Raw genomic sequence first — 121896 nt, forward strand, 5'->3', positions numbered from 1 at the left:
AGAATGAAATTTTCGCTCTACAGCGGAGTGTGCGCTGATATGAAACTTCCTGATAGAGCACTTGCCCGCAAAAGGCAAAGGTCCCGAAATCGAGTCTTGTGTTCAATATGGTCTCATGTCTGAGCAAAATGCTGCATCCCTAAAACGGCACGGTCGACAGTTGCTTCCAGCATATCCAGTGTAATCAGAGTGGTTTGTAGTAGTATGCTATCCTTCAAATTAAGAAGAGTCCAGATACATTCCTGACAGACGTGAGTTTTCATATATTCCTAGCAGCAGAAGTCACATGGGTTTATGCGGAGGGATCTGGAAGCCACCCATGTCGAAATTGCCTAGAGATGCTGCAGTCATTACCAAATGTTTCTCAAAGCAAATTGTTCGTCTGACAAGCGACTTGTGGCGTCTCCCATCTTGCCTGAAAACAGTGGTGAGCACACAGCTGCGTTCTTGCGAAGCTGGAATGACGTATTGCACAAAGAGGTTCTTATATCGTGCAGATTACAAGTGTCCATCTAACAGGCCTGTGAGGTCTCATCTCCTCGAAGAAAAACGGACCGAGAGTGAAAGAGCTTGTCAAACCACATCACACAGTCACTTAAGCTGAGTGCAGTGAATATACCTGCACAACAAGTGGCGGAGTAGAGCCCCATATGCGACAGTTCCGTGCATTCTCGGTACCGTGTAGAGTAAAACGTGCCTTGTTCATCCAAAGAATATTCTCCAGTCACATATCATCCATTTTCAAAACAAAAAAAAATGGTTCAAATGGCTCTGAGCACTATGGGACTCAACATCTTAGGTCATAAGTCCCCTAGAACTTAGAACTACGTAAACCTAACTAACCTAAGGACATCACACACACCCATGCCGAGGCAGGATTCGAACCTGCGACCGTGGCAGTCCTGCGGTTCCGGACCGCAGCGCCAGAACCGCTAGACCACCGCGGCCGGCCATCCATTTTCATCTTGCAAAAGAACGAAGGGCAAAGTCACTGTGTCGTAGCGTATATGAGAGCTTCATTTGGTGCACTTCCCAATCTTGTAGGGATACCTGTGTAAAACGTGCCACAAAATGTCTTGAACTGTTGACCAGAGGAGAAACAACTCCCGTGACACAAGTCGAACACTGGCTGCAGAACTCGAGGCATATGCTGCACATTCGGCTACAGCTACATCAACTTCATCAAGAACTGCCACGGGAATGGGCCACCTCTCTCTCCCTGCTGCGCCACCTATTGCATTTCTTTTTCAAATTTTCTGATCAAATTCCTTAGCTCATTTATCGACATAGGGCCAATTCGCAGCTGTTTCTGTCGGCAATATTATCGCAATGCAGCGCTGATATTGCTGTCGTTCTAATAAAACAATTTTACCGGCAGTGCATCGTCTTTCTTTTGAACAGCCATTGCTGTTTGTATGTAAAACTTCAAACAACAGTCACTTCACAAAAGTAACCAACGCACGTCGCCAAGCGACAAACCGTATATTGACTTCAAAACAGGAAACGTTTCACATTCTGACTAATTACAGTGCCATATTTTCACATGCCAGACGTCAGACGGTTTAATGCTTGTCCATCAACAAATGCAATACAGGCAAAGGAGAGACAAATGTGCTAGTATCGTCTCATTATCTTAAATACGGTGCAGTGTAAAATAATAGCAACATTATTAAATAAAGTATAAAGGCACTGATTCGTTATCCCCAAACGTATTCGTCAACCTGAGAAGAAAAGAAATAATAATAATAATGTAATGAACACAAGCACACACAAACACACACACACACACACACACACACACACACACACGGTGCTTTCAGTGGAATAGAATGTAATCGAGACATTGTCGTTAAATTGCTGTGCCACTTTTGCTAGAACACAGTCTCTCGCAGCCTGGTTCACTACAACACGACCACGCTCCAATTCAAAGAAGTCCATCTCCTTACCTGAACGGATAGCGTCAAAGTGGAGATGGTAAATAGATCCTTTTTTTATAGATTTGTTTATCCTCAGGAAAGTAAGGGAGAAAAGTTAAACATAAAAAAAGATGTCGCCGTCGAGGCTGTCTGCCATACAAGACCTGGGTTCGATTCCCAGTTCTGGGGCAAAAAAGAAAGGGCCAGCGCGGCTGACTGCCATGACTGGCTGAGTATTATTGAAATGTCAAGAAACCCAACAACGACTGGGTGAGCGATGTACTGACGACATGTCCCTCCACACCGGTTCGAATGACGTCACTGGCAAAGGATGACACGGCAGTCGGTCGGATCCGACAGACCCGTCTATGACCAGAACTCGTAGCTTTGTCTCCTTTATTTTAACTATCAATAAATGTTGTCACAGTGATAACGTGCCAGCAGATTGCCAAACAGAGGTGTTGGTTAACGTTTCATTGATGTGTGACGCAGGGCATTGGTGTAAAGACGTGTACCGTGTGATCGTGTTCCACTTGTAAGAACACTGAAGTGAACACTATCACTACGTCCTCTCTTTGATTCTTTTAGTTTTCCCGGCGTAATAGATAGGGTGAGTCATGGGGAGAGATACTTGCTTTGGGCGGAGGTCGGGGTGGTAGTATTCGTGATTCTGAACAAAAAATTTCATATGGACGTACATACTGTTGGGAAACGTTTCCGAGATGGAGTACATGTAATGTACATTGCTATTTATTATCGGTATTGTTCAGTACAATGTTGTTATTTAGAACGTGCTACCGTAGTGTAGAGGAATTCGAGACGAACAATTTGATGTCGGACACTTGTGGTTCATCAGGTCGGGAAACAACCTCAAATTGGCCTGCAAAAACTGTCTAACCTGCAGGACGTGCGAGTCGGGCGAGATTTTGAATGTTATGTCGCTCACATCGCACAAACTATTAGCCCTAGACAAAAAATGAAAAGTACTGATTTTAGGTAATTTAACGTTGTTTAATTTTGTTCTGCGTCATGCTTTCGCCAGAGGCTGCAGTTTTTGAGTTACTAAAAAAAAAAAAAATAAAAAACAGCAACAAACAAACAAGCTACAAGACTGACAGTAAAGGTGTTCTATCTCGGAAAAAATTCAGATTAAAGCATATGTCCATATGAAGTTTTTTGTTCAGTACCACCGATCCTATCACCTCTCAAAGCATGTACTTTTCCTCCAAACTCACCCTCACTGGACTCGCATTCTGGAGGACGACGGTTCAATCCCGTCTCCGGCCATCCTGATTTAGGTTTTCCGTGATTTCCCTAAATCGCTTCAGGCAAATGCCGGGATGGTTCCTTTGAAAGGGCATGGCCGATTTCCTTCCCAATCCTTCCCTAACCGCCGGCCGAAGTGGCCGTGCGGTTAAAGGCGCTGCAGTCTGGAACCGCAGGACCGCTACGGTCGCAGGTTCGAATCCTGCCTCGGGCATGGATGTTTGTGATGTCCTTAGGTTAGTTAGGTTTAACTAGTTCTAAGTTCTAGGGGACTAATGACCTCAGCAGTTGAGTCCCATAGTGCTCAGAGCCATTTGAACCTTCCCTAACCCGAGCTTGCGCTCCGTCTCTAATGACCTCGCTGTCGACGGGACGTTAAACACTAACCACCACCACCAAACTCACCCTGTATATTCCATGCGATTTCGTCCATGCAGCCGCATGACATCAACATTTTGTCATGATATTTCGGCTGACAACCATCGGTCATCATCAGGTAAATATTTTACACTGACAAACTATTATAAAATAACCCGAGAATGTGATGTAATGTCTCAATCAACATATATAATTCGTGAAACACTTCCAGACACATTATCTAAAAGTGAAATTTATGGGCCGAATTCAGTCTTTCGAAATAGACACAGGTGTAGGCCAGTTGATGGAATATCTCCAATTATTTCCGCGTACGAGGAAAACAACAGTAAGAATTTGTAATAAAAAACTGCATGAATATAAGATTTCATCAAAAGTATTGGGAAGAGGAAACATGAAACTCAAATAAACTACCTGCCATTTGCAGATGACTTTGCTATACTTTGTGAAAATGAGGTATATGCTAAACCGAGATAATATCTTAGAACAAAAATATCAATTCGACTGACATAAGAATTTAAAAAAATTTAACAAACATTAAAAATGCAAAAAATTTCAGATAACAGATATTCGCCAAATATAGATGACTAAAAAAATTTAAACCTTATGGCAAGATAATCCGAGCAAATGGTTTGGAAAAATATGCTAGAGAACAAAGGATACATAAAATGGGAAGGTCTTACCTAAAGACCTTTACAATAACAAATGCCACTCTATAATGCAAAACTAATACAGTAATGAAGCCAGAATGTCTATATGCAAGCAATGACTAGCATTAAATAATAATTTAGATAAATTAGAAATACTAAGTAGGTGATTCATTAGGAAAGTATTGGATCCACGGAAAACTATGATATACAGAACGCTAGAATTTTTTCTTCATTGTTCACTTTATCCCTCTCGCTCCAATTGGGAGTGGGGTGGGCTGTCAGTGGTGCAATACCCGCTCTGCAACCATGAGCATTTTTAAAAATATAAAAAGGATTAGTTAAAGAACATGAGATGTGATTTACAATTTTAAATTAAAAAATCGAAACGAACATATAAAAAACGAAAATATACATTTTCAAAACATGTTTCAGAATGGTGAAAATCTTATTTGAAAAACCATTGAAGCATTCACTTAAAATCTGAAGGACCTGCACCGGGAGACTGACGGGTGGGGAAATCTATGGAGATGACGGTAGGTATTGGGGTGGATAGTGGAAAGACAGAAGGTGGGAAAGATAGAGGGTGGGAAGGGGTTTGGTGTGTGGGTAGAGTAGTGGTAAGAAGAGGAAAGGGCTGGGGATGGAAAGGGATAGGGAGAGAGGAGCCCTGATGTGGAGTGGGATATGTGGGGAAGAGCTAAAGCTGGTAGAAGGGATAAACGTCGGCGTGGACCTCATTCTCTGGGAAAGGGAGGAAGTCAGAAAATATCAGCTCTATGTAGAGCCATGTGGGATGTATTTCTTGCATTGTCGGAAATGTAATGTGGTTTTAATTCACCGCAGTGACATAGATTATCCTCACTTTATTAAGTGCTCTTTGATTATCACCAGTCGCGAGCTGAAACTGTTTATAGATCTCCATGTCTTGCATAGCTTCTCCGCGCCCTCTAGTAGCTCATTTTTATGCCTTTACTGTTTTGGGTGTGGTGGTGTTTTCACTGATAGTCAATTAGAACACTCTTTCTAGATTTCAGTCGCTGTTCTACTGTTTATGTCCGCTATACTGTGATACTGTCCCCATCAGTATATGTTCGTGACGTCGTGCGTATTTCGAGCAACAGTTGACCTGGATGGCGGTGTATCTGGACACGATCTTATCTAGACACGACCATCGATTGGATTAATAAGAAATGAGATTCATCCGACTAGCCGACAGGTTTCCATTGATCCCCGGTCCAGACTCGATGAACCTGTGTCAACGGCAATCGCAAGTGAAGATTTCGTTGGGTCTATATTAGAAAATCTAGGGGTCATCTGCTGCGGAACCTCATGTTCAACTATATGCGCTGGATGGAGTGCTTCGAAACACTTGTGAGTGCTCCAGCATTTAAACTCTTAGGTCAGACCTTGCGGCGATTGTCTGTTCAGATTTACAGAACAGTCAAGCCTCCGATCTCCATAATTTATAATGAGGAATGGACGTCCAACACGTTGTCCCCTACTTTTTGGTGCATCTTCCATCAACCACTTTCCATATATGCTCGCGACAGTAGCATACGAACGGCAGACCATCTTCACAGTAGCAGTGACGCTCGTTGTCGGGTGCAGGGCCATAGAAATCTGCGTTTTGCCATAGTCATTACGTCAGCATATTGCCCCATTTACGTCCCGCATCCTCGCTAGAACGATTCTACCCATTCATCTGTGCCCTACTTATGTATCGGGTGGTTGTAATTCAAATGCAGCTACTTACGGCGGTCCAGTGTGGGCTGTAACTGTCGTATGGCAGCGAAACTTGGTAGATATGCTAATGCATTAATGTGGAACCGATTTTCACTGGAAAAAATTAGTTTCCAATTTTGGTCACCAGGTGCGAATCTGGTGCTGTACAGCATCTCATCGAAATCCCTGGTGTTCATCTCGAATAAACTGTGTAAGCGATGGTTAATATTAAAATTAATATTAATATTAAAATTAATATTAGAACCGACTTAAAGTCTTTCTCACTTTTTTGACTTTTTCTGCCCACGTCCCGTCCCTAATCCATTACGCATGAGAACATTTCTATGCGTCTTTCTTGCATTCATAGCGCCAGATTTGCACCTAGTTCAAATGTTTCAAATGGCTCTGAGCACTATGGGACTTAACATCTGAGGTCATCAGTCCCCTAGAACTTACAACTACTTAAACCTAACTAACCTAAGAACATCACATACATCCATGCCCGAGGCAGGATTCGAACCTGCGACCGTAGCGGTCGCGCAGTTCATGACTGTAGCGCCTAGAACCTGTAGCAACCTAGTGTTGCTAAACGATATGAACCTGTGAAAGTGGCTTTGGAGTGTGTCAGCCTGCAACCGGATACGCTACAGAATCAAACGTTAATGGCTCTCCCAGTGTTTGGACGCCCCTGTTGACCACTGGTGCGCAACTTACTGAACAGTGGTTTGCCTATTTCGGGCGCACTTGAGGTACTGGCAAGGAGTGTATATCCAAGTGGATGCCTGTGTACTTCTAAATGGCCACAGCAGTATAATACAGAGCATGTGTTCTGGTTTCTGCACAATCTGCAGTGTCCTCACGGTGAATGTTTAGGTATCGTGGTTCCTGTGCAAAGGCATTGTGAACTGTTGTTGTAGGCAGTGATTGCAAGAGATTTAATTTGGCTGCAAAGAGCAATGTATTTTTATTTTGAAAATTTTCTAACTTTTTAATGATTGTGTTGTTCTGTATACTACCCAGTTGCTGTTAGTTTTATGTTGTTATTTCAGTGGTATAAACAGCGGTACGCGTCGTCCGTTGTAGCTGGTCGTTTAACTAGGGGACGCCTCGGCGACGGCCGGTTTGAATTGTAACCGATAGCGCGGTCGCTGTGTTTATCATCAGACTCCAGTTCTTCAGCGGATTTGAGTATTTTATTATTTGTTCCCGGTGACGCCGAGGCGTCCGTCTTTCTTTCTTCACCGTTCCTTTCAGCTTTCATTCAGGCTCGACCTGAGTTGTAGTTTCCGCACACCTCTGAGGTGCCGTTACTTTCACTGAAATTTTGTAATACCTGAAAGATGCCTTTCATTGTACTGTGTTTTTAATATCTTATTCAAAAAAAGAAATTGTGAGTTGTTTCTGTTGTTATATCTTAAAAGGTGTCCTGCTCCTGTGGGAGTTTTTCTCAGTAAACCATTTATTGTTTATATGTTTCTTAATATTTATTTAAAGAGGGTTTTCAAACTATTTATTGTTTGAGGTGAGCTTTGACGCCCGTAGACATTTTTTCAGTTTAGTAATGTTTCAAATTCTGGGGCAATTATGTATACTATTCTGGTGTAACGACAGTTAAATAAAATCTGTTGGAAATTACAAGCCGGAGTTTGAATGGTAATTATTGCTTTGCCTTTATTGAGTTGAAGTATCCTTGAGCGTGTGTCCCATGTCACAGGAGCAAAATGGGGAAAAAAATTAAAGAAAATAAAAACATTCAAGGCATTAGACTACCAAACTGTGGGTCCATGTTAGATACTTGGTCATGACTGTATTTTTATTCGATATTTTTTATTGTATCTCATAATATTATAATAATCGGAATACTTTTTTCTGTCTTTTCTTGAAGTAAAACGTCGGGAAGTGTGAATGATAATCAAATAAGTAACTAAATGTATTGACTGTTATTTTCGTCGTGATACATAGTACAAAAATACACCCAAATTATGTTGTCGTGTAAACCTAACTGATCGTTTATGCGTGTGTGTTCTCGCAGTTCAGGTGGCTTAAAACGCTCTGAGCACTATGGGACTTAATATATGAGGTCATCAGGCCCCTAGAATTTAGAACTACTTAAACCTAACTAACCTAAGGACATTATACACATCCATGCCCGAGGCAGGATTCGAACCTGCGACCGTAGCGATCACGCGGTTCCAGACTGAAGCGCCTAGAACCGCTCGGCCACAGCGGCCGGCTCCGGTTCTCGCAGTCAGTGACGTGAAACTTATTATAGAAACAGCCACAACATAAATATTTCCAGCACCATGCGCAACACACGAACAAAATCTTGCCGCAATGCTGTATTTTACGGAATATTAGTCATGGAAAACATATCTGATTCACCTTGCTGAAGACAGATCTATTTCATGTCAATTTGGTTGGGTACCAAGCGTATAAACGCATACCTTAAAAGACAGGCCAGGACAACTGGTTACGGGCCTAGCATGAATAATGCATCCGCCCTATCTTGTAATTCTCTGCTCTGCTGTGATGTTGCACGATCTTGAAGTCGTGTGATGAACTTCTTCATGTGTCGAAAAGTGTAAACGTCACACGGTTGACAAATAGAGGTACAATTCGATGGCATGACGGTGCAGGTTGGTTGACCATCATCGTCTACGAAAGTGCTATTGTAGCGCGTCATGCCTCACGATGAAAATAACTTCAGTGTATTATATTACAATTATTTCATTATTAATCATATTTCCCAATGTTTTACTTAAAAATGGCAAAGAAAGGTATTCCTATTATCAGAAACTCATCAGATACGCCGAAAAAATATCGAATGAAAGAAATCCATCACCAAGAATCGAACACGGACCAGCGGTTTGGTAATCTAACGCCTCGACCGCTTCTCTTTATCTTTATTGTTCTCGGCATTTGGTTTGAATGAACGTCACATGACATCTGTTCACGTTGGTTTACGGATATTTCACTCAGGTTTTCTATTACAGAAGGCAGACATTCCTTTGACAGAACACGCTGGTTTACCGTGCCGGCAGATCGCTCGGCCGCCGATCTGCTACGTGCGTAAATAGATGGGTAGCCTACGTACAGCATGAAAACACAAAAACGTTAGTAACTCGAATATTATTGACTTTGGACTCCATATCATATAGAAAAAATGTTTATGTTTGGACGAACTTTCGACGTGTAACACTGAAAATACATTTTTCCGTCATCAACTTCGACCTCATTTTTTTTTTAAAAGCCTAGCAAAAATCCGAAACACGCGTCTCTCTATTTTCATTATAGAATGTCCTTGTAAAGCGTTATCAAGATCGGTGCCCCACACGTCAGACATTCCCCTTTCGAGTTAAAAATCTAGTGGGTGAAGGACAATGAAAGTCTGTGGTCAGAAGGACCAGCTCCACAGGTGAGAAAAATAAGAATGGAAGACTTCTAAGATATGGAGTACCTGTCGATCTGGTAACTGGATAAACAATATGTGGAGAATTTTGGAGAAGGTAGATACTGTTGCTAACGGAAGGCAGTGAGGGCTGTCTATGTAAGAATAATGCTGAAAATTGAGGGGGCAAGGTGAGTAGAAAGATTGAAAGAAATCAGCAGCGGGATATTGCTAAACGGGATGCAGTGTGACAACTCAGGACCGACATTTCAGCTTCTAGCAACAGTAACAGTGACTATGGCTCTGAACCTGAGCCGGCCGGGGTGGCCGAGCGGTTCTAGGCGCTACAGTCCGGAACCGCGCGACAGCTACAGTCGCAGGTTCGAATCCTGCCTCGGGCGTGGATGTGTGTGATGTCCTTAGGTTAGTTAGGTTTAAGTAGTTCTAAGTTCTAGAGGACTGATGACCTCAGAAGTTAAGTCCCATAATGCTCAGAGCCATTTGAACCATCTGATCCTGACTTACTCTCTGCTGTATCCACCCAATTCCCTTTCGAAATACTGTCATCAAAGAGCCTAACCTATCTGAATAATGTTCCTGATTCCACTACACTTAGTTGTTATGACAAACTGTTAGCAGTACGGAATGGGCGCATTTGCGCAGAACGGATGTTGCAGTATATTTTGCAGTACAGTATCTCGGTAATGGCAGTTTCATTCTTGGGAACTCGGACAATGCCGGACACAGCCTCATATGACGAGAGGTAGGGCATGTGATCCACCTAGAACGATAGTCGAAAATAGTCGTTTTGGTGGTGTAGGCGTCATGGTGTGGAAAGCCATAATGTCGTATGGGAGTGCAGACTTCCAAATCGTTGAACATGGCGCACTTACCGGGCAACGTTATTGTGACTCTGTACTCCATGTGCGTCTTTTCAGAGGTGCAAACGGCCCTGACTTCGTATCGAGCAGCGCGGGTGGAGAAACTCTTGGGATGAGAGAATATTCGGCGAATTCACTGACCTGCCTGTTTTCGGCTAAAATCTCGTCAAGCTTGCGTGGAATGCGTCGCGGGGACCTACTGCAGCACGTCCACTTGTACCAACCACCAACCGGCTGTTGTCTACCAGACTGGTGGAAGAACGGGACGCGCTGCCAGGAGAACTCCACACCAACCTTGTAGCCACTGTGGAAGCACTTTGCAGAGCGTGTACTGCCGTCCGTGGTGATCACAGACTCTATTAAGAATCATGTATCGCCTTCTGTAATATCCAAAGGACTATCAAAAATCGCTGTGACCTCAGTATAATTATTGTCTGTGAATAAAAGTGACATCTCTATTCGTCTCACTGCGTATTTCTTTCCGTTACCTTCTGTACTATACTATACTAGACTATACCATAGCAGTTATTTCTACGGCGCTGATGACGGCGCAGTTGAGCGCCCCACAAACCAAACAAACAAACAACTTATTTCTAAGTATGGTCCAAGTTTTATCGAGGTATGTTACTTGCCAGTGATAGATCATCGAAAGTTACTTTCGTCCTTAAGTTTTGCACACCAGCGTAGTTTCATTCACCGTCAATTCCAGTGAAAAGCTTTAGAGAGTAATTTTGTGTAGGAGTGAATGTCTTTACGTAAATGAAGACAAAAAGAAACATCTGACTTAGATAAAAGTTCATCATGAAAGGTTCTTGCAATCTACATTGTGATTCAATCAACGTTGTCAGTTTATTCAACTTTAAGTTTTATTCATTACTCCAAGAGCGAAACGCGTTGGCTCGTGCATATCGTTTTTGATTGCACCCATATCTGCTAGGGATGTAATGTGCCTCGTATTGAAGAGGCGATCACCATTTCTCTGGGAATGCTTCTCCTCATCTTATACGGAACAACCCACCGCTCTGAGCGGTGCTGTTGTTTGGCAGCTGTGGTTACGAAACAAACCTTAAAATTATCGCAGACTTTATCTTCTTCCATGTCTGCAAATCTGAACAAATCCGCACGCGTCGTAGACGGCCGCCAGACCAGCTGACAGTTGCCGCGACGAGATTCAAGGCCTTCCACCGGAGTCTGCGAAGCTCGGTGGCGATAATCGCAGGCGTGGGATCTCGGATTTCTCGATTTATTCCCTCAATAAAAACACATCTATTTCTCTTGGACGTATTTGTAGCTAGCTACCGTCACGAAAATAACGAATTACGTTTGCTGGCAATAAAAATTGAAGAGACTGGTTTAGATGTTGTTGTACGCATACTGGGTGTTATAGCTGGAAGGATACACAAGCAAATCCTTATAATGAAAGAACTCGACATTTTGTGTTGTTGGATAAAAATGCAATGGATAGAGACACTTTCCAGGATGGGATCCTCACCATTTCACGAAGAGTGCTGAGTAGCATGGCGCATGCGCGTCAGGGCACATCTATCTCGACATGTTGGTGAACTGTGCGGACCCACAGATGCCTCCCGACGTCATTTTCCAGCAGGATGGTGCCTTCCTTCTCCTCCCCCACTATAATGGTAATGTTACCACATTTCTCCATGAGACGTTTCCTGAGAGTTGGACCGGAAGGAGATATACATTGCCTGGCCCCCTCCGTGTCCCAATCTGACTACGCTGGATTTCGGTGCATGAGGATTTATCAAGGTCATTGTGTACAGAGCAAGGCAAAATTTGAGGCAACGGATCTACGCTCCAAAAGACGCCGTAACACCTGGCGTGCTTACGAATATGTGGCGAGAAGTGAAGTACCGTTTCGATATGCTTAGCTGCTAACGGCGAGCACAATGAAAAACTGTAAAAAAATGCACAGAAACTTTTCAGCTCCTGTATGCAATGCTGAAAAAGTAAATTTATGAAACTTAGTAGATACTGAAATACAAGCATTTGTTTTTGCATACCTCTATCCCGAACACTTCTCTAGGCCATTTTATTTTTAGACGCAATCACATATCGTTAGTGAAGGTTTGTTATTAGCGACGATATATAGTATGCTGACAAAGCTACAAAATAGTGATTTACTAATGAAATCCGTTGTACTTCAGTACGAAGTTTTTGCCACCAAGGACAATATACGACAGGGACAGACTATAAGGATTTATTATACCCCGTCAGTCCAAAAAGTTTCGTGACTGGATTAATAAAAACTAGAGAAAATTTAAGGTCGTGGTTTTTATGCTTCAGGTCTTCTTCATAGTCCGCCTGAGTAAAACACACAGAACATTCATACAGCCATGTGAAATTGTTAGAAAAGTTCTGTGTAATGTTCTTCAACTCACTCGACAGACCAGCAGCTTCTTCCGTTCTGGCGAACCACATAGATCTACACTACACTTTACAGTTTTTTTTATAGTTATGTATTGATAGCACCGAATCTCATCACCCGTGATAAAAATAGCTATCCGCGTTTTTGTTCAGGACATAAAGTGTCCGGAACAAACTTTATACACTCGTTTCTCTTCTTCAAAACATTCTATGAAATATCTTCAAAACTTAATTAGTGATGTTCCGTCATTGCAGTTTGTGACATGGCAACACACTGGTGTCGTACGTCCACTATTTAACGCTGCCTACTCACAACTGATAAGTCGAAAGTACATCTGTTGTTTACAGTTGTCAGTTTTAGCTGCCACTGTAGTTACTGCACTGACGTCATATATATGCGAGGAATAAAAACAGTCTCGGAACTTCTTGGACGGACGATGTTCCTTTCGTAGACAGTTTCATGATTTTTCCGAGTATTATGTTAATTGTCGAACTGTGCAGGCAGAAAACGATACAACAGAAGGCAGTCATGTGGTTTCATTAAAGCCAGTTTAAAATCATTGATGTGCCTATACATTATGACCGCCTGCTTCATAGTGAGATGTGGGTTTCGAGGAGGATGGAAGGGAAAAATGGGTAGGCAAAATGAGAAATGAGGTGTTGAAAATAGTGGGGGAAGAGAGGGAAAATTTAAAGGTAGTCGGAAAGAGGAAACGCAAATGCCTTGGACCCTGGATGAGAAGAGACTGTTTATTTATGGATGCTATGGAAGGAACGGTGAATGGAAGGCGAAGAAGAGGGCGCAGATGATACCGGATGATGGATGGTGTAAGGATGCAAAACAATTATAAGAAAACGAAGAGGGTAGCAAATGACAGTACTGCATGGAGAGCTAGATATGAAGACCTGTCCTGTGGCAGAACACTGATGATGATAGTGGTCCATCTTTGCAACGTAATACAACAGCGGTATTTGGTGGCACTGTGCGATCAACTCCTCAGTAAGTGGTTTAACCTGTATGCTACGTAACCGCACTATCTATTAGACTCACTTCCTAACCCACTCCAGACGGATGTCAAGTACAGGTGCGGAATTACATGGCATTAAATTGAGCCTAGAACATTTTTTCTAGGAGTGAATAATATTTCGGCGGTGAGTTTACTACTGATGCAGCAATAGCGCATAAACAACACATTCGCTATAGTAGCCCATAACAAAATCTTTTTACTGCCAAAGGGTAGACTGTCTCTAATTAGGAATACTTCTCTTAAATCAGGAGGAACATCTGTTCGCAGAAGTCAAGTGTATATATAGTTAGGATTGCACATAGATGAAAAAACAAATTCCTCAAATCACTTCAGTAAAGTCACCGACTGGATTGAAGAATTTCTAGGAAGCAGAACAAAACATCCTCAACGTAGAGAAATCTTCTGGCGTAAATGCAATATCGGGGCGACCCAAGGGAGTGTTATAGGATGATTACTTTTCACAATATTTATAAATGATCAAACAGATAACGTCGGAAGTTCTATGAAGCTTTTCGCGGATGATGCTGCCATATATAGAGAAGTCGCAATGCTAGAAAATGATAGAGAAATGCAGGAATGCCTGCAGAGAATCGAAGCTTGGTTCAGGAAGTTTTAATTGACCCTCAACACAAATAAATATAACGTACTACACATAAATAGGCAGAAAGCCCCGTTATTGTATGATTATACGATTTCAGTACAACAGTCAAATCCATAAAATACTGATCAGCATCTATGCGTGGCTATTTAAAGTGGATCATCAAAAAAAGTTGAGCGCGGCTAAGGCATATACCAGATAGACATTCGTTGCAGGAATCCTCGGGAACTGCAGTCCACCCACAGAGGAGGCAGCTTTCAAAACCTCGTTCGACCAATACCTGAATATTACTCGTTCGCCTGGGAACCATACCAGATGTGATTGGTAGAGGAAATAGGGAAGATCCTAAGAAGAACAACGCGGTTTGTTACAGCTTCATTTATTAAGCGCGAAAGCATCACCGACGTGTTCAGCCAACTTCAGTCGCAGAATCTGCAAGAGAGGCGTTATGCATCGTGGCGTGCTTTACTGTTAAAGTCCGGAGAGCCTGGAAGAGTCAAACAATATATTGCTTTCTCCTAAGTAGATCTCGAGAAAAGACCATAAAGATAAATTTAGAGGCTTACCAGCAATCATTCTTCTCGCGATACATTCGTAAGTAGAACAGAAGAAGGGGGAAATGTCAGTGGTAAACACAGTTCCCTCCACTACCCTCTGAAAGATGTCTTGCGGCTTATGGATGCAGATGTAGATGCAGATGTTGACAGCTTCCAGAATCATGAGCAAGCTAGCGCAATTGGAACTGCTACTAATGAATCACAGTCGGCGGCAGTGAGAGCGTCATCTTTCTTGCCATTGTTGCTATCAACGTGAGAAATTACACATAAGACGTATGCATCGATCGGTTCTTCCAGGGATTACGGGAGCATTTGGTAAAATACGGGTAGAGGCTTTGTTAGTAATCTGGGCATATATTCTACCGATATAAGTGTCAGACAGAGAGCTGCATACTATTGGTTGCAGAAATGGGACATTGAGAATGTGAGGCAGATCAGTGGGGAGAAATTACGAATAAAGTGTACCTTGTGTCCTGGAGAGCTCTGTGGGGCAGCGTGAGTGAAACAAGGGCTGGGGCCGTCGTGTTTACCAGTTGTTCCCCGACAATGGAGTAAGCAATAAAACGCCGTTCTTAAACCCAAGTAGAGGCATGGTCCATTTCGTAAGCAGTACGAATCCTTTATACCTGCATAAAATCAGCAAAAGTCAAGCAGACAAATGCGAGTATGAAGAGAATGATGCATGTGATCATATTGTATTACAGTGTTCTCTAACAAGGAATATCAGGCCAACATCGCTAAAGATGTGACACCTTCGTCTTTTATTAAGAAGCCTTGGTTCCTCGTCAGACATAAATTAAATTGCTAACCAAATATCCCACAGGGAACGTCTAAGGTTGAAGACACTAACGAATGTAACCCACAACAATAAGCATAATTATTATTGCCTAATATATTTAACACACATGTTCAAGTGTGTCGTTTATAGCTTGCATTACGATTTGTAGTTGGAGTAGATATTTATTGTCATGATTACGCAGATTTTCCCGGCCTAATAAATATTGATGTTCTTCATGAGGATGCAGCTGAATCTCATCGTCCTGATGACGCGATAGTTGGGCGGTCCAACTGGCCACCATCTTCGGATGAGACTGCAGATACACAGTCACACCGGAACTCCTCTAACTCTACGTAGTCGGGATCCCAAATACTCAAGCTGTTCTCAAGCGGTTACCGCTGCTGCGGAAATCTTATATACCACAAAATCAGTGTGGATTGCTGCAAGAGAATCTTACATATGTCACGTGTCACTATACAGATTTCACCAGAAAGAACGAGATTCCGAAAGTGGGTTACAGTTCTCATAACCGTGCATTTAGTGCCGATCAGGAGAATAAACTTAACAGGCTGCATCAAACTTTCTACCTTTCTGTACCGTCAGTGTCAGCAACGGGTGTTACAACATTAGTCTATCAGTGTTCTCCACCCTATGACTGCAATTTTCTGGGACATCATGTGGAAATAAAAACACTAGAGCCGATTTTTCTGAATATCTTTCTGAAACTGAATAGTTCATTATTACTTCGGCTTCCAGAAGCTTCTAGTCTCACCCGAACAATAAATTTCAATAAAAAAAGTGGCAACTTTCATTTAGAATCTTTCAAAATTATATTACGTGAGCAAAATTTTCAGCCTCACAGCATATATGAACAAGACTGTCGTCTATAAACATATTGGCAGAGAAGGCGAAGAAATAAGTTGAAGCAGTTACTGCCGCAGAACTTGGAAATCTTGTGACAGTTTGCTTTGCAATAAATGCTGCCGGAGACTTAGGTCCACCATTGTTTCTGTTCCCCCATAAAATCTCCTGGGACTGTTGTCAGCGACGTGGTACTGTCATTATGTGAATAATATGTGCCACAATGTAGATGGAGAAAATATCGCTACTCTGCAACTATTATCTGCTAATTTCCCTATGGGCGATTATATCTCAGTCGTTGACCGCCCCCCCCCCCCACCTCCCCTCCCCCAAAGCTACAAACCACATATTATATACGGCAAATGAATATGTTACAATTGCCCCGTATGTGTGTTAGAAGTGACCTGCACATTTTTAACATAAATTTAAATAATGTGTAAAACATGGTAGAAATATTAGTAATGAAAAGGTATTCAGAACTGCAGAAGAAACTAGGATTTCATTCAATAAATTACATCGTTTTACACCGCAAGTGGGTTGTTAGATAGGAGCATCTGGAAATAAGTTACACATGTCGTCCCTCACTAGGGCCACTGTGCTGTGAGAGTGGCATATTGTCGGAAGACAGCAACAATTTCAGTGTCCTGCAAACACAGTTCTGCTGCGGTACGGTTAACAGATGCAGTACAGCGTCCAATTGAAATAGTGTACCAACACTGACAAACTGATGCAATTTCATACTCGTAAGGTACTTTTTTTGACTTTCGGAGGTTTTTGCTAGTACTCTTCGTAGCGTTATACATATACTAGGTATGAAATATATCAAATCGCCACCATGAAACAACGTAAACGTAAAAAGATTAAAATAAATGTACAGGGCTATTACAAATGATCGAAGCGATTTCATAAATTCACTGTAGCTCCATTCATTGACATATGGTCACGACACACTACAGATACGTAGAAAAACTCATAAAGTTTTGTTCAGCTGAAGCCGCACTTCAGGTTTCTGCCGCCAGAGCGCTCGAGAGCGCAGTGAGACAAAATGGCGACAGGAGCCGAGAAAGGGTATGTCGTGCTTGAAATGCACTCACATCAGTCAGTCAGTGCAACGACACTTCAGGACGAAGTTCAACAAAGATCCACCAACTGCTAACTCCATTCGGCGATGGTATGCGCAGTTTAAAGCTTCTGGATGCCTCTGTAAGGGGAAATCAACGGGTCGGCCTGCAGTGAGCGAAGAAACGGTTGAACGCGTGCGGGAAAGTTTCACGCGTAGCCCGCGGAAGTCGACGAATAAAGCAAGCAGGGAGCTAAACGTACCACAGCCGACGGTTTGGAAAATCTTACGGAAAAGGCTAAAGCAGAAGCCTTACCGTTTACAATTGCTACAAGACCTGACACCCGATGACAAATTCAAACGCTTTGAATTTTCGGCGCGGTTGCAACAGCTCATGGAAGAGGATGCGTTCAGTGCGAAACTTGTTTTCAGTGATGAAGGAACATTTTTTCTTAATGGTGAAGTGAACAGACACAATGTGCGAATCTGGGTGGTAGAGAATCCTCACGCATTCGTGCAGCAAATTCGCAATTCACCAAAAGTTAACGTGTTTTGTGCAATCTCACGGTTTAAAGTTTACGGCCCCTTTTTCTTCTGCGAAAAAAAACGTTACAGGACACGTGTATCTTGACATGCTGGAAAATTGGCTCATGCCACAACTGGAGACCGACAGCGCCGACTTCATCTTTCAACAGGATGGCGCTCCACCGCACTTCCATCATGATGTTCGGCATTTCTTAAACAGGAGATTGGAAAACGGATGGATCGGTCGTGGTGGAGATCATGATCAGCAATTCATGTCATGGCCTCCACGCTCTCCCGACTTAACCCCATGCGATTTCTTTCTGTGGGGTTATGTGAAAAATTCAGTGTTTAAACCTCCTCTACCAAGAAACGTGCCAGAACTGCGAACTCGCATCAACGATGCTTTCGAACTCAGTGATGGGGACATGCTGCGCCGAGTGTGGGAGGAACTTGATTATCGGCTTGATGTCCGCCGAATCACTAAAGGGGCACATATCGAACATTTGTGAATGCCTAAAAAAACTTTTTGAGTTTTTGTATGTGTGTGCAAAGCATTGTGAAAATATCTCAAACAATAAAGTTATTGTAGAGCTGTGAAATCGCTTCAATCATTTGTAATAACCCTGTATACTAATGAAAACCTATTACTATTATAATACTATATCAACGTCTGTTTTGTTTTTCTGCGTGACATACTTCATGTAATTAAAATCAACGTAGTCATGTCTGGACAGAGACTTTTGTTAAAAAGACCAAACGGAAAGCAATTCTCTGTAAAACAAACGGCATGTTGTACTTCTTATTCTCGTCATACTTACGCGTTTTTTATCGTATGGTTGTAACATAAGCATCCATGTTTCTATTTACCGTAATTTGGACGTAAATAGAGCGTTCTGTTTTGTGTATGTGGAATCCATTTAAAATATTATACCTGATTACGTCCCATGTTAATAATCGTAATTTTGTACGATTTGCATTTATTCAGAAGCTATAAAGAAAGGATTGGTGACGAATTATTCGAACGTATAACGACGGAACACATTAGGGGTTCTTTCGTTATCTGTAAAGTATCTCTAACCAGAACCTCCCCGAGATCAGTTCTAGGATCACGTCTTTCAGTTCCTTGTTAGGTTGGCTTCGAACAATGACGTCTGCAATCGCTTCACTGGCTTGATGTATCGTGTCTCGCCGTACTCGACAGGCGACAACCTGAAATATTACGTGAATGTGTAGTTTTCATCTTCTAACAGCACTCGTTAATTCCATTTATCTAGAATTCTGGATGAGGTCTACAATCTTTGGACGTGTCTCTTGCTCGACGCGGTATTACATTATAATCGGTGGTTAATAACCATGTTGAATTAATTCTTGCTGTCACTTACTGGAAAATGTTTCATTTCAAGTGTTTGAACAAAAAATTATTATAATCACGAATGAATAAAAATGATAACATGGGACGTAATCAGGTCTGATATTTTAAATGACTTCCACATACACAGTTATAACAACACGCTGTATTTAATTCAAAATTACAGTACATAGATATATGAAAGCTTACATTACAACAACCAGACGATAAAAACTACATAAGAATGGTGAGAATAAATGAAGTACAACATTCCGTTTGTTTAACAGAAGAAGATACAGAGAGTTACTTTTCGTTTGACCTCTTTAACAAAAGTCTCTGGTCAGACATCGTTACGTTGATTTTAAATACATGAAGTATTCCACAAAGAAAAACCAAATTGGAAGTTCCTATAGTATTACAATAGTAATATGTTTTCAATGGTGTACTTTTATTTTATACTATATACTTTTTAGATGTTTTATTGTGGGGCGTTAATATGTTTCATAGGTAGCAAATATAACGCTACGAAGTGCATCAGTAGAACTTCGGAATGACCAATAAAAATAGTATCACCTTGCAGATACGATAAAAGTAGTATCCTACGGTTAAAATATCACTGACTGAAGTCTGCATTCAGTCATCTCACACAAATACCTGAGTGTAGCAATCTGTAGGGATATGTGGAATGATCACGTACGGTCCGTCGTTGATAAGGCGGGTGGGAGACTTCGGTTCATTATCAGGATTCCGGAAAATGCAGTCAGGCTGCACTCTACAAATAACACTGACCGAAATACACTTGTGCAGCCCAATTTCAAACATCACTCAAGTGTGTGGGACCCATAACAAACAGGTTTATCAGGGGATATTGAGCTTAGGCAGAGAAAGGCGAGCACGAATGGTCACGTATTTGTTTGATTCGCGGCTGACCGTTACAGAAATTTTGAGAAACCCTCGAAAGCCTGCTTGCAGAATTTCAGCCGCGACGAATCGCTCGCCCAGCGGCTGTGAAGACAAAATCAGGCTAATTAAAGCAAGTACAGGAATTCAAGAAGTCATTGATCCCACGTTCTACACTTGATGTCAGCTGCAGCGGAGTTAGTGGCAAAGAGTGAAAATGTGTTCCGGACCGATATTCGAACCCAGGATCTTCCTCTTACTAGGCAGTTGCGTTAACCACTGTGCCCTCCCCCCTCCCCGCACACAGTGTTTATCGCAATTGCACGGATTATCTCGGAACACCCCTCGGCCGACACACATTCCCACCCAGCGTCAAATATCTGCATATTGCGTATCAGCCACGAAGATAAGATGCAAGAAATTAGGGTTCATACAGGGGACTTCAGATTGTCGTTTTTCTCTCCCTCTTCCTGCAAGCAGAACAAGAAAGGGAACAACTAGAAGTGATACAGGGCACCCTTCGCCACACACCACGTAGTGGCTTCCAGAGAACGTATGTAGATGCAGATGTAGAAACTAGACACCTTTATTCTTGATCATGAAAACATGTTTCAGGCACTTAACATAGTACTACTCCCTGTCAGGAATGAATCAATCATACTGATCTTGTGTTCTGGAATGTCTAACTGGGACATTTTGTAAGTTAAGCCATCATGCGAGACTTTCTTTGACGCTTTTTCGATGTCGAGAAAAGCTGCTCATGTGCTACGATTCCTGTCTCTCACCCTGCATATGTGTTCCATTAGACGTAAGGATCGGTGGATGGTGCTATGTTCTGGCCAGGGTAATTATGTTGCTGTCTTTCAGGAATTGAATGAGGGCCCTTTGGTAAAACAGTCCAGTACTGTGATGTAATAATAACGTAGAACGTGACGTCATACGTGCGCAATAAGAGATACAACAGAACTCTGGCAATATTTTGTTTCGTGCTGTATCCTAAGCGGAACAGAGACTTCACGCAGTATATCATTATCGTCTGGGTCAGCCACCGTGCCCAGCTAATACCACCTCAGGCGGCGTCTTCCGCCAGTAGGCCGCTGAGTGCTGCTGTAAGAGGCAGCGCTTTACGCTGGACTGACGGTGTGCAGCCAGTTGTCGACGCTGCTCCAGCCGTGTGGATTTTTTACATTTAATTTTTTGTTTGTTGCTACGCTTCTGGAAAATGATCTTTCGGTCATAATGGACTTCAGTATTGAGAAATTTACTACAAAATTTAGAGAGACGACTACTTTGTAGGACTTATCGTCCAATGGACAAGGAGATAAGAATCTGAAAAAAAGAATGTGGGAGGAAATGATTATGATATCTGAAGGCACCGAATATACAAAACACAGGAACAGAACTCACTGTGTAAGTTCTTCCACCTTTATTTCTATTTAATGAACACAACATGTAAGTATACATCGTGCAAAATAATTAAAGAGACACTTTTTGAAACGCTGTCATTTCCCCTCATTGCGACTCAGAAGTGTGAAATTTGGCTTGAAGCTGTCTACAATCTCCTTCTGTAGTGGTGCAATAGCGTAGCTGTCTGCTACATCACCCTCGGGCTCGGCGACTCTTGAAGCGGCACGGTGTCGAGGTGGTGCTTCATATAGCACGGTGTCGACGCTTGAAAACAGAGTTGAGGAGTTCATGTAAGGCATAGGATAGGTTAATGATGTCACATTGGCACCATATTGCACCACAATACTGCCCAGTGCCACCGTGGACGGGTCACACGATGGGAAGGCCATCATATTGCCTTCCCTCTTGCCCACATCTTAGCCTTTCACTTGATCTCTCTGAGACGGTGGTCAGAACTGTACTGCACACCGTGGGTGGCTGAGGAAAACATTTCAGACACAATGCGTCTCAGAAGTGACACGAAAAGGCCTCAGGAGGTGGCACAAGGGGCATCAAGGAAACCACCCCTTCCTTGGAACGTTCATTCATACACAGTTGGCCAGTTTGCAGTGCAATGAGCAACAGAACGACGTTCTTCACAACAATTGACACTGCTAATAACCCCAGACGATTCAACTATTCTTTTAGGACATCGTGGACCTACAACCCCACTGAATTTGATCTGATCCCATTGGACGGTAGGACGAGTGCAGTTCTTGCCCTGGTATACACGGTGGAACAACTAGGGACCATTCAAAATCACTCAGTGAAATTTGAACGTGATCCGAAGCAGTAAAGAACGTTTATCCTTCTTCAGTCCTCATGTTTTGCGCCCTCCCATTAGGTGATCATAAGCGCGAGGGGGTGCGACATTGGCACATGAGTGAAATAAAATGGCAAGGGGTCCTTCCAAGACACTCCAGTTTGGCAACACTCTCTGTACCACCTGTTCCCCTTATTTGAGCATTTCAAAAATATACCTGTACAGAGACAACAATGGACTGATTCCTAAGCGCCTTGTGGTTACAGCCCCTTGACATCCCTCAGCTGAGTGATGCTACACTGCTGTTCCAATGACTGCTTATGGCCAGCAAAACCAGGGAATCTTGATTTTCCTCTGAAAACTGATCTAATATTGTGAGCGGCATGGGTGCTATTCTGTCATTCTGCGCAACGGATTAATCTGAGATGTACCCTTTACCCCGTGGCTCCTGCAAGATGCAATTTCAACCCCCCGCACTACTACAGAAGTCAGACAGACGCTCCTAACGCTCTAAAGAGAAATGCCTGAAAAACTTTCAACAATAAATATCTTCTGGAGTCGTCCGCTGTAAGGAAATGACACAAAAATTCACAAAATTTCTTACATAACTACTGGGATACTTGGGTACTGGAGTAGTGCTAGTTAGTGTAAGAAAAACATGAAACTAACGAAAATTATTATTTTTTTTGGAAAAATTCTGAGAAATCATAATGGCACTTTTAGTTATGAACTGAACAAGTTATTACCAGGTTGTTTTCGGAATGTGAAGTTACCTCTTACGGATAGGATTCGCTAATGAAATTTCTGTACAAAGTTTAAGATTGTTATTGACTTGGCAGAATGGCTGAGAGCCGCGCCTACTCAACTTGAATAATTATCCGATAGAATGTTCCTGGTACGGTCGAGGCTGTTGCGTGTGAAATGCAGTGAAGTGTACTGTTGTGGAGGAAATATGGGGCTCGCAAGAGCTGTAGCGCTCAATACCGTAAGCTGCGATGACTGCGGTCTGCTCCGCTCGCAGCTGAAAAATAAGATAACCCTCGTTCTATCTGGATTGACCTTCGCCAATCAAACTCTCCCTACGCCTTGATGAAGTCAAGGACTCCTATTCGCCCATAGTCTAACTATTATCGTCGTAGACCAGTCAGATAACCAGTCCACTGTGATGCCACTAAAAAATTCGCTCGCAGGTGTTTAAGTATAGCTCTGTCTGTTCACACCACACAATAAGTGTGGCGGCCAACACAGCGAACAACGCTTAATCGCAAGGACTCAATATAGACGCTCTCGACAGAGGTGCTCTCCCAGGGAAGTACTGAGGAGAGACTTTGAGTACACGTATGAGCGCGCACGCTCTCGTTACGTGTTCTTGCTCCAAGAGTGACAACGGAACGGCCACTCTCCACACCAGACGTGAAGGGGTATATCTTTCGGTCTCTTCCATTACTCCTTCAGCTCAAGGCGTCAGAAATATCGTCTGCCAATGAGAATTGCTCTTCTAAAACGGGAGAATAACGTTTCGTTTAAGGCGACCAATCCGGAAATCTGTATCATCGGCGTTTGGTGTTTGCTGTCTCCCTGTGAAAATCTCTGAAACTGCGTGGTATATTTGTAAAGAATGCGTAGGCTGGGCGCTCCCACACAGTGCAGCGGAATTTGCTTTTAAGCCAAACAGAGGGTCGTCCTTTCACTCGAGCAAACGCTGTCTGCTCTATGGGCGGTCGCGCACCGAGATAGATACGTTGAGTTGTCCTCTGAAGGGACCGGCCCCCCAGTGTGCGGTTTGCGTCTCCCGAACTAAAAGCCCCTATGACCGTCGTGTCTGGAATGTATGTGCGTACGCCAGCCTCGAGTATTTCAACCACAGCGCGCTTACTTGTTATTTGCATATCGTTTACATGAATTCATAAAACATTGACTTTATCTTATCGAGTTTGGGTTCGAATGAAGCATCTTGATGTGCGAAATATGACTGTGAGGGCGGAATATGTAAGCAATGAAGGTGTGGCCGAGCGGTTTTAGGCGCTTCAGTCTGGAACCGCGCGACCGCTACGGTCGCAGGTTCGAATTCTGCCTCAGGCATGGACGTGTGTGATGTCCTTAGGTTAGTTACGTTTAAGTAGTTCTAAGTTCTAGGGGACTGATGACCTCAGATGTTAAGTCCCATAGTGCTCAGAGCCTTTTGAACCTACTCTATCATGTAAGTGACAATAACTGGTGCATCAGGACTGTAACGTTTTCTTTTTGATGGTGATCTTTTTCATATTCGGCATTAATGTGACAATCTTGGAGCCGACTCACATGTTGGGGTGATCTGTAGTGAAAAGTAAAAGTGGTCAATTGAAACATTTCAAATTTTCCTAAAAATGTCATTCGCAGATTTTCCCAGGGGTGTAAGTAGGCTTCACTTCTCTTCCATAAGGAATGGAGTACAGCAGGTGGATGATGGCTTTTGAGTTGGTTGTGTGAGATGGCGGAACGCGCCTTTAATGTACTGAAATGCGGATACATTCTCTGGGATATTTTTCTACTGATTTCCAGGTAAAACAATTTACTTAAATTAAACTAAACTCCGTCAAAACAGGCCTTGTAAGGCTCAATGGTACCGACCGACCACCGCGTCATCCTCTCATCCCAGGGGCGTCACTGGATGCAGATACGGAGACGCATGTGGTCAGCACACTAATCTCCCGACCGTTGTCAGTTTTCGTGACTGGAGCCACTACTGCTTTGTCAAGTAGCTCCTCAGTTTGCCTGACAAGAGCTGAGTGCACCCCGCTTGCCAACAGCGCTCGGCAGACCAGAAGGTCACCCCTCCAAGTGCTTACCCAGCCCAACAGCTCTTAATTGTGATGATCTAACGGGAACCGGTGTTACCACTGCGGCAAGGCCGTTGGCTACTTTAATATATGAAAATATATGTTAGTTATTGTAATTTTATTTCATGTACGTATTTAATTTATATTTTCTTACGTGGACAGAAATATTGAGTTTTAATCTAAATATGACGAAATGGTGTAGTGGTAATGGTGCTCGTGGGACTTTTGTAACTCTTACAACTGACTCCCACTGAAAACAAAGTTTTTTGTGTCTGTTTGTGCTTAATTTAGCTTCTTTGAGCGGTATATTTAAATGGTGTGTGTTAATATCTTTTATAACAGCCAGAGGAATTGCAAGCCTACCACGGAGAGGAGCATTTGCCACAAGAAACTAAGGAAGCTGCTGCTGGGGGAACTTTAAACTGCAGAAAATCAGTGAGCGGTGTGTGGAGTGAATCCTGCGTATTTCACGTGCCTTACATAGATCTGGTCAGAAAATTACGAAAAACCAGATTCCGAAAGTAGACTATAAGCCACAGAACGGTGCATTCAGTGCCACACAGGAGAAGAAACTTGCAGACCACATCAGACATTCCGCCGATCTGTAAAATGGGTTGCCCACAATTCATATAGAATGCAAGGGCGTTACAATGTTAGCTTATCTGTGTGCTCCACTCTACGTACTGAAGTTTCTCGAGGTATCATGTGACAAGAAAATGGCCAGAGTGGATTGGCTGAACACCTTTCTGAAATGAAATACTTCATTATCAATTCGTCGTTCTGAATCAACTAGGCTCGCCGAAAAATAAATTCCGATAACGAAAGCGTGACATCATTCTTCATTAACCTTCCAAAAGCGTTCAATGACCGCAAGCTCGAGTCCGAAAACGTGTGTAATGTAGAGGAGACTGGTTTCCACATTGTGCATGCTCCAACAAAAATGTTGGCAGAGAAGGGGGAAGAAACAAGTCGTGGCAGTTACTTCCGCAGCAGAGCGTGGAACGTTTGTGACACGTTGCATACCCATGAGTGCTACTGCAACAGGTGTTCCTCATATGTTTCCGTTCCCCAGTAGAATCCCCGCGACAATTTATTGGCAGGTGGTCTTGAATAATATACGTCACAATGTATTTGTAAGAAGATATTACAATAACACCACCATTATCTACAATTAATAATATGTTACAATTGATCCCAATGTGTGCTACAGCTGATCAACACAGGTTTATGCATAAATTCAAATAGAGTGTAAATCATCACAGAAATACACTGAAGTGACAAAAGTCATGGCATAGCGATATGCACATACACAGATAGCGGTAGTTGGCTTCAGCCCTTCACTCAACGAACAAGAGCAGTGGCGCTGCGTTGTTATGACAGGATGGAATAATCGCGGAAATTAATGTGGGATGTACGACGAACCCAACCTGCCAGGGTAGCCGAGAGCGCCAACGCGCTGCTTCCTGGACTCAGGTAGGCGCGCCGGCCCCGGATTGACTCCGCCCGGCGGATTAACGACGAGGGCCGGTGTGCCGGTTAACCTGGATGTGGTTTTTAGGCGGTTTTCCACATCCCGTTAGGTGAATACCGGGCTGGTCCCCACGTTCTGCCTCAGTTACACCACAGCTCGCAGATATCTGCACACATTCGCACTATTCCACGCATTACATTAGACGCAGACGGTTGGGGTACACTAATTACGTCCCGGGGGGGGGGGGGGGGGGGGAGATATGGGGTGGCGGCAGGAAAGGCATCCGGCCACCACTTAAATTAACATGCCAAATCCGATTAACCATGGCCGACTCTGTGCAACCGTGGGATGAGGCACAAGCAATAGCGATAGCGATAGTACGACGAACGTATCCGTTAGAAAAGTGCGACGAAATAAGGTGTTCATGGGCTATAGTAGCAGGAAACCAACGCGATTGCTTTTCCTAACGGCACAACATCGCCTACAGCGCCTCTCGTGGGCTCATGACCTATCGGTTGGATGCTAGACGACTGGAAAACCGTAGCCTCATGAGATAAGTCCCGATTTCATTTGCTAAGAGTTGCTGGTAGGAGTCGAGCGTGGCGCAGACTGTACGAAGGCAAGTTGTCAACAACGCACTGCACAAGCTGGTGGTGGCTCCATAATGGTGTAGGCAGTGTTTGCGTGGAACGGACTGGTTCCTCTGGTCAGACTGTAGCAATCATTGACTGGAAATGATTACATTCGGCAACCTGAAGACCATTTGCAGGCATTCATGGACTACTTCTTCCCAAACAACGATGGAATTTTTATGGATGACAATGCTCCATGCTACCTGACCACAACGGTTCGCGATTAGTTTGAAGAACATTCTGGACAACTCGAACGAATGATTTGGGCACCCAGATCGCCCGTCATGAATCCCATCGAACATTTATGGGGCGTAATCGAGAGGTCCGTGCACAAAATCTTGCACCGACATCACTTTCGCAATTATGCAGAGCTATAGAGGCAGCATGGCTCATTACTTCTGCAGAGGACTTCCTCCGGCTTGCTGAGTTCATGCCTCGTCGAACTGCTGCGCTATGCCAGACAAAAGGAGATACGACGCGATGTTTGGAGGTATCCCATGCCTTTTTTTGCTTTAGTGTATTAGTAATGAGTACATCTATGTAACAGCAAACAAACAATTATTACATTCATTACATTACATAATTTATACAATACGACATGTGGCTAGAAAAAAACCGGACTAGTACTGGTGAAACAATAAAACGAATGCAATAAGGCTGAAAGTCGCGTGGCCTGTCACGTGACTCTCGCTCCGCCTACTGCTCGAGTTTCATCTGCCTCCTGCACTCAGTCTGCCCGTGGCGTCTGTTTTAAGTAGTTGACGTTTTGTCTGTGCGTCGGAAAATGTTGAGTGTACAGAAAGAACAGCGTGTTAACATCAAATTTTGTTTCAAACTAGGAAAATCTGCAAGTGAAACGTTTGTAATGTTACAACAAGTGTACGGCGATGATTGTTTATCGCGAACACAAGTTTTTGAGTGGTTTAAACGATTTAAAGATGGCCGCGAAGACACCAGTGATGACACTCGCACTGGCAGACCGTTGTCAGCAAAAACTGATGCAAACATTGAAAACATCGGTAAACTTGTTCGACAAGACAACAAGTCAACTCCTGTTAACTCAGACACTGCTCTGATTGTTAAACGGCGATCTTGTCGAACAAGTTTACCGATTTTTTCAATGTTTGCATCAGTTTTTGCTGACAATGGTCTGCCAGTGCGAGTGTCATCACTGGTGTCTTCGCGGCCATCTTTAAATCGTTTAAACCACTCAAACACTTGTGTTCGCGATAAACAATCATCGCCGTACACTTGTTGTAACATTACAAACGTTTCACTTGCAGATTTTCCTAGTTTGAAACAAAATTTGATGTTAACACGCTGTTCTTTCTGTACACTCAACATTTTCCGACGCACAGACAAAACGTCAACTACTTAAAACAGACGCCACGGGTAGACTGAGTGCAGGAGGCAGATGAAACTCGAGCAGTAGGCGGAGCGAGAGTCACGTGACAGGCCACGCGACTTTCAGCCTTATTGCATTCGTTTTATTGTTTCACCAGTACTAGTCCGGTTTTTTTTCTAGCCACACCTCGTACGTAGATTGTTAATTACAAAAAAGCTAAATTTTGCTTCATTTGACCTCAGGCTCCCCTATACAATTACTAAATTTTGTTTCATTTGACCTCAGGCTCCCCTATACAATTACTAACATAGTCTAAAACATTATTCACTAAATTTTGATGCGGCAAAAACTCTCACAACACCGCTGTGAATGCTACCTTTCCTGTGATAGACCATCCCACAATAATTTTTTTATTTTGGGGTGGGGGGGGGGGGGGGCAGGGCGCGGGGAATAACAGCAACCGACTGTCGTAATCCAACCACACCCTCTACAGGAGCGGCGTTCGATAGTAGTTTGAAAGCCTTTATCCTATATGCCATGTTGAGAACTTGTCGAAGAAGGGTATCCGTGCCGGCCGAAGGGGCCGTGCGGTTCTGGGCGCTGCAGTCTGGAACCGCGAGACCGCTACGGTCGCAGGTTCGAATCCTGCCTCGGGCGTGGATGTTTGTGACGTCCTTAGGTTAGTTAGGTTTAACTAGTTCTAAGTTCTAGGGGACTAATGACCTCAGAAGTTGAGTCCCATAGTGCTCAGAGCCATTTGAACCATTTGAAGGGTATCCGTTGCGTGTTTCTGGCGCCGGCGGGCGAGTACGTTGATGTCCACTTGTTCTCCGGGCTCATCGCAAGGCGAGTCCGTCCTCCCAATAGGCAAAGATGTTCTTTATTGTACCCAAAATGAAAACTCAGTGGTCAACCTTTGACTACCGTCGACCTTAGTGTATCTCTGTTGTGGCTAAACAACTAGTGCCTTTGAACTGAATTATTATCACGAACCAATAACGAAAAAATAAGGGAGATGATCAGAACCTACACAAAGTAACTTCTGTGGTCGTGTTGGTTAATATCTGATAGTGAAGAATGTATTACACCTCAAATCTCGTCGAAGGTAGTTAAACTGTTAGCAGGTGAGGAGCCGAAAGTAGTGCTGTAGAGCAGAGTATCTGTTTGCGGGTGAGAGTTGTGAAAGTGCGTCATCTGAATCTTGCTGAGAGAAAAAAAGTAGTGCGCTGTGAGTACAATATCAATGATTCAGATTTGACTAAGACTCATAGAAATAGATGGGTGTAACAATTAATTGTTATATTAAGATGGAATGATAACATAGGCTCAGACGTTGGTCAGACAGCAGACTTTAGTTCATTAGTAGGATACTCAGAACATGGAGTCACTCTACAAAGGACTGTGGTTGTATAAAATGCTTGTGCGTCTCACTTCAGAATATTGCTCAAACAAGTGGTACTCGTACCCGACAGGACTCAGAGGGGCTATTGAACGTATACAGAGAAGGACATCACAAATGTTCGACCCACGGGGAAGCTTCACGGTAATGCTGAGAAACCTGAGTTGAGAGTCTCCTAAAAATAGACGGAAATTAACCCGACGAAATCGAATTACAAAATTTCAAGAACAAGTATTAAGAAAAGAGTTTGGATGTATTCTACAGCCCTCTTCGTATCGCTCGCACAGGGACTGTAAAGACAAAATTAGATTAATTGTAGGACGCACAGACATTCAAAGCAGTCATTCTTTCCGAGTGCCAAACTCGATAGTAACTGGAAAGAACTGTAACATGTGGTACCACGCTAAAACTCTGCCAGGCACTTCACGTAGGTTTTTCAGGTTACACATTTAGATGTAGATACATATAGCCGTGTATCTCAATGCGGCAACGAGCAATTAGAGTAGATTAATTACAGTACTTGCTTTCATAATGGTCGTTGTTGTGGTTTTCAGTACAGAGACTGGTTTGATGCAGCTCTCCATGCAACTCTACCCTGTGCAAACTTCTTCATCTCCAAGTACCTACTGCAACCTACATCCTTCTGAATCTGCTTAGTTTATTCATCTGTTCGTCTGCCTCTATGATTTTTACCCTCCACGCTTCCATCCAATACTAAATTGGTGACTCCTTGATGCCTCAGAATGTGTCCTACCAACCGATCCCTTCTTTTAGTCATATTGCGCCACAAATTCCTCTTCTCCACAATTCTATTCTGTACCTCCCCATTAGTTACGTGAACTATCCATCTAACCTTCAGCATTCTCCTGTAGCACCACATTTCGAAAGCTTCTATTCTCTTCTTGTCTGAATTATTTATCATCCATGTTTCACTTCCATACATGGCTGCACTCCATACAAATACTTTCGGAAAAGACTTCCTGCCACTTAAATCTATTCTGCATGTTAAAAAATATCTCTTCTGCAGAAGTTCTTTCCTTTCCAGAGCCAGTCCACATTTTATATCCTATCTACTTCGACCATTATCAGTTATTTTGCTCTCCAAATAGCAAAACAAATTTGCTACTTTAAGTGTGTCATTTACTAATCTAATTCCCTCAGCAACACCTGATTTAATTCGACTGCATTCCATTATCCTCGTTTTGCTTTTGTTGATGTTTATTTTATATCCTCCTTTCAAGACACTGTCCATTCCGTTCAACTGCTGTTCCAGGTCCTTTGCTGTCTCTGACACAATTACAGCGTCATAGGCAAACCTCAAAGTTTTTATTTCTTCTCCATAGATTTTAATTCCTACTCCAAATTTTTCTTTTATTTCCTTTACTGGTTGCTCAATATAAAGACTGAATAACATCGGGGATATGCTACAACTTTGTCTCACTTCCTTCTCACTGCTTCCCTTTCGTAGTTCTCGATTCTTATAACTGCAACTTTGTTTCTGTACAAATCGTAAATAGCCTTTCGCTCCCTGTATTTTACCCCTGCCACCTTCAGAATTTAAAAGAGAGTATTTCAATCAACATTGTAAAAGGCTTTCTCTAAGTCTACAAACACTAGAAACTTAGACATCTTCAACTTTTGTGGTCCTGTCCTCCTCAGTTGCGCGTAATACTACGGTATATTGATAAGTTTCACTTATGGACCGTCTGACAGCAACTGAGTAAAACACAATTTTAGTGCCATACGCGTTTCGCCTTTATTTTCTGCAAGGCATCATCAGTGGCAGGTTGCGTAGATAGTTTCTTACATATTACGCTCCTGTTGCAATTTTGGTGTTGTTCTTCTTCCTATGAGCGCCAGTTTGCTGTTTTTTCCACATTCCACACTAAAAACATTGCATTAAAACAAGCGTTCAGTGCATAGTGCTGTGGAATGTGGAAAAAACAGCAAACTGGCGTTCATAGGAAGAAGAACAACACCAAAATTGCAACAGGAGCGTAATATGTAAGAAACTGTCTACGCAACCTGCCACTGATGATTCCTTGCAGAAAATAAAGGCGAAACGCGTATGGCACTAAAATTGTGTTTTATTCAGTTGCTGTCAGACGGTCCATAAGTGAAACTTATCAATATACCGTACTAGAAACTTAGGTTTGCCTTTTTTTAAGATATCTACTAAGATAAATTGTAGGGCCAGTATTGCCTCGCGTGTTCCAACATTTCTACGGAATCCAACTAATCTTCTCCGAGCTCGTATTCTACCAGTTTTTCCATTCGTCTGTAAAGAATTCGTGTCAGTATTTTGCAGCTGTGACTTATTAAGCTGATAGTTTGGTAATTTTCACAACTATCAACACCTGCATACTATGGTATTGTAATTATTATACTCTTCTTGAAGTTCAAAATGGTTCAAATGGCTCGGAGCACTATGGGACTTAACTTCTGACGTCATCAGTCCCCTAGAACTTACAACTACTTAAACCTTACTAACCTAAGGACATCACACACCCATCCCCGAGGCAGGATTTGAACCTGCGACCGTAGCCGTCGCGCGGTTCCAGACTGTAGCGCCTAGAACCGTTCGGCCATCCCGGCCTGCTGTTCTTGAAGTCTGGGCGTATTTCTCCTGCCTCATACATATTGCTTTCCAGATGGTAGAGCTTTGTTGTGGCTGGCTCTCCCAAGACTATCAGTAGTTTTAGTTTTTGTCTACTCTCGGGGCCTTGTTTCGACTCAGGTCTTTCAGTGTTCCGTCAAATTCTTCATGCATTATCCTATCTCCGATTGCATCTTCATCTATATTCTCTTCCATTTTCATAATATTGCCCTCAAGTACATCGCCCTTGTATAGACGCTCTATATGCTTCTTCCACCTTTCTGCTTTCCCCTCTTTGCTTACAACTGGTTTTCCATCTGAGCCCTTGATATTCATACAAGTGGCTCTCTTTTCTCCAAAGGTCTCTTTAATTTTCCTGTAGGCAGTATCTATCTTACCCCTAGTAAGATAAGCCTCTACACCCTTACATTTGTCCTCTAGCCATCCCTGCTTAGCCATTTTGCACTTCCTGTCGATCTCATTTTCGAGACGTTTGCATTCCTTTCCGCCTGCTTCATTTACTGCATTTTTATATTTTCTCCTTTCATCAATGAAATACAATATCTCTTCTGTTACCCAAGGATTTCTACTAGCTCTCGTCTTTTTAGCTACTTGATGCTCTGCAGCCTTCACTATTTTATTTCTCAAAGTTACCCATAGTTGTTCTACTGTATTTCTTTTCCCCGTTCTTGTTAATCGTTCCCTAATTCTCTCTCTGAAATTCTCTACAACCTCTGGTTCTTTCAGTTTATGCAGGTCCCATCTCCTTAAATTCCTACCTTTTTACAGCTTCTTCAGATTTAATATACTTCATAATGGTATTAAATCAAAATATAAGGTACTACACGGATTAAAAAAGTGTTGTAAACAGGGAGAGTTTTTTATTACAAATTATGAATGTAGGAGTACACACTGTATCACAGCCTATTTATCTGAAGTATTGCTCGGGAATAGTTTTCGTCCTGAAGATCTCCTCCAAAACAACGAAGGATGCCTTTGGCGTCCTTTTTCGGTCTGGGTCGTCGAAGTCCACATGGTGAATTCCATACCTAATCCTGGAAACATAAAAAATTAGTATTAATATGGCATAAAATATTATCGTGCAGCATTGAAAATCTGTGATACATTCGAAACTACAATGCTTGCAGCCATTGTTCTTTATATTTGCTTATTTACTTTAGTTGACAGCTGCAAAGAGATATGAGTAGTCATGAGCGCATTCGGGTATTAGTTGACATTAAAATACCGGAATTGCTATTTGGGTAGGTGCTTTCAGTGTATGTGAAACAAGTTACCGACTCTATACAGCATCACAAATCCCCAGACAAATATAGCACTAGGTGTTTTCACAGGGTTTGCGTTGGTGGGGTTGCAAAGAATGCTGCAACTCCCTGCCTGGCCACTTCGACATGAAATGAAATGAATATTACCAGAATAAGTATTATTAGTGCTGTACACCATAAACGACATCCATTTAATAACACAGGCCACCGATGGAAAAGCTTTTTTGCTGAAAATACCTTTTTCTGCTGTTTCTTAGCGTTCTAAATCCAAATACGATACTTAAAAAAACTGTATCACCCACCATTTATTCAGATTTTACAGTTAAATTTATTAAATTAAGCGATGTTTTAAAGAATTTAATAGCTTTAATATAGTTAAAATAATTTAAAAAGGAGGTGTAATGAATGTAGATGACGTTAGTAGCACAGCTGAAAAACATTTGCTGGCAAAAGAGGTCGATTATATTTTTGTGTTAACAGATGGTGTTTTGTTTACTGTCAACCTAACTTCACTTTCCCATTTCCTGTACATGTGCTCAGTACAATTTCTAATCGTGGTTGTAAAATTTCTGCCGACAGTTTCTGTTATACTTGTGGTGAATTTGTGATTAAAAAACACCAAAGAAACATTACAGACTTTGTGAAGAAGGTTTATCTATCATACATTGGATCTAAACTTGGTGATCAAGATAAATCTTGGGCGCCTCACAAGGTATGTTACGTGTGTGTTGAAGATCTGAGAAAATGGTCCAAAAAGGAGAAAAAGACCCTTAGATTTGCTGTTCCTATGACATGGACGGAGCCAAGAAATCATTCCGATGATTGCTGCTTTTGCAGTGTTGATATTACTGGTCATAATTCGAAAAACATGAAGGTAATAAGTTACCCTAACCTTCCGTCCGCCATCCGACCAGTAGGGCATGGTGTAGATTTGCCGGTTCCTGAACCACCAGATAATTTAAATTCTATTCCAACAGAGGTATTTTCTGATGTAAAGTGTGATTTAGATGAAGCAGATGATGATTAATTCCATTGTAATACAGAAAGTCTAGAGCTCAAATTGTTTACTCAAACCGAGGTTAACGATTTGGTTAGGAATCTGGGCTTAACGAAAGAAAAAGCTGAATTTCTTGGCTCTAGGTTCAAAGAAAAGAACTTATTGGTAGTTGTAACCAGCATAAACATGTATAGAAACCGAGAGCAGCAGTTTTCCAAGTTTTTTTCAACAAGAAGGTGATTTAGTGTACTGCTCAGACATTCCCGGTCTGATGAATGAGTTTGGTATTGGATGCAAAAAGGAAGACTGGAGGCTGTTTATTGATTCATCCAAAACTAGTTTAAAGGCTGTTTTATTACACAATGGTAACATGTATGCATCTATACCTGTTGGACATTCTGTTGATATTGAAGAAAGCTATGAAAACCTAGAAAGAGGGCTAAATAAAATAGGCTATTCTGCTCATGGCTGGATGATCTGTGGCGACATAAAAGTTACATGCATGCCCCTTGGTCAGCAAGGTGGCTTTACCAAATTTACATGTTTCTTGTGTGAATAGGACAGTAGGGCTAGGGATCAACACTGGTCCAAAGTAACTGGCCTGTGAGGGAGTTTAAAACCTGGCGAGAAGAACATTCTACGCAAAGACCTTGTTGATCCTAAACACCTACTCCTACCATCTCTATGTATAGATTTAGACTTAATGAAACAGTTTGTAAAGGCTTTGCTTAAAGATGGACAATGGTTTAAGTATATCTGCCAAAGGTTTCCGCACCTTTTAGAAGCTATACTAAGAGAAGGCGTCTTTGTCGGACCTGACATTAGAAAATTGATGTTAACTTTGTATCCACAATGACCTCAAAAGAGAATGAAGCATGGTTATCATTCAAGGAAGTCGTTACAAAGTTCTTAGGACATGAAAAGACCCAGAATATCTTTCTATTGCAGCTACAATGTTAAAGAAGATTAAAACTTTAGGATGTTTAATGAGCCTGAAAGTTCACTTTCTGCACAGTCACCTTGATTACTTCCCGGACAATATGGGAAATATTAGTGAGGAACAAGGAGAGCGTTTACACCAGAACATTAAAGTGATGGGAAAACGCTACCAAGGCCTCTGGAACACCAACATGATGGGGGACTACTGTTAGTCACCTCACCGGGAAGTTCAGCAAGCGACTCATTGCAGAAAACGTTACACAAGAATCTTCAATGAAAAAAGAGAGAGAAAATACACTACTGGCCAGTAAATTTGCTACACCAAGAAGAAATGCAGATAATAAACGGGTATTCATTGGACAAATATATTATACTAGAACTGACATGTGATTACATTTTCACGCAATTTGGGTGCATAGATACTGAAAAATCAGTACCCAGAACAACCACCTCTGGCCGTAAAAACGGCCTTGATACGCCTGGGCAATGAGTCAAACAGAGCTTGGATGGCGTGTACAGGTACAGCTGCCCATGCAGCTTCAACACGATACCACAGTTCATCAAAAGTAGTGACTGGCATATTGTGACGAGCCAGTTGCTTGGCCACCACTGACGAGACGTCTTAAATTGGAGAGAGATCTGGAGAATTTGCTGGCCAGGGCAGCAGTCGAACATTTTCTGTATCCAGAAAGGCCCGTACTGGACCTGCAATATGCGGTCGTGCATTATCCTGCTGAAATGTAGGGTTTCGCAGGGATCGAATGAAGGGTAGAACCACGGGTCGTAACACGTCTGAAATGTAACGTCCACTGTTCAAAGTTCCGTCAATGCGAACAAGAGGTGACCGAGACGTGCAAGCAATGGCACCCCAAACCATCACGCCGGGTGATACGCCAGCATGGCGATGACGAATATACGTTTCCAGTGTGCGTTCCCCGCTATGTCGCCAAACACGGATGCGACCATCATGATGCTGTAAACAGAACCTGGATTCATCCGAAAAAATGACGTTTTGCCATTCGTGCACCCAAGTTCGTCATTGAGTACACCATCGCAGGCGCTCCTGTCTGTGATGCAGCGTCAAGGGTAACTGCAGCCATGGTCTCCGAGCTGATTGTCCATGCTGCTGCAAACGTCGTCTAACCGTTCGTGTAGATGGTTGTTGTCTTGCAAACGTCCCCATCTGTTGACTCAGGGATCGAGACGTGGCTGCACGATCCGTTACAGCCATGCGGATAAGATGCCTGACATCTCGTCTGCTAGTGATACGAGGCCGTTGGGATCCAGCACGGCGTTCCGTATTACCCTCCTGAACCCACCGATTCCATATTCTGCTAACAGTCATTGGATCTCGACCAACGCGAGCAGCAATGTCGCGATACGATAAACCGCAATCGCGATAGGCTACAGTCCGACCTTTATCAAAGTCGGAAACGCGATGGTACGAATTTCTCCTCCTTACACGAGGCATCACAACAACGTTTCACCAGGCAACGCCGGTCAACTGCTGTTTGTGTATGAGAAATCGGTTGAAAACTTTCCTCATGTCAGCACATTGTAGGTGTAGCCACCGGCGCCAACCTTGTGTGAATGCTCTGAAAAGCTAATCATTTGCATATCACAGCATCTTCTTCCTGTCGGTTAAATTTGGCGTCTGTAGTCCATCATCTTCGTGGTGTAGCAATTTTAATGGCCAGTAGTGTACAAACCAATTCCAGCTGACAAGTGAAACCTCTATTGATACCATGTCATTGTTTTAAGTAGCTTACTGTAAGCACAAACCATGCTTATGTTGTAGCAAAGTGTTCCATTAAAAGTTTTTCAAAAAAAATTCTCGTTGGCCTATGTAATTAAATAAACACTTTCACTGACTGCAGCGCCTGACTTAACGAACTAAAGCTTTGCTGTTAGTTGGAACCCTTGTGAAGAGTGTTACTCACTTGTTCGATTAGTATTTACGTAAACATAAGAGTGCAACGTGTAGGTTACGATGTAGTCTCCGGTCGAAGGAAGTACTTTTGAGGAACGGCGCTCTCTGACCTGATTTTTACTTTCGGAAGGTACACAATCTTGTAAATATTATCCTGAATTAAGAAAAAATACGACAGTAGTTGCATTAATCATTCGATATTTTGTGCGTGGGTTGAAAAGTTTAAAGGTGGCAGCCAAAACGCCACCTAGGAGCACCAATCGGTTCGTCTGGTGCTAGCACGGACCTCGGCGTTGCACGCTCGTGTTGATTCAGTTATCCAAAGAAACCGACGACTAACAGTTCCAAAAACTGCGGAAACTGTCAAGTAAGCCTTTGCACAGCTCATTTCATCATGCATAAGAAAGTAAACTATTGTAAAATTTGTTCAAGGTGGGGTACCAGAGAGCTTGCCTTCCGCCATAAAAGAGAGAGGTTTCCCATTTGGACCGGGAATGAAAATCGTTTCGGTTGCGAAGATGATGCATTTCGAGACAGAATTTTAACCTGTGATGAAACTTAGATACCTCATTCTGATCCGGTGTCCAACGTCAACGCATGCAGTGGAAACAAACTGAATCGCATGCCCGTGGGAAAATAAAAATGCAACTATCGGTTAGTACCACCTTTTGCAGTCCATACGCTCCGATTTTCTGCGAGTTTCGGGTGGGCATTAGCGCATACTAAACACACATGACAAAGAATATAGTTAAGGTCGCACTGAAGAGGAAATGTCCGGGATGGTCGAGGGAAGCCATGGTTCTTCTACAAGACAACGCTCGACTTCAAGCGACACAAGTGACGCTGGAAACTATTTGCAGCGTGGGTTGGAGGCTCCTGCCACAACCTCCTCCCATCCCTGTTGTTGTCCTTTTAGATATTTATCTGTTTGGTTCAATAAAATAACCTTTGCATAGCGCCAAGTTCAAAGGCAATGAAGAAGTAAAGAATAATGTACAAAAACTATCATCGAGAGCTATGTGCAAAATTCTTGGCAGAGGCGATAAGAAAACTTGTAAGAATATGGGGCAAATGCATAAAAGGTGGTATTGATTGCTTAGAGCACTAACAAAAAATTGTATTCCTTTGATAAACTATTTTTTCTGTATAGTTATATGTCTGTTTAATTACTGAATGACCTTCGTATTATGAAAGGGTCAAAAAAATGGTTTTGAGCACTATGGGACTTAACATTTAAAGGGTCATTCAGTAATGAAACACACATATATTAAAGGTAGCTGTAAATTAATAAACACTATAATTATGTGATCATAAACGCCGAAAGGTACATCTTTCAACGGTGATTTTCCCGTATCATGAGATAAATTTTACTTGTTACAGTGATTAACGTTGCCTCTGTGCCCGAAAATATGCAATACCGTTTCTCTTTGTGAAGCAAAGGTTTTCGTTAAGTCGCACTGCAAATTACTCTCTCAGGAATCAGGTAACCTATTTCGCTTTTTCTATGTGCTACATCTGTTCAAATGGTTCAAACGGCTCTGAACACTATGGGACTTAACATCTGAGGTCATCAGTCCCCTAGACTTAGAACTACTTAAACTTAACTAACCTAAGGACATCACACACATCCATGCCCGAGGCATGATTCGAACCTGCGACCGTAGCAGCAGCGCGGTTCCGGACTGAAGCGCCTAGAACCGCTCGGCCACAACGGCCGGCTGCTACATCTGTGTGAACCAAGATTCTTCATCTGCATAGCGCTACTTGCAAACTGTTAGTCCTACAGAAAAAACGAACAGTACCTCTTTGTATTAAATTTAATAGAGTAGAATTTTATACTGGGATACATTTGTCTGGAGACCACGGCTTTCGAGTTATCACACCTTCAAACACCTTTTTCTTTAATAACTCGCAAACGTATCACAGTGCCAAATTTAACAAAATTAAATTTCCTACAAATAAGGTTCCATTGACTGTTTCTGTAGGACTAATAGTTTGCACGTAGCGAGTAAGAGAACATGAAATTCTTGCTCGTAGTACTTGAAGGCATTGTGGGTTGCATAATATCCATTGCTGAATCCCCCTGTACATCCATTAACATTTGAACTGCTAAGAAACATCCATTAAAAAAAAATCATATCCGTCTCTGTATATTTACTGTATCCAACCTACTTGATAAATTATGATGTACTGCATATTTAATTTGTTTTGGATCCACTAAAATTTCTACATTCTACTCTTCTTTTTACAGTGTCACTTAATCCTTGTAGCTGCAAGGATGTTCCATAACGACATTCTTTCTCAGTTCTCATTATTGTTGTTTCCCTGATGGTGGAAGGTTCTCCACTACGATAACTCCTAGCAGTGACCAAGGTACGTCCAATCGTCTATGATGCCATATTATCAGAGGAGCGATATTTGGGAAGGCTCCTTCCTTGTACTCCAGTATGTCACAGTAAATCGCAACAAACTCGCATAATCACCAAGGAATACCAATTAATGCAATTCATCCACACCCTGAACAAAAAACCGATGGAGAATCCATAAGCGTGGCTCTCCTCAAGGCAGTGTGTTGGCACCGCTGCTGTGCTATATCTACACCAATGGTCAACCTGTCGGAACAGACACAAGATCTTTCATTTATGTCGACGACAAAGCGGTTGTAACCCAAGGAAAAACGTTCGAGGAAGTAGAAACGATATTACAGCGACAGAGGTTGGGAAGAAGAAAAAGGAGAATTACTCCAGGCACCCCAGGTTTGGAAGTGAAGCACCATCTCCTAGGCCGAAGTCGAGAAAGAGCTTTCTGAAGCCATTAAAATACCCTACCAGACGTAGAAGACTTTGAAATTACTGCCAGCTGGAGCGACCCTGTGCAAATGAAACTTCAAGCGTTGGGGCTACATTACTGGAGCTGCAACCTGTGAATGTGGAAAATTTCAAGATGGTGAAACACCTCTTGGTCTGCCCGAATTTTCCTCAAGCCTGCACACTGGAGGACCTGATTCCAGAAAATGTTCCAACAATCACATCTGCCGAATTTTGGGCCTCAGAATCAATTTGACATGTATAAAGTCTTATGTATACATTGCAGATATTGTATTGTATTGTACTGAATTATTTTGAATTTTTAAATAACTGTACTGTACTGTCCTGGATACGAAAATCATAATGTCCTCAATTCCACAAAATAACGTCCACTTCTGTACTTAGCCTTTCCACTCAATTATTTTCTTGCAGCATCAAAATTTTTAGTTTTTTTCTGTTCATTTCTGCCAATTTTCAATTTTACTTCGCTCACTTTTCATCACCTGCTGGACACTCTTGAAATCTAACGGAATGATGCTAATGGATATCTTCTGTAGAACGAAGCTTTCTTCACCGCAGGTAGTCTGCTCTCTTTACATCTTTGCTGGACCATCGTTTATGATGTGGTAACCTAGACTTATGTACAATATTTTGCACAATTTCGATATTTAGGTTATTGGCGTTTTCGCTTCTGGTACTTGTCATTACCTTTGCCTCTGCTTTGCGTAACTTTAATACTGATACATACTGAACAGCCTGTCAGTTTTAATTAACATTTCTTGTAATCCATCTTTAATACCAGTGAATAGGTCTGCGTACCTCAGATTTGGTATTCGTTTCCATAAATATGTAATCTATACGTTTCCTTTCACGTGCAACATGACCACTGGAGCGAACGCGTCAAAGAATAATTGTGATAAACTACGGCTTTCAGTGTTTTTAACAATCATTTTACTTCATACAAATGTAGATACTCTGACTTCATGTTACGCTGAAACTTAGTTATGTCTACAAACCTGTCGTGTAGTAACTCATGCAATCATTTATCTTCAATTATTCAGTACTGTATCCCTCAATTTCCTCTCTCTATCATTTCTATGAGTTTCCGACAGATTTGTTTGGCATTTTTGTGTATTACATTTACGTTAGTGTGTCCATAAACGTCATAAACTCGAAGCTTTCTTGTCCATACACTGAATATTTTTATTTGTGTCTTTATTTCCCTCTTCGTTGTTTCTCACTCCCTCATTAATTTTCTTAGTTCAGCCTTAATTACCTTGGCCAGGTTCAAAATAAATCCATATTTTCTTCTTTTTATACAATCTCGCTTCCTAGTATGGTTCTCCCCTTTAAATTTCTTAAAAAACAGATGAAAGTTTCGTGGCTTAGGTACTGAACCAAGTTCAGTAACATTGTAAAATCATAATGTAATGTAAGTGATACATTTTTCATGTTTTTACATATTTCTGAGAATGTGTTTTTCTCATTTTGAGAAGTGCTGTTAGTAGCAGATACCTACCTTGCCTTGGTCTCACATCACCTGTATCCCACGGTAAATCCATTTCTCAGTGACAAATTCTTAGTAGGTTTAAAATCGTCACGTAGCCATTCAGATTTATGCTTTCTATGGCTTCCCTGAATCACCATACTGGAATGCAGGTCTACAAGCAGAATCGCTTCCTCCTTCATCTATGCCCATAAGAGTTTGTATTCCATTTATAACGACTCACTGTCGACACAGTGTTACGTTCTGTAATATAATTGACACAAAAAAGATTACGGAAGGATCCTTTACACAGTGTGCGCTGGTTTTATTAAATTCTGGTCATTTTAGTGGTTCTTCTGTATCACCATCGACCAGTTTTGAGAAATGTTTCATTTCTCATGAATATTTTGCAACTGTAGCAATTTTTACAATCTTTAGTGCAATTTATGGTCTGGCTATTCCTTTAATTCACCTCCAGACAACATGGGACAGTCGTATTACGTGACAAAATATAGAACTATAATTGTGTTACTATTCTCATTTCTATGCAACAGTTGTACATCATCAGTCAATAACACATGCCAGTGAAACTGAAATCCTTACCGTTTCTTGTAGACAGCGCAGGAGGAAGTAACACGCGGTAGACGAGAAGTAACCGCTTAGCAAGGACTGGTGTCTACTGAGGCTGGTGAAGAATTACTTACGTAAATCCGGTGCCCCACTCGAAGTTATCCATCAGACTCCAGGCCACATAGCCGATGACATCGACGCCGTCCTCGTTCATTGCTTTCACCATCTCAGAAAGGTAGGCCTGTCGAAATTTTTCATATGTTTATTACATGTGCCGAATAGCACGATGACAGCCAGAAGGCCTTCGCCTACATCTAATGGAATATTTATAACAACAGACATTTATATGGCATAATAATTATACCCAGATCTTACACTGAACATAATATTATTAATAATAACGATGGTAAATGAATATATGCAATTGTATTTGTTTCGGGATTACAGTCTCCTTGAATTTCTTAAATGATATTACGTGCGCCATCGACCGTACAATTTATTATTATTTTGCACAACTTAAATTTAGACCTAAGGTCATTTTCAACTGGTTAAGGTGATGAAACAAAGCATTTCTCAACATTAATAGGTGAGTAAAAAGGATGAGAACCATGGATATAGAAAAGATGCATGCAATTTGAATTCAAAAATAGGGTATAGTAATGATGTAGTTTTGTGTGTTCAAGCCAGTTTTTGCTCAATTTTTATGTAAAAGATGTTGACGAACTACGCAGCCGTCTTCTTCATATGCAGCAGCTGTGCTGCTATGCCTTCAAGCTGCTTGATTTATAACCAGACTGTTAACTATTGCTGCTGTCGCGCCGCTATTTATAACTGCGTTCGCCGTCCGGCGCCAGATTTGTTATTTGTTTTGCAAAGTGCCCACTGTTACTCCATGAAACACACAGTCTCTAGATGTTTTCTAGCTCTGCTCTATGGGATAGCCAGCGACTGAGTGCGCAGCCCAAATATGTTGAAATCTCTACGTCCTGGATTATTAAGCTTTCCTGCGTCTTTATTCTCATAGACTCCTTAATTATGCTGTCCCAGAAACTCCTATTTCATTCCATGATTATGCTGGAGGTACTGTTCGGCGACAGCTGATTCGCTTGGTTATTGTAGTCAGCTGTGTAACTGATGATCCTTGCGCATCTCTTCTACTACACTGGAGGCCTGCAATTTAGTAGCGTTTGTTGTTACTGTCTTCCCGACAGGTCTCGTGATTGTATTTATAGCCAGTTTAACATAATTTATTTCATGTATTAGCGATTTAATTCCTAATTAATTTTCTTTCTTGTTTCATCTGGATCCCTCCAACTTATATCTAGCTGCCAAAAGCTCGAAAATTATTTACCCATTATTCTAATATGCTAACGAGGATCGAAGTTTTCATTTGCAACCCACTTGGTCAATTGTTATAGTGTTTGTTTCATAGTGAAGTAACGTTTTTGGAGTACACCTTTTTCGCCTTTTATAGTTAAAAAGTAGTAAAGTAATGATCAATACGAAGATTGATTTGAACACCAGAGTGCTTACTAGGTACGGGCCAGTTGGAGGTTATTTGCCGTTTCCTTCCTCCTACGTCTAAACTGACTTACCCACCCAGTTACAGGGCGACATGCAGTTTAAGGTGGATTCCGAACCACATGCAACTTTCATGTGGAAAGAAGTGATAAGGCACAGATAAAAATTCTAAAATTGATCGGGGATCTAAACCGTGACCTTTTGACTTTAGTCTGGCACTTTATCACTGAGCTATCGAGCCAGACTTGTTTAAAAGTAGCCATAAATGTTTATATATCCATATGTAATGTGTGAGAATACACGTTGCATATTTGTTCAAATACAACAGGAGTTTGTACAGTGATAGGATTTTACGCTATATTACCTTGTGTTTTTTGAAACTATCAAATTTCATGCAGGGTTATAATTTGTTGTTCTGAGTATGTCGTGGTTTCTCGCGTATCATTTGAACTCGCACCGTGCGAATCAAATGTCACATCCTTGTCTGTATGCCTCTCGACGCCATATCTAACTGTGCGGCGTATCGAGAAATCTCTGGTTCATTCGAACACGAGGATCGTTTGGCCAGACCTTAGTGTTCGAAGTCCAAGCAGCTAGTACACATAACAACGCAGCCGGAAGCATCTGAAAAAGACTACTAGGTCGGTCATCGAGTTGTAGGTCATAAAAATGGAGCCAACAAGTCACATCGGGACACGTAAGCACATCATTAATCAGTCACGCTGAGTAAATAAGAGATATCTTATCTGATAACAGTAGTTGCCAAACGCAGAAGAAAGTGTGATTTTCGCATAGACGCAACAGCATATCTTTCTTAACGGAAGATTCGAGTAGCATCAAGCAGCCACTTTCTTTGGTGACTCAAGAGTCCTGCTGCGATGCTCGGAGAGCTCCTCTCGTTTACTGCCGTATGTGTTAAGAGAGATCTTCTGACACTAGCGAGCCGAGGTAGCAGAATCTGTCCACTGCATTTGACAAGGAGCCATCCAGTCTTATCAAGGCATATCCGTGTATCCTTGCGGTACAATCACAGTGTTCATTAAATTTACGAACATATAGAAGAATTTGCATGAGGTAGCAAATTTATCCATAAACCTTTCAGTGTCGTCATGAGTAGGTTACAAAAAAATTGCATCGTCAGAGAACAAAAGGTTGCTTTCAAGTAAGTCCTCACGATAGTGTTTTGAATGTGAGTAGCGAGACGTAAAATTCCCCGTCAACTCTCGTATGTAGATGGATGTCCAGGTCTGTTTCGCCGAAAGTCACTTTGGGAAGTAGCGAGAAGAAAACACCAAATCAGCACACAGCTCTGATGAACTCCTCTGTACACAGCAAACGGGTCAGATGTGCTTCCCCCATATACCACAGCACCCTTCGTATCGTCGTGAAAAGCCCCGATATCTTCAATACTTTTGGAGAACATCCTATCTTTACTAGTAATGTTTACTGTTGTGAACAATGGTGTCTTCAGATCGTGGCATGTTTCTTGAATTTGTCGGAGTGCGAAGATCATATCAGTAGTACAATGCTAAGCTCGAAACCCACATTGAACCACAGGGTACAGGCGCTCGGCAAGCTTCTCCAATCTGCCCAGCACCACACGAGTAAACATATCACACATCCACACATATTATAAAAACGTATATACTTATATTCTCCGTCTCCTCATAAATCTGTGGACCAATTTGGACCAGACTTGGTACTCATATCACTTACCGTCTGGAGAGAATCGCTGCGTGGGTAGAAACCTATCAAAGGGGTGGGGTGTTGATGGAAAAGGAGCGTAGCCCACTACGCAAATACCCCGACTTTATTCATCGAGTATTTGAGAATGAGAGCACTTACCGACTTGCATCAAACTTTACACATAATATCAAAGCTTTACGAAACTGTTTTTTACTGACAACGCTCAAAAATGATGAAAAAAGTTTATCGCTTACTACATTTTCGCTGTTCATCCAGTCAAACTTCAACATCAGGCATGATGTTTTAATTTATTCCTTCATTAATACCGACTGTATTCGCAACACATTTTGCAGACAATATTGACATATATCCTTGAATGTACCAGGAAAATTATATCATTGTACCATACGCAGTTCAGGAGATATGACGTCATAAACACTAAGATGCTTGAAAAACTGCCGCATTAAGCATGATGTTTAAATTTATTACTTCTTTACCACTAAATGTATTCGTGACACATTTTGCAGATAGTACCCATATACATCGCTCTTGTATCTACAAAAATACATCACTGTACAACACATGGTTCAGGAAATACGACGTCAAATACTGAGGTGAGTGAAAACCCGAGGCATCATGCATGATGTTTTAATTTATTATTTTTTTACTGCTAACTCTGTTGATAACGCACTTCGCAGACAGTAGCCACATATTTCACAAGATATACATGCAAAATTATATGATTATACGACACATAATTCACGAGATACGAAGTCGTAAACATTGAGATGCCTGCCAAAGAAATGCAATACGAAATTCTCTAGAGATACAGGTGAAATATGCGTACATATACGTGTAAAATATGTGAAGTACACATGAAACGTGCGTAAGCGGCCAAAGTGTCACATTAAAAGGTTCTCGTAAGCTCCTGGGATGATTTCAAGCAAATTTGATGCACATATTACTTAACTGACTTTCTGGGGAAAAATACTGTGGGGTGAGAAACAACAATTTCCTATTGGCATGGGTGTGATTACGTGTAAAGATAAGAGGGAAGGAGGGGATATACAGAGAGGGGGAATTAGGAGATGGACACACATATGGGCGAGGAGAAGATGGGCAGAGAGAGGAGAGAGGGGAGAGGAAGAGATGGGCCGAGAGAATGGTGAGGAGGATATAGACAGTGAGAGGAGGAGGAGGAAATAGGCAGGAAAAAGGTAGAGGAGGAGAGACAGAGAAAAGAGGTGATGGACAGAGAGAGAGGGGGAAGAAGAGACAGGAATGAGGAGGAGATAGAGGCGAAGGAGAGATGGACAAAGCGGGGGGAGGAGCAGAGGGACAGAGAGAGGGTCAGGTGGTGATTGGGGGTGAGGAGGTACTCAGAGAGCAGGGGGTGAACCAGATGGAAGGGGGAAAGAGGAGATGGACTAATAATAAATACATACCCGGGCAATGTCAGGTACTCAGATAATAATATGGACAATAAAATTACTGACTGGATTAACTGTGATGTATTCGACTGGTGATCTGTCAGCACGAGACTGAGGGGTAGATAATTTGATAAACATCATGGGTGTCATATAGAGGGAGGTGCTCACCGTGTAGTAGTCTATGCGGCCCTGGTCCTCCATCTCGCCAGAATCGGGCCACCCATTCTCCAGCACGAAGATAGGGTAGCCGGGATACTGCTGGTTCACCCAGTTGAGAGTCTTGCGGAAGCCCCACGGAATGTTCTGAAAGCATATTTTAAGCCTTTTCTCAGTGTCTTATTTCATTCTTAGTTTGTGTGCATTAGAAAGTCATAAGTGGTTAGCTGTTTTATAGTGATGATGAAGTAACACTTGAGGTTAAGTCTACGAACTGTGGGTTTCATAAACTCAATTTGCTAAATGAATTGGCGATATATTATCGGTAGAATAATAATGATATCAGTCTGGCTTTGCCTGATTCTCTGTTTCTTCCTGCTCTACTCTCAGGCTGGACTCTTACCCCACGAGACATCTTCCTCTCATCCGACCGTGGTGTCGTCGGACATTTTGTTATACTACAGTTTCTTTCCGGCGGAATTTTTTGCATGATTTTTATTGTCATAGGTGAAAAGTTTACAGACAAAGAACACTTATGGTGACTTTTAAGGTAATTCATATATATTCTTCAAAGACAAGTTGAATTTGAGGTGGCCTTTGCATCATTATAGGAAGCACTAACCCAAAACACCGGACTAAATATCCGATACACAGGGAAAATTTTTGAACTGAAAAACTATTGAAAGATAGAGAAGGTCGCTGGCTACAACCCACATCGTGTTAAAACAGAATGTCGAGTTCGCAGTAGGCAAAGTAACTACCAAGCACATGTTGCAAACAAGAGAAATGATTCAATTTAAAAATTCCCTTTGGCGGAACTACAGGGAAAGAAGATGGCAGTTGTTAACTAGCCATGATAGTCTTACAGAGTTGTAAAGAATGGTATAGGCAGTAGCGCTTAACAGCGGAGCAACAACTCGTAAGCTTCGACCCCAGGCCTCAAACCCTGGTGTCTGTCAGTATTGTACACTAATATTACAGTGAGGTGACTTGTTACTTTATGCAGACTTGGGAGCTTTCGTAGCTGGCTCACAACATGGAGGTTAATAATTAAAGACTGGGTAGCCATAAACTTTTTCAGCACTGAAAGTGACTCCAGTTCACGTATAGGACAAGTAATTCACTGTGTCCCGTCTCCGCTCATGAGCACGCTAGGGGAGGCCTGCATTCTGTAAAAACAGCATTGTGCTAGACGATAGGGGGAATCCTTTTTAGGGAGATAAAAATTAGAAAATCAGGTGCAGCCCTTAGAAATTGTGGCCGTGGGAGAGACCATTGTCTGCGCCCATGCCAACAAGGGAATGTTGCTTTAAGTCCAGATAACGGGGATTTTGGTTGGCTCACAGTAATTATTTCGGTCGAGGGTGCTCTTTCCCGTGTGTGTTTACGTGCAAGCCTTTTGGTTGGCTATGGTTAAAAACCTGTCTTGTTGTGGAAGAGAGTTTTTGCCTTCCTTCCTGTGCTGGTTAACCATAACAAAATCTGTGAGAGTGGGAATATATTAAATTTATTTATAAAATTGTTATTGGTAGAACTCGTAAGATCTATTGCAGTTGGCTGGGAAGATTCCTATGCTGGCAGATCCAGCCAAATTTTGAAAAATAAAATCAAAGGACACTTGTTGCTATGAGACCGATGGGCACACTTGCTCCAGGGGCGACGTCGATCATGCACTTCGCTTTAGGCAGCCACAGGAAGAGGGAGGGAGGGAGAGAGAGAGGGAGAGAGAGAGAGAGAGAGAGAGAGAGAGAGAGATGTCTTCATCTTGGAACCGAATGCGGAGTTCAAGCTGGACTTAGGAACCATCTTGCACACCCTCGCCATTCAGGAGCGGTAAGCAAGGATCGTCGATGCAGTCACCAGGCTGAGGGGCAAGCGTGGCTAGTTAAATTATATCAGAGTTCATTCACTCAATTTTGGCATTTGCAATCAGCTAGTTGCTACTATTATCCACTTTGGCGATCCTTTTGGTGCTCATGCTTGTTTTTCTAGGGTTCTTTCTATAAACCACTAGCCATTTTCGCAGCCATTGACCATACCTGCAGTGTAGTTCCACGTTGTGCTTTCATGTTCCCATTGACCTGTGCCATGGCTATATTATATAATTACAACGTTTGGTACCCTTATTAAATATTTATATGTTCAATTCAGTGGGTAATTCGTAGTTTGAAGTTTTATGGTAACAAACAAAATTGCTATAGTGGTCCCCAGTTTCCATTGTAGTTAGATGAACCCCGTCATTAATATATCTGCAGCTCAGCCGACACCTCATGGAATGAATGAGAAACAAAATGAGCAGCGAATGAGGTGGGGTGCAGTGTCTCCGGCTGTTTTATGACGTGGGTAGCGTGCTTTCATGGCTAGAAACACAGATCGTATTGACAGTCCTGCAGGGATGATACATCTACCTACACATCCATCTACCACTGTTACCTCTTTAAGGGCACGGGGGGGGGGGGGGGGGGGTGAGAAATTTACCAGAGCCAACGAGAGGGGAACGTAGAAAATGTGGGCCACGGCCAAAATTTGAGTGGGAAGCAGCTTTTCCTAACCTAACCACGACCCCATACCGGTACTTTTAGTAAAAGTGATTTATGGTTATAAAAAAATTATCGGACGTCACTGTGTGATAATCCTAGAGTTCCATAATCCTTTAGAATCTGTGATCGGAATTAAGGTGAATTGTTCAACAACGTATTCTTTCTTTGTCCGATCTGGATATGACGGTCGACTTGGCCCATCCCAAGTAATCGTGAATCGCTCTGTAAAATTGTATGAGCCACAATAATCTGATAAAGAACATGTGATTAGTTTACTGTGTCAAAATATTGGGAATTTAAAAGACGATTTGTCTTCGATAAGTATAGAGTAATGAAATACACCACGACAAAGAAGTATATATTTGTAGTTTGTCACAAAGGACAACTCGCACAACTATATAAATTTGCCCACAAAAGGACATCATTTGCCCTATTCATACTTACTCAAGATTATAATAAGACAATTTATATGTAGACTACCTTACTATCTATTCCTTTCTCATTTTTGTGTAAATATGGAATACATCTTTTCCCATTCTAATGTAAGATGTACATACGAACCATTTGGACTTCTTTTTAGTTCCTACTTTCATATACACGAAAGTTTGTAAAGGTGCGTTTGTCATACAACTAAATATAAATCACATCATTTTAATGTTATTCGTCTTAATGGATGACACTTAACGGCATTCAAATACATTTCTTTAATATTCTGTTTCTGTACAATTGCTTCATCTGTTTTATTGATGGTACTTAATTATTATGATCGATTTCTAATTTTTAGAATTTGATCTCAGACGTTCTTGTAGCAGTCCAACTCAAGCGAAACAATGAAGTACAATGTGGCTGTATCAGCCCATGATAGTTTTGCGGGAAATAACTAAATATTTTTTAGATTTTTTGGCAATTGGCTCTACGTGCACTTACTACTAGTCATTATTGAAACGTGTTCTGGATTTATTGAAAGTGATATTACATTAGTACATCCATTGCCAGACAGGGCAGGATGCAAGCTCGTTTTGTCCAGATTTGTTTTCTGAGCAAAAGGAGGAAGCTGCCCTGCCCTGCACCTAGCTTCATACTTCCTTAAAGCGTGTGTGTCACATGTGGTGGCCATAGAAATAAGAACCAGAATAATAAATATAATAGACAGTTGCAGACCTACCCTAAACCACAAGGCGGCAGATACAGGGTAATCCGTGAACGCGCCTAGGGTGACTCCCGCGTCATAGTCCATGGAAGGGTTGCTACCAGACTGCCCGTCCGATGCTGGGAAGCTGGTGTAGTGGTTTACCCCAACGAAGTCAGCAGTGCCTGCAGCAAAGAAGACAGCCCTCTGAGCACGACCTCACCATCTATCACACACTGTAAAGGGACAACAGTAGCGGTATGAGTTCAAACCGTATCACCAAGGATTTGTCTGCTTTCATGTTATATGGTACAGTATTTTATTAATACTTTTGCTTTATGATCGTAGTACTGTTATTTGTTTAACGTGTATTACAAAGTGCTTGTGTTGCCTGTTTCAAGATGCCGGTGAAATACGGGGACAGCGAACAGCTAAACGTCGTGTTGCATTACAGGATGCAAACCATAGCTGATCGACAGCAGTCAGTCGTAAGAAGCAGTTGAAGCGGCAGCAAATCTCCTGCTGCAAACTGTATTTTGTTTCGTTTTGAGACTTGCGTTGTGCAGTAGTTTATTTTACTAAGTCTGCTCTTGGCCCGTTAATAGATAATGGGCCAAGTTCAAGTACAAAGTACACGTGTTTTACTGAATATCGATCAAAATATTTATGACTGTCATTTCATTCTCATGCATGAAAAAATGACAAGCTTATTTTACAGTGATTAATTTAGGAATAATACTTGCTTGAATATTCTGACTAAAATTTAATTTAATGGAAAGTCTTCAAAAATGTTACATACATCTCTGGTCCAAAAATATTACGAAGACTTAAATTAATTGGAACATAGTCTTATCAGAGGAAAAGACATTATCACCATTCTAATCTAATGGAAAGTATGTATAGGGTGTGCAGAATAAAAGTAGCGAGGAGAATATTTCATGCGCCTTAAGGTAGCTAACCCAATTTTCGTCATCACCGGGATGCAGACGGTGTAAGTTGGGTTGCCTACCTTAAGGTACGTGAGATATTCACTGGGCCAATTTCATTTATTTTGCGCACTGTGTATTACGGACGGATTAAAACTACTCTGATGAAATATTAGATGAAAAAAATTTATTTCTAGTGAAGTTATTCAAAATGGAGATTGACGTTTGATTGATAGTCTGTCTTGAAGGTCTAGTTTAAACATTAGTGGTGGTTGTTAAGACAAGGGCGATTAACAGTAATAACAGTGAGATTACGACCATTACTGAAAATTTTATTAATAAGTTTCTTCCTTTCTACGATTTTACCTACAATGGAGTGAGCCTAACGTGCGTCTTACAAAAAGTTACGAAGATGTAATAAGAGAATTGCTACACATGATAAAACAATCTGTATGACGTTTAATCTACTTCGGCAGTAACTTCAGTCGTAGCCGGCGTACGTTACTTGTGATTCTCTGTAAAAGAAGTAAGTTTTAGGCAGCCTGTCAACTGTCAGGTAAGTTTTGTGCTGTGATTAGACGAATTCAGATGGTCACCAACATTATTAATTCAAGTTACATTTAGGCCAAACAGCTTAGAGGATACCCTACCACGATACAGTGCATGCCGTATGTAATAGCATTTCAAAAAAATGGTTCAAATGGCTCTGAGCACTATGGGACTTAACATCTATGGTCATCAGTCCCCTAGAACTTAGAACTACTTAAACCAAACTAACCTAAGGACATCACACACATCCATGCCCCAGGCAGGATTCGAACCCGCGACCGTAGCAGTCGCGCGGTACCGGACTGAGCGCCTAGAACCGCTAGACCACCGCGGCCGGCAATAGCATTTCAGTCGTGTCTTGTGTAATCAAGTGATCTGAGAACACGCTTTATGGGACTGCGCAAACCAGCGTTGTTTATGCAGAAATCAGTACAGCGCAACTGAAGCCGAAGAGACGTTCATTAAGAATGCGATCGGCTCACACACTCCAGCACTGCGGAGGGACATCGAGAGACATGTTGTCAACATAATGCAGATGGTGGCTGAGGTAAAACGGTATGGAACTTCGGCTAACTTTCTCTGGATGCAAGTGCACCATGACATCCAAGAAAATCAGTGTTCTTATCTCTTCGCAGCTATCATAATGCATAAACAACACCTGCATATTCCTCATTTCAGCGCATCCAACCACGCTGCTGACCTTAAAGCAAGGACAGTAGAAGACTTGGAAGGAAGTGCAGTAAGAAACACGACGGCACACATACCACAACTACTACAAATTGCAACCTGCACCTTTCTCAATATCGTGGTTATACGGATTGGACATTCGGAAGACGACACCTAACGCTCATCATAGGTTTTAACAGGCGGCACGTCGTCGCTTATCGGACATTTCACATTGCAGAGGTCTACAATAGAGATATGGGTAAATCATATTACCTGTAGTAGATGCCGTTCGTTCTCAGGACCAGGAATCATCGTAAAATAAATGAATCTGAATCTGTGTCAGTGTGGGTTAAAGGTGCTGACAATTGTAAAAAAAATTAAACTCGTTGGTGATCTCACCCATAGGGACAGCCCAACATTTTGTCAGATTCTTCACCAGAAAGTGATTTAAATGACATATTCTTTACGTGTGTGTGATTTCGTGTTCAGCAAGTGACTTTTTGCAATGCGCTCACCATATGACACCTATCCCCCATTAACTTCACCGCTATATCCCCAAAGCAAAGTGCAATAGCTTACAGATTTTTTTTTTCTTGTTTAGGGTCAGCAGAAACCACATAAAGTAACAACAAGGTATAACCGATGTTCTAGGAATACCTTACGTTATTCATCAGTGATACGTTCTTTCATCGGCTACAGATTTTTCCGCGGATTCACTGCTATGCTCTTGAGATCCTTCCTTACCTCCTTGAACAATTTGTCTGAACAAATAGCCACAGAATTTTAATCGTCGTTTCCTTTGTGACTCCATCAGCCGTTCATTACCCTGCATAAAACTCTTCCTTCTATCGCGTGGCATTACACAGCTATTTTCCCTCATACAGTCCACAGATGACTTAATTTTGACATCAGTTATGTATCAGAAATGAATTACTCCAATTTATTCTTCTAGCCCGCATCTTTTCTGGATATTTAAGGCAGGAAAAAATGTGTTTTCGAGTGTTAGGTACTCTTCTTATGAGTATTTCACTGGTATATACGTACTTTTAGTCTGATAAGTTTCATCTTGAATACAGAGTTGTACTAAATCGTCGTCCGCAGCTCGTGGTCGTGCGGTAGCGTTCTCGCTTCCCGCGCCAGGGTTCCCGGGTTCGATTCCCGGCGGAGTCAGGGATTTTCTCTGCCTCGTGATGACTGGGTGTTGTGTGATGTCCTTAGGTTAGTTAGGTTTAAGTAGTTCTAAGTTCTTGGGGGACTGATGACCATAGATGTTAAGTCCCATAGTGCTCGGAGCCATTTGAACCATTTGAACTAAATCGTCGTTGCACTACGGGGTAGACATGTCAGAACACGTAGGAAATTCATTCGCTCCGTATTGTAGCATCAAATTAGTTGGCGCCTGCAGACAGGTAACCCAATGAACACGTTTCCAAAGAGGGGCACTGTCGCTTCTGCCTTCCAAAAAATACGTTTCAACAATATCAGTGAATTACACCCATGCATTAACATTTGCCCCGCTACAAATAGCGCCTGTTATTGAGAGGTGCTCTATCCACTGATTATGTCTATATCTGGTACCTCTTTTAGTTTTCACACAGTCATTTCTTGAAATCCGGAAGGTATATACGAATGACTTTGTATAGTTTAATACTTAAATGTGCGACCCAGTGAAACTGTCAATTATCCTAAATTCTTGTGCAGGGTGCTCCAAAAAAGAATGTATTAGTGACCTCTTGGAGATCATTGCATAGATGTTGAAACAAGAAGAGACTCATCAAAATATGCTAAAATCTGTTATGACTTTCAAGAACGTAGACCTCAAAAGTTCACGTGGTCAGCAAGGGACTGTAGTTCCGCACATGGGACGGCACACTTGCTTCCGCCCGCACTCACCCCTGATGTACTCGACCTCCTCCGGGGTGAACTCCACGAGGCGGGACCTCGCGTAGCCGTCTGCCCTGCTGTTGTTCGCCACCCTCTGCTTCACCACCTCTGGGTAGTCCCCCTCGGCGCTGAAAATCGGGTGTCCAAAAATACCAGCCTTGGAGAAAAGAAAAAATATTTCTTAATAACACAAGGCTGTCCTTTCATCAGAACAATGCAGCACAGCTTCTACAAAAAACTAGCCCTATTGAATCTTCATGTTTTCATGGCTTATTATTTGATGTATAAAATTCAGCCGTAGCTAAAAGTAGACTTCTGCTAATATTCTGCTGGGAAAAAAATTATTACACCTGGAAAGACGAATCCGATTTTGATCGGATGGCGGCACAAGCCACTTGGAGGATACTAGATGTACTGACAATGTTTTCAAAGTAATCTTCCAATAGCTAGATAGCGTAGTGGCATAGCTGCCAGAGCGTCATTAGTATCTACCCTTTAATAGGGAATGCTCATACCAGAAGCCTCAGTGAGTCACAAACATGTAAAGCAAGCAGGTAACGATGCCACGCAGACGCACTCGTGCTTCCTACAGCCAACTGATCGAGTTTCAAAGGAGTCAAATTGTGGTCTTCCGAGTGGCGGAATGGTCTTTTCGAAGAATTACTACACAAGCTGGACGTGCTACATTATTTGTGCAAAGATGTAAGCATCAGTGCTCGCGTGAACATTGTCACACACGAAGACGACGTTCTGGACGTCCACGCAGCACAGACGTCCGCCAGGACCGTTGTGTTGTAAAGGCAGCAGTGGCAGATCGTACAGCTATCACAGCACAGATAAGAGGGCTTGTGATTCCAGACGTGTCAACACAAACTGGTTAGCAGCAGTGGGACTACAGACTCTCGCCGGCCTGGGTGGCCGAGCGGTTCTAGGCGCTACAGTCTGGAACCGCGCGACCGCTACGGTCGCAGGTTCGAATCCTGCCTCGGGCATGGATGTCCTTAGGTTAGTTAGGTTTAAGTAGTTCTAAGTTCTAGGTGACTGATGACCTCAGAAGTTAAGTCCCATAGTGCTCAGAGCCATTTTGAACTACAGGCTCGCACACCTCTAGCCCGTCTTCCACTCAGCCCAAAGCATCGACGTGCACGGCTCGACTGGTGACGTCAGAGGATCACTTGGAAGATGGAATGGCGAGCTGCAATCTTCAGCGACGAAAGCAGATTTTGATCGCACGCAAGTGATGGTCGTTTGCGAGTATGACGTGCATTCGTTGAAGACACACTGGCCCCACCCTAGGCCTTATAGTCTGAGGTGCGATAAGCTACAACTCCCATTCACCTTTCGTGTTTCTGCAGGAAACGCTAACGAGTGCTCTGTGCTCGCCCGGCACAAGCAGAGTATTGTTAGACCCATTCTTTTGCCGTTCTTGCAACAGGAAGGTGATGTGTTGTTCCAACAGGATAATGCTCACCCACACGCTGCCCGTGAAACTCAACGTGCTCTGCAAGACGTGCAGCAACTTCTGTGGCCAGTGCCATCTCCGGACTTGTCTTTGATCTAGCATGTGTGAGATAGGATGGGACGAGAAGTGACTCATACGACTCGTCAACAAACCTATCATAGAGAACTACGTGAACAAGCCGAGCAGGCTTGGAGCAACTTGTCCCAGGACTTATTCACCATCTATACGATCGACTGGATGCCAGATTCAGAGGGTGCATTGCCGCCAGTGGAGGTTTCACCACTTACTAATATGGGTGTTTCAGCACGAGCAACCGAGCGAGGCGGCGCAGTGGTTAGCACACTGGACTCGCATTCGGGAGGACGACGGTTCAATCCCGTCTCCGGCCATCCTGATTTAGGTTTTCCGTGATTTCCCTAAATCGTTTCAGGCAAATGCCGGGATGGTTCCTTTGAAAGGGCACGGCCGATTTCCTTCCCAATCCTTCCCTAACCCGAGCTTGCGCTCCGTCTCTAATGACCTCGTTGTCGACGGGACGTTAAACACTAACCACCACCAACACCATCAGCACGAGTCGATACCCGGTACATCTGAACTGCTTCTGTTATTGATCTGCAAATACAGTCATTTCATGTACTCCATATGCAATGCGGCAACAATAAATCTTGAGTTAATTGGAAACCTGGAAAATGGTATCATTGTGGAAGAAATACCACAGGGGTGGCAGAGATCGACGATATACTCGTCTGTTACAGCCTAATATATCTGTTGTGGTCGAGCAGGCTACGCTATGTACTACGAAAATGTTCAGATTCTAATTAACGTATCATCTTTCTGGCATTAGGTTTTGAGGGAAGTGATCTAAATACGTTTTACGAATAATTTAATTTATCGTGATGATGGTTTCAACCAAAATAAAATGTGGGATACAGCATTGGCAATAGATAGCTCTCACAGACAACAGTAGCCTATTGTTCCCGCGTTGACTGGAAGTTGTTACGCAACATCCTTCACAGAGTGTGTCATGAGAGAATATCTCTGTCTCACGTGTGGTATTTCTTCCAACATGATATTCAGTGAGTGCTTTCGAAATTGGCTCGCTCTACCTGTGTATAACGTGACAGGGGTGGGACTTACATATTCTACATGGCTCGCTCCGAAGATGTCTGAAGGATTTACAGCAAAAGTTTTAGCACAAGACAAAGTGCGGTTACGGTTGAATTTCCACAATTTTGCCGAAAATCGAATGCTACTGTTAGAGACGGTATGTCAAACTGAAATTTCCGGTTGTCAAGTCAGATGAAATGTGTGCTAATTATGAGACAGTCAAAAGGGTCGTAATTCGCTATGGGTCGCGCACTACGATTGTGCATTTAACGGCGGACCAGTAAAACACGACTATTACGATGAAATCCATCATGACACGAGTAGTGAAGACTCTGAACTGTTAGGACTAACCACAAATGCTTGTGTGAATTACCTCAGCAGTACCAGGTATTTTAGTGTCATTGCTTCATACAACCAGGTGACAACCATGTGCTACGTTTACATTATAAGCATGTCAATGCGCACGCATCCCAGTATCTCACATCACAGATCTTAATATAATCGCAACGTAACGCCTCACTTAACTACTTCTCATTTATATAGTACCAATAATCCCTCATTTCCACCCCACTTCTTAAAAATACTCGTACACCCATGTTGAGTATAATCTGGATGATTTGCACTCCACGTTAAGAAAAGCCAGTTTTTCATGCATCCCACTCTTTATGACGTAATATCCCCAGAACTACGTACTGTACAATTACGTAATACTGCAGGTAAATTCAGCGGTATATGTGGATACTGTATCCTTAATATGTTGTGAATAGAGTGTGAAGAAGTAATAGTAAAGAAGTAATAAATTAAAATGTCACGACAAATGCTGAAATTTTACTGCATCATTACCGACAATATAGTAAGTTATAAACTTTTTCACTTTCATTGTTCTGTGAGGGATGTCAAAGAGAAAAAGTTTCAAAAAGGTTTGAAATTAAGTGTAATGTTTGTTGGAAGTCGCTAAGAGTTGTCATTATGAAATACTGGATAATTATATTCTGGGTAATTGGAGCGTCTTTATTACGCTGCCCCATGACAATTTCTAATTTTAATACTTGTCTTAGATTACATTAGATTAGTTTTTCGTTCCATAGATCCGTGCTGAGGAGATCCTCGTGGATGTGGTACATGTCAATATTTTTTTTTAAGCTGAAATAACAATACTAATAGTATGAACATATACAATACATCATTTTTTTCTATTAAAAAATTCGTCAATGGAGTAGAAGGAGTTGGCCACTAGTAAGTCTTTCAGGCTCCTTTTAAACTGATCTTTATTTGTAACTAAATTTTTATGTTTGCTGGCAAATTACTGAAGATGAGTGTTCCTGAGTAGTGGACCCCTTTTTGAACTAAGTAAGTGCTTTTAAGTCCTTGTGCAGATCATTTTTGTTCCTGGTATTGTATGTATGAACTGAGCTGCTTGTTTGAAAAGGAGATATATTATTTAGGACAAATTTCATTAAGGAGTAAATATACTGAGAGGCAGTAGTTAGTATACCCAGTTCTTTGAAGGGGTTTCTACAGGACGTCCGTGAATTTACTCCACAAATAACACGTGTTACACGCTTTTGGACTCTGAAAACTTCTGTTTGACTTGAAGAGTTACCCAAAAATATTATACCATATGACATTATGGAATGAAAGTAGGCAAAGTATGCAAGCTTTTTCATTTTTATGTCGCCTATGTCAGCTAACACTCGAATTGCAAATACGGATTTGTTAACACTTACTGTGTTATAACTATAACATGAGGTCTTATCTCTTAATGAGTAGCTGAGAACAGCAATTTAAATTTTTAAATTTGGTCACTAATTATATTAAACGCTGAAAATAAGTGATTTTTTTAGGTAACATATTTAACGGATTAACATTGAAAGGTCACAGGTTTAGCGCGAGAAAAGTCATTGAAAATGCGAAACACTGGTACATTAATAACCTGTGTAATCGCCAAAATGTTAAATCCAAGCATGAAAACGTGCGTGCATTGTGTTGTACATACAAGTGCCGGTTGTCAGTTTGAGGGATGGCGTCCAAGCCTGTTGCTCTTGGTCGGGCAATACAGGGGCAGTTAATGCTATTTGTGGATTACGCTGGAGTTGTCTGACGACGTTCCATAAGTGCTCCATTGGAGACAAATCGGTGATCGAGCAACCGAAGGCAACATGTCGACACTCTGTGGATCATGTTGTGTTGCAACAGTGGTTTGAGGGCGAACGGTAACCTTTCCGTAAGCACTCCGTTCAATGTTGCTCATGAATGGCAATTCAACAGGTCGAATCATAAAATTGACGTCCAGATTTGCAGACAGAGTACGTGGGATAAGCGCGAGAGTGCTCCTGTTGTCATACGAAACGCACCCCAGACCATAACTCCAGGTGTAAGTCCAGTGTTTCTAGCACGCAAACAAGTTGGTCTCAGACCCCTCAACTGGAGCCATTCTAACCAACACACGGCCATCATTGGCACGGAGGCAGAACCACTGATGTCCCAGATGGCCGTGGTGTGGGGTTAGTGGAATGCACCCTACAGAGGGTCTGGCTCAGAGCTGTCCTTGAAGTAACTGATCTGTAACAGTTCATAGTGTCTGTGTGGTGTCAAGTGCTGCTGCAGATGCAGTACAAGCACCAGCGTCACACACTGAACACGATGGTCTTCCCTCTTGATAGCGCCACGTGGCCGTCCGGAGCCCAATCTTCTTGCGACCGCACATTTTCGTGATGACCGCTGACAGGAATCATGTACAGTTTCTACATTCCCGCCAAGTCTTTCTATAATATTGCAGAAGGAACATCTAGTTCCTCGTAGACCAATTGCATGACCTCGTTCAAGATCAGTGAGGTGTTGATAATGGCTTCTTTGTCGCCTTAAAGGCATTCTCGACTAATATCAACTCCCAAGTCCAATCTCAAAGGTAACTAACGCTTACGATAGTTACAGTGCGTATTTAAAGCAAACCTGATTTGTATCCACATACTGTCGCGACTAGCACCACTCTTATGCAAATGGCGCGAAAATGGGCAAATGGCTGAGAGCACTATGGGACTTAACATCTGAGGTCATCAGTCCCCAACTACTTAAACCTAACTAACATAAGGACATCACACACATCCATGCCCGAGGCAGGATTCGAGCCTGCGACCGTAGCTGTCACGCGGTTCCGGACTGAAGCGCTTAGAACCGCTCGGCCACAGCGGCCGGCCAAATGGCGCGAAATCTATTCATCTTTGAGATGTAGAAACACCCCCACCAACTTTCGTTTATGACGCACAACTCCTTCTTGGTGTTGCAATGTTTCTTCCGTCAGTGTAGACCATAACTGTGCCCATGCGTAAAACAACAACGTCCTTTGTCGTTGTCCGCCTCTAGGAAAAGGTACCCTGCACTCAGCACTCTATTCTATGCTCGGTTGCACTTAAGGAAAAGCTGAAGCACTTTCATAGTCAACATTATAGCTTTTCCCTAGAATCAAATATGGCAATTTCTCTCTGCCAGACAGCAAAGAAAATGGTCAATTCCACATCTACATCTACACCTATACTCCGAAGCCATCTTATAGTGAGTGGAGGAGGGTACTTATTGTGCGACTGTTATCCCCCCCTTTTCCTCTTTCAGTCGCGAATGGTTTGCGGGAAGAACAATTGCTGACAGGACTCTGTGTGGGCTGTAATCTCTCTAATTTTGTCTTCACGGTGATTTCACTAGATTAATGGACTCTTCTAGGAACGTTCGCTCTCGGAACTTTAGCAGTAAACTACACGGTGATGCAGAAAGCCTCTCCAGCAACGTCTACCACTAGAGTTTGTTGAACATCTCCATGATTCTGTAACGAAACGCGCCGCTCTTCATTGGATCTTCTGTGTTTCTTCTAACGATCCTATCTATTGGTAAAAGGGGTAAGCTATCTCCTGTGTGGGTGAGTTTCCTCCACTGAATCCGATTCTGGCCTCTCCCTTATCTGTCATTAGTTTTGTTTGCTAGTTTCACTTTAAATAGCTCCCTACATATACTCTTTGATATTTTATGAATGAAACTGCTTCCAGTGATTGTTCACAAATTTTGAATCGTACAATAATGGGCGCAGCAAAAGTTGTTCAGACGTATTAAGATGGCGTCGTTTCAGTTGAAGGATAAGCTGCCATCTTGGAGGCACTGTCTGAACTTCGAACAAGCAACGTCCAGTGTGCTGTACCGATCCATAGCCTTATTGTTACTTATGGTTATAGTTGCTGCAATATCATCCCAGCCTCTTTCCGTGGATTTCCACCACGAGAAGTTGAGAGGCAGTTTTGTACTGTATAGGCAGTAAGCCATATAGCTGACCCGCCGGGAGTATTGGACACAGCGTGACACTATCTGCAAAACTCCTTCTATACCAGTTAATATTGTTTTTGTTTGTCTTAAGAATGTCTTTTTTACTAGGCGCCTTTCGCTTTTATTTATGAATTATCCTCAACTGTCATTCTGAAATTTTGGTATACTTGATATATATTTCTACATTTTTCTATTTATAGATTAAAAGCAGTTTATTCATTAATTTGTTGTTTAGTTTACTTACATAATTTTTCCTCTTGTTTACGTGATCTGAAGTCCATTGTCTCTTCCTTCGTTTTTGTGGAAGTTGCACATTCACTTTTCGCGATTCTTCGACTTTTGAGAACCCGCTTTTCCGCTTGCTGCTCATTGTACTTCACTTTTGTAATCTTGACAGAAGTTTTTTTACAAAACATGTTGCGCACTCTGCTGTCATAGCCCACTAACGCCAAATTTCGCCGCAGTGTCCTGACGGATACGTACGTCCCACATTGATTTCTGCGGTTATTTGACGCAGTGTTGTTTGTCTCGTAGTGCTGACAACTCTATGCGACCGCTGCATTGTCCGTGGTGAGAAGTAATGCCTAAAATTCGGTAGTCTTGGCACACTCTTGACGCTGTGGATCTCGGGACACTGAATTCTCTACCGACTTTCGAAACTGAATGTCCCATGTTCCTAGTACCAACTACCATTCCACATTCAAAGTCTGTTAATTCTCGTCGTGCGGTTATAATGACACTGGGAACCATTTCACATGAATCACTTGATTACAAGTGACAGCTCCGCCAATGCACTGCCCATTTTTGGGTAAGCTATAGTCCGCCAGCTGTGCATGTACATAACGCTATCCCATGACTTGACCTCAGTGTGAATCCAGTCATGTGGCATTTTCAGTTGCAAGGAAAGCAGCAGCAAACGGCGACACGACATGCGACGAACTATGGTTGTGGCTATACTTACTACTAGTGTTCTAATTGATACTGTACTGGTATATTACTGTACATGTCGCGGAATACAATATCAGTTATGTTTTTTGAAGCTCGAAATTTCCTTTTGCAAGCGTGATAGTGGTGGGACGGGGAGGGGAGGCGGAGGGGAGAGGGGAGGAGGAGAAGAAATGGGGTCCATTGCACTGCCCTGCTACTCTGTAGGGTGTCCTTGTCAGCTTGCAGCTGTGTCCAAGGGGCACTGACACCTCCCTCTATACAGCTTTGTCTGCAGAGTTGCCTGTTCGGCAGACGTAAGCAGCGGAACAGCAACATATTTGAAGTTATAATGAAATCTAGACCTTTCGCTGCTTACAGGCGTTGATATTTGGCCTGTAAGCCTTATTTATATATATATGAAGATGGTATCTGTTCTATCGACCAATGATTTTCTCCAGTGTGGATGCACTCACATTGCTGAAACTCTTACGGGAATCGGTAGGTTGACTGCTGCGAGTAATGAGTATAGTGGGCAGGGACACTTTAAATATAGTGTGTGGACAGTACGTTGGAAATGTGGGTCTCACGCGGAGCGTGCCATAGGTAATTCTCTGCAGTCGCACTATCGTCTGTATCCTCGGTGACTTAGTTGTATAGAGCGTCTGCCACGTAAGCAGGAGGTCCCGGGTTACAATCCCACCCTGGCACACATTTTTCAACTGTCCCCGTTGATATTTATCAACGCCTGTAAGCAGTGAAAGGTACAGATTTCATTATAACGTCATTCATCGAGAGCTGCAAGATCCCCAATGATATCTGTACAAGTACCAGCTTCATGTAGCAACATATTTAGTTCCGGTCAGGCTCACGGACGGTGCCATCTCTGCCAGACAGAACCATTGTGGACACATTACTTTACTATGCCTGACATGTGCAGTGTACTGGAGAGCGACGTTATCCTTCTGCTCGGCTGGTATTTATGGGGCTGCGTGCCTCAAGATAGCGAGTTGTCCTCGAGTTGTGATTGAATAATCATCGAGTCGTCTTCGAGTGTCATCGCAAGCTCTACAGTGGTCTATATGTATCTACTTCCTAGACAACGCCCTGCAACCTGATGCATTTCGAATGAACTTAGATATGTGACGAATAAACTGGTTTGTTTAAGTCATTGTGTCCAAGTGATCATTAGTAAACTTGCGTGTTTTGCGCTGATGTTCTTCATGAGAGTTGGAACAGTATTTACTGTACTTGTAATAGCTTTTATGGCTTTGATTCAGTTCTGTCACTCCGCAGTTGTGTCGCCTCCTTGACAAACTTTGCGTGGGGTACAGCACTTGGTGACGATGGTCACAGTATATCCATTATCTTCACTGGTCGTTCCTCAAAACCATGATGGACGTTATTCGGAATCTCTCTTTCATTCTTCCTGTTACGCCTGTCAGCTCCAGATCCTTTACTCCTTTACATCTTTTCCTGGCTACATGAGCCAGACAGTAAAAATTGTTTATTTTACCTGTCGATGAAATGCCAGTTTATGGTGTCCCTTTGGAGGGGTTTTTTCACCTGACTGTAAAAAGCTACCCGTCTCCTTGTAGCACAACCTGAAGATTATTCTCATCCTGTAGCTCAGATCTGTGTAATGACGTCGCAGACATTCGATTTCACCAATGTTGCCTCTCAGATCTTTCAAAGAGTCCTTCTCTCTCTTATTACCATTTATTCAATGAAATCATTCTTTTTAGTCGCAGGCACTCCGTGGCGTACAAGGCTTCCACGTAGGTGACTGTCGTGGAAGTGTTTCTGTTTCATATTACATTAAAAATATTTCCCATTGGTTACGTTCCGTATCAAGTGGTAGACGGGTTCAGTCTAATTAACTGCAGCAGACAGCGTTGCTAACCTTTTTTTCTCTTGGGTATGGCTGGTTCCAATGACATCTCGTAAGTTATCTGTTTGGAGTTGATACTGCAATGCGTTTTCTCCAATGACATTTGCAACTCTGATCTGCCTGCTTCATATCTCAAGCAGTGATTGCTGCTCGATGATCACTTAATAACAACTCGAAGATAACTCGCTATCGTTGGGGTGTCCGGCCCCACAAATACCCATCGAGCGGAAGAATGTCACACTCCAGTGCACTGCACAAGTCTTCAGTTAGCACTACGTTGTCTGCAGAATCCAAACAGTCTACTGTCAAAACTTATTTGCTGTGGCTTGAGAGGATTCTGTCACTGACATTCAAATCTACTAGTTCCCTACTCCATTTCTATCACCAACTACAGCCGCTCGGCGCAGTTGACGACAAAGGGATGTTTGTGCGTCACAGTCTCTAGCACTTGTTATAACGTGAAAAAGAGACACTGTGACGAAGCAACACTGCTGAAACTACATCTCCCAATTTTTGATCAATTTTTTGTGGAAAGTTTTATAGGTAGATATTTTTACATTATCTTTGTAAACGTATTATGAATTTTAATTCGTGTCTTGTTCCGAACGTCTAAAATATGTAAAAACGCCTTTGCACTTGGACTTATTAGGTCATAGAATTGCAAGGCAGTACTGTTAAGGTTAGGATATCTTCCAAATTGAGGAAAACACTGTGCTAGACGTACTCCAATGCACTTCCATTGTTGATTCAAAAGAATTAAACTGGAAACACGTAGCGCTTGCCAATGGAATAAATGCAAATCAGTCAATATTCGACATGTAACATATTTCCATGGGCATTAGAGAGTTGCTGTCTGGGAGAAGTTTCAGACAGAAGAGCGGCGCTTACGCCAAGCCACGTAGCTGTTCGCACGTTCATTATCCGGTGCCACCGTAATCAATACATAGACAATTAGTAAGGAAAGGCAGTTCCAGTGCATATGTTGGTAAAATAATGAAAACACGGCTGTGTTAACGTAACTATAATATTTTAGAGAGACGCTATCCCTACTCTCATCCGTAATTACTTATAAAACGATCCTGTAACTATTACCGGTTACAAGCCGAGTCTTACGGTGTCATAGAAATTAGCCACAAAACCATAATCATAGAAATTAGCCACAAAACCATAATCAAAACTGAACCACTGAAATTGTTTGCAATGTTGAGGAGCTTTCAGTAATTAGAAATGACCGTTTTTGTACGAGGGTTGCAACCTAAATAGTGGCAACTATTTATTCACAACCGATACAAAAGAGTTACATGTTTTCACCTGTTACTGTCCTTCAGAGTAGTCACCAGCGTTGTGTAGAACCCGTTGCCAGCGATGTGGAAGGCGTAGTATACCGTTAGCAGAGCTTGCTCTGTTGATGGTGCGAATGGAGCGGTCTACTGCCTATCGAATCTCTGGAACAGTTCTGGAGCGAATGGCGCAAAGTGGTTCCTTCATCTTAGGAATCAAATCAAAGTCAGCAGGCCTTGAGTCCGGGGAGTATGGTGGATGGTTCAGTACTTCCCAGTCCCGTCGACCGAACAGAGAAGCCACAGCTTGCACTGTATGCACCCTCCCATTGTCGTGCAAAATGGTGGGTGGGTTGCGCAGACAGTGTCGCCGCTTCTTTCGCAAAGCTGGTCGCAGGTGTTGCTCCAAAACCGAAAAGTAATACTGTGCATTTACCGTCTGCCGTGAAGGAACGTAATGCGTTAGGATAACACCATCACAGTCGTACAAGAGAATCACCATAGCTCTCACCATACTGGGGCTCTGACGCACTTTCGACTTTCACGGCGACCCATAATGACGCCATTAGTTGGGTTGGCGTTTCAGTTTTGGCTTGTACGATGTGGCCCATGTCTCATCCAGTGTTACGATACGGCCTAAGAAAGCCTCTCCTTCGCGCTCCAAGTGCGTCTGAGCAGCGTCGTAAGGCATCCATTTCTGCATTTCCGTCAAGTCATGCGTGATGCAATTTTTCTCATGACCAGGCGTTCCTTCAGGATGCGAAGCACAGTCGTATCTGCTAATCCGGTTTCGTGGGCGAGCTCACGAATCGTATGGCGTCGCTCATTGTCCACTAACGCGGCAATAGCATGCACTTCTTCTTCAGAGATGCTAGGACGACCTGCCTGGCGCATGCCTCCCACTGTTTGCCGACCATCGTTGAAGGCTTTTACCCAACGTGCCACTGTTTTGTACGACAATGCCGATTCCCCGCACGCCTGTTGAGGACCTTGATGACACTGTCGTGCTGTACGACCTCTGGCACATTCGCTCTTGATCCAACTCATTTGTTCCTGTTTCGAAAACATAATGACACCGTTACGTTAGACCGCTCGCTCACATGTGACTGTGTTTCCCTCGATTGTGCGCACGCCGGTGACGTGGGACGGGCGAGTCCATTTGCTCGGAGGTAAGGTAGGTATGTCAACAACGTGTGCTATCAGCGACAATAGTAGACTCCATTGCATAGTTTCTCCACAGCAGTATTGCCACTATTTAAGTTCCAACCTACGTACATTAAACTAACTCTATATTTAACTTCACGGCTCTGCGGAACTTAAGGACGATATAGATAAAGTAACATAACATACTAACAACTCCGTGGAAATAAATGAAAGCGTGCGAGCATGTCGGCAGGGGTCTCCCAGCGTGCGTAGCAAACCGGACGTCACATGGCGTGAAGTCAGCGTGACTATAACGCTGAACTGGGCTGGTCCCGCACCACGAGGCGATCGAAGTAAAGGATAAAACAGTGTGTGTCAATCACTGAGGAGTTACGGTACACTATTGTGGTATTCTTCATTATATCATCGCCCGGAGACAACATTTGGTTGAAACTTCCTAGCAGATTAAACCTATGTGCCAAGCTCATACCCGAACTCGGGACCTTTGCCTTTCGGGGACAAGCGCTCTACCAACTGAGCTACCCATCCTCCAAACTGTGCTAAGAATGTCTCCGCAATATTCTTTCTTCCAGGAGTGTTAGTTCTGCGAAGTGGAGAACTTCTATGGTGTTTGGAAGTTAGGATACGAGGTACTGACAGAAGTAAAGCTGTAAGGATGGATCATGAGTCGTGCTTTTGTAGCTCAGTTGGCAGAGCATATGCCCGCGAAACGCAAATGTCCAAAGTTCGAGCCTCGGTCCCGCACACAATTTTTATCTGCCAGGAAGTTTCATATCGCGCACACTCCGCTGCAGAGTGAGAATCTCGTTCTAGAAACATCTGGATTACTTCACATGGGAGAGAATCATTGGGAAACTGGAAGAAGAACGAAGTGTAACGAGTGTAATCCAGGAGTACGGAATTTCTCACAGCATTGCTGCACGTCCACAAGTAGCGTTCCGAACCACAGGCACTGTTGCCCGAAGGAGAGGAGATGTCGACAAGGGTCAGCTACAGGTAACAGGTTACTGCTGCATTGTGCAATAAGCAAGCGCGAGTCTAACAGCGGGCACAAACCACATTTAACAGGATTGAAGGGCGCGCTCCACAGTGGCACAGCAACTGCGATGGTGTGGTCTCTTTACAAGACCATCATTAATTTGTATTCCAATGGAACCTGCTCAGCGGCGGTACCATTTACGAGGAGCATATGGACTGGACCAACGAGAAGTGGGGTCGTGTATTCGAATGAGAACAGATTCAGTCTGAGTAGTGATTCCGGACGCACACTCATATGGAAAGGGGTGGGAACATGTAATGCACCCAGGAACACTGTCAATCATGATTGTTTTTGTGATCCAGGTGTTATGGTGCGGGGAGACATAATGTTTCATGTACTGAGCTCTAAATCCTCGAACACGTTACACTCACCGGTCACCGTTATAGTGACACTATACTCCTTACCCATGTGAGAGTTTTCAGGGGTGCATTCTGCCCCGGCTTCCTTAATGATGGATGGCAGTACTCGACAACATCGAACTGAGCAGGTAAAGGTGCTATTGGAACGAAAAGGTATTCGGAGAATGGACTGGTCTGGCCCTTCCCCAAACTTAAATTCAAACGAGAACGTGTAGGGTACGTTGCAAAGCTTGCATTGCAGTCCGTGATAATCACATTCCTTATTAAGAACCATGTCCCACCTTTTGTCATGTCCAAGGCATCATCATAAATCGCGGTTGCTCCAGTGTAATTACTATCTTCGAATAAAAGTTTTATTTGTGTTCACCTCAATGCATTTTTCTTTCAGTTACCTTCTGTACTATAATGTAGCATTCTACCTATGTATCGTTCAAGTATCACTGGGGTATGTTACTTCACAGTGAGACATCATGCGAAAATTACTTTGGTTCTTTAGTTTTGCATACCAGTGTAACTAAACACCTTAACTTTTAAAATCAGAAAGTAAGCACTGCCATTTGGGTAATCTGAATATGCCTGTTTGCTGATAATTACTGTGGCACATAACAACTTACATTTGTTTCACGATTTTCAATGTATATGTATTTTTACTGAACTGACAAGTTGTGGTTTGGCAAGGAGTATTCTGGCGATGAATCATTATTCCTAGGGCTATATTGTAACGCGTGTCATTTCAAAAAGTTATTGAAGTGGTTTTTTTCAGGTTAGGCAGTGAAAAACTGTACCGGTAAGCGTTTTTGTCTCACAATGCGTTTGCATTGTCAGGTATGTATTGATCGAGTTACAGTTGTTACAGTATAAATTACGGTACTAAAAAATGTAACACGAAGCTTGTTTCTTTAGACCGAAGAACTGAATTCTTGGATCCAAGTTGTTGAGCAATTGAAGCAACGTTTATAGAGAGCACAAAAAACAGAAAGGTAACTCCAAGTTAATGAGTTACAGGTGATCTATTGGCACAGATCTATAGCTAGATGTCTGGGAATTGGTGGAGAGTTAGTCTTTCAGTAAACCAAGTTCGTACATTTTATCAATAAATGTTTAGTTTACTGGAACTTACATAAGCTGTCTAATGATGAAAATACATGGAATTTCTAAGGCGGAACTACAGACAAAACCATATCTGTAGTTTCGAACAAGTATAGGAGCTAATGTATCTACCAGGTATCTCGAATTACTTCCTTGCGGCATAGCCTAGCCCTGAAATGTGCATAGGCCACTACTTGTGATAAGGTAGTGATTATTTTCCGATACTTACGTAGAATTGTAGCTTCCGGTCTGCAGCGGCGATGTCCTCCGTTGAGTTTGTGGCTGGCTCGTACCACATGATGTTAAGGGCAATGCCGACCTTTCCTGAGATAGAAAAGACCATTACCACAGTTTTGTTTCTATGTTTCACTGAAAACAGAGTAAAGCTACGCGTTGACATCCATATGATTTCATGTAAAGTGAACGAGTGCACACACAGAAAAGAAGGAACTTTCAGCCAATGAAGAAATAGCCATTATTATAGGTGGACAACGGGAAAGATAGTGCGACAAGAGTAGCACCTGAGGTGCTCGCGTGGGTTCAATCATCGTTCCGTACTCGACGTACGCCCTGAAGGCATTGACCGTCTTGTCTCACAGTGAAGTAACACTTACGGCAAATACTTTTGAAATAATAAACTGTTTACTAACTTCTTTCAATCTGTCTCGTTTTCATTTGACTGTGCCTTATTTTTTCTTTTCAAATAACTAAACTCGTCTACACCCTTAGTGTCTCATTTCCTAAGCTAATTATATCATCTGATTTAATTCATGTTTTTTACGTTAAAAATCCTGGTTTCGTAATTACTTAAGTCTCTTTAGTATCTGTGGGACTTGTAGTTGGTTTTGTTTTATCTTGAAGGTTCCTGCCAGTCACAGCAGAGTCTTACGGTAATTTTAGCTTGCAAAGTAATCGAATAAGCCTATAAATTCTTCAAAACTACAGATTTCGTTTTTGCTTTAGTCATTTAACTTAATTTAACCGATACTGCGCTCTCACTTATGTGCCTCCCATTTCGTTCCCTTGTGCTTAATATTGTATTGTGAAGGTACTCTTTTTAATTTATAAGACCTATTAGGTTTCTATTACGGTTTTACCTTTACAATTCTAGTCTTGTAATTGCCTTATATTTTATGGAACATTTGAGATTTGAAATTTTGTCTCGTTTTGTATTGAAATTTCTTGTTCACGGCAGCAGAATTACATTCCAGTTTTAGGATTATAAACTAACTGTGTTTTGGTCTATACGCTCTTGACAATTACTGGCTCTCTTGTAGGTTTACTCATTCTCCATAAAATTTTTAAATTTTTTTCTGATAAGCGTTCCCGCTTATGTACTTTTAAGTAGCACCCTAGTGCATAGTTTCTCTAAATTTTTAAATAGGATGGTTTCTATTTAGACACGGTATAGCATAAATCTTTTTAATTTATCTTATTATTTGTCAGCTTCCCCTTCTCTGTTAATAGTCTTAAGCACCTCGGCTGCATTTCGTCTTCCTGTTTCTAAATCTTTTCTGTTTCATTGTAATACGCTCGTACACTTAACCTCATGCTTCTGGTATTGGACAAGATTCTGTAGTAATATTTAGAAATTTACTGCCTGAAACTTCTTGGTAGATCAAAATATGTCTACCGGATCGAGACTCGACTCGGGACCATTGTCTTTCGCAGACAAGTGCTCTGCGGACTGAGCTGGCCAAGTACGATTCCAAAGCGTATTTCCTGAAGGAATACAAAAAGTAGACAGATTTTCATGTGAGAGAGTACGATCAATATTGTCTAATTTCTGTAGGTGATAAAAATTCGAACATGCACAATTTCATGTTAAGTGAAGCTGTTCTTATCTCGAAAGACGGGTTGAATAAGCGCAGTTCTCGATCAGGCACGGTCTTTTTCAAGAAGATGTGCTATTTCCTTCATCAAACTTCCGAAATATCTTGTCCATGCATCTCAGTAAAAGATCGTCATCTTTCTATATGTATTTATTCAACAGACGAACATGCAAATGAGCACAAATACCACGAAAATAAGTATGGTATGCCATACAATAATGTAAACAAGGTAGCGATAGTTTATATGAAAGGGTATTTTTTTATTTAGTTTAAGAGAAAAAGTAAAGAAACGATTGCTGGGTGCAGTTACGTTGCAGTTATAGCCAAAAATGAATTGTCACGCATACATTCTCTCTTTCTACCTCTAACAATAACCCTCCCCATACAAATGTTAGCACTACGGCCATGATAGTGGCCTCATTTGTATTGAAACTGCAGTCCGTGTGGGTATGACATTTCAATATTAACGTGCCAGAAAAAATCACAGAGTTCTTTAACATATACTGGTGTGGTGTTCACGCCAAGTATTAGTTCTCCCAAAGTAGACGAGGCGGCAGGTCTTCAGCAGTTATTCTCGGCTGAAGTGGATTGCTGCTCTATGTGACTCGGATCTTTGAGGTCAGGCAGTCCGTTAGTTAAGAAAACTACAGTCATAATAAAATCAGATGCTCACACAGATAGGCGATCTAAAAATCCATGCGCTAAATGATCAAGATACGTAAATAATGTGTTTTTCATAAGCTATTGAACAATATATTAAAACTGTGCTATTATGAAAGAGGTCTGCGATACTCTCGCGAAATACGTCACTGCATATTGCTGACAAAATCTACAATCTCACTGCCTAGATCGCCGGTACTCAACTTTATTGGCTCAGGCAAGTTTCGAACAACACTCACTGCCAGCGAGGATCATCTCATATAGTTACACTACAATGCACGAAGTGAGTTGGACCGTTCATAAAGTTTCTTACATTTTAACTGCTAGTGTTAAATCATTTTAATGCATTAATTCTAATGACTACATTTATGAGAGACTCATACAAATATCTATTCCATGCATCATTTAACAAATAATAAGTCATGACGTTATAAGGTTTGGCGCACAGGCAGCATCCCAGCAGCCACTCCAAGCAAAAGATTCCTCCGCCGGTGCCACGTCAGCTAGACACAGGCGCCCAACAAACTATGGTCCCGTGTGCAAACAACATTGCGCTTCATTTTCCCGTCTACCGACTAAAACTTTGTAATGAAGTCAATTGCTCGCTACAGCACGTATGTAGCTTCAATTAATAATCAAGTAACCAGGGCTGCCGGAATCAACGCACGCTTGTGCATTAAAAGGAATAATGTGCATAACAGGAAGAACAGCAGTAATTTTGTCAAAAAACGCAGCTGCTGTTAGAGCTTCCAAACTAAACAATGATAAATGAAGTACACTGCCTGAGAAAAAGCTGAAACACTCAAAATAGGAGGAGATTACGGAGCTAAGTTTGACGGGTTGAGAGGGTATGTGATGTTATTTCAGTGATTACGAATTGAGTCCACTTTATAAAGACCTTGGCAGTATGGGCCCACGTATCAGTATGACTCTGCAGCCTCTCTGGCATGAATTCATGCGCCGATTCGGTTGGGGAGGGCGTTATAAAGTCTTTGTTTCATCTCCTGAGGCAAGATGGCCGACAAACCTAGTAATGAAGTTGGGACGGAATTGACATCCAGCTGATCCCACAATTGTTCAATCAGCGACAGATTCTGGTGTCTCACTGGCAATGGGAGTACCTCAACATCACACAGACAGCTTATAGAGACACGTGGTACGTGTGACAGAGCATTGTCCTGTTGAAAAACGGCGCCACAATACTGCTGCATGAGAGTAATACCTGAGTACGCAAGATGTCTGTGACATACCGCTGTGCGTTCAGAGTTGGTTCAATCACTACTGGTCATGATCTGCAATCATACCCGATGGCACCCCATTCCATGAAGTCAGGAGCAGACCTCTTTGCGTCTTCAAAACACTGGGAGAATGTAGCCTGTTTCCAGGTCGCCTCCGCACTCGCCGAGAATGGTCACCCGGAGTACGACAGAACCGCGATTTACTGCTGAACACTGTGCAACTTTATTCATCAGCAGTCACGGCACGACGCTTTAATGGCATCCTACGCGTAGGACGGTAATTCCCTAGTCTGGTTGCTGCTAGTCTCCCACCAACAGTGCGGTATGACACTATGTTGCAGGAACTCATTACTTGTTCACGGACGGCACGCGCATTTGTGAAGGGCGTTACAATGTACATGATCTACTGTATGGCATTCCTAACTTTCTGTTGTCAGAGGTGATCGACTGCAACCTTTAGGACTAATATGCCTACCCTCACATTCCGATGCAGTCCAACACCAGACCACTGTCACATCTGAATGTCCCAAAAATCTAGAAATTGAACTATTCGATCAGCCGGCCAAATGGAGCCCCGCAGAGAGGTTGCTTTCAATCTTTGTCACATGCTGATAACTCTGTCTCACGAGCATCCCTCACAGTGATCATTCAATATTTGACTGTTCACGTCCTTTACATACCCCTGGCCTGGCAACTGTCCTAAACATGAACAACGCTAACACGCTCTGGTGGTCGTTTATTTGTCACTGAGAATTTCAGCTCTAATTATTTACATACCTGTGAATAGTATTTACATGTACGAATTAACACTACATCCATCCTTGTCTTCTGGGTGTTTCACTATTTTTGTTTGGCAGTGAACATACGATATGCGCAGTATACAAAGTACATACCTTGCTGAGTCGCTCGGTACTGCTCGTCGTAGAGTCGGTACGCGGCGGCGTGTGCCTTGAGTAGTGTGTAGACGGCCATGTAGTCCCCCACACCTGAGGAGTCGATGCCCGGGGCCAAGGCAGGAGAGCCACTGTAGCCCATGATGACACTGCTCGGTTCGTTGATCGTCTGCCACCATTTCACCTGCCATTCGGAGCAACCACAATACACTCTGAATGAACTAGTCATCAAAGAGTCTAAACCAATATGTAAGTAACAGATACGAGCTAATACTCTGATATAGAGACTGCTTCACTGCTGGACATAGAAACTGCTGTCAAAGTTCGTGAAGTAGTTCATCACGTAAGGAGTATTGAATGATTGAACTTTTATTTCATTAGGAATTGGTGTCCATCATCTACATCCGCATCTACATACATACTCCGCAATCCACCGTATGGTGCAACGCGAAGGGTACCTTGTGTCATTACTAGTCATTTACTCTCCTGTTCTACTTGAAAATAGAGCGACGGAAAGCTTCCGTGCGAGCCCTAATTTCTCGCATCTTATCTTCATGATCCTTACGCGAAATGTACTGTGGCGGCAGTAGAATCGTTCTGCAGCCTCAAATGCCGGTTCTCTAAATTTGCGCTATAGGCCTTGCGGAGAGAGCATCGTCTCATCTCCAAAGATTCCCATCTGATTTTACAAAGTGTCTCCGTAACACTTAAGTGCTGATCGAACGTCCAATAACAAATATAGCTGCCCGCCTCTGAATTGCTTTAATCCGAACTGATGGGGATTCCAAATACTCGAACACTATTCAACAATGGGTCGCACTTGCGTTCTTTATGCCGTCTCATTTATGGATGAGCTAAACTTCCCAAAAATTCTACCAATAAAACGAAGTCGAGCATTCGTCATCCCTACTGCCAACCTTACATACTCATTCCAAGGCAGGCGAGCCACTGTAGCCCATGATGACGCAGCCCAGCTCGTTGATCATCCGCCACCACTTCATCTGCCAGTTGGAGCAGCCACATTATATGCTGACTCAACTAGTCTTAAAAGAATCTAAACCAACGCATCAGTGACAGATACGTGCTTAATATACTGATAGAAACTGTTGCACTATTGGAAATAGAAACTATTATCAAAATTCCTGAAGTTGTTCATCACACAACGGGCACTGAATGATTGGGCTTTCATTCCATTAGGAGTGATGTCTGTCCCCTGGACACAAACAAATTTTTTCAATCATTGTGGCAATGAAGCAAACGACCTCCAAATGCCATAAAGGATTCATACACTGCTTACTCTGCTGCATTATCATGCTGGAATATGCCATTTGGTACCATCATCATGAAGCTTATCACAACAGAGTTTATCATTCTTATCGCATGCCGGAGAACATTCAGCCTCGCTTAAAATATTACCAAATTAGTTCTTTTGATATACTGAGTACCAATCCCACACCACGATTTCAGGATTGGGAATGGTATAGGCATCGAGAACCGCTACTTCCAGTGACCATTCACCAAGTCGTCTACGTACACTTTAGCATCGGTCTCATTGTCATACACGGAAGGGAGACTCATCGCTGAACACCAGAGAAGTCTACTCAATATTCCACTTGACTCTGGCTCTATGCCCTGCATGTCTCTGTGGTCTATGGTACGGTGTCAACCTTAAACGAAACATGGCAATACGAGATCTCAAGTCATATTCCAGTAGTCTGTTCCCCTGGATTCTTGGTGATACTCTGTCCAGCCGTGGCGTACCTCCTTCCAGCCACACATATGGGACAATGTCCTCCATACTCGTCTTCGCATAGGCCACAGCCCTATGACGCATGACTTTTTCTTGCGCCAGTGAGAGGAACCTCGAGTGCGTGGCGCTTGTGCCGTAGACATCACTGTGCACCACTTTTCATTTTCCACCAGAGGGTAGTGGCAGGTTTGCCGACAGATCTGCCCTCTATTTCAAGTTACTGTCAGACGAATGTGGTTAGGGTTTTGAGGTATTGTGATTTGCTCAACATGTTTCCTAAACTTTTAGGGACATGCTCGTGATGTATTGGCAGGGTGACTGACTCGTTCAAGCTTTTTTTAAATAAGTGGTCTGCTGACACAGATTTAGAAGAATTTCCCTGTGTTGCTGTTTTAGCTCCTCTGTCGTTTAACTTTCGTTTTAATCCCAGATATAGCACCTCTCACCATTTCACTGTTGTCTTATAGTGAGTGACATAGAGCGATCGCGTGCGTTAATGCGAGTGAGGTGGGAGTGAGTGAGGTAGTGTATGAGTGTCATTTTATAGGTTTCATCCTCACTGTGACAAAAATTTTAGTCCGTTTATCCGCATTCATTTTTTAATATGTGTTAGGGCGTTGATAACTTCGCCGTTGAGTGCCCATAACCTCCAAACATACACATACGGCACTAAGCCTGAAAATTTTGCCTGGGTTTCAGCTGTTGCCATCTATCTGCCTGTCAGACCCAGTCGAACAATCCTTCGATCTTCTTTTGGTGTAGTCGCTCTGGAAGGATCCATGTCTGCTCATCTTGCCGCACTGTTATCGTGAGTCCATCTCGTCACCACTCGTTGTGCAGTCACAGTCCCACAGTCATTTTTTGTGCAATATGTCGATTTGATGCTCTTTCTTTATACCCTCATGTTGATGACTCGTCCTGACCTATCTCAAATTCCGAAAGATAGCGAAAAGCTGCATGTGCTCGTCTTATGGGCACACTGTGTTGTTATCTGCAACTGAGAATTTCCAGCGACGTTAGAGACAGCAAACAGCCATCAAGTACTATTACCGTTATTCACCCGTAGGAATGCTTTCGTCCTATACCGAAAATAAGTTTGTATAAAGCTGAAATTTTAATCAACATGTCTCACAGGTATATAACTACTGATGTATCAGTTTCGCAGCTTTCGGTCAAGGTTTTCATTTATGGACGCTTCCCATTTAGGTCAGTGTTATGAATCAATGGACTCAGTCATCATTATCTGCCAATATGGACCTATATGTTGTATACTTAGTAGTGCTCTCATTAGTTTGTCGGTTCACTTTGATGAAAATATGATTTGTTCAATTTATCCACCCTTTTGTATAGGCACAAGTCTGGGCAAGATGTCGTGAAAAGATCACTTACTCCAACACGCTGATGTACCAATACGTCATAGCACCCACAGTGCTTCGCCACCCACCTACCAGTCAGTGCCTAGCTAATTATTGAAACCAGAGGCACTCCGGCACACAGCGCATGTGACATTTGCGTCATCACAACAAACTCTCTTTGCCACGTATAAATACTGGCCAAACTACTCAGCGGGTCGGATTTGTCAGTCATCGAGATGGCGTCCGTCACAGTGTCGACTTCTGCTCCATCGTCATCTTCACAGGACAACCTGGCAAAGGCCCAGCTGTAACATCAATGGGTCAAGGGTCGAACTGCGCCCTCCAAGCCACGGAGCCACTCGGCATCCGCCAGACCCAGACGCGGCCAGCCACACGCCAGACCGGGGTTCGCATCCGAGACGTCTACGCTGCAGTCCCGCACTCGCCTGTCTGCGAGTCCCGCATCAGTTCTTGGCATAGATCGGGCGCCGACCAGGCACGTCCACCACACAAGGTCGTGCTAGGACTGAGCTGTGCTGAACGTAGCAGCCACTGAGATCTTCACGACAACGATTCACTGCTAAGGTCCATTAGGTCAACGCCTGACCATGCCCGCTCATCATAGAGGCCGTGGATACATGACAAGGGCGTTTTACCTTGTTGGAACAATAAAGAGTTTTCATGAACACCATCCATCTTGCTGCAGCCATCATCTCATCTGACCGACTCCTGTAGCCTTCAAGAACACATCACACTCAAAACGCCCAGGTGGGAGAAAACGACATACCAACAACTAAAAGAATCCGTCCGTAGTAGTCATTGCATAGCACGCTGCCACAATTTGTTGAAGTCCTTCTGGATACCAAGCAAGCAAATCGCTGTCTTACGCAAATCTAATGGTTCAGGCAAGATCCGTTTGTACATATTCCTTTTTCAATGCAACCCAGTGAGCTGAAGATTCCTTTCAAGACTGCAGGAAACAGACTCGGTGAAACGGAATCTCACTTGGCCTAACTCCTTTGTCAGCTCTGAACATTTCAGTCTCCTGATGTAAGCTAAGCTGTAATGTTTTATACACTCGTCAGTCAATTAATTTAGGCTGATTGCCTTCCTTCTCTCTCAAGCGACACCAGCAAAAATTTGTTTCATTGTCAAATGGTTTTCATAATCTGTAAACACTGACCAGAGTGTTAACTGAAATTTAATGCTGACAACCTGCAAAGGGTCCAGTGTGCTGTACCCACTACTTAAGCCTGTTCATTCTTCCCTCTGGTTGAAGTCTGAATGTTTTATAGACTATTAGTAAGACGAATTCTAAAAATTTTGTGTACTGCTGACAAATACCTAAGGATTAGAATGGAGCAAGTACTGCATTAGACCTAAGGATTAGTACAATAAAACCAATATGTACGAAGATCGCAAGGTAGCAGAGATTAACGTAAAAAATGAGGAATTTGTATACTTAGGCAAGTGGACAAGAAAAGAAATAAATTGGAGGTCATTTGTAAAACATAATGTAAAGTACAACTCCAAATGACTTCAACGCAAAGGCTGTAACCAGCGTTTATTGCCAGTATTAACTTCCTGAACTGAAACGTGGACCTCAAATGTGCAGATAGTCCAACAAAAGGTGTGGTTTCCCAACGAAAAGTGGCAGTATGCATGCTGGGTGTAACTAGAAGAGACAGAAAGACAAAGGATAAGAGAAAAGTGAGGACTCTTTGTGACTCAGCACCAGAGATTTCCCTTCAGGAGGCCAGAGTAGGGACAATGCGACCACGGGCAGGAAACTGCCTTCGCAACAGAAGTCATTTAAGGCTTGCTAGTACGCTAGCAATTGACTTAGAGTCGTGGCCAAAGAAGTTTTCACGGTCAGTACTTTACCAGTATGCGGGCGAGCGGTGATGATGTGTCGTTCGTATAAAACAGGCAGGGAGTGTGGCAATGAATTCGCTTACTGAAGAATTTAAGCTTACTTTTCCGTTTTGTTTAGTCATACACATTCCGATGATGATGAGGATTGGTTTGAGGGGCGCCCAACTGCGCGGTCATCAGCGCCCGTACAAAGTCCCAATTTTTACATAGTCCAAGTTTTTCACAATCCAGTCGAGCCACTGTCACGAATGATGATGATGATGGAATGATGAGGACAACACACATATTTAGACATCACAATATGACAAAAAAACATAAGAGTAGACATTCATTACTGTTATTCTTGGAAAAAAAATTACATAAACATCGTTACATTTTCAGCAAAAAATATACTTTTGTGCGATTACTTATTACATGACATGCTGTCAAGTCATAAAATACGTAACAGTAGGCCACCGTGTACAACTTTTAAATGATGCAGCTCCACGCGAACAAACACAGCTAAATAAACGGCTTATGCCGTACTTTTAAGTCTAAAATCAAAAAACCAACCAAACGTTTATAAGATATTTTAAGGAAATAAAACCAAGACCCACGGAAGGTGACGTATAGGTGTCGAAACATGTACGAGGAAAAAAACAAGATAAGAAAAAAATTGTGTTCTGTAGGTGGCGTAGTCGTTAAAAAGACCCATATCCCTTCGCAATATCTCATGGTGTGAGGGAGTTTAAGACCGACACTGGTGAACTGTACATTAGACCAAGATGTTTAATTAGGCACGCATTTGGTGCCATTCCAGTAAAGTGAGCTTTTCCGGCACCGGATATCTGTTTTCCTTTTTGAGTGTCTTAGAGCCTATCAGCAAAACACAAACGATATTTCCAAGTACCCGGCTAAAATTACGTCTCTAACAGTGTCAAAAAAATGGTTCAAATGGCTGTGAGCACTATGGGACTTAAAATCTCTGGTCATCAGTCCCCTAGAACTTAGAACTACTTAAACCAAACTAACCTAAGGACATCACGCACATCCATGCCCGAGGCAGGATTCGATCCTGCGACCGTAGCGATAGCGCGGTTCCAGACTGAAGCGCCTAGAACCGCTCGGCCATACCGGCAGGCCTCTAGCAGTCTCAGAGGTGATACCATATCACTCTGGTTCTTGTAGTACCGATACCGTCAACCATTAAAGAATGGTAAGCAACACACAGAGGTTCTTTTTTATTCAGGTTCATGCCCCTTTTAGCTTGTCGCTCATGAGTTGTGCACGTGGGGCATCTTTAAGGTTCTGAGAATAAAAGCTCACAGTTTACACAAGTTATATTTCGTTAATGGCATGTTCGAACAGATTTAGGTCAGGGATTCGTATGCAACTTGATATTCGGAACACAATAGTTCTCTGCTTTGTTAACATAGACACGATGCTGCTACGGTCGCAGGGTCGAATCCTGCCTCGGGCATGGCTGTGTGTGATGTCCTTAGGTTAGTTAGGTTTAAGTAGTTCTAAGTTCTAGGCGACTGATGACCTCAGATGTTAAGTCCCATAGTGATTGGAGCCATAGACACGAGACGTGACGTAAGTCTGGATTATCAAACGGGCACCTAGAACACTTAAGATTCAACCTTAACGTTCGATAGAGGTTCAGTATGAAAATTCGTAGTTGCAAGAGCAAACTTTCTAATTACATCTGTTAATGAAACGGAAATTTCCTTACGTCTGAGTACTTGCTGTAATCCCGTAACCTTACATAAAAATGATGGTGAAACAAAGTGTTCCAGTGATATACCAAACCACGGTCATTGCTCTTCAGCTTTCTTAAACCTCGCACTGCATGCTGGGGTCCTAGGGCCCCAGAGTAATTTTAATTGTGTATTACAAAGAGTATGTTGGTTACAATTTATTGAAACTTAGTGTATATTAGGTTGGTAACACTGCCTACATGTATGCGATGTTAACTCAAACATTTGCATTGTTGTTGCGATAGTGTCAAGCTGTAAAGATTGTTGAACGGCCGTTGGGTCTCGATCACCCTAGTGTGCGTTCCGTGTAGCTCATTTATGCAGATTGAAAATAATAACTTGGAAAGTATACAATATTGAAATATATATTGTGTGTAACTTATAACTGTTTCCTTTCAGTGTAGCCCTATATTATTTTATGTTATTTTTCAGCAACAAAGAGTAAACGACTCATGACAGATGACAATATATGTAACGCACTTATGGACGAGTTGGACCAGGAAGACGATTCATTTGGAGGCCTAGATTCTGATGACGATACTGATTTTGTCAAAATTCAGGAACCACCAGGTACAGAAGAGAGTGAAGAAGGCGATGATGATAGTCATGGTAGTTTTCTCAACTAAAACATCTTTGTAGGTAATAATGGGTATAAGCGGTATTCAGCTACACCATCTAAGAGAGGAAGAACTAAATCCAGAAATTTAGTTATTCACTTCCTAGGACCAAAGGGTCAAGCAAGGTCTATTTCTAGTCCACTTGAAATGTGACAATTATTAGTGACAAATGAAATGCTCGACATGATTGTCACTTACATGAACGACGAATTTATTTGCAAGCATTCTTCAATCGAAAACTCGGACAGTTACCATAACACTACAAATATTGCACAGCTAACAACTGCCATTGAACTATTTCTGCGGTGTAAACAAGGCTGCTGACACAGATTTAGAAGAACTTTGGCCTCCTAAATTTGGCAATGCCCTGTTTCTCACTACAATGTCACAAAGGCGATTTCAGTTTTTTACTAGTTGTCTAAGATTTGATGACAAAGCAACCCGCATGCAAAGAAAACAAGAAGACATATTTGTACCCGTTCGGGACATCTGGACTAAATTTATTGATAACTGCAAATCCATGTACACCCATTTCGAATGCTGTACAATAAACGAGCAGCTAATGGGCTTCCGTGGCTGATTCTTCAAAGCCGAACAAATATGGAATTAAGATTTTTATGTTGAATGATTCCAAGACTTATTACACGCTAAACGCTATTCCATACATTGACAAGGTATTAACAGAAAAAAATGAAGCTGTCCCATCTTATTATGTGAGAAAGTTATTAGAAGCCATTCATGGCACTAATAGGAGGCTGACTGTTGACAATTTGTTTTCGTCATTTCCTCTTTATCAGACAATGATTGAAATTTTTGATTTGACAATGTTGGAAACTGTATGAAAAATTAAAACTGAAATACTACAATCATTTTGACGTTCTCAAAATGTCGGAAAAACACAATTTGTCTTCGATATGAATAAGACGCTACTGTCATATGCCCCAAAGAAAAACAAAGTTGTACTCTTGCTGTCTACCATGCACTACTCAAACGGGATCGACAAAACAACGGGAAAACCTGAAATGATAATTTCATAGAATAAAAAAAGCTGGTACTGACACTTTTTATCAGCTGTGCAAAACATACACCATTGTGCATGCAACAAAAAGATGGCCTATGAGGGTTTTCTGCGGCATTTTGGACCAAGAGGGATAAACGCCATGGTTCTGTTTACTCTTTCCAGCACTGAAGTGAAGAAGCCATGAAGTAAATGCATTAACTGTTATGGAACTTAATTGCGCCTCACCTAAGGGCTAGATTGAATATACCTACACTACGAAGGTATGTGAAGAGAACCTTAGAAGAAATATTGGAAATAGATACTGTGGCACCAGATAGACCAGAACCTCTAGCAGGCAAAGTGAGATGTTCACTATGTTCAAGAAAAAGTGACAGGAAAACAAAAATGTGTCGCCAGGATCGTAAAAGGACGATCTGTGATGAACATAGAGCCCTGATTTGTACTGAGTGTGCTCACTGACAGTACAAATGGTGACTGATACGTTAGTCACAGTTTTGACTTGATTCTAATACATTTTTCACTTGATTCTAATACACATTAGTTTCATCTTTCTTATGCGTTTTTGCCCAAATTTGCTATAATAGTAATTTTGTAAACACCATATGCCAAAATATCATGTAAAAATCAAATAATCCATTATATTACATTACATTATATTACTTTATGCATTCAAGTTCAGACTCAATTTGAATTTATACATTAATGTATGATGTCGTTTTCAGTATAGTGTTGAAGTGTAATATGTACCAAATTTGTAAATACCGTGTGTTACTCACTCTAATAACTAAATAAAGCCAAGTAAGACATTGTATAGCATTATAAACGTTCAAATACGAGAAAGCTGAATATAAGGAAATACAAAACATCATTTACTAATAATACTACGCATATTTTACTCATTGTTGTAATAATACAAAAATCATTACAGGTAACTACATATTTATTTACAATGTCCCATGTACATAAGACAATACAGTGTATATATTAATAAGCTTGGAACACATATGATAACATTTTACTGTGGTCGAGTGGACGCTAGTGTGAGGTCAAGGTAATTCAAATCAAGTGTGCGGTGCGAGGGTTAAATACTTGTCCTGTGCATGTAACGAGTCGCCTCGGATCAAACGGAAGAATTTTCCGTTTCTAGCACGACTGTAGAGGAATTGCACTTTCAGAGTCTACCGAAGCCGGACAACATATTACGTGTCAAAGTCTAGTCTCTAAGTTTATCAAGGCAAATACTCACCCTGTCTCCAAAGTTATCGTATAGGATTCTGGCGTACTCCACGAAGTAATCAACCAGCCTAGGATTTGGCCATCCTCCGATATCCTGTAGCTTTTGTGGAAGGTCAAAGTGGTACATTGTCACCTGAAAGGAGGAGGTTTAATAACAGTAACAATTGTGTTTCCTGTTGCAAATAACTGTTGTAACGGCGTTTTGTATCATCTACAGGTTGCGAAAAAAATACATTGTAAAACCAAAACGTTACGAGTTCTTCACTGAATAATAGTGCATGGTAGGTCTAACGAGCACTGGTTTTCTTAAATTACAGCAAAATTACGCTGAAGAGCCAAAGAAACTGGTCTATCTGCCTAATATCGTATGGAACCCCGCGAGCACGCTGAAGTGCCGAAACACGACATGGCATGGACTCGAATAATGCCTAAAGTAGTGCTGGAGGGAACTGACACCACGAATCCTACCGGACTGTCCATTAAACCGTAAGAGTACGAGGGGTGGAGACGTCTTCTGAACAGCACGTTGCAAGGCATCCCAGACATACTCAATAATGTTCGTGTCTGGGGAGTTTGGTGGCCTGCAGAAGTGTTTAAATTCAGAAGAGGGTTCCTGGAGGCAGTCTGTAGCAATTCTGTACGTGTGGGATGTCACATTATCCTGCTGGAATTGCTCAAGTCCGTCGGAAAGCACAATGGACATGAAAGGATGCAGGTGATCAGACAGGATACTAACGTACGTGTCACTGTCAGAGTCGTGTGTAGACGTACCAGGGGTCCTATATCACTCCAACTGCACACGACCCACACCATTACAGAGCCTCCAACATCTTGAACAGTCCCCTGCTGACATGCAGGGTACATGGATTCATGAGGTTGTCTCTATACCCGTACACGTTTATACACTCGATACAATTTGAAACGACATTCATCCAAGTAGGTAACATGTTTCCAGTCATCAACAGTACACTGCCGGTGTTGCCGGGCCTAGGCGTAAAACTTTGTGTCATGCAGTCATCAGGGGTACACGAGTGGGCCTTCGGCTCCGAAAGGCCATTTCGATGTTTCGCTGAATGGTTGTTGATGCCCCAGCATTGAAATCTTCAGCAATGTGCGGAAGGGTTGTACTTCTGTCACGTTGAAAGATTCTCTTCAGTCGTTGTTGGTCCCGTTCTTGCGGGATCTTATTCACGCCGCAGCGATGTCGGACATTTGATGTTTTATCGGATTCCTAGTATTCACGGTACACTCGTAAAATGTTTACACAGGGAAATCCCCACTTCATCGCTTCCTCGGAGATAATGTGTCCCATCGCTCGGTCGCCGAAAATAACACCACTTCCAAACTCAGTTACATCTTGATAACCTGCCATTGCAGCAGCAGTAACCGATCTAACAACTACGCCAGACACTTGGTTTCTTATATAGGCGTTGCCGACCGCAGCGCCGTATTGTGCCTGTTTACATACCTCTGTATTTAAATATGCGTGCGTATACCAGTTTCTTTAGCGCTTCAGTGTACAAAAATATCAATAACATTAACACTCGGAAATGTTTCCAACTTATTCATTTTAAAATATCAATAATGCCAGAAAAGATACAATAGAGAAATGAGTTGTTATACTGTGGTGGTGTGGGGAATTGTCATATACAAAGCACAGGTACTAGAATCAGATTGGTGTGGTTTGCACACAACAAGTAATTATATATGAATGAGGGAGCAACTGCGGCAACGAATCAATATTCGTATTATACAAGTCTTTATCACCCTTTAACGGTTACCGGTGTTTTCATATCAATTTACAGAAGGTGCGCGTTTAGATTCTTGCATAAAACAAAGAGCAGGTATGATGTTTTCTCTTGCCACTTGTACCAAAATAAACATCCTGATAAAAAGAGTGAAGCACCCACAAAGAGAGGAGGATACTAAATGAAACTACACAGATTGAGAGGGTGTGTGTTGTTATTTCAGTGATTACAAAATCGAGTGAAATTTACAAAGGACTTGACAGTATGATCACTCTTATCAGTATGACTTTGGATCACCTCCCCTGGATGCCAGCGCTGGTTCGTTTGGGATGGCTGTCATAAAGCAGTCGTATCGTCTCCTGAGGTAAGCTGGTCTGCACTGTGGTAACTGGTCCTTGATATCCTTAATACTGCACTGGGACGGTGTTGACGTCCGAGCTGGTCCCGCACATGTTCTGCCTGGGACAGAGATGGAGATCTTGCTGGACACACGAGTATCGTAACATACAGACACAGTTCTTTACTCTTGTGCCACGTGTGGATGAGCTCTGTCCTGTTGAAAATTTTCACCACGCTACTGAATGCAGGATTTCCGTGATGTGCCATCAGAGCTCCCTCAGTCACTACCGACTCTGACCTAACGTCACAGCCGATGGCTCCACACGTCATGACGCCGGGAATATGATCACTGTGCCTCTCCAAAAAGCATTTGAAGAATGGATCCTCTCCCCAGGTCGCCACCATAGTTGCTGACGTGGTCATACTGCAGAACCGCGATACATCGGTGAACACAATGTGATTCCATTCATCACCAGTCCTTGCTTCCCAGTCATGGCACCATTCCATTCCAAATGCCGCCGTTTGCGCTGTGTTGCTAATGATAGACTAGGCAAGGGACGGTAATTCCCTAGTCTAGTTGCTGCTAGTCTACGACCAATGGTGCAGGTGAGAAATAATGTTGCAAGAAGGTATTATTTGTTCTCAGGTGGCAGGAGCAGTTGTGAGAGAGATACGATGCTCGATGCACAATATGGCGGTCCTCCCTTGTGCTGGTTAGATGTGTTCGACCGAAAACTTGACGACGAGTATGTCTGCCCTCATTTTCCCATACAGTCTAAGATCGGGCCACTGTACATCCGAACGCCTCACAAATCCGGATAGTACACGATTCGACTAGCTGGTCAAATGCATACCAAGAATGAGGCCACTTTCAAACTCTTTCAGGTGTTGGTAATACTGACTCACACACATCTCCGTGACGCTCACAGTGATCACACTAAATTTGAGGCTGTTCACGACTCTTAAATACCCTACCAGGTCTGGTAACAACACTTAGCATGAACAGCACTGATTTACTCTGGTAGCCATTCTGCGTCTCACAGAGTTTTGGAACTTTAATCAGTAAGACAACCGCTGAAGCTGTATACGTGTATGAAGCTATAACATTACGATTTTTCGTCAGATCAGTAGACACAAGTTCAGTGAGCAATTCTGGCTTTTCTCGTCATACACTTATTTTGGCTTCGTTTCTCTTACGTTTGTCGACTGGGGAGGAGGAAGGAAGATCAGGTTTGACGTCCCGTCGACATCGAGGCCATAAGAGACGGAGCACAAGCTCGGATTGCGTCAAGGATGGGGGAAAGAGATCGGCCGTGCCCATTTCAAAGGAATCGAGCCGGCATTTTCCTGGAGCGATTTAGGGAGATCAAGGAAAACCAAACTCTGAATGACTGGACGCGGGTTTAGACCGTCGTTCTCCCGAATGCATTACAGTATGCTAACCACTGCGTCACCTCGCTCGGTCGCCAGCAAGGCTTTGGCTTCTTTGCAATCTGTGGCAGAGTTTGCTGTATTTTTGCAGTAACTTTCTAACATGACTATTGGACTACGGAGTGTCTTTCACATTCCTCATAGTCTTGCTCGGCTCACTCTTGTCTAGAGAGCGTTGTGTTATACCGCTGAGTTTTCAGCGATTGATTGTACATTTTAATATGAAAAAACGACGCACGACGTGAAAATTGTCCGAATGGTATAGAAATTGGTAGATGTGATATACCGAGTGATCAAAAAGTCAGCATAAATTTGAAAACTTAATAAAGCACGGAATAATGTAGATAGAGAGGTAAAAATTGACACACATGTTTGGAATGACATGGGATTTTATTAGAACCACCCCATATTGCTAGACGCGTGAAAGATCTCTTGCGCGCGTCGTTTGGTGATGATCGTGTGCTCAGCCGCCACTTTCGCCATGCTAGGCCTCCCAGGTCCCCAGACCTCAGTCCGTGTGATTATTGGCTTTGGGGTTACTTGAAGTCGTAAGTGTATCATGATCGACCGATATCTCTAGGGATGCTGCAAGACAACATCCGACGCCAGTGCCTCACCGTAACTCCGTACATGCTTTACAGTGCTGTTCACAACATTATTCCTCGACTGCAGCTATTGTTGAGGAATGATAGTGGACATATTGAGCACTTCCTGTAAAGAACATCATCTTTACTTTGTCTTACTTTGTTATGCTAATTATTGCTATTCTGATCAGATGAAGCGCTATCTGTCGGACATTTTTTGAAGGTTTGCATTTTTTTGGTTCTAATAAAACCCCATGTCATTACAAGCATATGTGTCAATTTGTACCTCTCTATCTACATTATTCCGTTATTTATTCAGTTTTCAAATTTATACTGTCTTTTTGATCACCCGGTACATATACAGACAAGATTAGAGTGATGAATTCTTCTCGGGTTATCAGCCGAGTGGTGGTGTCATCTTGTCGCAACGTTTCAATGAGTTTCGTATGCAGTATCTTCTGGCGAATTGTCCGGATGCTGTGTTCTGAATATCTAATTGTCGGATTCCAGGCTGCACTGAGCTGAGGATAATGGATATGAAACTCACTGAAACGTTGCGACAAGACGACGCCACCACTCGGCTGATAATCCGAGAAGAATTCATCAGTGGAATACGCCGAGAAAGACTGCAATCGCATATAGACAAGATTACAGTTTCACATAAAATGTATGATTTATTCAAGAGAAAGAGAATCACAAATTCAGAAAGCCAATAAAGCGTTGGTCAACCTCTGCCCCTTCCGCTTAGGGTTGACTGATAGAATTATTAGGTGTCCTCCTGGACGATATCCTTGAAAAATTCTGCCTAATTAGTTCTTCAGGTCGTCAAAATCCCGATATATTTGGAGAGCCCTGCCAATAATGCTCCAGGTGATCTGAATCGGGGATTGATCTGGCGGCCTTGCTCACCAAGGTAGGGTTTGGCAACTACGGAGACAAGCAGTATAAACTCTCGCCGTCTCCAGACGGACATTATCTTGCTGAAAATGTAAGACCAAGATGGCTTACCGTAAAAAGTCACAAAGCAGGGTGTACAATATGGTCAACGTACGCTGTCGTGTAAGGGTGCCGCGGATGACAACCAAAGTGAGTCCTGCCGTGAAAAGAAATGTCACCGTGGAGCTTCTCTCCTCGCTGTCGGGACATATCGTGGACAACAGTTAGGTTGGTATCCCATCGCTGTCCGGGGCGTCTCCATATACGTCTTATTGAATGTCATCTTCAGTGATGAGTTCCGCTTCGAACTGAGCCCCGATGACCAGGGAAGACGCTTCTGTAGATGTACTGGCCAGCGGTAGGCTACCAACCTCACTGCCATCCGCCTTATGAGCTGATAATTAGAAGTGATGGTCTAGAATCCTATTTCATTTAATAGCAGTACCCTTTTGGTTGTCATATATCTCAGACTTACAGCACAGCTGTACGTCGATGATATTCTACGCCCCGTTTTGATGCCCTTCATGGCAAGCCATCCTGGGCTTACATTTCAGCAAGGTAATGCCCGCCTGCATATGGCGAGACATTCTACTGATTGTCTTCGGGCTTGACAAACCCTACCTTCGCTAGCAAGGTCGTCGGATCTCTCTCCAATTGAGAACGTTTGGAGTATTATGGGCAAGACCCTTCAATCAGTTCGGAATTTTGGCTATCTAACGCGCCAGTTGGGCAGAATTTGGCATGATATCCCAACAGCTCTGTCAATGAGTACCAAAAAACTGCTTGCAGAAGGACCAGAGGTGAACCAACGAATTACTGACTTACTCAATTACTGAAGCTCTTTCTCTTGCGTAAATCAACCAATTTTTTCTGAAACTATAATAATTTATTTGTTTTCACATGTACATCATACCTACCGATTTTTGTCCCATCCGAACAATTTCTTCGAGATGTATCAATTTTTTACCTTTATATATTTATATATTTATTTTAATAGTGTATTTAGTTTCCAGCCGCAGAGATTACAATTTTGTGTTGAGTCGTCAGATAAGCTGCTCTTTGTTTCCCATCGTACCTGCTAAGTGCAAATGTATTCTCTCCTTTCTAAACATCGCATTTAACCCTAGTAGTAACAGATATTACAGCAGAGTAAGGGCCACTGACAATCTCATCTTTGTTAACAGAACCGTGTATTTTTGAATGATTTGTCGCCAAGTTAAAGTGTGCATGCTGTGCATTTCAAAGTTTTTCAGAGCTTGAAGATAAAATCTGCTTCTAACCATGTTTGTGTGTTTGGTGCGTATCATATCATACTATGTATTCTGTACATTTGATACGTCTCGTTAGTCAAGGCAGATACATGTTTCAGCTATTGATACTGTTAGTGCTTTTTCTTGACGCTCTATACTAGTGTGATGTAGCTTTGCTTGCGTCTTTGCTTGCGTCTTACCAATGGTTCGATACCGTTCTCCAGTAGACCGTTGATGAGGTTGTTGTAGTAATCAATCCCCTTTTGATTGACCACGTTGGTGTCTCCAGTAGGAAGTATCCTGGCCCACGATATCGAAAACCGGTACGCATTCACCTAAAACAGTAAAATTATTTCCATGTTGTGGCTATGTAGATTTTCCCGGAGTATTAGCAGATCAATATCTTTTCGGATCTTTACCCGGATCATAGTGTCATCTCCACACAATATTTCCGCAGTCCTCCTGGCCGCCATCATCAGGTAAGGAAAGCTAAGCCGCTTTTGCCGATAACTGATTCAGATTTTTTGGTGTGGCAGTTTACTATTACACAGCGTCACTGGTTCAGATTCGGTCCAACTGTCTCGGTGGACAAGTGAGAGGATACTCAAAACAACGGCTGAATAACAGCCGAGCACAACACTTTGAAGGAGTGGCGGTGAACTGTAAGTTCCGTGCCATCCTCCGACGGTGGAAGTACAGAGGAGAGGTGCAGTAATGCTCCAACTCTACGGTATAGGAAAAAAAGTGGCTGGACAAGAACAAGCCACTGATAGTGATTGTACGAAACGGAATAAAAACGTGGTCGTATTGTATTCAGACCGTGAACGATGGAACCTTTATATGCAGCGAATATACGAAAGCGCATGCGCTAAGGTAAGCTCAAACACTCAATCGTTGCTGCTGCCCCCTGACGCAAGGAGAGTTGCACTGGTGAATACAATCGAAAAACGACATATCCTTAAAAATTATTACACATAACCGGCTGATTCAGATGCCATTGTTTCTTCATATCTAATAAAACAGGATTCCAAGTTTCACTTCTCGAGCATCCATTATCACGGTTAATGATATGAACTGTTAGTCTCATTTCGACAGATTATTTTCAAACACAATCTCAGTAACTCGAGACGTTTGCTATCTCTTGTGTCTCATTGTATAGCATTTTATGTCCCTCTGTAAGACAGTGCTCAGCCACCGCAGATTTGTCATATTGTAATAATCGCGTTTGGCGATGATGTTCGACACATCTGTCATTGACGGTAAGTTTGACAAATATATATTTTACCGCATTCACATGATATTTTCTGAACGCCAAGGCTTCCTAAAACATAAATTATCCTTAACAGAGCCAGGAAGTGCTCTAACTTTAGTTGGCGGAAGGAATACACATGTGATTTCATGTTTCTTCCCAGTACATGGGAGGAAAGCCACAGAATTAAAAGTGTCTTCAGTTGGTTTAGGTAATGCTACAAACTCAAAGCACGTCGAATCTTTCTGTCCGTATAGCCGTTATGATTAAACTCATCCTTAAGATTTTGCAGCTCGTTTGGTAAATTCTCAGCATCCGAGATACCATATGCTCTTTTGTCCAAGGCCCGTAGGACTCCTGTACTTTGAAACGGTGCGGAACAGTTGGTAGCATCTGTTTTGTCAGATATGAGGAAACAACAGCATCTGAATCGACCAGCCATGAGTTTATATATATGTATCGTTTTTCGGCAGTATTCACCATTGGAGGCACTGCAAGTCCTCTTGCGTCAGTTGACAGCAGCAACGACTGAGCGATTGCGTATTTTATTAGCTCGTGGGCTTTCGTATTTTCGCTGCATATAAAGGTTCCGTCGTTGAATCAATTATCGGCGAGAGCGGCTTACTTTTCTCACCTGATGATGGCGGCTAGGTGAACGGCGGGATATGGTGTGCAGATGACAGTTTGATCCGGCTGAAGACGCGACAAGCATTTGATGTTCTTTTCATGTTATCTGCAACAGCACCAAACCAACATTTCAAGAAGCATGGAAGTTTGTTAGACATATCTGACGAATAGTCGCCAAACATTTAAAAAAATAGTGTAAGTATCTTTTTACAATGGTCGGTTGTTTGAGTGGTAAACAGTACTGATGACTGTTTTCCGTACAATTTTTGGTTGATGAGACTAAGCCAGCCGCGGTGGCCATGCGGTTCTAGGCGCTTCAGGCTGGAACCGCACGACCGCTATGGTCGCAGGTTCGAATCCTGCCTCGGGCATGGATGTGTCTGATGTCCTTAGGTTAGTTAGGTTTAATTAGTTCTAAGTTCTAGGGGACTGATGACCTCAGATGTTAAGTCCCATAGTGCTCAGAGCCATTTGAACAATTTTTGTTGAGACTAAGGAAATATTAGTTATTTTCAAACACGAACTACGGAGCGTGTCCCAGGAGGAAGGGGCTATATTCATGGCAATGGAGAACGACCATTCGAAGCAAAAAAGTCTAGTAATCATGGGCTCTAAAGTGCAAAGTTTAAGAGCTATGATTACTACTTCATCTTCGTTACTGTGAAACAAATCTCTTGTACTGCAAGCTCTTTTCTTTTCATATTTTGGGCGGAGGTAGTATGGACCTAAAGAAGAAAAATGTCAAGTGTACATGGGATCTAAAATGCGTATCCTAAGACCTAGAAGTACTTGTTCAGTGGAAGAAACTTGTTTCGCATTAACAAAGAAGAATAAGTGCTCATAGCTCTTAAGGAGTAAAATTTAGAATCCATGTTTACTGCACATTTTTTCTTGTTTTGATCCATACCACAACCTCGCAAAATATGGGAAGCATAAATTTTCAGTAGAAGAGTATTGTTCCGTGGTATCGAAGATGAAGAAGTACACATAGCTTTTAAGGTATGGCTTCTAAACCCATGTTTACTAGATTTATTGCTTTGAATGATCGTTCCCTTCATATCCCTGAATACGGACCACTCCTCCTGGGACACTCTGCACTGGTGTTTTAAATGAGAAGAAATTTGTTTTCCCAGAAGTTAGGTTTAACATTTACGTAGTTTTTAATACTTGGGTAGATTGTAAAAGAAGCCACGCTGTGATGGGAAGAATGATGAACGCAAGGACGGATTGTAGGTGAGGAAGGAGTGGTATAAAGTCTGCTTTCAGAACCCAGTCGTCTTGCCTGTCTTTACGTTGGAATGCACTTTTTGCAACATCTTTTAGCCTTTGTCAATGGAATGAAAGCTGGAGGTATTGTTCGTACAGTTATTTTTTAAGAAAGATAAAGGACAATCAGTCTTTGCTGAGGATGAAAAATTCTTGCCAACCATTTCAAAGATTTCAGGTCTCTGGTTTGATGCGGCCCGCCACAATTTCACATCCTGCGCCAAGCCCTTCACCACAGAGTAGCACTTACACCCTACGTTCTGAACTATTGTTGGATACATTCCAATCTCATTCTTACCCTACAGTTTTTACCTTCTACAACTCCCTTTAGTACCATACAAGTGGTTCCTTGATGTTCTGAAACATCGCCTATTATCCGGTCTCTTACTCTTGTCCATATTTTCGACATATTTATATCTTCGCCGGTTCTGAAGGGAACCTCCATCTTTCTTATGAGTCCACCCTACGTTCAACATCTACTATAGCACCACATCTCGAACGCAGCGATTCTTTTGTTCTTCGGTGTCCCCACTGCCCATGATTCACTTTCTTACAATTCTGTGCTCCAATCGTACACGCTAAGACTTTCCTCCTTAAATTAACACCAATGCTTGATACTAGTAGATGTATTTTTTCCTGCAGCAATTTCGCTTGGGTTCCCTGAATTTTTTGTTTCCGAAGTGACTCATATTGTTTTATTCCTATCTTTCCCTTCTTCCAATCGTCTATCAGCTGAAGTATCCAAGGTTCCTTCGCTGTTACATTCCTTGTACCTATGTTGTCTTTCCAACTTCTGTGATTCCCCTTTTTAGAAATGGCAGATTTTCTTCAGCTGAACTGCTTTCTGTGGTAAAACTACGTGCAGGACCGAGACTTGAACTCGGGACCGACTTCGCGGGCAAGTGCTCTGCCGACTGAGCTACCCAAGCACGACTCACGACCCGTCCTCACAGCTTCACTTCCGCCTTTACCTCATCTCCTACATCCCAGGCTTCATTGAGGCTCTCCTGTGAAGCCTGTATGACAAAAAGCTGTGAGGAAGCGTCATGAGTCGCGCTTAGGTAGCTCCGTCGGTAGAGCACTTGCTTGTGAAGAGCAAAGGTCATGAGTTCGAGTCTCGGACCAGCACACGTTTTTAATCCGCCAGGAAGTTTCGTATCTGCGCACACTCCGATGCCGAGTGAAAATTTCATTCTGACTGTTATTGTGTTATTATTGCAGTATCTATAGCTTTACAGAATTTTAAACGCATCTTATCGTTCCTCAACGCTTCAGTATCTCACATCTTTCCTCGTTGATTCTTCCAAACGATTCCCTCGTAAGCTTGTCTGTTCTTCGTTATTACTACATCGTGATCTGAGACTAAATCTGCACTTGCAGCAGCAGCAGCACTCCGTCTTCAGGCCACAAGTGGCCCATCGGACCATCCGACCGTCGTGTCATCCTCAGCTGAGAATGCGTAAAGGAGGGGCGTGTGGGCAGCACACTGCTCTCCCGGTCGTTATGATGGTTTTCTGTGACCGGAGCCGCAACTATTCGGTCGAGTAGCTCCTCAATTGGCATCGCGAGGTTGAGTGCACCTCGAAAAATGGCAACAGCGCATGGCGACTGGATGGTCACCCATCCAAGCGCCGGTCATGCCCGACAGTGCTTAACTTCGGTGATCCGACGGGAACCGGTGTATCCACTGCGGCAAGGCCGTTGCCTAAATCTGTTCTACGGTGTGCATTAAAATCCAGTCTCCAATTTCGGGAGCTGTTTCTCACTATGACGTATTTCAACTGGAATAGTCCAGTGTCTCTGGGCCTTTCGCAAGTGTAGCAGCTCCATTTGTAATTCTTTACTTGTGTACTCGCTACCACAAGCTGAAATGTTTTAGAAAACTTAATTAGTCTCTATCTTCTCTCATTCCTACCACCAAATCTTAACTGTTTCTTCGTTTCCTTGCCCTACTACCGTGTTCCAAACCCCCTTGATGATCAGATTACCATATGCCTTTACATACTGAATTATCCGTTCAGTATTGTCATGCACTTTCCCTATCCATTCATCGTCTGTGTCGGCATGGCTACCTACACCATTTTAGTTGGCGTTGGCTTGATTCCGATTCTGATGAGAATAATCCTGTCGCTGAATCAGTCAAAGTAACTCACTCTCCAACTTACTTTCCAATTCATTACAAATCCCACTCCAATTATATTCTTTTCTGATGCTTCTGATATTATCGCATAGTCGCAGGAACAGAAATCCTTTTCTTGTTTCCGTTTCACCTCACTGACGCTGCCCACATCTAGATTTAGCCTTGTATCCCCCTTATCAGATTTTTCTAGCTTCCCTATTACGTTCAAATTCTGACACTCCACTCTTTGATTAGTAGAACGTTACTTTTTCATTGGTTATTCAACCCTTTCCTCAGTGTTACCTCTCCCTTGACAGCCCCCTCCTGTATAACCAGATGGGAGACTAAACGGTAATCTTTTGCCAATGGAGAGATAATTATGACAATTTTTCATTGCCTTCTGTCTTCTCATGTTGATCTTTGCTGATTCTTCCACCTTTTGGAGGCAGTTCCCCATTCCAGTGACAAGAGAGGTCCCTGGACCTGTGTCTGCCGCTCCCTCAGGTTCACCAATGACTGTAGAAAATATTTATTTTCACAATTGCGATTTCGGCCTTAAGGCCATTATCAAGTGGTTCACTGGAGACGACCCTGCCACAACACATGTCATACTCCTCCGACATTTACACATGTAGTCATCATATCTGAGCCGTTTAATAATGTTAATATCCTTCACATGAAGCCCAATAAACCACACTTCTTATACATTGTTTTTGAGACAGTCTACAAGAACTGTATTATTGGAATAAGTATTAAGGATGTCAAAATTATTAAACGGTGTGTACATATCGGAGGATTTTTAATTTCCGAGATATGCTGAAGCACAGTCGTTGACAGTGAACGATTTGGTAATGGCCTCAAGACCGATATTGCAATTCTGAAAATAAATGGGTTCTGCAGTCAATGGTGAATAATATGCGTTTTAAATAATGACTCAAAACAGTTTTCTCAATAATCAAAGTTTTCTGATATGTTCTACGTTATATCTCGATATTGATTCGGTATCTGTTCTGAATTTAGTAAACGTTATGAAACAAAAATCCTTAGTTTCTATAAAGAACAGACATACAAGAAGTCAGAGAAAGTAATGAGACTGATTTTTTCTCTACCAAAGTTTTATTTGTCGTTTTCAACGTAGTTCCCTTCGGTAGCTTCACACCGGCGGAGTCGTTGTTCCCAGTCTTGGTTGCAACACTGAAAGGCTTCAGCTAGTACGGCATTTAACAGGTTGATTACATTCTTTTGTATGTTCTCCAGACTCCCAAAATGACGTCCTTTTAAGACATTATTAATTTCAGAAGAACAAAAAACTCAAAAGTACTCAGATCAAGCGAACAGGGAGGCTGTAGAGCAACAGGATTGCCTTTTGAGGTCAAAAATTCCGTGTCACGTAGGGCGTTGCCATGATGCAACAGCATCCAATAGTGTGCAATGTCCGGTCTCACTTAGTTTACCTCATTCCTGAGACTTTTAAGGACATATTAGCACAAATATTGGCTACAGTTTGTTTTGGAGGAACAAATTCGGTCTGATCTCACAAGAGCACGCACACATTCGATGTTTTCGTCGGTTTTTAAAGTTGAGGGTCTTCCTGAGCGACGTTAATCTTCAACGTGTTCTCAGCCTTCCAAAACTGATTTTTGCCAGGGAAAAACATGTGCTCTTGATAAGGAGTTTTCCCCATAGTCCTGTTTCAACTTCTCAACGGTCACGCTCGCGGATTCACCAAGTTTAACACGAAACATAGCGGCGTAGCATTGCTCTAAATTCCGCTGTTAGATTTTCATAACACACAACAAAAATACAACTTCACTGATGGCGCTCTCAAAAATCACTTGATGGCTATAAGGAGCTGAAACTCGGACTGGGCATCTGGAAGGGATGAGCACACCGGTCTACATAAGTAGAACAACACAGTGTTGCCAGCTCTCTCGTAGTGTTATCAGTTCATTACTTTTTTCACACACCTCGTATTCATAAAATCAGATCACATTTATTATGAAATCACAAAAAATTACACGTATGTTGAATGAATCGCCTGCAAACTGATTGGTTCTAGCCAAACTGATATTTTTATTCTCTGTCCTATGGAAGCAGTTTCCTAAATGACGCATAGTGTAACAAAAAGAGAAATTCTCAGAATAAAACGTAATTCTAGTATTTATAAGCAGCATACGGAGAAATAATTGTAAATACAATGTTTTAGACTCTTCTTTGTTACAATTTCCCCTGGCCGGTTGTAAAAACGGCAGCGACCGGGAATTTTGCATTATTATGTTACTTAGAGTAATATATGAGTTAGACTACATCAACAAGTCACCTAAATGTTAAAAGTAAATGCTTGATTTCAGCAAAAAATGTAAAAGCTTTAACAGTTAGATTCAGTTCTAGTTGCAGAAACTCGACTTTATTCCATCCGAAATTTTAAGCCTCAGCATTGCAGGGATGGTAGCAGGTGCTGTCTGTAAGTCTCATCTATACTCCATATGTTTCTGTACGAAGTCTCCAGTAAGCGACGTTCAAATGCCGATATTCGACTAGGTTCTTCTTTGTTTAAGTTAGGAAGCTTGGGTTTTAAACCGGGGACCTAGAAACGACGGAGATACTTCGTCCCCACCGTAGCCCTCAGTGGTTCACAACCGCACAACAGGCTACAGCAGCCCACTCAGCCCACTGCCGCTCCGCACCGAACCCAGGGTTACTGTGCGGTTCGGCCCCCAGTGGAACCCCCACCCCGGGAACGTCTCACGTCTCATACCAGACGAATGCATGCATACGTGGAGGCAGTGTTTGCGCAGTAATCGCCGACATAGTATAATTGAGGCGGAATACGGTGAACCAGCCCGCATTCGCCGAGGCAGATGGAAAACCGCCTTAAAAACCATCCACAGGCAGGCCGGCACGCCGGACCTCGACACTAATGCACCAGGTGGATTCGCGCCGGGGACCGGCACACCTTCCCGCTTGGGAAGCAACGTCAGACCGCGCGGCTAGCTGGGCGGGCAAGTTAGGAGACTTGATCCTGGATTCTCGACTTGACTTACGACTACTTGGCTTCTACTTCGGTTACGATTTGATTTCAGACCGTAAATTAACGCTTGAGGAAATGTGTTCTATGCCCGTAGCTGCAAACCAAATGTATGACGCTCCACGGCTCGTTCACTGCTCACTAGCAACTGCAGTTCCGCTGTTCTCATTACGTTTCAGACTTTTTTTACAGTATAAAAGTGAGAATGAAGCTCTTAGTGAGAATGGAAATCTTTTGCTTTGCGTATGGAAACCTCTTACTGACGGATATCATCAGATTACTTGTATCACCGAAGAATTTAGTCGTGTCGCTAACATTACTTTCTTAGTACGCTTACGTGAGCTGCCATTATATAGCAAGGATTCCATTGAACGAGTATCTGTTTTTGTTTTCTACAAACAGCAATATTTTTATCGCAGTCCCATACCCTGTACTTTACTTCGAACACATTCTGTATCAGAAAGTGCCAAACTTGTCCTTATTTTTAAATTCATTCGTCTTATAGCAACATTAAAAAATCTTTTACCGCAACTTGCTGTGGTCAAACTACTGAAGAAAAAAGATCCCAACTTCAATAAATAATTAATACAGAATAATGAAATTTCTGGAATACATTTGCCTAGTGAAGTTTAAGTGCTATTTAAGTGATTATCATTGCAAGTTGTCCTTATTGGTAGCTATGCGCTCAGCGCAGCGGATTGCTATGTGAAGGGGCACAGATTCGATTTCTGGGTGGGTCAGAGGTTTTCTCCGCTCGAGGCCAGGGGTGTTACGTTGTACTTGCTTACGTACGGACATCACTGACTTTCCATTAACGGGATGACTGACTGGGGACATCCTGAAAGCTAATAAAAAAATAAAGAATAAACCATTGCAAGTTCACAGGTTAATGTAAGCGCAGGAAAACCCATTGCAGATGCGAAATGTTGGTACCATTGGTGCCACCAGAACGTTGATGGCAAGCATGCAAACGTGCATGTATTGTGTCATGCAGGTGCCAGATGTCAGTTTGTGGGATGGAGTTCGATGCCTGTTGCACTTGGTCGGCCAGTAAAGGGACGGTTAATGCTGTTTGTAGATGCCACTGGAGTTTCAGTGCTTGACTGGAGACAGATATTGTGATCGAGCAGGCAAATGCACCATGTCCACACTCCGTAGAGCATGTTGGGTTACAACAGCGGTATAGGGGCTAGCTTTATCCTGTTGGAAAAAACCCCCTGGAACGCTAATCATAAATGGCAGCACCACAGATCGAATCGTCAGACTGATGTACAAATTTGCAGTCAGGGTGCGTGGGATAACCATGAGTCCTGCTGTCATACGAAATCGCACCGCGGACCATAGCTCCAGGTGTAGGTCCAGCGTGTCAAGCATGCAGGAAGTTTGCAGGCCTTCAACTGGCCTCCCTGTAACCAAGACACGGCCATCACTGGCGCCGAGCAGAACCAGCTTTCATCAGAAAACACAGCAGACCTCCATTCTGCTCTCTATTGAGCTCTCGCTTGACACCATTGAAGTCACAAACGGCTGTGGTTTGCGGTCAGTGGAGCGCGCTCTTCAGGGTGTCTAGTTTAGAGCTGTCCTTGAAGTAACCGACATGTAACGGTTTGTTATGTCACTGTGGCTCCAACTGCTGCTCGAATTGCTGCTGCAAAAGCAGTATAATGCTTCACAGCTGTACGCCGAACACAACGGTCTTCCCTCTCAGTAATGCCACGAGGCCGTACGGATGCTGGCCGCCTTGCAACCGTACCTTCCCGCGACCACCGCTGCCAGCAATAATGTACAGTGGCTACATTCTTGCCAAGTCTTTGTGCAGAATCGTAGAAGGAACATCCAGCTTCTCGTAGCACTATTACACGACCTCGTTCAAACTCTGTGAGCTGTTAATAATGGCGTCTTCGTCGTCTTAAAAACATCCCTGCCTAACAGCAAATCACCATATCCATTTTCGAAGGTAATGAACACTCATGGCCGGAACAGCGCGTATTTGAAGCAAACCTGATTTGCAGTCTCATAGAGGCGCTACTAGCACCACTCTTTGCGACTAGTGAATAGACGTCATCTATCAGATGTAAAAACACTCCTACCATCTTCCGTGTATGTCGCACAACTCCTTCTTGGTGTTGTGATTGTTTTTCCATCAGTGTAGGTTTTTCAGGACTTAATGGCTTTACACAGAAAACTATGTTTCTTCTTCGTATCAAAATATTTATGTTATTCAGATGCTAACATAAATTCTGATCCCAGAGCACCAGAACAAGTGTACGGCAATGTGTACACATGTACGGCAATAATTTGCTTTGGCTATGGCAGACAGGTTAAACCTTCTTAAACTCAAGCACACCGGTACCTGTTTCTTTTCGCTACATAACACTTGTTAGTGCTATAGACAGGGCATAATGTTGGCAAGTACTTCAACATAATTTAGAAATATGGAACAAGCTTTTCACATTACGGAAATCTAAATGCATACTGTGTCCAGAGTACGGCGCTACACATACTACTCACACAAATGAAGTGTGACCACCGCTGAAAAAGTTCTTTTCTGACAACAGACTTTTTCTAATTTTATTTACTTATTTATTTTACTTGTTATCATTGTCCATTACTCTGAAAACCTACACGCTATCTGCAATAATTTTCTTTTGATCACTTTTTTGCTCTTCCTACAGTTTTGAATGATGCGATAGATGCTTGTGTAATGCGGGAGGGACGTGCAGCCTACGAAATAAGTGCAAAGTGAAGACTGTGCTATCTGTGAGTACTTACACTGAGATTTTTGGCGAGCTGGATGTCTGTCTCGTACTTGTGGTAGGAGTCGCACGCCACGTCGCCATTGCTGCCGTCAACTGTCAGGTTAGGATTGTTGTGCAACCAGTAGTCGTAGATGTTCTCACCTTTCCCTGCGAAAAAAAATTCTATTTGTCGATTTCCGTTCTTCCACAGATCGCTTCTCCATTGGGAAGATCTGGTGTCACTAGAATGAACTAGTACTAATAAAAATAATGGAAATACAATTCTCAAAACTGAATCATGATTGGCAGTTAAAAAGTTCATTACTCTATTAGGTTCAGTGATGTGGAAAATAAAAGATCACTTGTCACACATTAAACTCTTTTCTTTACTCAACAACATCAAATACCACAACGTCGTTAATAACGCTATTTCATACTTTCTCCCATACAGTCCGTCTCTGGTACCCGCCGTCACGCATACAACACGTTACAGTATGTTAACTCTACGCTGGCCGATTAGCTTCTACGTCCCGAGTCAGGCAGCAACAGCCGGCCGAGACACACGCAGCAACAGGGAAATAACTGTTTTTGTGACTTTTACGAGCTCGTAACCAGGAGCGAATTTTATATCATCTGTGTGCTTAATAGTTCAGTTTCTTGAGTTTCTCGTGTTAATTTAATATCTAATAGCCACAGTTCTCGCGTTTTCGTTTGCGTCGGAAAGTAAACAGATTTTGTGACTTATTACAAGTTCCTAAGCAGGGGCAAAATACGTAATTTCACCTAAGTGCTTCGGTAGTTAGGTTTTTGAACCTCTGAGTATTAAACTAATTTATTAGGCACAGCTCTTGCGTTTTTGGTGCCGATAGTCCGATTATCTGGGTCGTTTAGTTTTCCACGGTCTTTTGTATGGATAGGGACTCTGATTGTTATGTGTGTGGATGCGAGCAGAGTTGGTGACACTTCGCTCTCAGCTCCAGGCTGTGATGGCTTCGGTTTCACAGCTTGAGGCTGCAGTGGATGGACACTACTGTTGTGGGCCGGCCATGGGGATCCAGCGGACGTCCAGCACATCCGAGACCTCTGATCGGTCCTCACCGGTGGTCAACCCAGATACTGCTCGCACTGAAGCTGACCCCTCACCTGTGGTCGAGTGGAAGGTCGCCCCGGGGCGAAGCAGGCGGCGAAAGACTTCCCAGGCGGCCACACATGAGGCCTCCCCAGTTTGTCTGACAAACAAGTTCCAGGTGCTGTCTGTGGCTGACACTGTTGCTGAGCCAGATGCCGGCGCCTGTCCTGTTTCAGAGGATACGTCTCAGCCTGAAAGATTCTGGCAATCATAGAGGGTGGAATTATTGATAGTTTGAAGCTCCAACGTTAGGCACGTTATGGGGCCCCTTAGGGACAAGGCTGCCAAGAATGGGAAAGCAAGCTAACGTGCACTCCATCCTTCTGGATGCCATGAAGAGCACAACGTGCAACCAACTGCAGGTGGTGGCTCAATTCGGTACCAATGATGTGTGTCACTTTGGATCAGAAGAGATACCCTCCTGTTTCGAGTGGCTAGCAGATATGGTAAAGGCTGCCAGTCTGCTTGCGAGATGAAAGCAGAGCTGATCATTTGCAGCATAGTTGACAGGACCGATTGCGGACCTCTGGTACAGAACCGAGTGGAGGGTCTGAATCAGAGACTCAGACGGTTCTGCGACCACGTAGGCCGCAGATTCCTCGACTTGCGCCATAGGGCGATTGGGTTTCGGGTTCCGCTGAATAGATCAGGAGTCCACTACACGCAGGAGGCGGCTACACGGATAACAGGGGCTGTGTGACGTGGACTTGGCGGTTTATTAGGTTACAGGGTCTCGGGAAAACACAAAAAGGGTTTCAGTCACAAAGGCTGCAGGCCGAACAGAGGAAGATCGTAGATACTGGAACCATCGGTATAACAGTTGTAAATTGTCGTAGCTGTGTTGGGAAAGTACCAGTGGTCCAAGCGCTAATAGAAAGCACTGATGCTCAAATCTTTATAGACACTCAAAGCTGACTAAAGCCGGAGATAAGCTCAGCTGGAATTTTTGCGAAGAACCTAACGATGTTCCGAAAGAGACTCAGACGGTTCTGTGCCCATGTAGACCACAGATTCCTCGACTTGCGCCGAAAACCTCTTTCATTTATACATCATTAACTTTATTTACATATAATTAATAAAGGCTACACATTGATCTTGCTAAAGCCGAGAAGCGATTCTTCTTAGTGTTGTAGCTCTCTGGGGCACTCTGGGATGCTCTCTGGGCACCATGCTCTCTCAGTCGGTGGGTGCGGGGTTTTCCGTTGTAGGACAACGATTTATAAATCCATCTTAAATGTCGGAACTGAATATAACATGAATGTCAGTTCGTCCGTTTTAGTTGATATACTAAAGGGACAGACTGTCTTTCTTGGAGGTCGTTTTGATTTCACTTTTTCTGTTACTGATAATCCTATTGGTCAGTGTTGGTTAACTGTTGCAATAATTCGCATTGATGCTACAACTAGGTCTACTGCTACATCTTTGGAGCAAGTACCTCCTCGTGATGTTCTCGGTTATCGGACATTCATGATCACTATGTCTCAAGTTCGTGGTGTTGGAGAAACGTCTACAAATTTTTTTATTGATAAACCATTGTGTGTTAAAACTAGGAAATCTTGTAAGCTGTTACATGATGATAATATTTGTATTTTTATTCGTGGTAGAGGTGTAGATATGAAATGTAAAATTATTGGCGACATGACTGTATATAATAGTATGTAATAAAGAATATCTTTTTCTTAAAAAACCTGTTTCATTTATACATCATTAATCTTATTTACATATAATTAATAAAGGCTACACATTGATCTTGCTAAAGCCGAGAAGCGATTCTTCTTAGTGTTGTAGCTCTCTGGGGCACTCTGGGATGCTCTCTGGGCACCACGCGTGGTGGCGTGTTTGTTGCTGTTACAAGTAGTTTATCTTGTCGCGAAAAGTAGATGGTTCCGGTGAGTTAGTGTCGACAGAGGAGATTGATGACAATCGAAATAAAATAATAATTGGATCCTTTACCGACTTCCCAATTCAGATGATGCAAATGCTGAAAGGTTCAAAGAAAACTTGAGTACGTTTTCAAACAAGTGCCAGACTCACACAATTATACACTCCTCGAAATTGAAATAAGAACACCGTGAATTCATTGTCCCAGGAAGGGGAAACTTTGTTGACACATTCCTGGGGTCAGATACATCACATGATCACACTGACAGAACCACAGGCACATAGACACAGGCAACAGAGCATGCACAATGTCGGCACTAGTACAGTGTATATCCACCTTTCGCAGCAATGCAGGCTGCTATTCTCCCATGGAGACGATCGTAGAGATGCTGGATGTAGTCCTGTGGAACGGCTTGCCATGCCATTTCCACCTGGCGCCTCAGTTGGACCAGCGTTCGTGCTGGACGTGCAGACCGCGTGAGACGACGCTTCATACAGTCCCAAACATGCTCAATGGGGGACAGATCCGGAGATCTTGTTGGCCAGGGTAGTTGACTTACACCTTCTAGAGCACGTTGGGTGGCACGGGATACATGCGGACGTGCATTGTCCTGTTGGAGCAGCAAGTTCCCTTGCCGGTCTAGGAATAGTAGAACGATGGGTTCGATGACGGTTTGGATGTACCGTGCACTATTCAGTGTCCCCTCGACGATCACCAGTGGTGTACGGCCAGTGTAGGAGATCGCTCCCCACATCATGTGTGCCTCGGTCGTATGCAGTCCTGATTGTGGCGCTCAACTGCACGGCGCCAAACACGCATACGACCATCATTGGCACCAAGGCAGAAGCGACTCTCATCGCTGAAGACGACACGTCTCCATTCGTCCCCCCATTCACGCCTGTCGCGACACCACTGGAGGCGGGCTGCACGATGTTGGGGCGTGAGCGGAAGACGGCCTAACGGTGTGCGGGACCATAGCCCAGCTCCATGGAGACGGTTGCGAATGGTCCTCGCCGATACCCCAGGAGCAACAGTGTCCCTAATTTGATGGGAAGTGGCGGTGCGGTCCCCTACGGCACTGCGTAGGATCCTACGGTCTTGGCGTGCATCCGTGCGTCGCTGCGGTCCGGTCCCAGGTCGACGGGCACGTGCACCTTCCGCCGACCACTGGCGACAACATCGATGTACTGTGGAGACCTCACGCCCCACGTGTTGAGCAATTCGGCGGTACGTCCACCCGGCCTCCCGCATGCCCACTATACGCCCTCGCTCAAAGTCCGTCAACTGCACACAAGGTTCACGTCCACGCTGTCGCGGCATGCTACCAGTGTTAAAGACTGCGATGGAGCTCCGTATGCCACGGCAAACTGGCTGACACTGACGGCGGCGGTGCACAAATGCTGCGCAGCTAGCGCCATTCGACGGCCAACACCGCGGTTCCTGGTGTGTCCCCTGTGCCGTGCGTGTGATCATTGCTTGTACAGCCCTCTCGCAGTGTCCGGAGCAAGTATGGTGGGTCTGACACACCGGTGTCAATGTGTTCTTTTTTCCATTTCCAGGAGTGTAGTTGGTGGTGACTTTAATTTATTCTCGATATGTTGGTGAAAATACATCTTTAATTCCGGATGTGCGCATAAAACATCATCCGCAATTGAGCTAAAAGCATTCTTTGAAAATTATTTCGAGCAGTTAGTTCATGAGCCCATGCGAATGTTAAACGGTTGTGAAAGCACATTTGACGTCTTAGCAATAAATAATCCTGAGTTGATAACGAGCATCAAAAGGGATACAGGGATTAGTGAACACAATGTTGTCGTATCGAGATTGAATATTGTAACCCCCAAGTCCTCCAAAAATAAACGAAAAATATACGTATTCCAAAAAGCAGATAAATATTCACTTGACGTCTTCCTGAGAGACAATCTCCACTCCTTCCAAATTAATATATATGTGGACCAGATGTGGCATGAATTCAAAGAAATAGTATCGGTAGCAATTGAGGGATTTGTACCAAATAATTTAACAAACGACGGAGTTGATCCTGCTTAGTACACAAAACGGGTCAGAACACTGTTGCAGAAATAATGAAAAAAAACATGCCAAATTTAAACAGACTCAAAATCCCCAGGAGTGGCCATCTTTTACAGAAGCTCGAAATTTAGCGCGGACTTCAAAGCGAGATGCTTGTAACAGTTTCCACAACGAAACTGTGTCTCGAGACCTGGCAGAAAATCCAAAGAGATTCTGGTCGTATGTGAAGTATGTTATCGACAAGACACAATCAATGCCTCCTCTCCGCGATAGCAATGGAGATAGTATTGAAGACAGTTCCGCTAAAGCAGAGTTACTAAACATAGCCTTCCGAAATACTTTCCCAAAAGAAGACGAAGTAAATATTCCAGGATTCGAATCAAGAACAGCTGCCAACATGAGTAACGTAGAAGTAGATATCCTCAGAGTAGTAAAGCAACGTAAATCACTTAATAAAAGCTAGTCTTCTGGTCCAGACTGTATACCAAGTAGGGTCCTTTCAGAGCATGCTGGTGCAATAGCTCCGTACTTAACAATCATGTGGAACCGTTCGCTCTACGGAAGGTCCATACCAAAAGATTGGAAAGTTGCACAGGTCAAACCAATGTTCATGAAAGGTAGTAGGAGTAATCCAGTAAATTACAGGCTCATATCATTAACGTCGATATGAAGCAGGATATTGGAACGTATATTGTGTTCGAACATTATGAATTGGTTCAAATGGCTCTGAGCACTATGGGACTTAACTTCTGAGGTCATCAGTCCCCTAGAACTTAGAACTACTTAAACCTAACTAACCTAAGGACATCACACAACACCCAGTCATCACGAGGCAGAGAAAATCCCTGACCCCGCCGGGAATCGAGAACGCTACCGCACGACGACGAGCTGCGGACCATTATGAATTACCTCGAAGAAAACGGTCTATTGAAACACTATCAACGCGGATTTAGAAAACATCGTTCTTGTGAAACACAAATAACTCATTACTTGCATGAAGTGTTGAGTGCTATTGACAAAGGATTCAAACTGATTCCGTATTTCTGGATTTGGGGAAGGCTTTTGGCACTGTATCTCAAAAGCGGCTTGTAGTGAAATTGCGTGCTTATGGTATATAGTCTCAGTCATGTGACTGGATTCGTGATTTCCTGTCAGAGAAATCACAGTTCGTAGTAATTGATGGGAAGACTTTGCGAAAGACAGAAGTGATTTTTTGCGTTCCCCAAGGTTGTGTTATAGGCCCTTTTTCCTATCTATATAAACGATTCGGAGGCGATCTGAGCAGCCGTCTTAGGTTGTTTGCAGCTGACGCTGTCTTTTATCGACTAATAAAGTCATCAGAAGATCAAAACATGTTGCAAAACGATTTACAAAAGATATCTGTATTGTGCGAAAATTGGCAGTTGACTATAAATAAAGAAAAGTGTGAGATCATCCACGTGAGTGCTAAAAGGAATCCGTTAAATTTCGTTTACACGATAAATCAGTCAAATCTAAAGGCCGTAAATTGAACTAAGTACCTATGAATTACAATTACGAACAACTTAAATTGGCAGGAACACATAGAAAATGTTGTGGGGAAGGCTAACCAAAGACTGTGTTTTATTGGCAGGACACTTAGGAAATGTAACAGATCTACTAAGGAGACCGCCTACACTACGTTTGTCCGCCCTATTTTAGAATACTGCTGCACGGTGTGGGATCCTTACAAGATAGGATTGACGGAGTACATCGAAAAAGTTGAAAGCAAGGCAGCACGTTTCGATTATCGCGAAATAGGGGAGTGAGTGTCACTGAAATGATACGGGATTTGGGATGAACATCATTAAAACGAAGGCGTTTTTCGCTGCGGAGAAATCTTCTCAATCACCAAGTTTCTCCCACGAATGCGAAAATATTTTTTTGACACCGACCTACATAAGGAGAAACGATCATCATGATAAAATAAGGGAAATCAGAGCTCGCACGGAAAAATATAGGTGTTCGTTCTTTCCGCGTGCTATACGAGATTGGAATAATAGAGAATTGTGAAGGTGGCTCGATGAACCCTCTGCCAGACGCTTAAATGTGATTTGCAGAGCATCCATGTAGATGTAGGTGCAGATGGAAGAAGCCTAAAGGCTTCGATCGGTTGCCAGTTGTTTTTAGCTGCACACAATGCTACCTGTGAGACAGCACTGTGTGAGGTGCCATTGTTGTGTGAAGTGTACTTCGCTCTGTTTCATAATGTTTCCTTTCCTTGTGAGAAATGTGTGGTATTGTCCAGCGATTGCAGAGCCACACCAACGTCAGCAATGTATACTGATACAACAGACATTAACGATGTCTCACTGCAATCCGCAACGACGACTGGGAGAGGCTGAAGAAGACACACCCTCTCTCACGGCACAGCAGCGCCCTCGCACGTAGGTCAGTAAACAGCCGAGTACGGAAGCGGTCTGCCCCAGTTTGTGACCTCAGCTGAAGCAGTCAACATCATAGAATAGGAGCAGTGTCAGTCAAGTCTCGGATGGACTTGTATTTTTGCAAACGTCGAACGTTGTACTTCAAGAGCGCTTCAATAGTCAATGACAGTTGTAAGTTACCTAGCAAGGGATTGTATCAAGTTAAGTAAATCTTTTATTCATTCATGTAATAAAGTAAACTAATTTTGCATATAGATTAGTTCATATAAGAACCCTCAGTTATGGCTGGACGATTGTAGTTTTGTCTGATCGTAACAAAATGTACGCAATTGTTACAGTTACGACAGTTATCTATCTACACTCCTGGAAATGGAAAAAAGAACACATTGACACCGGTGTGTCAGACCCACCATACTTGCTCCGGGCACTGCAAGAGGGCTGTACAAGCAATGATCACACGCACGGCACAGCGGACACACCAGGAACCGCGGTGTTGGCCGTCGAATGGCGCTAGCTGCGCAGCATTTGTGCACCGCCTCCGTCAGTGTCAGCCAGTTTGCCGTGGCATACGGAGCTCCATCGCAGTCTTTAACACTGGTAGCATGCCGCGACAGCGTGGACGTGAACCGTATGTGCAGTTGACGGACTTTGAGCGAGGGCGTATAGTGGGCATGCGGGAGGCCGGGTGGACGTACCGCCGAATTGCTCAACACGTGGGGCGTGAGGTCTCCACAGTACATCGATGTTGTCGCCAGTGGTCGGCGGAAGGTGCACGTGCCCGTCGACCTGGGACCGGACCGCAGCGACGCACGGATGCACGCCAAGACCGTAGGATCCTACGCAGTGCCGTAGGGGACCGCACCGCCACTTCCCAGCAAATTAGGGACACTGTTGCTCCTGGGGTATCGGCGAGGACCATTCGCAACCGTCTCCATGAAGCTGGGCTACGGTCCCGCACACCGTTAGGCCGTCTTCCGCTCACGCCCCAACATCCTGCAGCCTGCCTCCAGTGATGTCGCGACAGGCGTGAATGGAGGGACGAATGGAGACGTGTCGTCTTCAGCGATGAGAGTCGCTTCTGCCTTGGTGCCAATGATGGTCGTATGCGTGTTTGGCGCCGTGCAGGTCAGCGCCACAATCAGGACTGCATACGACCGAGGCATACAGGGCCAACACCCGGCATCATGGTGTGGGGAGCGATCTCCTACACTGGCCGTACACCACTGGTGATCGTCGAGGGGACACTGAATAGTGCACGGTACATCCAAACCGTCATCGAACCCATCGTTCTACCATTCCTAGACCGGCAAGGGAACTTGCTGTTCCAACAGGACAATGCACGTCCGCATGTATCCCGTGCCACCCAACGTGCTCTAGAAGGTGTAAGCCAACTACCCTGGCCAGCAAGATCTCCGGATCTGTCCCCCATTGAGCATGTTTGGGACTGGATGAAGCGTCGTCTCACGCGGTCTGCACGTCCAGCACGAACGCTGGTCCAACTGAGGCGCCAGGTGGAAATGGCATGGCAAGCCGTTCCACAGGACTACATCCAGCATCTCTACGATCGTCTCCATGGGAGAATAGCAGCCTGCATTGCTGCGAAAGGTGGATATACACTGTACTAGTGCCGACATTGTGCATGCTCTGTTGCCTGTGTCTATGTGCCTGTGGTTCTGTCAGTGTGATCATGTGATGTATCTGACCCCAGGAATGTGTCAATAAAGTTTCCCCTTCCTGGGACAATGAATTCACGGTGTTCTTATTTCAATTTCCAGGAGTGTATATCTACGTCTACGGCTGTTCTTTGCAAACCCCCGTGAAGTGCATGGCAGAGGGTATGTCCCATTGTACTAGTTACTAGGCCTTTCTTCCGTTTAATTCACGGTAGGACCGCGGGAAGAACGGTTGCCAAAACGTCTAGCGTTGTCTTCGCTATCTCATTGGGAGCTACACGCAGGCACCTATAATATATTCCTGTATGCATCACTTAAATTTGGAGCTACAAACTTTCTAAGTAGGTTTTCTCAAGGCTATTTATGTCTATCTTCAAGTGTCTGCCAGCTCGGTTCTTTCAGTATCTTTGTGCCACTACCCTTTGGGTCGAAGAAAGCTATTGTCACTTGTATACAGGCTCCTTTGTAGATTGATTACATTTCCCTGGTTTCTACCAATGAAGTGGTTTATCTATTGCTAAGACTATGTGATAGTTCCATTTCATTTCTGTACAACTTGTTGCACCAAGGTATTTGTATGAGTTGACTCATTCTAATTTTGACTCATTGATATTGTAGTCGTAGGATACTACCTCTATTTGTTTTGTAAAGTGCACAATTTTAATTTATTGGCGTTTAACGCAAGCTGTCTTTCAATACATAAGATGATTTCAGTTTGTATTATGAACCTATCTAACTGATCTTAACCTCTGCGGTTTTCAGAAATCGTGAAGCATTGGTTAAAGTGCCTGTAGAGTTAGGGGCAGGCTCTCACCCCATTGCGGTCTATATGGGAGCTAGAATTACTTCCTCCGCTCCCCGCAAGGCCCCCCTCCCCCCACCTTTTGTCAGCCTGCTAGCTTACAGTTAACACACTGTACAATTACACTCTATTAACCTCCCCCTTCCAACTTCAAGCGATTTTCACTATCAGACCGAGAGATTCGTCCAATTAGATACATCTTCCACGAGACATAACAGCAACTTTCTTTCTATTTGCTTGCACAAGGGCTTTCGTCTTTACCTACCCTTCTACACTCTACTCTGGATCCATGTCTAAACTTCCAACATGCGCTCTCACATCAATCTTGGACACAAGTTTTTTAATGCATTATAACCTTTGAATAACGTGCAAACGTCGTTAATACTGTACAGCTTGCCCGAGCGCCTGCAACGTCGGCCACCCACTGACAAGATTTGTAAGGGGGGTCCCGGACGGAGTAGGGATCAGCTTTACCTTTCTTCCTGTACACGCAGACCGATCGGTGCCCACCAGGTGGCCTCGTCTGCGCCAGAAGAGGTCGCGGTGTACACGGACCTATTTCCTTCCGCACAACACGTGATGGTAAATATTCTGCGATGTATCCTGGAGCGGGCGTCCTATAAAGCCCCACTCTCAGGCTTGGAAGGCCCCCACCACGGTTGATTAGCTTCACCCCGATATTTATCCTTCCTTCCAACTCTGTCCCTAATCTTCCTTCCCTCCTCCTGAGGGCTTCCTCTCCTCTCCCTCCCCCTTTGCTGTTTCCGCCCTCCTACGTCTGCCCCTCCCCCCCCTCCCCCCCTCTCTTCCTCGCTTCTCCTTTCCCAGTACTTAAGCTCTTTCTTGGATTGCTCCCTTCCCCATGCTCCCCTTCACATGTCCCTTGGTATGCTACTAGCTCTCCCCCTTACCCTTCCGCCCTTTCCTGCGCCCCACCTCCACCATCGACCCCCCTCCTCTCTGCTAAGCGCTCCAATCGCAGGTATTTCCAGTTTAAATCCAGTTTACTCTCAGTCTTTTTTAGTGCTCGCCGTACGTGTTATTCAAGTGCAGTGTGTTTTACGTGTCGCCGCCCTGAGTGGCTTTTACTGCTGTGGACACCGTTTATTATCGTGTTCTCTGTGCCGCCAGTGTTTCTTTACTACGTCTTCGTCGAGTGTGATTTTATAAATATGTGGACTTAATGTAAATGTCCCTCATTAAACTTTTCTGTGCATTCTAACCCCAATTGTTTCCCCTTATCACGTGATAAAATCATCTTTTATCCCCTTATTAACTGTTTTTAACATTCTTCCGTGTACACTCTCTCGGCTGAACAGCGGCACACTGTGCCGCTGCCAGCCCATCTCTGCCCACATGGGGCAGAGGTATGAAATTATAATAAAGGAAAAAAAACTCGGAAGTCGTTCACACCCAGTGAGCCATCTAGGCCAGGAGCCGAGAGCTTATGCTTTTCGTCAGTCACATGTTCATTCCGATGCCGTAATAGCAGCCGCGGCGACATCCTCTGTCAGCATGCCCCGAGACGTCGACCCAGGAACTCTTCACGTCTTCGGCCATCGATTGAGGTTACGGGATCTCCAACGCCGCTTATCAAGAAGCACTAGAGTAACTGTTTTGTTGTTTAACTTTCCCGGCAAAACCGAACTTCCGTCTTTGTTTGGATGTATTTTTGGTGTATAATGAGAACACTTTTTAACATTCCTTATTTTGGGCCTCTGAATCGGCCAATAGATCGGTTAGTTTGTATTTTATAATAACTCCTTACAAGCGACTTGGAAATTTTTCTGTACGTAGACCGTTGTCATAGCAGTGGTTATCTCGCTGGCAGCTCAGATTCACGCCGTTATCGGGCGAAATGACGATATTGGAATATAAATTACGCGATCTTTTGGACGATTACTACTTAACTGAACCACACAGTTATGGTCGGTAGATGAAAGCCATATATACGAGAGCGTGCTGAAAAGTAATGTATCTGAATTTTTTGTTTGAAAACTCTTAAAGCTTCTTAAAAAAACCGTTATTAAGAGTCTACATCTTTACTCTTCATGTCTTACATTTATTTCTCAACATGGATGCCCTGGCGACGAACACATTTCTCCCAACGAGAGACCCGTCTATTGATACCGTGAGAGTAGATTGTTTGACATTGTTGGCAGAGCCACAACCTCACCTCTGCTTGCACCGGTCCATCACTATCAAAGGAAGTCCTCGAACGTGCTCTTTAAGTATTGAAATAAACTGATCGTATGGTATTTATTGGCCGGGATATCCCCTTCGGGGTTGGGCCTTCGTATTGCAAGTCCTTTTAGTTGACGCCACGTCGGTGACTTGCGTGTCAATGATGACGAAAATTATGATGAAGGGCACACAACACTCAGTCGCCTGCCGGGAATTGAACCCGGCCCCATTGCGTGGTAGGTGGTACCGCTCCCGCGACAGTATGGAGAATGATTGATGACAGTGAAACCAAGCCGTAAGATTGTTATAGATGTTCGTGTGTGGTCTGACACTGTCATACTGAAGGAGAGGATGCTCCATGTGTGGACGACCTCTTCGAATTAAAAGCTCAATTATAGCACGCAAGTTTTCACGCGCCGACATAGGTATGCTATATTCAACCACGTTGCACGCCAGGACTCCAATTACTCTAGCGCGGCTTTAGCAGGGCTGCAAGTATGTCGCCATGATATGGAATGTTAACAATGTTTGTTTCATTTAATAAGCTATGTTTTCACATAAAAAATTTGGAGGCATTCCTTTTCTGCGAGCCCTCGTACTGTAATCCACTTTTATCATTCTCCAAAGATCACGATTATTTTCATAAATGCTAACATACATACATTTTTTTTGTCTGTGAAAACCACAAAATCGCGATTAGTTGTCCAAAAGTTGTTTTTATATAAAATTATAGCTATCAACTACCTTCTCATCGAATAGCAGCGTCTAACTGTTTTCAAATAATTATCTAAAAAACGATAACTCAGGATTTAGATATCGTAACACCCAGATAAACAAAAGTTCTTTTCATTCTACTTCAGTAATAACGAAGCGCTATTACGATGCCTGAAGTCTAGAACTTGTGCAACCAGTTGCAGTTGTTTACATCTGGAATATCCATCCAGACGCAACAATAGGTAAGGGAGTGTGCCAGCTGCTACTCGTCGAAGCAGCTCTAAGTGAATGCAGGTTATACACTAAATAACAGAGTTATCGTTTACAGTTGGTTTCTCACGAATATCATCTTCGTAATTATTATTTGTATTTTCCGATACCCTTCACTTTTATTTATTTTTATGTTTAATTGAAAATATTGCAACGGATTTCGAGTATGTTCTACTCCTCTTCAGGCGTTTACACAAACAGAAAGTTGTTAATTATAAATGAAAGTCTAAAAAAACTAAATTAACAAAGAACTTTTTGTTCATTGTTCGCTGCTGGTATGGTTGTTGAGGAATTGTGGTGGATTTCGGAAGAATAATTTCTAGTCAATCACTGCCCCTCCTTCCTTCCGAATACCCCAACAGTCAAACCAGCAGCAAACAATGAAAAAGTCCTGTGTTGATTTAGTTTAAGACTTTTACTTTTAACTAACAATTTCTCTGTATGTATAAACACCTGGAGTCGAGCAAAACATGCTCTAAACGCGTTGCAGTATGTTAAATTAAACATAAAAACAAATATATGTGACGAGTAGAGGAAACTACAGATAAATAATTATTCTACAACGTCACGGTGCCCAAACGTGGCCAGTATGGTCACAAGTAAATATCTCCGCAGCCGTTAATACCTGCGAAAGAAAACTGCCACGTTGCAGTGATGTCACCATTGCTGATTTCGTAGTTAACGTCACTGGAAACGCAGTGGACCCAGTTGGCCGAGTACTCGGGTAGTGATGGGATATATGCTTGTTGCGTGAACCATCCCGACATGATGATATAAGAAAATCCTGGATAAAGTATATCAAGGTTGCCAGATGGAGATATGAACCACATATCCCTCCAATAAGATCTTTCTTTTATGGGGGCCCACAGTTATATACAATTTGTTGAAAGAAATTTTCGCCATTTGACTGTTAATTGTTCAATTATTTTGCATAATGACTATTTTGGCTTTATAGCCGTCCTCGAAAGCACGCTGAAATGTTAAAATATGTATGACCAATCTGTGTTGTTTTTTTTTACGATGGAATGTCACTGACAAGTTAGACTTTGTTTAATATTTCAACATGCACTTGAGAAAGGCTATAAAGCCGAAATCGTGACTACATAAAATAAATGAACAATTAACAGTCAAATGGAGAAAATTTCGTTCAAAACGAGAACAGAGAAACTACACACACTGGTTCAGTAACAATGAGTTTAATATTACCAGCTTGAAAACATTAATTTCTTCTTGTTGAGGAGTAAACATTATAATAGTATCTCCCGAACGAGATACATTGGTTACAGTGGAACTGGCAATAAATGCATTAGGTCATGCAGTTCCTCCCATGTTTATTTTCACCAACGCTTATTTACAGAGATTTGTTTATAAAAGGCGCACCACCGGAATCTGTCGGCGGAGGAAACACTTCAGGATGGATGACAGCTACGGAGTTCGTGAAATATATCATCATTTTATCAAACATACTAAATCATCACCTGCCGATCCGATTTTGTTGTTGCTCGACAATCACCAAACTCATACTGATGTCAGAGTGGTGGAAAAAGCGAAATCTAACTCAATTGTAATGCTGTCATTGCCGCCTCATTGTTCACACCGCCGACAGCCATTGGATGTTGGAGTAAATGCACCTTTCAAAAGCTATTGTGCAAAAGCTCAGGATAATTGGCTACAAGATAATCGTGGCAAGGCAACGTCGATATATGAGATCCCAGAAATTGTTAGATACGCGCTACCTCGTGCATTGACTCTCATAAACGTAATGAGCGCTTTCGGAAATCTGGCATTTGGCCTTGTGATCCCAAGGATTTTACAAAAAACGACTATGATCCACTGTATGTTACAGATCGCCATTTATCTTTAGTAAACGCGACAGATGTGGCTTTAGGAATTTCACATAACATCATCACCAATAGGTCGGAAGCAGTATCAGAGACTGTTACTAGCAAGACGCTAATACGTCTGACATTGTAAACATTAGTACAGATGCAAGATAAATCTTTGATGTGCCAGGCCATCAGCGGATGTTAATCTGCCTGCATCTTCTGGTATCATGGAAGAACAACTCGGAGATCAATTCCCTTTCTCTCCAGTAGCAGTACGTCCTTTTCCGAAGACACTGCCAAGGATTGGAACAAACAACAGACGTCTTAGGAAACCCGCTATTTTAACCGATATTCCAAAAGAGCAAAGCAAGAAAAGGAATGTGAACAACAACAATGAAAAAATGGAAAAAATAAGGGAAAAGAGAATGGTAAAACAACACAAGGAAATAGAAAATTAAAAGGCAAAGGGAAATGCTGACAGTAGGGAGAGGTGGACATTATACTTTCCTGTGAAAGTGACGATTCGCAGGTTAGAAAAGATGTCGTGTCGTGTTGAAATGAGAGGTCTATTTTTACTACGCTAAAAAGGTAAGAGTGGAGGTGGCGGCGTTACAACCCTGATAGCAGCCTCCCCGTAGCGAGGCCGGTGATCGGATACGAGACGCACTCCCGCCACTAAAAAAATCGGTGGCAACAAGAGGTGCTGCTAGCCAGAGCTGGAGAGCGATAGTTTCTTACAAGAGGAGGAGACATCCTTTTAGTACAAAAGTCACGAACGGAGATTGCGAGTTGACTCTTCTCAACTCGTTTTACAAACGAGTAGTGAAAGGTCTGAGAGCGAAAAATACAGTTTAGAGTATTATTGTCTAGTGTGCTGTGAGAGTTACTCTAATTCACGTTCTGGGCTAAAATGGGTTCAGTGTCAAGAATGTAAGAACTGGGCCCATTCCTGATGTAGACAGAATCAAGCCTTATTAACCTACCTATGCCCTAACTGTGATTGTGATACGTCTTCTGATGATTAATCAATTATAAGTATTAGGTTTTCCGTGATTTCCCTAAATCACTCCAGGCAAATGCCGGGATGGTTCCTCTGAAAGGGCACGGCCGACTTCCTTCCCCATCCTTCAGTAACCCGTTGAGACCGATGACCTCGCTGTCTGGTCTCCTTCCCCAAACAACCCAACCCCCTCATCTGCTAGTGCTGCCACCTGCCAACTGAGTGTATTCCAGTCTACATTGTCAAAACCTTTCTCTAATTCTACCAATGTTATAAACGTAGTATTGCCTTTCTTCCACCTGTCTTCTAAGACAAGTCGTAGGGTCTGTGCTGCCTCACATTTACCTATATATCTCCTAAACCAGTCTAATATTTCCAAATGTTGGCTTTGCTAGTTTTCCAGTCTTCTGTAAATAATTCGTGTCAGTGCTTTGCAGCCACGAATTACTAAACTGATCGTGCCGCAATATTGTGTATGGTGGCAGTTTATCGCCTCCATACATGTAATATTATACCAGTTCGTTCTCATATTCTATTCGATATGAGATCATGTTTTATGATGAGTGACTGGGTAACTGATCATTTCTTTGGCTGATACTGGACACCACCATGTACTGATATTTTCTGTAGTGTTGCATGCCTGGGAATTAATTTGAGCTGAATGCTGACAGTAGGGAGAGGTGGACATTATACTTTCCTGTGAAAGTGACGATTCGCAGGTTAGAAAAGATGTCGTGTCGTGTTGAAATGAGAGGTCTATTTTTTACTACGCTAAAAAGGTAAGAGTGGAGATGGCGGCGTTACAACCCTGATAGCAGCCTCCACGTAGCGAGGCCGGTGATCGGATACGAGACACACTCCCGCCACTAAAAAAATCGGTGGCAACAAGAGGTGCTGCTAGCCAGAGCTGGAGAGCGATAGTTTCTTACAAGAGGAGGAGACATCCATTTAGGACAAAAGTCACGAACGGAGATTGCGAGTTGACTCTTCTCAAATCTTCTCACGGGGGACAGCAATCCACGTTTTCCACCAAAAAGTAGAGAAGCGCTAGTAATTTTCGGAGTCCTTAGAATTTTACAATGTTCCAGAACAGTGTCCTATACAGAGGATGAACTGCTGGCTATTGGCTACGTGACTCATGTAGTGGGAGGCACTGCGTTTGTAACATGCATGGTAGGGCAGTTGATAAAATATCGGTAGGTCGATATGTCGGTACCTTTCCCAAGAGATATCGGTATATAACAGCGATACATTTTCATCGATGTATCGATATCTAAATGGCAATATCAAGTGCCGATATTTATATTTTACACTATAGTTTAGTCTCAATTTTCGGTAAATACAATGAAACTGTTCTTTTGAAATTATGGTAGAACATAAAGTGAACGAAACTTACTACTTTTTGAGTTTCCAACATGTCCAGTCGTTTTCTTTGACTGTGTGAAACAAGTGTAGGTGCCAGAAAGAAGAATTCCCATTGAACTGGGGAGATGGCGGTGTGAATAGTTTAACAAGGTTTCCGCTGTGGAGAAATAGCACACCAGTTGCGTTAGAAAGCAATTTTTAACGCGACTAGTGTGCTATTTCTTCACATCGGCATTCTACATAACACTTGCTGAAAAAGTTAACCATAATCTAAATGACAATATCGTTTTTTTGCGGCGGGCGGAAACGTGTGAAGGGATATGCTGACTTAATCGGCGCTCGGCGCTACCAACAGAAACTGGAACGTTTAACTTCACCACGCAATTCTAGCTAGTGTTAGAGTTGCTAGATCGCTGGCGTTAGCAGATACGAGCGGTACGTCGACGTGTATTTTCGTCGATAAATCGATACTTCCTCCGATATATCGATGACCGATAACGATACCTCTTTGAAATTTCAATATGTCAGATTCCCGATATCTTGAAAAATATCAATGGCCCTAGTGCATAGGGATTCGTTGCAGGAAGTGCACACGTAGACATATCGAGCCTTGCTGGAAACCAGCATATGGCTTGTAAAGGGACTCTCCTGCGGATGTCGATAGAGGATACAAAGCATGGGGAGTGACCTAGAGACTTCGTTGGCAAGAACGTCAGTGAAGAGCTTCACTGTCAGAAGCTGCAAAGTGTCGATTTCGCTACTAGGAAAGGCTTAACGCATATGTCTGTAATCAGAGTGACGATTCTTTGCTTTTCTATAGTGTCTCAGGCATACTGAAGTGCCTCTTTACCAACGAATACTTGAGCTGACTTTCTGTTCTGGCTGATGAGCAAACTGAAATCTCGAGTCGTGTTCTATGTCGTACCGAAGTAATTTCATCATCAGGAGTTTTCGGACGGCATATTACGTCCGCTGTGTACACAAAATTTATAGGTATGTAAAGTACGTTTTCTGCACCGTGACCAACGGCATCGAGCAGATCGACGCTACAGTCTCCCAGCACTGTAATCGGTGATATGCGCACCACGGCTAGGCAGATAGGGAAACAAACACAGCAAGCGTGTTGACTTCCATTTGCTTGCTCCATGAGCTCTTTACTGTCAGTGCCAGTCAGAGTTGACCTTTTTTCTTTCTCGGGGCTACTCAGAATCAGCCAACCTAGTGTGTCTGTCTAAAAAAAGGCCATCCTAGCCCCAAAGCTAGAGTAAGAGTAGAGTTTAACTTTCTGTACTGATTTTATACATTTTCATTTTTCTGTTGTTTGAAAATTAATTTGACGTATCTCTCTGCGCTCATTCTAGTAGGATATCTGTTCAACATTATAGGCCTAATTACGCTAGAGTAGAACAACATGACGACTAATGTATTCCTCTAGGTGTAGGTTATCAATGGCAGAGCTGTTTATTTAAATGCATGATATTTCACAGGCCGGCCGCAGTGGCCGAGCGGTTCTAGGCGCTACAGACTGGAACCGCGTGACCGCTACGGTCGCAGGTTCGAATCCTGCCTCGGGCGTGGATGTGTGTGATGTCCTTATGTTAGTTACGTTTAAGTAGTTCTAAGTTCTAGGGGACTGATGACCTCAGAAGTTAAGTCCCATAGTGCTCAGAGCCATTTTGATATGTCACAGCATTAGGCAATCACACAAACACACGCCAAATATACACTACTACAACTGTGGTTTTACAATTCACAACTGTCAGTACCTGCTTTCCTTGCAATACGAATTGTTACACTTTATTGAAGTCTGAAGATATTTCGCCAGTCTCATAAATATTGCACAGCAGCTGGAATAGTTTCGTCATGGCATGCTTTCACAAGGATTTCAGTACTTCTGAGGGAATGCTGTCTACACCACGGACCTTGTTTCCACTTAGGTCTTGCAGTTCTCTGTCAATTTCTTCTCGCATTACCTTATCTACCATCTCATGTTCACCAGTTTCCTTCTTTTGCTATAATACTGTCCTCGATAATATGTAGGTAAGAATTAATATTGGAACGTTTCGACCTGAAGATGTAGCGCTGTGGATGACACTCCGGCCTCTCATTTGGGAGGGTAGTGATTCAAATCCCTGTCCGTTCACATAGATAGGTTTTCCATGACTTTTGCCGGAATCTTTAAAGGCAGATTCGGAATGGTAGGTTTCCTTCACCATCCATTCCCAATTAGAACTTGTGATCCGTATGTAATGACCTCCTAGAAGGAGCCATTTAGCAATCGGATTTTTATAATTTTTATATTAATCTTACGTGAAGTTCCGAACTCAAATATCAATAACACAAGGCAGTTCGATGCTATTCTCAAAAATTTTCGAGGAAATCTACTTTGAAGCTTTCCGAACGTCTTTAATACCCTAAAACGAGGATGGGCCTGCGGCAGCCTCGGCCTGAGATTGGCTTCAATCCGGCCGGCGGAAGAAATTCGTGACAGACAGAGCGAGGCGCTCGCACAGCGGGATGTTAAACCATAATCTCACTTTTTCCTTGCTTGGGAGTTTTGACACTCTTGTACGCCTTCCAAATACGCACAGCGGGATGTTAAACCATAATCTCACTTTTTCCTTGCTTGGGAGTTTTGACACTCTTGTACGCCTTCCAAATACCAAAAGAAAGATTTTTATTTCGAAGTGTAATTTTGGGAGAAAAATGTGCCTTCTAACCTATTCCAGAACTAAATTAGAGGTCAGCAATTTCAAAAAGTGACGTACAGTGTCTTACATTGCGGGTGTGATGTTCTGTCCCTCTCCAACAACAGTGTGGGGATTACACACTGCTACAGTCCTTACCGTCTTCGTTCCAGGCGCCTTCCACCTGGTAAGATGCTGTGCCTGCTCCGAAGATAAAGTCCGCGGGTAGCTGGTTGAGAGCCCGGGAGCTGCTCTGTGGAAGAGCCAGGGCCCCGACGCCCAGGATCACCAGCAGAGACAGCGTGTGGCCGGGAGACATCATGTTGGTAGGAGACACTTTCTCCCTGTCTGTCAGTGGCTTTTATAAGGAGCGATCACAGTCTTATCAGCTTACGAGGCATGTAATGTGACTCCATCAAACGGTACAGCGTGTGTTATCTTGCCTTATATCAGCATAATCAAAGCACGAGGTGAACAAGCTGATAATAATCCGTCTCAGGCACTCAGCTAGAAATTTTTTCAAGGGATCCATTTCCTCTACACTGAAACTGGTAATTGTGTAAATG

At 42.9% G+C, this 121896-nt stretch overlaps 1 protein-coding gene and 1 pseudogene across 1 annotated transcript; both read right to left on the reverse strand.

Annotated features, from left to right (window-relative positions):
• Window positions 1–33575: 33575 nt before the first annotated feature.
• Window positions 33576–121652, reverse strand: LOC124622905 (myrosinase 1-like). Its single transcript, XM_047148695.1, has 11 exons — window positions 121490–121652; window positions 101397–101530; window positions 90536–90670; window positions 84058–84180; window positions 74455–74638; window positions 70061–70155; window positions 55218–55365; window positions 51220–51368; window positions 47527–47661; window positions 42856–42962; window positions 33576–33764 (listed from the first exon to the last, which is right to left on the reverse strand). The coding sequence occupies exons 1-11, from the start codon at window positions 121650–121652 to the stop codon at window positions 33638–33640; spliced, it is 1500 nt and encodes a 499-aa protein (XP_047004651.1). The 3' UTR covers window positions 33576–33637.
• Window positions 95067–95183, reverse strand: LOC124623505 (annotated as a pseudogene).
• Window positions 121653–121896: the final 244 nt, after the last annotated feature.

The sequence above is a fragment of the Schistocerca americana genome, chromosome 7 (genome assembly GCF_021461395.2).
Source record: "Schistocerca americana isolate TAMUIC-IGC-003095 chromosome 7, iqSchAmer2.1, whole genome shotgun sequence".
NCBI lineage: Eukaryota > Metazoa > Arthropoda > Insecta > Orthoptera > Acrididae > Schistocerca > Schistocerca americana.

Coding starts and splice junctions, on each gene's coding strand:
- LOC124622905 (XM_047148695.1), bottom strand. CDS start 121,652: ATGATGTCTCCCGGCCACACGCTGTCTCTGCTGGTGATCCTGGGCGTC. Junction 55,366..70,060: donor ACCGGAAGCTACAATTCTAC/GTAAGTATCGGA, acceptor CTTTTCTCCAAG/GCTGGTATTTTTGGACACCC. Junction 42,963..47,526: donor GCCGCATAGACTACTACACG/GTGAGCACCTCC, acceptor AAATTTCGACAG/GCCTACCTTTCTGAGATGGT.